This window comes from Brassica napus, chromosome C3 (genome assembly GCF_020379485.1).
Source record: "Brassica napus cultivar Da-Ae chromosome C3, Da-Ae, whole genome shotgun sequence".
Taxonomy (NCBI): domain Eukaryota; kingdom Viridiplantae; phylum Streptophyta; class Magnoliopsida; order Brassicales; family Brassicaceae; genus Brassica; species Brassica napus.
In genome coordinates, this window is record NC_063446.1 from 49862534 (window position 1) to 50006712 (window position 144179).

General features: G+C 35.6%; 6 protein-coding genes, 1 long non-coding RNA gene, 1 other non-coding gene and 1 pseudogene across 9 annotated transcripts; 4 read left to right on the forward strand and 5 right to left on the reverse strand.

Moving 5' to 3' along the window:
* Positions 1-6367: 6367 nt before the first annotated feature.
* On the forward strand, positions 6368-8019 carry LOC111211657. Its single transcript, XR_002662603.2, has 3 exons — positions 6368-6674; positions 6762-6875; positions 6969-8019. It is a non-coding gene; the product is annotated as an uncharacterized LOC111211657 (long non-coding RNA).
* Positions 8020-8670: 651 nt separating this feature from the next.
* LOC106435709 lies at positions 8671-9310 on the forward strand. Its single transcript, XM_013876620.3, has one exon. The coding sequence runs from the start codon at positions 8837-8839 to the stop codon at positions 9308-9310; it is 474 nt and encodes a 157-aa protein (XP_013732074.2). The 5' UTR covers positions 8671-8836.
* Positions 9311-34330: 25020 nt separating this feature from the next.
* Positions 34331-34437, reverse strand: LOC125584747. The gene has a single exon (XR_007321656.1). It is a non-coding gene; the product is annotated as a small nucleolar RNA R71 (small nucleolar RNA).
* Positions 34438-52124: 17687 nt separating this feature from the next.
* Positions 52125-53209, forward strand: LOC111214471 (annotated as a pseudogene).
* Positions 53210-69402: 16193 nt separating this feature from the next.
* Positions 69403-71230, reverse strand: LOC106425612 (ferroptosis suppressor protein 1). Its single transcript, XM_013866334.3, has 3 exons — positions 70902-71230; positions 70402-70658; positions 69403-70326 (listed from the first exon to the last, which is right to left on the reverse strand). The coding sequence occupies exons 1-3, from the start codon at positions 71021-71023 to the stop codon at positions 69605-69607; spliced, it is 1101 nt and encodes a 366-aa protein (XP_013721788.2). The 5' UTR covers positions 71024-71230; the 3' UTR covers positions 69403-69604.
* Positions 71231-114572: 43342 nt separating this feature from the next.
* LOC125583759 (putative low molecular weight protein-tyrosine-phosphatase slr0328) lies at positions 114573-116091 on the reverse strand. Of its 2 annotated transcripts, XM_048751238.1 has the most exons (5): positions 115657-116091; positions 115351-115486; positions 115166-115233; positions 115004-115090; positions 114573-114789 (listed from the first exon to the last, which is right to left on the reverse strand). In XM_048751238.1, the coding sequence occupies exons 1-5, from the start codon at positions 116008-116010 to the stop codon at positions 114727-114729; spliced, it is 708 nt and encodes a 235-aa protein (XP_048607195.1). In that variant the 5' UTR covers positions 116011-116091; the 3' UTR covers positions 114573-114726. The 2 variants fall into 2 exon arrangements, with proteins under 2 accessions (XP_048607195.1, XP_048607194.1); XM_048751237.1 differs by having other exon boundaries at positions 115004-115233; positions 115657-116074.
* An 18357-nt stretch (positions 116092-134448) lies between these two features.
* On the reverse strand, positions 134449-135494 carry LOC125584479 (uncharacterized protein At1g43920, Chloroplastic-like). Its single transcript, XM_048752974.1, has 2 exons — positions 135044-135494; positions 134449-134954 (listed from the first exon to the last, which is right to left on the reverse strand). The coding sequence occupies exons 1-2, from the start codon at positions 135200-135202 to the stop codon at positions 134703-134705; spliced, it is 411 nt and encodes a 136-aa protein (XP_048608931.1). The 5' UTR covers positions 135203-135494; the 3' UTR covers positions 134449-134702.
* Positions 135495-137067: 1573 nt separating this feature from the next.
* Positions 137068-137817, forward strand: LOC125583139 (E2F transcription factor-like E2FF). The gene is made up of 5 exons (XM_048749723.1): positions 137068-137162; positions 137352-137419; positions 137497-137549; positions 137617-137693; positions 137784-137817. Exons 1-5 carry the CDS (start codon positions 137068-137070, stop codon positions 137815-137817), a joined length of 327 nt encoding a protein of 108 aa, XP_048605680.1.
* Positions 137818-140951: 3134 nt separating this feature from the next.
* On the reverse strand, positions 140952-141359 carry LOC106393363. Its single transcript, XM_013834063.2, has one exon. The coding sequence runs from the start codon at positions 141357-141359 to the stop codon at positions 140952-140954; it is 408 nt and encodes a 135-aa protein (XP_013689517.2).
* Positions 141360-144179: the final 2820 nt, after the last annotated feature.

The window sequence follows — 144179 nt, forward strand, 5'->3', positions numbered from 1 at the left end:
GTTTGAGTTTAGAGTTTACGGTTTGGGTTTAAGGTTTAGGATTTGGGTTTAAGATATAGGGTTTGGGTTTAGGGTTTAGAGTTTGGGTTTAGAATTTAGAGTTTATGGTTTAGATTTAAGGTTTAGGGTTTAAAATTTAAGATTTAGGGTTTAGTTAGTGGCGTTAGCGTCATTAAAATGAGCGTCATTATTTTTTTTCAATAATTTTAGATTTTTTAAAATAAAAAATAATGTATTTTATTATGAATCTATGTTGCATTTTGATTGGTAATAAAAGAGGATGTGAATTTAAAGGTTCATCTTAGGGGTGAACCTAAGAGCATGATAAATGGGAGGTTCTTAGGGTGGGTTCTTATCAGAATATAAGAACCGGTCTGTTAATTCTTAGTTTTTTAAGTTAAAAGCTAAGTGACGACCTCTTATATTTTGCTAAGATCTCTATCTTAAGAATTTCCCCTCTAATTTTTGTTCTTAAATCTATGGTTTCTCGACCAAAGCGACACGCCTCGCAAAACACATACATAACCTTTATATTTCCTAAATTAAATCGATAAACTTTTCATCTTCATGTATCGCTACATCTCCCAGACCATCAATGGTAGGGTTTCATAACTGCATCAAAGTTCTCTCATATAATATATAGTTCATCAGGGGCGTGCATCTCATATCTACTTGCAGCTTCTTTGAACAGTCGCAGATTTCATCTCAGCCTCGAAAATGTCATCCTCCGATGATTCTGTTGCTCAATCAGCCGTCCGTGGCCGGTCCTGGGCAAAGCCGGATGAAACATTCGCCTAGGGTCCCTAAATTTTTTGAAAAAAACTACATAAACATAGGCTCCCAAATTTTTTAAAAAAGCCCCCAAATTTTCTTAAATTTTTTTTTCAATGAAATCTTTATGAATATCGCCTAAGGCCCCCAAAATCTCGGGGCCGGCCCTGCGTCCGTCACTCAACTTTGGACGCTCTCCGACGTGGAAGGTATTGTAATCTTCACTCTATCACGAATCATATATTACATCTATGTCTTATTAATTCTCAAAATCACGTTTTGATTTAACTCCTCTGTGTCCCTCTGCAGAACTGTGATACACGGTTTCGTTCCAATTGCTCGCTCCATTCATTATCGTCCATCGTTACGTGCCAGATCGATCGTCAGAGTTGATAGGTTTTATGTTTCACGATGTAAAAATATGTACAAGATAACAGATCCTTTCGTCATCTGCTTCACCCCAAACATCTATTGATAACGACCTAACGACTGCTCCTGTGATCGACCTTCAGAAATTCATGGTGAGGAAGTTTGAGCATCTCTAAGCTCTTGCAAAAACAAACTTAGAACTCCATGGTAATTTTAAAGTATTTTTTAAGATTGTCCGACCCACATAACTATTCCACTACCATCGATTTATATTTGGTTTTGAACCGTCATACTATTCGTTAACTTCCAGGTGTTGTTGGGAAAATATGTTTCGTGCAAGGACCTTAACAACGCTGCACCAACGACTTGACTTGTGGTCTGTTACCTCATTGACCCGTAAGCCATTCCCTGCTTATTTGAATTAATTTTTATTTTCTCCTTTAAAAGTAGGGTTTTTTGCAGAACTGACCTATAACTTAAAGTCAAACACAAAACTAACTTCCTTTTTTTTTTTTAAATTGGTTTTGCCCTATTCACCCCATCAATTTTTTTCTTTTTTTTTTCCGAAAATGACATTTTTACTCTCTCACCCTCATCATCTTCAAGTAATTACAAGATTGCCATTGTCATCAATACCACAACCACCATGAACAACCAATTTGAAGCTCTTAATGCTCCCAAAATCGATTTACCCTTCTTCTTTTTCCATTCTTGTGAACTAAACACAACATATCTCCCACTTTCTCTCCACAATGAGCTAAAAAAACCCAAGATTTTGATTCTAAATTTTTTATGGTTCATAGAGTCATAGAAGCTAACGATTCTGGGTGGGTTACTTTCGTTTGTGATTCTGTGTGCTTGGAGAAGCCTTATGTATGCTAAGGAACTTATCTCACCAATTTAAGGTATGACATCGAGTTTTTTTCCAGATCTGTTCGTCAGACGACTTACTTGGGAAGTCGTCTGGCTGTAAACAACTTACCTGGAAGTCGTCTGGTCAACGCAGAGGTTATTTTTGAAATTGACTTTGAAATCTGTAACCTGAGACGACTGAAAAGTTAAGTCGTCTGTTTTTGTTTGGTTTCAAAAAAATTTCCAAAGAACCTAGACGACTTACATTTCAGTCGTCATAGGTTAGTTTTGCATTTGACTGGATAATTTCAGAAGTTTGACTTCCCTAGACGACTTACATTTCAGTCGTCTGGCGAAAATTAAAATAATAATATTTTTTTAAAAGTAGACGACTTACAGTTAAGTCGTCATAGGTTAGTTTTGCAATTGAAAAAAAAAACTTCAAAATTTAATTATACACAGACGACTTATAATTCAGTCGTCCACGAGACGACTTACTTGTAAGTCGTCCAGGATTTTTTTCCGAGATTCTGGTCAAACCTCGTAAATCCTGGACGACTTACATTTCAGTCGTCTCGTGGACGACTGAATTATAAGTCGTCTGTATATAATTAAATCTTGAAGTTTTTTTTTTCAATTGCAAAACTAACCTATGACGACTTAACTGTAAGTCGTCTACTTTTAAAAAAATATTATTATTTTAATTTTCACTAGACGACTGAAATGTAAGTCGTCCAGAAAAGTCAAACTTCTGAAATAATCGAGTCAAATGCAAAACTAACCTATGACGACTGAAATGTAAGTCGTCTAGCTTTTTTGGAGTTTTTTTTAGCCAAACAATAGTAGACGACTTATTTTTCAGTCGTCCGAAATAACAGATTTCAAAGTCAATTGCAAAAATAACCTCTGCGTTGACCAGACGACGTATAGTTTAGTCGTCTGGACAACTTAGATTGAAGTCGTCCGCGTCTTCTCCGCTAGTTTTTAAGTCTTCTACGTTAGTTTTTGAATAACTTGTATTTTTAAGAGTGATAAGTAACTTCAAGATATGTAAAACTCATATTTACAAAATATGTTCTCTCCCTTAGTTTTACTAAATTTGACTAAGTTTTTCAACGCAAACTTATAATAAAATATGATATGCTTTGACTAGTTACTATTGTTTGTTTCCATCTCTTAAGTATTATTGTTATAGACAATAATGATGACTATTGTTATGAGTTGGAAGAAAGGTTAAAATGCTTCTTAAAATGTTGTATAAATATAAAGCTACCAACATTCTTGTTTATTAAGATAAGAAAAAGGCCATTGGAGTTTATTATTGCATATGAGAGATCCAAAGATAAGAAAAAGACTACTGAAGTCTATTATTTCATTGATTTGTAAATGTGTAAACACATTGTTAGCACATTTAATACATCTTGGAAAACATTATTACTAATTTTACAAAAAAATCACAACTAAAAGAGTAGACATGCAATTCACAAAATAGACCACAAACAAAACTATTATAGATCATTCCTCTACAAAGACAAGCTTGGATTCCACTTGAGTAGACAAGACCACACGACTTTTAAGAAGTCCAGACGACTTCTAAGAAGTCCAGACGACTTCCAGGAAGTTCAGACGACTTTGTCAGAAGACTTTTAGGAAGTTCAGACGACTTCCAGATGACTTTACAGGAAGTCCAGACGACTTTACAGGAAGTCCAGACGACTTTGTCAGAAGACTTCCAAGAAGTCCAGACGACTTCCAGACGACTAACAGGTAAGTCGTCCCAGAAGTCTTCCAGATCTGAAAAACCTGCATATTAAATCCAGATCTGAAAAACCTGCATATCCAAAAACGTTCAAATGGCTTAAAAACAGAAAAAATGAGTGAAAGATTAGATAAATCTACCTTTACAGAACACACAAAAATACATATCTAAAAATAATAGATCTACCTTTAAATTAGTGGAAGATGAGTACCATCTAATTAAAAACCTGCAAAAAAGATAGATTAGTAAGAAAGACATGAGACAAAACTGGAAAATTCATATAAAGTTTGGTGTTTTCAAGTCAAAGAGATTAGAGTGGGTTTGGAGAGTTTTAGTTTGGGAAAAAAGTAAGAACTTTATACAACAAGAAGTTACCAAATGAAGAAAAATCAGACATAAGAACTTACCAAAACGCTCAGATCTATTATGAAAGGGAGACTTCGTCAGAAGACTTCCATGAAGTCCATACGACTTCCTGGAAGTCCAGACGACTTCCTGGAAGTCCAGACGACTTCCTGGAAGTCCAGACGACTTCCTGGAAGTCCAGACGACTTCCTGGAAGTCCAGACGACTTCCTGCAAGTCCAGACGACTTCCTGCAAGTCCAGACGACTTTGTCAGAAGACTTCCAAGAAGTCCAGACGACTTCCAGACGACTAACAGGTAAGTCGTCCAAGAAGTCTTCCAGATCTGAAAAACCTGCATATCAAATCCAGATCTGAAAGACCTGCATATCAAATCGAGATATGAAAAACCTGCATATCCAAAAACGTTCAAATGACTTAAAAATAGAGAAAATGAGTGGAAGATTAGATAAATCTACTTTTATAGAACACACAAAAATACATATCTAAAATTAATAGATTTACCTTTAAATTAGTGGAAGATGAGTACCATTTGATTAAAAACCTGCAAAAGAGATAGATTAGTAAGAAATACGTGAGACAAAACTGAAAAATTCATATAAATTTTGGTGTTTTCAAGTCAAAGAGATTAGAGAGAGGTTGGAGAGTTTTAGAATGATGAACATTACATTTTTGTTGCAGCCATTTGAGAGGAGAAGAGAGTATGTGTAAATTTTTCTTTATATAGGGAGACAAAAAATCCAATTAGGTTAAATATTTTTGACTCAGACGACTTCCTAGACGACTTACATTTCAGTCGTCTGGTGAAGAAATTAAAACAGACGACTTGCATGTAAGTCGTCCAGAAGAGTTTAATATTTTTAGCGGGAAATTAAATATTTTTAGCGGGAAACTAAAATAGAAGACTTTCCAGACGACTTACAAGTAAGTCGTCTGGTTTAAATTATTTAAGCGGGAAAATAATTTTTTTTAAAAATTTTAGGCGGGAATATTTGGACGACTTACATGTAAGTCGTCTGTTTTAATTTCTTCACCAGACGACTGAAATGTAAGTCGTCCGAGTAAAATGATCCGGTTAGGTTAAAACGTACATTGGTAAAATTAAAGGTTCGGTACGATGTGGACGACTAAAATATACGTCGTCCGAGTAAATTATTCAACAGACGACTGAAATATAAGTCGTCCACGCCCTAAACATAACCCCTAAACTTAATTATCTAATTAAAGACTTCATAAAATCAAATCAAACTTGAAAAGTGTTTACTATACACATAAATAAACACATATAGGTGAAAACTAATTTTTGAAAAAAACATTTTAGTTTTCCAAAATCTAACCCTAACAATACATACAATACTACAACATGTTTGCCAAACTCCTAAACCAAAGTATTTCATGATTCACTACTTCCACTCATCTATCTTCAAAACAAATCAATTTTATCATATCTTAATTTATATCACTTAAAACTGTTTATAATTACTTGATTTTTATTTTTCACGCATCAAAATATTTTTTTACAAGATTTATAAATTATTTTTAAAATAAACCGGTACCAGACGACTTACACTTCAGTCGTCCAGACGACTTTCAACATCTCAGACGACTCAGACGATTTACTAGGGCTATATTCGTAAAAATGGCTTCTGTTTTTTTGTTTGGTCACAAAGGGCTGAGATGTAATTTCACTAGGCTTTTAGGTTAGTTTTGCATTTGATTCAAGTTTGGATATAGGTTTGGGGTTAAAATCAAGTTGTGGGTTAGTTTTGGCAAAAACCCCCTTAAAAGTATGGGGTCGTGTATTTGTCATTATGGGACGACGCTGCAGCAACTGTTTAGGGGTCTTTTACGCCCAGGCAATAATACTCAGTCTCTCATGGTGGTCACGGCTGTCTGTCCAATATTTTGAGGTATGGTCATCTATTTTAAAATATTAAAGCATGTTCACTAAAGTATTTACCATTTATACGTTTTACTTTGACGACCGTCAATCCTAAAACCATGCTCACAATAGTCATTCCATAAAAAAGGTCACGACAATACTTTCAGCCATATATTTGACCTTTTTAACATAGTCTAGGAAATACTCTTGCTTATGCATGCAACCTTTATCTGAACTCCACACCAGCAACCTCTATCTCAAGCTGTCTTGGCTTGAACTTATATTTAAATCTGTTTATATTTGGTAAACATATGTTTTATGCAGCTTGTGCGGTGCAGCAAGAGTGGTTTTCACGTGTGTTGATATCATGGAAGGGATCAAAAAGAAAGAACTTGTGTCAATCGGAGAACTCAACACGTCGAGCAGGTAGCACTCACGCTTTGAACACATTTTGTTAGTCATATGTGGGTTTTAAATAGCCGCATAAAATGGTAACTATGTTGTTTTTGTTTAGACATAGGAAGCTGATTTTATTTATAAAACTCGGATTGTTGGGGTCCTCCAACAAAATGGATGGTCATTCGTCTCTTGCACTTGGATGCAGGTGGAAGTTGGTAATCCGGCTCTTCCCTTCAGGGCTACAGATGTGTTTCTCACAAAGTGACCGGGGTTATCAGGTTCGAAGTGTATATATTTACATGTATCTAAAGGCAAACCAAAATTTACGTATACGTTCACATTTATCGTCCTCTTTAATTATCCAGGTTCCAAGTTGAGCTAGCGGTTATGATAGCAATGATAGTGCCACGTTTGTAGTCTTCGACAGGGAGATGACTAAGCTCACCAAGAAAGATGCGCCTACACTGGCTCTTGAGGAGGTACGTTTATGCTCCTTCACACCATTTCTCCTATGTTTAATTATAATTCTTATGCTTCCTCTGAAAGCTTCTTAAACCGCAATCCAACTACAGAATAGTGGTGTTGGAAGGCATGAGCTACCAAGATGCCTTGAAAAGCTAGATGGCAAAGACTACTTCTTCCAGATTCGTTTCACTCCATACAATTTCACCCCCAAACCACTGTACCTTAACCGTCTCTACAATCAGTGACGATAGGTTCTTTGGCACTCAGGCGTAGGTGGAGTAATATAAGTTTTTCAACACTTTTTCTTCTTTCTAAATTAATATAACACATGTATAGCAGCAACCAAACTACAGTCGTGGACAGCGAAGGTGGACAAGCAACAGCGTCTGCTAGCAATACGGTTGTTACGGCTAAGATAGCAACGGGAGTTAAAGAACCAAATCCAAGCAACGGGAGTTAAAGAACCAAATCCACCAAACCATCAACGACCACTTAGCTTTCGTGTCTTTTATTATTGCTAATTTCCTATTTTTTTTTCATTTTGAACTTTGGTCGCGTCTTGCATTTTTTGCAAACTCTCACCCCCGGAGACACGTAACTTTATTAATAAATAATAATGGTAACGTTCACGAATCCTTTGCATACTAAAAATAACAAATATGGGGTTATCTTAAGACTATTTAACAGACAGCAAAACAAACAATATAAATATATAATCCATCCTTGGGTGTTTGCAGATTTATCCCAAATAAATACCAATTTCAACTGTTTTTCCCACACCAAAGTCCACAACAACAGCACAAGTCCACAACAACAACACAATAAACCTCGCAGTTCAAAACACCCCATAAAACTTCAAATTTTTCAAATCTCAGCAAAACACCTTCACAATCTCAACAACTTCAACAACATCGATTTCTCGTACAGAGTTAGAGACAACGCAACAACAACGTACATATCCTTGCACTTGCGCGGGCTCCGCTCCTAGTATAAATAAAATGGAAACTATTATTTAATAAAACCGGGTTACCGGGTGACGGTTGTTACATAAACCTTCAGGACAACACAAAACATCCTCGGTAACACTACTTAAAAAATTTCATCACACCAAAACACGTCCTCATAACATTAATTTACATTTTCTCGAAAGAAATTAAATCCAGTCTTCAGAATCTCGAGATGTTGCAAAAAAAACTTGGAGAAGTAGCTTTCGGTGTCAAACATCTCCTTGATGAAAGTTCAATGTCGGAAAAAGATACAGTCACACAAACTTACACTTATCGAAAATACACCCTTCGCAAAAGTTCAAAACCAAATGATAAGCCCACGAGACTTGTCACTCTGAAAAAGAGATCCTTTGTTTCCGTAAATAACATCTAAAATATTTTTTTAATAATTATTTTTCTTAACAATACTATTTTTTAATAATTATATCAAATTTTAGTAACTACTAGACACATAATACCAAATTCGCGAGTTTTAGTGGAAAATTAATTAATTTTAAAATGAAGCAACTATAACTGTTTTTTGTTATAATGAATTTGGTTAGTTAAAAAAATTGGTTGCAAAGAGCTCCCAAACAAAATTCAAAACGGAAATGAATTTCAACAAATATACGTTCGTATTATGAAAAAGGCGCAAAACGGAAACTAACATCATGCAAACTATATTTCTTTTTTAACAACATGCAAACTATATTTCTATATTAAGTCGATTGCCCTATTTATTACCAAATGGGGAAGGAGTTTGCAAACAAATAAAACAAATGAAGATAGATGTGAGCAAACGACCACCCCCGTTTCAGTTGTTTTCCTCTATTTATCGCACCAACAAACTAACCAAAGTGTATTAATTAACGAGTAAAACTGTTTCAAATTTTTTTTTTTGTACTAATAAAACCCAGAAGTTACAAGATTTGAGAAAACAAAACACAATTAAGAGTTAAGACGCAATAACTCATAAATCCACAAAGAGAATGAATCCCAAAACCCTTGTTATGAATCTTCTCATCCTTCTCCTTGTACAAATCTCAAACTTATCAGTAGTTGTAAACTCCTTAGAAGCGTACCACCAACAATACTACCACAGATCAGAGTTTAGGGTACCGCCAAATTCGGTTGTACGAATCGTCATCTCCAATGATCTGTTTGGTCTAAAGAATAATGGAAATGCAGGTTTTGTATGCACAAACGGTAATGAGGTATGGAGGAAAAGCAAACCAGGAGACCGGTACGTTGTGGCCCAATTCAAGTACGACGGTAAGAGGAGGCAAACTTCCACGCATTGTCATCTCCGGTCCAGATTTGGATTTGTGAATTTTCCGGTTAATATTAATCTGGACACATCTGCTTATTGTTACCCTAGCTACGTATGTGGTTACTCAGTTCGAAAAGATGGGGTTTATTACAAACCCGAGATGAAGCTTTATCCATGGACGAGGCAGAAGTAATGTTATATATATATATATATATATATAATGATGATGCCAATGTTTCATGTACCGGTTCGTAAAATTAGATTCGCGCTAAAAGTTTACTTACGTAGAGAAAAAGCACTTGCATATAGCCCGTCAATGTTTTTTATTCCGTCATGAAATGTTATACAATCAGACGAAATATTTTTCAGAACTGTATCGGTGATGTAGTAGTAGTAAAAAGAAAAAGAAAAGACACTTGTAGGTGTAATTATTTTAAAAAATTTATATCATTTCTTCTATATATCTTTCGTAACATAAAACTTAGTTAACAGACTGAGTTCTTTTGTATGGTCTGCCAATTAATTAGGAAAACAAATTGGAGTACGGTTTGGTAACCGAAATAGAGACACCTTGGCTAATTAATTACATATCTTTTAATTATGAGTTACATATCTTTTTGGTTTATTATTTGAAAAAAAAGTTGGCTAAACGAACCATTTTGAAAAATGCTTTGTGCTAGTATACCTTTGATTATAAAACTTGTCCCAATATATCTTTGATTAATTATTATCCGGAATTAATCTTATAATTAATTAAGTTTATATATTAATATAGTTTTTAATATATTAATAAACCAACCAAATTTGTTTACAAGTATTTAAAACAAATAAAATATAAGAAATCAAAATCTTAATAACATATAAAAAAAATCAAAGTCTAATTATTCCAATTAATTTTCTTTTGATTAGAAACTGATGGATTTCATAATTCACCAAGAAATAGGGTACGGAATTTATGATTACTTGTATAAGAAAAAAATTAAGAAAAATTATATATATCGATGATTATGTATGAACGATGTATATATGATTGATTACATAGGTACTGGCAAGATGGATCGTAACGGTGGCACGATCTCCGGTGAGTTTCAGGTGCCTTTATGATCGTCTTGAATGTTTACTTTTTATTGCGCTCTGGTTTGATTATTTAGCTCGGCGTGGGCCACCTCCTCAGCTTGGGATGGATCCTTGACGTTTGTGGGTCTGCTGTCTTCTTTTGGGCCTTAGTAGCGTCAGATCTGTTAGGGAAAAATACTCAGGTATTGAATTCTTCCAGACCCGAGGCAGGAAACCGGCTTTTGGGTCCACACTAGGAGACGCCCTGGGTTTTCGCTAGGAAGTATTCCGGGTCTGGTCCCAGGGACTACCCCCTTCCTCCGGAAAAATGAAAACTTTCGATAAGGAGAACCTTCTATATTTCCGAATATGAAAGAGTTTAACCTGCTCAAAACGACTAAGGCCGACCTGAAGACAACTATATAAGGGGAGCCTAAACCCTAGGGCAAGGGATCGACACTTCAAGACTTAGAGATTAGAGTTAGACGGCTCGAACTAGGGTTCATACTCAAATCATTGTAGTTCTGGCTTCTTTACTCAATAAAACATCTCTTCAAGTCTATTTCTCTCAAACTCATACGAAATCAAAGCCTCATCCAACGTTTTGTGGTACTCACAAAGATCCTACACAAAAATCCCCTAACAAGGTCGATTACTTGGACCGGGTCTGGAGTGTGTGAATTCCTCCTCCAACAATAGCCCCCCTGAAAACCAGAGTGTTTCAGGCTATTATCCAGGTCAAATGTTGATTCCGAGCTGGATGTCACGTTCGAGGTCGTCGGTGCAAGATAATTCTAGGACTCGGTTCAACATTCCGGTTTTCTATCCTTAATTGTTGATTTTACCATGCATTTGATATAAATCAAAGGTTTGATTTTCATTTCTTAGGAACCAAATCGTTTTGAAAAAGAAAATCATTTCTTTCCTTGGCTTAAGAAGGATTAGACTCTTTGTTTTCCTTGAATTGCCTTCATTACATCATTTCAAGAGGAAGAGATGTAATTTCAACTGATGTAGGTAACTTTTTCTTTTACATTCTTCACTATATGTAATTCTTGTCTCCTATTCATTCTTCATCTCCTCTCTGTTTTTATCTTTTTTCACTTCTTTTTTCGATGGCGCCTCTGATCAGAAGAAAATCAAGGAGGGTCCCCTTGGCTTCGTCTCCTAACAGTTCCGATGATTCAACATCAAATGATGGGTTCATGTCTTGAGCCCGCCTTCTTCTGCCGTTACTCCATCTTTCGGGAATGTCAGTTTAGTTGCCCATTCTTCTGCTCTGGTGCCCGGGCTCCGGTATCGGGAGCAACGTTTTTGGTTCCCGTTGGGGATTGCAAAACTTGACTTGGTTTGGTCACTTTTCTCCCGGTGTTCTTGACTCCGAAAACTGTCGATATATCGGAGTCGATTCAGAACTTGAAAGAGTCACTTGAGATTCTTATAGTGACAATTTTACTTTTCCCATTGGGGATTCCATGCCTTGGTTAGCGCCTCCAGGGTATTTCACAATGTATGCAGCCTTCTTGAAAAAGTGTAACCTTTGGTTCCTTCTTCTCGCCATCCTGTTCAAATACTACCACAGACGTGATAATCTGAACCATCATTGTCCTTTTTTGTTTTATCCTGTGATATTGGGCAGGTGGGCAGGACGTCGAGCTACAAATACTTGAGGCCATCACCATCTTTAAGTCAATTTCGCTAAAGCCCGGTATGTATGATATCGTTGGTAATCCCATGATAATAATTTCCCCCACTATTTTGAATAGAAACTGGGAAAGCAAGTATTTCTTTGTCAAGATCGACGAGAACTCCGTTCCCGAGTTAATCGTTCTAGTTCTAAGGGTTATATGCTCTATAGGCAGCTTATCCTTGAACGACATCGATTGAAACCGAGATGGTGCAACTTGTGATTGGCAAATTTAAGGAAATTTTCCCTTGTACTTGGAGTTAATTTACTCCTATTGGGATTACAACCATTTTTGACGTTCACTCTGATGAGCGGAATTCCAGGTGCTTGTCAATTTTTGTGTGTTATATATTTCTGATTGACTGATACTTTGTGATCCCGGAATTTGAGCTCCTCTAGTGGAGATCAGCGAGGCTCATGTTCTAGGTCTCGACATCAGCCGCTTGTTCTCCGATGTAGTGAGAGGGAAGCTTCTGCATCAGCTAAGAGAACCATAACAGATTTGGATTGGACCCCGTTTTGATGATGAGTGATGTTCTTGGACAAGGAAGTTTGCTATGTCATTTGATTTTCCGGGCGACACATCCTTTTCTGAGGACCGTTCGTCTAGCATTGAGATATACCAGAGTTTTCGCCTGGCTGGAAATCTGGTGGATAAGTTCGAGCACTTTGTGCAGAGCGATGTTTAGCGAGGCATATGTCGGACCAACGCTCGCGGTAAGCATATTCCTGTTTCAGTTTGGTTTGTGTTGGTGCGGAGTGCCAATTTTATTAATGTTCCTTGTGGTTTTTCCTTTCTTTTTATCATATGATCTTGGTGAATCGACCCTGCATGTACAATGAATGTGCGCTCCTTTATGAGAGAGAGAAAATTCCACCAACCTCGATCATATTGCACTGAAGATAGCACATGAGAAGGGAAAGGGTTGACTCACTGTTCATCAGAGCTGAGTTTTAGTGTGTGAAAGTTGAAGTCGGGGAAGAGTCCAAGATGATTGTCTTAAGGAGTTGGAGGCTCAAGGTTCCGTCCTTCCTTCTCAACTGAAAAGCACACGGGGATCTTTGTCAGCGTCTGGATATGCGGCCATGCTTAGGGAAACCGAGCTCAGAAATCTCCTCGGTGATGCTCAGCGAGAATGTTCTCAGCATCGAGACCACCTCGAGCTAGAGTTGAAATATTATGAGGAGATGGTCCACCCGCGTCGAGACCACCTCCGGTCTGCTGCCTAAAAGTATAAAGCTCGGTTTGACAGGGTCAAGCAAGCTCTTGCCTATTCGAATGCTGTTCAGGATAATTCTCTCTTCGTATTCAAACTACTGGACGGGTTGACATTACCAAGGAGCTGTGCTCAAGGGCGTGACTGGTTTGGAAGAGGATATGGGCTGCTGGGCACATTCCATTTGAGAGTTCCGAGTTGATCTTGACGAGATGGATATCAATAAGCCCGACTTGATCGTTGGTTTTCCGGTCTCTAGTGACCCAGAGTCTTAGGTCGCATGTGACGTTTTTTTATTTATCTAAATATACTTGTATTACTTTTTGGTTCCTATGAAAGCTTTTATCCACACACTTTCCCCCGAGGGGGGGGGGGGTTATTTAACATTTTGGAACTGTATTTCCAATTCTTACGTAATTTTAAGTGACACCGGGTGTAGAGAAGCCTGGAATATTCTTGGTGTGTTACGGCAAAGCCATATATAGGTGCAAACTTATTTTTGGCTTATCCTGGTCATACATGGTTTTAGTTTCGTTTCCTAAGTGTTTTGCGAGGTTGAGCCCCCACTGTCTTTTTAAATAGGTGTTTTTATGTTCACGCAGAGCGACGAGGAAACTTTAACAGTTTCTGCTCATTGCCTATATCATTTCACCAAGAAACCTACGAGAGATGCACTAAAGTAAATAGGTTATGTGGCCAAGACACCGATGTGTCAGAGGGAGCTGATGAACTCGTTAATTAGAGAGAGCTGCAGACTCAAAATAATTTTGTTTTAGTGGTAGTTGTACACAAAAAGGGATGCCTACGTTTCTCAAATGGGATCAAGACTAGCCGTAGTTTGATTAGCTAGTTACAAAGTATAAGGTTCATGGAACCGTGTTTCTTATATTAGTAGTGGTACTTGCACAAGTTCATAAATTCCAAGGTTGTTGCACGGGTGTTCAGTCCATTTTCATTAATTCATATAGATATTCATAAAAGTAGGGGTGTACAAGTCGAGATACCTGGTATGGTCCTTCTCAATTAACACCAAGCTTTCCAGATCGTTCTTCTTGAACTTTCCCATGTTCTCTTCTTAAAACTAGAGCTCCTTCAGAAAATGTAATTGGTGAACCATTACAGTTCTAATATCACATAGCTTGCCTTTGGTATATTTTTGTATTCTGTGCAGAGCTTGGTGATATGATCAAATTAACCTCAAGCAACTCTTTCAAGCTAAGCTAGGCTTGCAAGTAGAAAGCAAATAAAAAACAAAGAAGTAAAACATATAAGGTTGTGAAGCATGATAGATAAAACACTAGACTTAGGAAATCAAACATGTAACTCAAAACTGCAATCAATAGATACCAAGGTTTTATAAAGAAAAATCCTAGAACTCGAATTCAGAAGTAAGTCATCCAATTCTCATTGCGATTACTATCTATGTCTAAATCCTCGAAGGCCAACTCTCGTTGCACATTAATGATCCAATTCGATATGTTCACTAAGTTTTATATACCAACTCTCGTTGTGACTAACAACCTAGCTCAACAAGATTCATTTCTGGTTATCAGTCACACTCGTGCGATTCCAATTATCATAAGATCTAGATTCTATGTGATAAGTCACACTCTCGCACCATTCCACCACTATAGAAACAAAACAGTAAGATCAATCTTCGTGAAGAATATAATAAGATAAATCCTAGCAATTCAATTAGCAGTTCATCATAAGCCACTTATAATCTCTAAATCTGACAATATGCATATTCAGACATGATTAAAGAAACATAAATCAAAGACTAAATAGAAATCATAACTAAATCCACAGGAATCCAAGAAGACTCTTAAAAGAGTTATTCTCTTCTCTCATTCTCTCAAATCAAGCGTAGCCTAACTAGTGGCTGAAAAATAAATATAAATAGGTTAGGCCACGCCCTGAGCTCTTTTGTAAATAAGGGAAACTTCTGGGCCACTTTGCAATTCTTGGAACGTCACTAAAAATTGTTGGGAAATTGGTTAGGATGGACGTATTTTGATTCTTAGGTGGTGTCGCTCAATGCCCATGTGGTGTCGCTCAATGCCCTTCAATTTTCTTGAATTCTCGACAGTTTCTTCTCGAGCATCATACGAACCACCCTTCAGTAAAACATGCATAAACTTCGGTCTAGGATCCTAATTGACCTCAAACCAATGGCCTTGGAAATTTAGCTCAAAACTATATCTTATTTAAAAAGAGGACCTCAATCGTACCGTGGTAAGTCTTCCATCTGGTTTTTACGTTTGATGTATCTGCGCAGTTCTACATCCAATAAAGCTCCAAAATCTCTAAAGTTGTCCAAAATGTACCTAAACCTGAAAAAACTCTAAAAAAACTTCAAATACATAATATAAAATCTAAACAGGACATATATCATGGTCAAAAACCGATAAAAACAATGATATATCACTTGGTCGCGTAGTTCTTCTATCGTGTGTGTGTTGTCTCTCAGTATTTCTTACAATCTCTGATAGTTCTTAGGTTTCCCATGTTAATATTGTGCCAAAAAGGGGAGAAATCACCTTGGTTAAGAATAAAAAAGATGAATTGATTCCTACTAGAACCATCACATGCCATAGGATATGTGTTGATTATCGAAAACTAAATTCTGCATCTAACTATTTTTGAGTACTCAGGATTCTTCCAGATCCTCATCCACCCAAATAATCAAAAGGAGATGATTTTCATATGTCCTTATCGTACCTTCACATATTTAAGGATGTCATTTGGATTATGCAATGCACCAGCCACTTTTCAGAGGTGTATGATTTCGATTTTCTCGGACCTCATTGAGGACATGGTGATAGTGTCATGGATGATTTCTCGGGGTCCTTTGCCTCTTTTCTGACAAAAAAATTGCAAGATTTATAAAGATGTGAAGAGACAAATCGGGAGAAATGTCAGTACATGGTGAAGTTAGAAATTATTCTTGAACACGAACTCTGAGAAAGGAATTGAGGTTGATCAAGCCAAGATAGATGTGATCATTAGATTGGAGCCACCGACTTCAATGAAAGGGATCAGAATTTTTGTAGGGAATGCGAGGTTTTATAGAAGATTCATCAAAGACTTCTCAAAGATAGATCGTCCTTTGACCAAACTAATGTGTCATAACTTGTGTTCAACTTTTATGATGAGTGTTTGAAGGCATTCAAATGACTGAAGAATGAGCTGATTAGTGTCCCCATTGTTCAATCACCTGATTTGGATCTATCGTTCGAGATGAAGTGTAAAGCTAGTGACTTCGCAGTAGGAGAAGTTCCTAGACAAAAAGGCAAGAAGACTCAAGTCATCTACTGCGCAAGTCGAACACTAGACGATGGTCAAATGAAGTAGGCAACCATCAAGAAATAGCTCTTAGCCATTGTCTTGGCATTTGAAAAGTTCAAGAGCTATTTAGATGGTTCTTAAATAATTGTCTACACTAATTATGATGCATTAAAGAATCTTTTAGCCAATAAAGATGTTAAATCAAGATTGTTGAGATGGGTTTTGTTGGTACAAGAGTTTGATCTTGAGATGAAGGACAAACCCGGGGTTGATAATTGAGTAGATGATCATTTTCATGGCTTAGGATAGAAGCTGGAATCCTTATGATATCACTCAAATTACCCTAAGGAGTGATTTATACTCTCTCAAATAAGAGGTCGAGTTGTAGTACTTAGGGATCGAATCCACAGGGAGCTAGGGCACACAAAAGATCTAATAGTTATACGATTAAACTATGCTAATAGTTTAATAAGTAGTAAAAATAGATAGCAAAATCAGTAAACTGAAAACAAGTTGAACAAGACTATTGTTCATCTTGGCTAAGATTTGTTTGATGGAAGGATGATTTGCTAGATCTAGGGTTTCTATTCAGGTAATCATGATTATAATGATATAGAGGCTACTTGTTGCTTGCAAGATATTATAGAACTCAAACAATAACAATAATCTACCAGCTCTCGCATGTCTAGATTATCTATCACTAGATCTAAGATCTCAGCTCTCGCATGTTGATCTGTAGAAAGTGTCGATCAATTATTCTATAGGAATATCGATCGATACACCTTTCACAATATCGATCGATTAATCTATTGGATCATCGATCGATATCGCTTCTAGAAAGCTTTACGATCGGGTTGAATGTGTGTTCACTAGGGTTCCTAAATCAACTCTCGTATGTTTCCCGCAATTTTAGCTCAATAGATTTCAGTTCAGAGAAAAGACCAAGCGATGGCATTGTGCCTAATGATTCTAAGATCAGGGATTTAGTTCATGACTCTTGAACACAAGCAGTAAGAACAATCCTATGATGAATATCACAACTTAGAAGTTCTATATTTTGAGCTAATCCCTCATAACCTATCTGAACCCTAAACCTAACAGGTGGATCTATTCAGACATGAAGTTTGTCACAGAAATCATGGATAGAATAGATGAAATTGCAATAGATATAAAGACCAAAGACAATGGAGTTCCAGGAGGACTCTGAAAGAGTTCCTCCTTTCTCTCCTAACTAAGAACAATGAAAATAAAGCTTAGCCGTCAACAATGGCTTAGAAAACACATAAATAGGGTTTTAGGTCGTCCAAGGGTACTGGTAATTTGGGGTTGCTTCTGGGCTGCAGCGGTCATAAAATATGCTCAGCCCATATACTGGCATCACTGTCGATCGACACCAATGCTGTGTTATCGATCGACAGTCCTTCATCTCCTCGACAGTCCTTCATCTCCTCGACAGCTTCCTCTTACCAGGCAGACTGACCACTCTTCAGTAAAACGGGCATAACGTCTGCTACAGGATGCTGATTGCCCTCAAATCGGTGGCATTGGAAAAATAACTCAAAGTTCTATCTTGTGTCAAAATATGGGCTCAATGTAACAGCGGGAGGTCTACATACATAGCTAGACATCTGACGCGTTTGTGTAGTCTGCGCCTCAAAAGGCTCTAAAATCTCCATATTTCTCCAGAACGTACCTGAAACTGTAAATACTCTTAATAGACTCTACATAGAAGTAAATATATATTGAAACACTTATAGACCATGGCTTAAAATGGGTAAAATCCATGGTCTATCAACTCCCCCAGACTTACCCTTCTGCTTGTCCTCAAGCAAAACAAACGGGTAGTCTCTCTGAAAGAGGTATGAAAACAGCAGGGACTCACATGATTTAAAACTTAGAATAATCACCTCTACAATATTGCATTTCACATCTAAGAAGTCCAAATCACAAAAGCACATTATACCATATCCTAGCTTAGCAACCAAATTCACCTAGGCAACAACTTAGCAAATCCTGTCTGACATTCCCGTCTACCAACCTCATTTCATAACATAAATAAAAGTGCAGGCTTTACTTTGGAAGTATCGATCACAGGATGCAAGGATTTTCAAACAAGTATCTGGATCTGCAGGTAAAAGTTAGTTCTTATCTTTTCTCTCTTCTACTAATTTCTCTCTTTAGTCAAAGTGTGCTTATATTGCAAGATCATTGACCAAGATTGGACAGGCTTCCATGAATCAAGCCTAAATGGTGGTTGCCACCAAGTTATGTTCACTTCTTTTTGACCTATATCCAAGAATTCATGTGAATCGAACCTTGATGATTGCCGCCACCAAGTCCCGTTCGAATTCTTTTTGTTGGAATCCTTATGAAGCAAGCTTTAATGGTTGTAGCCACCAAGTCCTGTTCGGATTCCACCTAACTAACACATATATATATTTTTTTTTTTCTTTCTTTTTTCGTTTTTTTTTTGAAAATAAATATCTCTACCTATAAATCTAGGGTCGAAATAGTGAGAGAAAAGGTGATAAATCTACAAAAGGTTTTACCTTCCACACTTGTTTGAAGAATCCGATCCCATGTATACCAAGCCCCAAGACAAGCAGTTGTGTCAGGTTTACTGTTGGAGGTCAGCTTTGGTTCCTTCAAACAATCTCAGCAAGTGTGAATAGTTGACAGATTGATCCTCTTTGGTACTATCTGCAATCAATAAATCTAGAATGGTGCTAAAGAGTGGTTAGATAACAAGCAAAAATCCAATAAGTTCATTATCCCCTTCTTGACTCAATAAAACTCTTTTGAAAACATTTTTATAAGAATCATGAACAAACTAATATCAGTAAACATCCCCGCAGACTTAAATTACACTGTCCCCAGTGTATATTTAGTCAGAGTTATGGCGATAAATAATCATATGTACATAATTTAACAAGTAAGAACGATGACCTGCTAAGTGTCGATCGATACAATGAAGTGACAGTCGATCATTGTTGATGAGGTGCTGTCGACTGATAGCGACATGGTCTCATCGGTCGATGTTCTAAGGAATCGTCTACTCGGATCTTTTTTTTTTCTAAATAGCTAACTAAAACACAATATTAGTAGAACCTCCCCCAGACTTAAACAACACTGTGACCAGTGTTATACAGTCTAAGATTGGTGGGGAAATAAATCATAAGGACAATGTTTAACAAAGTGAAACGTTATACCTGATCGCTGATGGTGAGCGTCGATTGACATAGTTAAGTGGCGATCGATTGATACTCGTGATGCTCTCTCGACCGACAATGGCCTGTTGTCGTCGATCGCTTCTGGTATATCAACTCTTCTTCCTTGGATCTTTTTCCTTTTACCTAAACAAAACACTAAAAGTCAATAAAATATAACTAATAAAACATAACCTTTTTTTTCCGATGAACAGTGTTCTGTTACAGTATTCCCAGTTTTCTGCTACAGTGTCGATCGATTTCCTTGCTACAGTGTCTTTGCTACAGTGCGGTTGCTACAGTATCGTTGTTACTGTTCATCCATCTTTAATTTTAACCTGCAGTAAATAAAAACTTAAATCAATAACAATCTAAACTAAACTAAAAGAAATTTCCTAATAGTGGGTTGCCTCCCACTCAGCGTTTTGTTATAGTCATTTAGCTTGACTTTGGAGATCTGATTTAGTCCGGATGAGAATGAGAACATGCTCCAAACAAGTCTCAATGTCTACTCTCTGAAGCTTTGTCATGTTTGTGTGAAAGCCTCCTCCATAGACTCTTCTCCTTTGTCTATCATCTCACCAAGAAGGAGTGCTCGAAGCTTTGCAAAAGGATGTGAGAAGCATCTGCTGCGCACTCTGGGTTTCCTGACACCATCTGAGAAGCGAGGAATCAATGAAAACTGAGAACCTCCATTGGTCCTTTTCCTCTTCTTCCAATTACTCCTCTTCTTTCCCCCAGACTTGTCTGATCGCGTGGTGGTATCTCCATCCCTAAGATTTCAACACACATTGAACTCCTTCTGCTCTGATATGCGTCCAGTGTTGATCGATGTTGAGGTGATAGTGTCGATCGATGCTGGTTTATTGGTGTCGTTTGATGGTATCCGGTATGTGTCGATCGATGCTGCTTCTGTTGGGCCCTTATCGACTTCATCTCTAAATCGCAACCCTCTCTGAGAAGCTTCTACGTGCTAATGATCATCCAATACCTCAATGTGAGAACTGAACTGCATACTTCTATCAGGTGGAATAGGAGATTCAGCTTCAAACACAGCGCATGGAACCACAATCTTCATAGGATCATGTATCCTCTTCACTCTTTTGTGAAACCTAGCAGCTTCTTCAGTCCAGATAGGTGGTCTCTGATGTTTAGGGACAGCAAGGTGTGAGGCTTTAGACAAGTACAACCTCTCCTCAATCCGTTCCATCTCAATTATGCAACCTGGTGGAACGTCTAGCAATGGGAATCGATCGATATTAGGTGGGTGGTGTCGATCGATAAGTGGTTGGCGGAGTCGATCGATGTCGGGTGGGTGTAGATCGATGATGGGGGGTGGTTGTCGATCGATTTCATCATGTTGGTGTCGACCGATGCTAGCCTTTGAAGTTTCCAAATCTCCTCTCGAAGTGTGCGGATCATCATCAAGCTTCTTCTTCGAATTTTGATTCATATCTTCAAGCAATTCCTCCAACTCTAAGGAGTCTTCCATAGTGACTTCTCTGGTCGATCGATGATGAGGTTGTAACGTCGACCGACGTTGAGGTCGTGCCGTCGGTCGATGTTGAGATCGTGCCGTCGGTCGACGTTGAGGTACTGCCGTCGGTCGACGTTGAGGTCGCGTCTTCAGTACCAGCTTCCTCTACTCTGCTCAGCTCTCCAGACACATGTTGTTCATCCCTTTTTGCCATAATGTCGTCGAGCAGCTGTATTGGAATCATATACTCCTCATCTAACGATGCCAAGAACCTGTCCCATTTATCATTCTTCTGCTTTTCTCGAGTTGTTGTAGCTTCATAGAGAAATTTGTTGAGGAAGACGATCTTAATGTCCTCCCAGCAGGTTAAAGATCTTGGCTGCAACTTACTGAACCAGCTAAATGCATCTCCAAATAGAGAATAGGGGAAGATTTTGCAGATAATGTGGTCTACATATACTTCATTCTGGTCGCTTGCAGAGGCTAACTCCTCAAGTTCTTTGATAAGGTCTCTGGGATCTTCATGAGGAAGACCTCGGAAAGGGTCCACACTTCCCCAATCATACCATTCGCGATTCAGATCAAAGTTATTTGTCTCAGCAACATCAATCACATCAGGGATTACAGCACCGTCTGCATTAATCAATTGTCATGTGCTGTTGCGAGTGCGACCTTCTTCGTCTCTTAACATCCCATTCTCGTCAACTGTAAGTATGAGCACTTCGACCTTCTCTGCCTCCAAACAAGTGGTGTCAGATGGCGGCTAAACAGTGTCGGTCGATGGTGGATGAACAGTGTCGATCGACGGTTGATGAGCAGGGTCGATCGACGTCAGGTGAACAGTATCGATCGATGTCAGGTGAAAAGTGTCGATCGATGTTTGGATTTCTACGCTACCAATCGCTGCTTGGAGGGTGTCGACTGCCCTCTTAGACTTATGGATCACGCGTTCCAAATCCAGTGGCTCTACTAGTAAGAACCCTATCCCCTTGTTGTTTCTGGTACTCATATGGATGTACCTGAAACACAAGAAAAAAGTTTATCAATTTTTTTGAACAGTAGTAAAACATAGAGTAAATCTAACTAAATAAGATCTAATGGCGATCAAATCTCCCCGGCAACAGCGCCAAATTTGATATCACTCAAATTACCTTAAGGAGTGATTTATACTCTCTCAAATAAGAGGTCGAGTTGTAGTACTTAGGGATCGAATCCACAGGGAGCTAGGGCACACAAAAGATCTAATAGTTATACGATTAAGCTAGGCAAATAGTTTAATAAGTAGTAAATATAGATAGCAAAATCAGTAAACAGTAAACAAGTTGAACAAGACTATTGTTCAGCTTGGCTAAGATTTGTTTGATGGAAGGATGGTTAGCTAGATCTAGGGTTTCTATTCAGGTAATCATGATTATAATGATATAGAGGCTACTTGTTGCTTGCAAGATATTATAGAACTCAAACAATAACAATAATCTACCAGCTCTCGCATGTCTAGATTATCTATCACTAGATCTAAGATCTCAGCTCTCGCATGTTGATATGTAGAAAGTGTCGATTAATTATTCTATAGGAATATCGATCGATACACCTTTCACAATATCGATCGATTAATCTATTGGATCATCGATCGATATCGCTTCTAGAAAGGTTTACGATCGGGTTGAATGTGTGTTCACAAGGGTTCCTAAATCAACTCTCGTATGTTTCTAGCAATTTTAGCTCAATAGATTTCAGTTCAGAGAAAAGACCAAGCGATGGCATTGTGCCTAATGATTCTAAGATCAGGGATTTAGTTCATGACTCTAGAACACAAGCAGTAAGAACAATCCTATGATGAATATCACAACTTAGAAGTTCAATATTTTGGGCTAATCCCTCATAACCTATCTGAACCCTAAACCTAACAGGTGGATCTATTCAGACATGAAGTTTGTCACAGAAATCATGGATAGAATAGATGAAATTGCAATAGATATAAAGACCAAAGACAATGGAGTTTCAGGAGGACTCTGAAGGAGTTCCTCCTTTCTCTTCTAACTAAGAACAATGAAAATAAAGCTTAGCCGTCAACAATGGCTTAGAAAGCACATAAATAGTGTTTTAGGTCGTCCAAGGGTATTCTGGTAATTTGGAGTTGCTCCTGGGCTTCAGCGGTCATAAAATATGCTCAGCCCATATTCTGGCATCACTGTCGACCGACACCAATGCTGTGTTATCGATCGATAGTCCTTCATCTCCTCGACAGCTTCCTCTTGCGAGGCAGACTGACCACTCTTCAGTAAAACGGGCATAAATTCTGCTACAGGATGCCGATTGACCTCAAACTGGTATGATTGGAAAGCTAACTAAAAGCTCTCTCATGTGTCAAAAGATGGGTGGAATCTAACAGTGGAAAGGTCTCCATCCATTGCTAGACATCTGACGCGTCTGTGTAGTTCTGCACCTCAAAAGGCTCCAAAATCACCATATTTTTCCAGAACGTTCCTGAACCTCTAAATACTCTAAATAGACTCTATATAGTAGTAAATATATATTAACACACCTATAGACCATGGCTAAAAGTAGGTAAAATCCATGGTCTATCACCTTACTGATGAGGGACTTCCTGAAGAACTGATCATTGTCATTAGAGCAATGATTAATGTTTGTGAAACTGGCTAGAAGCTTGAAGAAGTTAAGGAAACATATGAGAAAGAACCATGGTATCCTGACTTGGTGACCTACTTGTCTTGTTGAAAGGAGTCACCGAAGCTTGTAGGGTATGAGAGGAAGAATTTCTTCAAAGATTTCAAGAGATACGTTTTGGATGAGCCTTGCCTCGACACTCTATACAAGATTCCACTCTACAATATTGTAGTGGCTGAATAAGAAATCAAGGGGGTTATTACACACTTTCAGGGATCTTCTTAAGGAGGCCATTTTGCCATATTCAATTTAGTTTCAAAAGTTTTACAACTTGGTATTTTATGGCTTCACCTCGCTGAAAGAATGAAAAACCACCATCACAAAAAGAAAAACGCTTACCACTCCAAAGACAGATCAACTGTCGAGCCAGCCGAGCAGAGCGAACCTCTTTCCATGATTTCTAACATCGACTTAAAAGTGACCAACATCCTTTCAAATCACGGCAAAGGATAAAACGTAGAGTCACAATCTAAAAAGAAGATCAAAATATTAGAAAACATCATGACACAAACTAGACAGTTGTAACACTTACCAATATCGACATTTCTAGAAGAACAATAGAACAAATTTAAGTCCCAAATATAAACCTCGTTAATGCGAACAAAGAAATAATAAGACTACCATCGATCAATCCGAGTAGAACTCTCATCGCCAACCAGTTTCTAACCAGGGATGAACCTTATGTAGAAAATTCCAGGAAGAGCTCGATTCCTGCTCACTCGAGTAATATCACGAACGAGCCAAGGATTCACCTTGATACAAAGCTCGGTGGCCAAAACCAACAAAAAAACCTCAACGCTGGACCAGTTAACTTTGTAAACGAAATAGTATGATCCTCGCAATAGCAACTAACAACTTTGGCAGACGATACCACAACCTGAAATAAACAAATAAAGACTCTTAAAGCATTAACAAACCAAGAGGAGCCCCCAAGGGCGTTCTGATTTGGTCAGAATTCGAATCTGGAGCTCACTCGGGACGCAAGGAAGCTTGTACAGCTTCATAAGAGAATCTTTATCCGACTATGAATCTGACATCAAATTAATTTGGCGAGGAACAGACAGTCTATAAGCTCGGTGAGGGTGGTCTATTTGTGCCTCACAGCGAACAGCATGGCCTCTAATAGACCCCAATCAATGCCACGATAATTCATTTCAAGCTTGTGAGAAACCAGCCGAACTGGCTACATCACGAGAAGTAGTATCCAAATATCGTGAATAATTCAATTTTGGAGCACTTCACAAAGACAGAGGCCGGCCATGATAAGTATTTGACTGACTTTCAAAGAAAGCTACATATCTATCTCAACCGAAGAACTCAGTAACTCTGTAGGACACGAATTGTAAAAAACTCGTAAAAAAACGAAAGGAGATATTTTCGAAAAATTGAAAATGAAAAATAACAGTCACTTCAAGTGTGTTTATAGAACATATCCAGCAGACTCCTCATATCTTTAAATCACTCCCTCCAAAAAAACCACTATGAAAATGAGCTTTCTAAAACACGACAAGCATCCAAAACAAATTTGTCAGATTTGCATCTCTCTCTCGGGTACTTATTGTTAGAGGTGGAATTTACACCCCCATCAACTCCCAGCCCAATTCTCAAAAGGCCCATTAAATTCAATGGCCTGACACAGGATGAGAAGGGTCTGATCCAGAAAAAAAACAAAACTTGACGATGAAATAGACATTGCCAACAAAACCCCATATTCTGAGGGAAGCGTGTCTGATCGGTCAACAAGTATGGATGATATAGTCTGACCGGAACTTAATATCTCTGAATGAGGCAATCAGCATCCTCCTCGTCGAATGGAATATGTGACCCAGCTGACAAGATCGAATATGTGACTTCAGCTAAAGGACGATGAGCTGTCTTATTCAAAGCACTCGTCACCTAAAAAAGGAAAGCTTGTCTCGACAGAAGAAATGACCGACTTTTCTCCATAGAGCTTCTAGAGAGATATTTTTAAGAGATAAACTAGCAACCTTGATATTTATTGTATAGTGATCTGAATTTGATAATCAAACATGCCTCACATGCATAACCTCTTTCCAAGTCTAGATTTACTTCTAATATAAACGTGATTTCTGACCTATTATTTGCCTAATCTACTCATTAAAAACATACTTGAACCTCACTCTCAACAAGTGAAGGAAGATCTCACTTCACCAACAAGATCTTTGAAATTTTATTTAAGAAGAATGGAGTGAAGCAAAAGGTGGCAACACCTTACCACTCTCAAGAATTGGGCAAGTGAAGATCTCCAATAGAGAAATCAAATTTACCTTGGAGAAAACACTGGGTACAAGAAGGAAAGATTGGGAAATCAAGTTACACTATAACCTCTATAAATTAATAATGTTGGGACTTTGAAATTTTATTAATTTATAGAGATATTAATTTACAAAAGTTTCGTTATTTTGATTTCTTATTTTAAGATATATTTATACTAAGCTAAGTAAAATATAAGATTTTAATGTATAGACATTAATTGTTATTTTTTTGAAATTTGTCATTTATCTAAATTTTATTATATTATTTGGTGTATATAATATATATTTCATAGAATTAAATGTGGTTTTAGATAGAATATTACTAAATTTCAATATATTAATTTTTAAGAAAATATAAAGATAATTTCATTGTGAATATAAAATAAACTATATAATAATAGATTCTTACTTATATAAAATATATATTCATATAAATTATTAATTTATAATTTTAATGGGACCATATATTTATATAGAATTTTCTAAAAAATTATTATCTTATTATTTTATCGATTTGTGTCAAATTTTAAACCGGTCCGAGTTGGGACCGACGAAATTTATTAATTTATAGAGATTATTAATTTATCGAGTATTAATTTATATAGGTTTTACTGTATATGATGCTCTATGGGCATATCGAACCGACTTCAAAACTCATCTCTGGACTACAACAACAAGGAATGACAGGGAAATCAAGTTAGATGATTGTCAATGGGCATTTCAAACCGCGTTTAAAACTCCTCTCGGGACTGCAACAATCCACTTTGTCCATGTAAAGGCTTGTCACTTACCAGTGATCTTGAGTACAAGGCTATGTGGGCGGTTATGCTATTGAACTTTGACATCAAAAGTGCCAAGGAGATGAGGCATATCCAATTGAATGAGCTTGATGAAATATGGCTTAATTCCTTTGAGAACTCTAAGATCTACAAACATAAAACCAAAGCTTTCCCCAATAAGAATATTTTTAAGAGTGAGTTCAATGTTAGTGATTTAGGTAATGTTGTACAACTCTCGGTTAAAATTATTCACCAAGAGTTAAGTCGTTTCCAAAATCAACAGTGCTTATGGTTTAGTTTTTTATGGGAGCTCTTCCGCCTAAAAGCATCTGCATCACTGAACTCCACGAGGAGTTCACACAGTTTTCGAAAAAAAAATATATTAAAATAAGCAAAAGAAGTGAACTTGTCTCCTGCAGGGTCACTGCACTGAACCCGTGTCTTCACTGTAGCGCGGGCCCCACGGCACGTGGCGGTCCGTGATTGATCCGATTAATTATTATTTTTTTAAAACAAAAATCAAACAGAAAAAAAATAATAAAAAAATACTTTGTGAACCCCTTCCATGGAGTTCACTGATGCAGATTGTCTAAGTTGTTCTCCCTATGATACCATGAAGATTATTATCAAATATAGCTTTACAAAAAAAAAACTAATATTATATATTGATATATTGGTGTTTTACGAGTTTATAACTTATATTTTTAGTCTTTATGTAATGACATAATTCATGACCCAGATCTTTCCGCCCATCAACGCTCATACCTATTGGAGGAAATCCTAGGTGAGTCCCCACTATTTAAACAAAACTATCCTCATTATTTTATTCAGAAAAACTTAGGGCATCGAAACCCTGCAGAAACTAAACCGTCAAGGATTTTGGAGAATGTACCACCACTTTCACCGTCGACCGAGAGCAGATTCACCACCCAGTCGCCGTTACCCACCGAAGGTAACCCCAAAACCTTTGTATCCTTTATTTTAATTTAGATCGTTTGGTAAATCGAGTATAACTCTCTAACCGCATCGAATCTCGTGAATCTAAAGTCACCTCTATGCTCCTGGCGTCGAGACGAAGCCGCGCCACCAAACTCAGCCGGAGACCGCTAGTCACGCGTTTCCATGCACCAGCTCGCACCGTCTTAAACCAGCCTGTGAATCTCACGCACCGTCGCCAGTAACCGTCTTCTCCGCGTGTGACCTCCTTGCCCACCATCCCCCGTCGCCGTCTGTCAGAGTCTTCGCCGCTGGTGACCTTTCCGGTAAGCGTCATCCTTTCCTTGCCGATGGTGACCGGCGTCGGTGACTCCCCAGTGACTCGGTCAACTTGGCCGAGTCAAGCTAGTGAGTCAACTTGGTAACCCTGTAACCCGTTGGTTTAATTGGATTTTTTCGGTTAGACTGAACTGATTCGGTTTGGTTGGTCAGACCGCTTTGGTAAAGTCAACTGGTTAGACTGGGATGACTGATTTTCCGTTGACTGGTTCGACTGTTGACTTTTATGTTGACTTTGATCAGACTACCGATTACCTGTTTTTAACAATTCAAAGGGCGTTCTGACTCGATTTTTCGTCGTGGTTTTAGATTTGGAGCTTGTTTGAGCAGCTCGAGTTCACATACACTACTTTACTAAGTTGCTAAGGTGAGGTCTGTTCTCATAATTTCTCGTACACGATTTAGGACTTCTAATATTTATACTTTAATTTTGATGTGTTTCGTCTGTGTGAAATGAGTCTATCTAGAGTCTGATTGGTGTGTTTAGTTATTTAGGTTCTATGCTTAAACCGAAAATAGGGAATTAGATTGTTCAAGTTTGTGTGTCTAACTTAAGCTGTTAGATATAATAGTATATTGAGACGAGTAGGATGTTACCGGATATGGAGACGGAATTCTGTACGCCGAGGGTGAGTTGTAGATTTGGTTTGGAGATGCTGTGGCACAACAAATTTGATATCACTCAAATTACCCTAAGGAGTGATTCACTCTCTCAAATAAGAGGTTCAATTGTAGTATTTAGGGATCGAATCCACAAGGAGCTCGGGCACACAATATATCTAAACAGTTTGTGATTAAGCTAGGTAAATAATGAATACAGTACATTGCAAGTAAAGCGAACAAGGCAGTTGTTCAGTTGATTGGTTTGAGGTTTGTAAACAATTATTAGTAAGCGCTAGATTTAGGGTTTCTATTCAGTTAATTAGGATTATAGAGGTACATAATACTTAGGTTGTCAATCCTAGAACTCGACTTCTTGTGTAAAGATATCCAGCTTTCACATGTGATTCTTATGTTTTGACTAAGTCCAATATCTCAGCTGTCGCTTGTTGATACGAATCAAACGTCGATCGATGTTATGGTAAGAACGTTGATCGATGTTCTCTTAGACAGGCTTTAGCGAGTTCATCGATAGGTTCACTAGGATTGTCTAAATCAGCTTTCGTTTGTTTCTAGCAATACTAGCTCAAAGGAATTAGTTATGGTGCATAAACTACCGTCGTAGTTGTCCGCAATCCTAAGTTCAAGGTTCTAGTTAGCTACTTTAGAACACATGCATTAACCACAATTCTTTGAAGGATATTTATCATCTTAGCAATTCTATATTTTGAGCTAATCCCTCTTAACCTATTTGAACCTTAAATCTAACAGGTGAATTACTCAGACATGGCAAAGCAATTCATAAACATAAACTGAATAAAATGCATAAATAGAATAGAGTTGGAAATACTGGAGTTCCAATACAAATATCTGAAGGAGTCCTGGATCTTCTCTCCAAATCTACTAAAAACCCTAAGTATTGTTTGATGTGTAAAGTAGAAAGTATGAAAGCATGTGTTGCCTAGAACAACGGCAGAGAACATAAATATTAGGTTAAAACCGGCCAGGGGTATATCTGTAAATGTGTTGTGACTTGGGATTTAGTCGGTTGATAACCTATCTGTGTCTTCCACGCTTCGCTGTCGATCGACGATACATGATGTGCGTCGATCGATGTTTGTCTCTGATTGTCGACCTTCGGACTGGTTCGATGGGCAGCTATGAGCTTCTTCTCATTTTATCTCCAAAATGCATCAAAATCACAATTTTCCTCCAAAACACTCCTGAACTTGTAAATATACTAAAAAGACTCCAAAACATAATAAATAGTTCCTAAAACACCTATATACCCTGGTTAAAATTGGTAAAATTCATGGTATATCATTAGTCAACTTGTTGTGCCAAGCCTTCGAGGTCGATAATCGTCTACGGACGGTGTCTGGGCACTAGTCCCATACATAAATCCTCTTATAGGGGGAGACCTCTATTTGGGGGTGTGCGGGTACTTATCCCGTAACTATGGCCTTGTTTGTTTCTTGGGTACTTTAGGTGATACCCCATATACAAAAGTAATCACGTCATTTCCTACATATATATATATATCTTTCGTAAATTTATTTCTCTGATTTTTTTTTTCAAAAACGTTTCTCTGAATTTTAAACAGAAAGATATGCTTCGTGAAAGAAGAGAAATTGAGAATTTAAGAAATTGAGAATTTAAGAAATTGAGTTACACTTAATAAATGAAAAAATAAAAAAAACTTATGAATGAAAAGAAGAATAAACTATGAAACAAAGAGACAATGCTTTGTTACAGAGAAGATACTAACCCACGAGAAACTGGTTTTCTTTTGTTTTCAATAAAACTGTAAGATATGCGGTGGTGTGTGGATATATTATTAAGATTTTGATTTATCTTATTTTTTTGAAATTATTAAGTTTGATTAATATTCAAATTGGACAATTTAGTCAATTTACATATACAAAAGTGTAGTTTTCAAAAATTATAAAGAATGGTGTAGTTTTCAAATTAAAATCTCATATAAGTATATTTTTCCAATTTTTCCCTAAATAAGATAAATAATAAGTAAATATTATATCAAAATATAGTTTAGTATTACCATTTGATATAAAACAATAAGATTGGTTAAATAATTAATCTTTGAAAATCAATATAGTTTCGCGCGTAGCGCGGATTCTTCCCTAGTATATTATTATAAAATATAGTTTCCTATCTCCTGGGCGTGCCACATCGGCATCCACGTCAGAAAGTCGGAGGCTGGGAGCGCGACACGTGTCCCGTCGGCATGAAACTCATCGTTTCATTTATTTACTAGGTGTCTTCCTGCACCATGTGCAGTAAAAAAATTTAAAATATTTTTTAACAGATAAATATAAATTATATTTTAAAATAAAATTTTATTAATATTGTAAATTTTCTTTTTCGTATCAATATTTTAATATAAATTTGATTTAATTAAACATTAAAATTATATTTAAGAATATGCATGTATATATTTGAAATTATAATCTTAGATAGATTTTTCTATCTATTTATTTTGATTAAATATATTAAATAAATTTGTAAAAGTTGCATAATTAACAAAAATTAAAATTAAACAATATTTATTAAATTTTTAAATATATAAGAAAATAATAATTTTACGATTAATTTTTTATAAATTTCTAAAAAAATTGTATACATTTTTGAAAATTTTAGTAATAAAATTGTATAATTTAAAAATATATAATTAAATTATATTTTAAACTTTATAATGCCATATTTGAATATATTTATTTTAATGATGATTTATGAGTTATTCCCATATTGTAAAAAAAATTCCAAAAATATAAATTGACATTAAATGTAATATATGAGCTATTACCATATTTTAAAAAGTTTACCAAAAATATAAATTAACATTAAACGCAATTGTCCATGTCATATTAAGCTATAAGATATGTCATCAATTTCAGTATCCATGTCATATTTGTTTTGTGAAATTGATTGCAGAAATGACATGTGGCAAAATCACTTCGCAAATATAGTCTAGGGGATGTTTGTGTTTCGTTTGGGCTTGTCATTATTTTGGTTCATAAAGCCCATCCTAATAAAGTAGGTCGATAAGCTTGGAATGCGTCGTTTTGATTCTATGGTTTAATCCCTTTTTCTTCGCACTGTTGCGATACAGACGATCTCGGTCCCGTTGTTTCATCTTCTTCCTCACAATCCAGGAATCCACCAGTTACAGATCCATCTTATTAAAGTCGTTTTTTGGATCCATCATCCACGATGCGCGATGATGAACTCATGTCTGTCGATATGCTCATGATTGATACGAAGGTGAGTCCGTTTCTAGTTAACATCATTGTAATCATTTCTTGACTCCTCCACATGTAGGTGATGACGACCCCGGACATGATATGCCAGGAGCTGGAGCTGTACAACAGAACCTTCTCAAAGTGTTGAAAGAGGTATTCATGACAACAGAAACAAACCAAGTAACCATGTGATGGAGGAAAGCCTCCCAGGAACTGTTACTGAACCAAACGACATCCCTGTTTCATCTGACATGTCTTCTGCGGAGTCCCTCGAGGCAGATGGTGTTCACTCTGCGAAGAAGCCACACCATGGTGATATCTTGCATATTTCCATTGTGTTATCCATTCACCCATGTGCATTTTGATCATATAGACTAGGATTTAGCCATGTTTAGGTTGCATTTTGCATGCATGAGTCTTTATTAGGTATTGGAGTACCACATGGAGTTCTTGGAGACATTTGGGTGCGTTTAGAGCTCAAAAGAGGTGATAAAGGTGATCATTGGACGAGCAGTGCATGGGAGCGACCCTACCGGAGCGACGCCATGAACTCGCTGTGCCCTACCTCTCAGAATGACCTTACCATAGCGACAACACGAGGTCGCTCGCCATTTTCGTTTCGGAGCGACCTCTTAGAGCGACAAGGCGAAGTCGCTCCAGCTCCAGAGTGACCTCACCACAGCGACACCCAGAGGTCGCTCGGGTTTGTGTCGAAAACGAGCCGGAAGCGACCTCCCGGAGCGACGTGCCAAGGTCGCTGCGCTTCAATTATTTGGTCAAACTTATGATTAATCAAGGGCCTTTTGGTCATTTGTTATGCACGATTTTTACACTTTCTAAACCTATGTTTAAGTACCTTTTGTAAGCCATTGGAGGCTGATTATCTTTTATCTTAAGAAAAACCACCAAAAACCTCTTGGAAAGTTCATCTCTTTGATTCAATTGATCATTTTTGTTATTGCAATCCAGTTGTTTTCGTATCGATTCTCTGTATTTCTCTACATGATTAATCTGAAATCCAATATGGGTTTAAGAGGAATCATGGAGATTAGTGAGGAATCACCTTTTGAATTCATGGGTTAGGGAGATTAAGGGTGATTATGTTAGAGTTAGGATGTTTTAGTGTAGATCATTCTTAGTCCTTGCTAGTAGAGTATTCATAATGCATCTTATGAGTTGGTCTCTCAAAAGTTGATCTTTAGGCATTTTCCACCCAAAAGGTGTTTGATGAAATGCCTGAGACACTTCTTCTAAGCTTTTAGCATACTTTGCCAAAGACATTTGTTGTTAGAGGTGCTAAGATAGCCATTAGACTTGTTAGTAATGATTGCTTTCATATTATTCAACCAAAGACATTTGATGTTTGAAATGTGTTAGTAAATGAACATTCATCTAGACATAGAGCTTGTTTAGAACTGTGTCTAAGCTTAAGGTTGATAGTTTGATTGATCGTTTGCCATCCTTAGTTCGAAACTTGATCACCCAAGGTCTAATCCTTATGCCCATGAGTTCTCTTTTCCCTTAGTCAAGAAAGTTACTTCATTTATCACTTTTATTATTCTGCAACTGCACTAGCATTAATCATTAGTTTATAAATCTTTTAAATCATTGGTTGCACTTAGATTAAGTGAGTACTTGCATTCTCAGTGCTTTGAAATCCCTTAGAATTGGTTCGACAATCTTTTATACTACATCATTTGTCTTAGGAGCCTTGAAAACTCCTAACATCAAATTGGCGCCGTTGCCAAATTCTGAGTAGATTTGAACATTGAGATTTTGTCACTTGCTTGAGACTAAGTCATTTTTATTTTTTTCTCTTGTTACTGATTCTCCTTATTCACCTCCCTTTTACTTTCAGGTGTATGAACTTGAGGAGCATGGGTCCATCAGAGCTTTAGAGAGAGAGTGTGCTAGAAATAGAAGAGAAGAAGAGCAACAACCTAACTTGCAGAGATTGGATATTAATATGGGAGACCAACCTCAAGATGATGCGAACGCCAATGGAGCCAACAACGTTCCACAACACCCACAGCGAGCAGCTCAACCCATTGGCACTTATGACCGCCCCAACATTCATGGTCATAGACTGGGAATCCGAGCACCGACTGTGGCAGCTAACAACTTTGAGATCAAATCAGGACTCCTCAATGTGATCGAGAACAACAAGTATCATGGTTTGGCTCTAGAGGACCCATTTGATCACTTGGACATGTTCGACAGCTACTGTCGGTTGTCAAAAACCAATGGTGTGTCCGAGGATGCCTTAAAGCTCAAGCTATTCCCTTTCTCTTTGGGGGATAAGGCACGTCAGTGGGAGAAGTCTATACCCAGCGACTCTATCACCACGTGGGACGACTGCAAGAAAGTATTTTTGGAGAAGTTCTTCTCTACTTCAAGAACTGCTAAGCTGAGAAATGAGATTTCCAGCTTTCAACTGAAGAACTTGAAAGGATTCAGTGAAGCCTGGGAGAGATTCAAGGGCTACCAAGCTCAATGCCCATACCATGGTTTCTCTAAGGAAAGCTTGCTGAGCACATTTTACAGGGGTGATCTTCCTAAGTACATAGCCAGATTGGATACAGCTAGCAATGGGTTCTTCTTGGGAAGAACTGAGGAAGATGCAGAAAAGCTGGTTGACAACATGGTAAAGAGTGACGCAATCTACAGTGGAGACCATGACAGAGGTAGTAGAACAGATGACAAGCAGACGAGAAAGGAGTTAAAGGCTCTACAGGATAAGATAGACATACTCATTGATGATAAATCCACCCAAGAGCAGCTGAACTTTGTTGGTAACCCAAACCAAGAGACACCACCTATTGTCCATGAGGTTGAGGGTTTGGAAGGTCAAGAAGAGATGTGTTTGATTAACAACAATGGTAGCTGGTACAAAAAAGAGCCAAACTTTCAGTACAACAACTACCAACATAAATCCTATTCCAACAACCAATAGAGTGGTTATCAGCCTAGGAACAACTAGCAAGGCAGCTATCAGCTTCAGCAAAACCCTCCTCCTGGTTTCAACAACAAAGGACACTATTTTTCCCAACAGCAAGCTAATCCTTCTACCTCTACTCCTCAAGATAGCATCACTGATGCCCTACTGAAACAAATTTTGGAGTCTCAGACTCGAAGTGAGAAGCATGTTGGTTATGAGTTGAAGAACCTTCACTCAAAGATTGATGGGAGCTACAATGATGTCAACAACAAGTTCAAAGCTTTGGAGAACCAGTTTGCTGCCATGAACACTCACCAAAATCGCCAACAAGGTTCTTTACCTGGAAAATCTGAGCAAAACCCCAAAGAGACCATGAAAGCTATCACCCTCAGGAGTGGTAAGGAGTTACCTCATAGAGCTCTCACCAAGGATGCTGAGAAACAAGGTGAGGGGGTGGCCATCAACATAGATGATGAAGTGGTGATTGTTGATGAGAAGATCAATGATGAGATTTTAGAGAAGATTGTGGAAGCTAAAGGTAAAGGAAAGGTTGGGGAAGAGAAGAAAACAGTGAAAGATGGTGAAGTTGTTGTTCAAGCAAGTGAGAATTCTTTTGTTCCTCCTCCCTATGAACCCAAACTTCCATTCCCTGGTAGATTCAAGAGGGAGCTGCTAGAGAAGTACAAAGCTCTATTTGAGAAGCAGATGAGTGAAGTTCAAGTCACAATGTCCGTTATTGATGCTTTCATGCTAATTCCTCAATATAGCAAGTTCCTGAAAGATGTTGTAGCTGCAAAGAAGAAAGAGATGGAGGGCATGATGATTCTCACTCATGAGTGCAGTTCCATCATCCAGAGGCTTGTTGTTCCAAAGAAGTTTGAAGATCCAGGATGCTTCACATTACCCTGTGCTCTTGGACCTATGGTATTTGATAGATGTCTCTGCGATTTGGGAGCTAGTGTCAGCTTGATGCCTTTATATGTTGCTAAGAAGCTTGGTTTCACTCAGTACAAGAAGTGTAGACTTTCTCTGGTATTGGCTGATCGTTCAGTGAAGTACCCTGTGGGTATCTTGGAAGACCTCCCCGTGATGGTTGGAAACTATGAGATCCCTACAGACTTTGTGGTGCTTGAGATGGGTGAGGAAGCTCAAGATCCCTTAATCCTTGGAAGGCCTTTCTTAGCTACAGCAGGAGCTATTGTTAATGTGAAAGCGGGCCATATTGATCTCCACTTGGGTAAAGGGCACATTCTCCACTTTGACATTAAGGAGTTAATGAAGAAACCAACAATTCAAGGGCAAGTCTTCTACATTGAAGAGATGGACGCCCTTGCTGATGAGCTCCTTGAAGAGTTGTCACTATAAGACCCTTTACAACAAGCTTTGACGATAGAGAGAGAGGTTGAAGTGATTGAGAACCTGGAGAGTACTGCCTATGGGATGATGTTGGATTCACACAAAGGGTTTGTTAGTAAGGATCAGTATGAGTAGCTGCCACAAGTGGTTCATCAAGAAGCCTCAGTCACTCAACAAGAGGACACCCAACAAGATGACTGGAGCGAGCTTAAGGCGCCTAAAGTGGAGTTTAAACCTCTCCCCCATGGTGTAAGGTATGCATTCCTTGGTCCTAATGAAACTTATCCTGTCATTGTGAGTAGTGAACTTACTGAAACTGAGCTATCTGAACTTTTGAAAACACTTAAAAGATTTAGAAAAGCAATAGGTTACTCACTTGATGACATCAAAGGAATATCACCCTCTTTGTGCATGCATAGGATACATCTTGAGGATGAATCAATGACTTCTATCGAGCATCAAAGAAGGTTAAATCCTAACCTGAAGGATGTTGTAAAGAAAGAGATTCTTAAACTCTTAGATGCTGGTGTTATTTACCCTATTTCAGATTCTAAATGGGTATCTCCTGTGCATGTTGTACCAAAGAAAGGTGGTATCACTGTAATTAGAAATGACAAGGATGAATTGATACCAACAAGAACCATCACAGGTCATAGAATGTGCATTGATTACCGAAAGCTAAACTCTGCATCTAGAAAAGATCATTTCCCATTACCATTTATTGATCAGATGCTTGAGAGACTTGCAAATCACCCATTCTATTGCTTTCTTGATGGATATTCAGGGTTCTTCCAAATCCCCATACATCCCAATGATCAAGAGAAAACGACATTCATATGTCCTTATGGTACCTTCACATATCGAAGAAGAATGCCATTTGGTCTATGTAATGCTCCAACCACCTTTCAAAGGTGCATGATGTCAATCTTCTCTGATCTAATTGAGGATGTTGTGGAGGTGTTTATGGATGATTTCTCTGTCTACGGATCTTCGTTTTCTGCTTGTTTGTCAAATTTGTGCAGGGTCCTACAGAGATGTGAAGACACCAACCTTGTGCTGAATTGGGAGAAGTGTCACTTCATAGTTAAGGAAGGGATTCTGCTGGGACACAAGATTTCAGAGAAGGGGATTGAGGTGGATAAGGCTAAGATCGATGTTATGGTTGGTTTGCCCCCACCAAAGACAGTGAAAGACATCAGAAGTTTTCTTGGTCATGCTGGGTTCTACAGAAGATTCATCAAGGACTTCTCCATGATCACTAGACCATTGACCAGGCTGCTGTGCAAAGAAGCCACTTTCAGCTTTGATGTGAAATGTCTAGGAGCCTTCAAGAAGCTGAAAGGTGAACTCATCAGTGCTCCAATTGTCCAGCCACCTGATTGGGATCTCCCCTTTGAGATCATGTGTGATGCTAGTGACTATGTTGTGCGAGCTGTTTTGGGGCAGAAGAAAGATTGCAAGACCCATGTGATCTACTACGCGAGCCAAACCCTGAATGATGCTCATATGAGGTATGCCACAACAGAGAAGGAGATGCTAGCCATTGTCTTTGCCTTTGAGAAGTTCAGAAGCTACTTGGTGGGATCTAAAGTCCTTTTCTACAAAGATCATGCTGCTTTGAGACACCTTTTGGCCAAGAAGGATGCAAAACCCAGGCTCTTGAGATGGATCCTTTTGCTTCAAGAGTTTGATTTAGAGATCAAAGACAAGCCAGGAGTTGAGAATGGTGTAGCTGATCACTTGTCCAGGCTGAGAGTGGAGTGTGGCATTCCTATTGACGAAGGACTTCCAGAGGAGCAGATCATGGCTATTGGAGCAGTGATGGCAGTTTGTGAGACCGGTAGAAAGCTTGAAGAAGTCAAGGCAACAGAAGAGAATGAACCTTGGTATGCTGATTTGGTGAACTACTTAGCCACATGAAAAGAACCTTTGAACCTTGTGGGCTATGCCAAGAATAAGTTCTACAAGGATGTGAAGAGGTACTACTGGGATGAGCCTTACCTCTACATTCTCTGCAAGGATCAACTTTATAGGAGAGTGGTTGCTAATGAGGAGATTGATGGAATCCTTACAAAATGTCATGGATCATCCTATGGAGGCCACTTTGCTACCTTCAAAACTGTTGCAAAGGTGCTACAAGTTGGATTCGGGTGGCCACACATGTTTAAGGATACACAAGACTTTGTTTCAAAGTGTGATTCATGCCAAAGGAGAGGGAACATCACCAAAAGAAATGAGATGCCTCAAAATCCAATCCTTGAAGTTGAAGTGTTTGATGTGTGGAGTTATTGACTTCATGGGACCATTTCCATCATCCTTTGGCAACAAATACATCCTTGTAGCTGTTGATTATGTCTCCAAATGGGTGGAAGCTATTGCAAGCCCCACCAATGATGCTAGAGTTGTAACCAAGATGTTCAAGAGCATCATCTTTTCAAGGTTTGGAGTTCCAAGAGTTGTGATCAGTGATGGAGGCTCTCATTTCATCAACAAACTGCTTGAGAGACTTCTCAAGAAGAACGGTGTAAAGCACAAGGTAGCAACTCCTTACCATCCTCAAACAAGTGGTCAAGTTGAGATTTCTAACAGAGAGATCAAGTCCATTTTGGAGAAGATTGTGGGGATTACAAGGAAGGATTGGCCCATTAAGCTTGATGATGCACTTTGGGCTTATAGGACAGCTTACAAGACACCTCTGGGGACCACACCTTTCAACCTAGTGTACGGGAAAACTTGCCATCTGCCAGTGGAGCTTGAGTACAAGGCACTATGGGCAATTAAGTTGCTGAACTTTGACATCAAGAGTGCCAAGGAGAAAAGACTTCTACAGCTACATGAGCTTGATGAGATAAGAATGAATGCTTTTGAAAACTCAAGGATCTACAAGGAGAAGACTAAAGCTTTCCATGACAAGAATATCCTAAAGAGAGAGTTTAAAGAAGGAGATCAAGTTCTTCTCTACAACTCTAGGCTGAAGTTATTTCCAGGAAAGCTTAAGTCAAGGTGGTCCGGTCCTTTCAAGGTCTAGGAGGTTAGGCCATATGGGGCAATAGTTTTGTGGAGTACTGATTGAAGAGACTTCACAGTCAATGGGCAAATGGTTAAGCTCTACATGGCGACTGCAATAGAGGAAGATGGGGTTTCAACTCCACTTTCTGATCCTACCCCGGCCTAATCTAAAGGGAGGCAAAGTCAAGCTAGAGACTTAAAACAAGCTCACTTGGGAGGAAGTCCCATGTATATCCTTGTACATATTGCATTAGTATTTTCATTTTCATCATATTTCTAAAAAAAAAAGAAAAAAAAAAGAGTTGAAGTTGTGTGCAGGTGCTTGATCGAGCCGGTTTCAGCAAAGAATCAGGCGTGGGAGCGAGGACCTAGAGCGACGACAAGAAGTCGCTCCAGCTCCAGAGTGACGTCACCACAGCGAGTGAAATAAGTCGCTCGTCCTTACGGCATTTTGGGCTCAAAAAATACTCTCGGAGCGACCTCCTAGAGCGACGACGCAAAGTCGCTCCAGCTCCGGAGCGACCTCACCATAGCGACACCCCGAGGTCGCTCGGGTTTGTCGAGCTGGGAGCGACGTCACCACAGCAACACCCAGACGTCGCTCGGGTTTGTCGAGCTGGGAGCAACCTCACCACAGCGACACCCAGACGTCGCTCGGTTAGTGTCGATTTGAGAGCGACGTCCCGGAGAGACGTGCCGAGGTCGCTCCACGACCGGTTCAGGTAAGTGATTTTCGATCTAATCACGGTTTCAATTTAATTGGACCGGTCCCTTCCCACCTAAACCGAACCGGACGACCTTAAACCTAGCCCACAACCCTCGATTTTCATCATCCTCAACCTCCCTCCCCTCCCAAACACTCATACTCTCTCAAACTCACCCACACCAAAAATCCCATAACTCTCTAAATTCTCAACCAAATCACCTAGTTCTTGTTTCTAAATCCAAGCTTTGGCCCCTGTAGTCTATTCCCCATCACCCATTCACCATTTCCTTTCATCCAAAGCAAGGTACCAATGGTTAAGAAAACAAAGGGAAAGCTGGATGCTGAGAAGCAAGAAGCTGAAAGAAAAGAGTCTGCACTAAGAGGGAAAGCCTTAGCCTCAGAGCCAGCCGGCTCTGGGGCACAGAGGACTTCTCGACAACAAGCCTTGGCTACAAAGAAATCAAAAGAGCAAGAGAAGAGGGCAGTGAAAAGTATAGCAGTTCCCACTAATGAGGAGAGTGACGATGAAAGTGAGGATGAGCAGGCTCCTACAAAGAAAGCCAAGATGTCAAAAGGGAAGGTGGTTGCTGTTGATAGGGACAGGGAGAAAACTCCATCTATGGAAGAGCTGTATGATCACTTGCTGAATGGTGTCACTTGGACTCCAACAAGGTTCACCGACCTTGATTTGCTGAAGGAGTTGGGTCTTGATTCTGATATTGAGGCGATGCTGGAACATTTGAAGCTGCTAAAACTCCTCACCATGGCTTACCCTGTCTACAAGGATGTCTCCTGTCAGTTCTTGTCTTCCCTTGAGGTCACTTACCATAACACTCCGCATGTGAGGCAAGGATGGGGCAAGATCAAGTTCAAGGTCAATGGGAGAGACTACAACATGAACTTCAAGGACATTGGGAGAGTCATGGGGTTCCAAGACTTGGAAGACTCCTCTCTTCCCAAATGCAAAAATCTCCCCACCGAGCTTTGGAAATTAATCACCAGAAACAGGCATTCTACTGGGTCTGACAAGAACTCACATATCCGGCATCCGTCTGTGCGCTACCTTCATAGGATGCTCGTCCATGTATTCTATCCATGGAAGGAAGCAGGTAATGTCACCGAGGAAGATAGGCGACTGCTTTGCCCGGCTATCCGACCTTACGCCGCCCCTGGAGTGTTGCCTCTTCCAAGCACCGACATCTATGCTACCTTTGGGATGGTCAGTTTCTTCGTGAGTCGTCTCGAGCACTACAGAGACTGGGCCTGGTACACCTATGATTTGCGCTCGAAGGTTGGAATTGGCAGGTTGATCACACCACTGCTTCAATTTATGAATGTTCCCTTGGGAAATGACGCAGCAGGACCTAGATTCATTGATGGCACTTAATTGAGGATTGCCACTTATTTCAGCGGGATGTATGGGAAGAACTACGTCTACCACTACTACTTGAAAGGCAAGCCTGTTGAGGTGGTTCTTCCAAACAAGAACCTGGCGAGCTTAGAGAGACCTGGAGCTATCAGCTTCAACATTTTCCAGGAAGACTTTATTGGAGAGCACAGGTCTCTCGATTCCATTGCTGCACCAAGGAAAAGGAGTGCTCCGACGAGACATGACGAACCTGCTGCAGAAGCATCTGAACCCGTCTATGGACCTCCGCGCTACTACTTCCAGCCATATGCTGGAGTTCTTCCCCCTGGTGCGCTTTGTGATGCTCATGAGCATATTGGTCGACTTCAGAGATGGAACAAAGCACAAGACAGGACGATAGAAAAGCTGAAAGACAAGTGCAAGGAGTTTAGCAAGACTGTGAAGAAGCAAGCAAAGACTTCAGCCAAGTTCATGAAGAAAGTAGCTGATGTCTTGACCATGGGAGGAATAGCTGGATGTAGCTCAGCAGACTTCGCCTTCGCGAACACATCAGTCCCCCAACCTCCACCTCAGCCTGCGGATCTTGGTTTCCCCCTCACTGCTAGACAGCTCCAGCGCAAGTGGAGGAACCCACCCATTGAACCCTCCGCCTCAGGAAACAAGTCCCCATCCCTAGCCTCTTCTGATAATGAGGTCGAGATTGACGAGGTTCAGAGCCAGCCATGGTTTGGAGGCTACAGCTCAGCAACAGGTGGTTACTACACCACATTCCCACCTGACGATGACGATGCTGGGGCATCTGCCCCTACTCACTATCCGTAGAAGGTACTTCATTACTTTCCCTTGTATATACCATTTTAGCTTTCATTTGGGTATCTCTCTCTACTTGACAACACAGAGACTGTGTAACTTAAGTTTGGGGGAGGTACCAAGTATTTGATCATGTTTGCTTTGATGATTTTGCATTGAGTCTTGCATACATACCTTTTTGAATAAAAAAAAAATCATATAGATTACATCACTTGCATTTTTAGGAGAGTCTAGAGCATATAAGTTGCATTCACTTGCATTGGGAGCAATGATTTAAAATGCCTTGTAAAGAACACTACCTCTCGCTCGAATAGCTATTGCATCCCTCAAAAAGCCTTGTATGTTTTGAGCCTTGAAAACTCTTTCTGAATCTCATTAGTTGCTGAAACTCAATCTTTGAAGCCAACTACAACCTTATTTGAACTGAACGAACTTAATGCTTCTTGCTCATGGTCCCTTGTGTACTGAGTCATGACTATACACACTTGAGTTCTCACATCCTTTACGCCAATCTTTTTGACAAACTCGAGTGGTAGACCACTCCCAAAGCCCTTTCCTCCTTTTAAGCTTTCATTGTTTGATGAGTGAGGCCTTTTTCGGAAAGTCTTACATGTGCATAATGTTGAGAGTATCGGGAACGATAATGCTTAATCTTCATTCTTGCTAGATTAGGCACTCTATTGTCTAGCTATAGGTGGAGCGGTGAGTGTTGTGATTATGATTTGGGAGCATGAAAAGTTTGAAGGAAAAGAATAGACTCTTTGTGTTTAAGTGAATAGTCTTATTGGGATAAGTAGAAAAACATCTAGCTCAAGTTTATAAATAGTCTTGGCCCCCAAAAATAAAATAAAAAAGAGAGAAGAAAAAAAAATTAAAAAAAAAAAAAAAAAAAGTGGGCTAGCAAAGTTGTTAGAAGCTAAGAAATATTTTTAAATTGTGAAAGAAAAAAAAAAATCCCTTGTAGATTTCAAAGAGAAAGATTTTTATGTGAAAAATGTTCTTATGATCTTTTGGTGAGAGATGTGAGTTGGGTTTTACATTGGGAAATGATTGTGTAACTTGTATGTTTGGGAAAAGGGTAGAACAATGGAGATTGAACATTGTATGCATGAGTTGATCCCTTTCTTAGATATATTATGTGCAATGTCAAGGCTACTTGTCTTGAGAGTAAACCACCTAAAAGATCATGTATCTTGAACCTCTTGACTCACTTGAATAAAAAGCCTTCCCTTACCCAACCAAATGATTTGGACCAATTGACCATTTACAAGAATTCACCTGATGTATATTGCTTGATGAATGTGAGAGTTGGTAGATTTGAATGTGTGAATGCTTGATGATGATTGTAAGGGCAAAAGGAGTTGAGATAGGCCTAGAGAAACTAGAGTGTAATAGAGAGTGTGCTCATGTTGGATTTAGATGTTGAATTGAGTGCTAGATGTGTTTCTTTTGGATATGAGCTCCCACCTTCAAACCTCTCTCCCTATGAGTTCTAGAAAGTTCACTTGTGGACAAGTAAAAGAACAAGTTTGGGGGAGTTGATATCTTGCATATTTCCATTGTGTTATCCATTCACCCATGTGCATTTTGATCATATAGACTAGGATTTAGCCATGTTTAGGTTGCATTTTGCATGCATGAGTCTTTATTAGGTATTGGAATACCACATGGAGTTCTTGGAGACATTTGGGTGCGTTTAGAGCTCAAAAGAGGTGATAAAGGTGATCATTGGACGAGCAGTGCATGGGAGCGACCCTACCGGAGCGACGCCATGAACTCGCTGTGCCCTACCTCTCAGAGCGACCTTACCAGAGCGACAACACGAGGTCGCTCGCCATTTTTGTTTTGGAGCGACCTTCTAGAGCGACAAGGCGAAGTCGTTCCAGCTCCAGAGCGACCTCACCACAGTGACACCCAGAGGTCGCTCGGGTTTGTGTCGAAAACGAGCCGGGAGCGACCTCCCGGAGCGACGTGCCGAGGTCGCTGCGCTTCAATTATTTGGTCGAACTTATGATTAATCAAGGGCCTTTTGGTCATTTGTTATGCACGTTTTTACACTTTCTAAACCTATGTTTAAGTACCTTTTGTAAGCCATTGGAGGCTGATTATCTTTTATCTTAAGAAAAACCACCAAAAACCTCTTGGAAAGTTCATCTCTTTGATTCAATTAATCATTTTTGTTATTGCAATCCTGTTGTTATCATATCGATTCTCTGTATTTTTCTACATGATTAATCTGAAATCCAATATGGGTTTAAGAGGAATCATGGAGATTAAGAGTAATCACCTTTTGAATTCATGGGTTAGGGAGATTAAGGGTGATTAGGTTAGAGCTATGATGTTTTAGTGTAGATCATTCTTAGTCCTTGCTAGTAGAGTATTCATAATGCATCTTCTGAGTTGGCCTCTCAAAAGTTGATCTTTAGGCATTTTCCACCCAAAATGTGTTTGATGAAATGCATGAGACAACTCTTCTAAGCTTTTAGCATACTTTGCCAAAGACATTTGTTGAAGATAGCCATTAGACTTGTTAGTAATGATTGCTTTCATATTATTCAACCAACGACATTTGATGTTTGAAATGTGTTAGTAAATGAACATTCATCTAGACATAGAGTTTGTTTAGAACTGTGTCTAAGCTTAAGGTTGATAGTTTGATTGATCCTTTGCCATCCTTAGTTCGAAACTTGATCACTCAAGGTCTAATCCTTATGCCCATGAGTTCTCTTTTCCCTTAGTCAAGAAAGTTACTTCATTTATCGCTTTTATTATTCTGCAACTGCATTAGCATTAATCATTAGTTTAGAAATCTCTTAAATCACCAGTTGCACTTAGATTAAGTGAGTACTTGCATTCTCAGTGCTTTGAAATCCCTTAGAATTGGTTCGACAATCTTTTATACTACATCATTTGTCTTAGGAGCCTTGAAAACTCCTAAAATCACATGTTAAGCTTCAGATTATTGAAGTCCAATTCAAGGTAGCTCAATCTCATGACTGCTTTCTTAACTAGTTTTTTTTTAAATATTTCATAAACCGGATAAGTATCACTTGAGCTATTTTCCTCAGTGTTTAACTTTTAAATGTACTAGAGATTCCACCGCGCTAAGCGTGGTTTATTTGTTTACATAGTTAATGTTCAAAAAGATATATATTTAAAAAAATTCATATATATTAGATATTCATCTTAAATTTTGATTATAAATATATTATTTTTGTGATTCACTATTTTCATAATTTTAACCAATTAAAATTCAATAATCATAGTTAGTTTATTTTAAGTTACAATTTACAATTATTGCCTAATAAAAATACATGAAAATATAAAAATATATCATTTTGGAACAATTTTGTCTATAACATTAATAACTTTGAAATAGAGGGAGTATAACTTAAAAATCAAAGTTAAAAATAAACTAAGTTATATTATATCATTTATTTGTTTTGATATGATATGATATTTCAATTTAAAATTTGTTTGGTATTTATTATTTTGTAAATAAGTATTTATTTGAGAAATCTGTAGGATATTTCATTATGAACGGTTCTATGTTTAGATACTACATAAAAGTACTTTGGATAGATTATGTGTACTACACATATGCAGATATATTTGTCATTCGTATTGTGTATAAAATATATAACCTTGAAATATTGTTTGTATGTTAGAGTAGAAACATACTTCCATTATTATTTTAGTCTCTTAAGTTATTATTAAACAGCTTATAATGAAATTGGTATAGCGAGAGACAAAATGAATCGATTGGTGATGCTCTAACATAAATTGACCTTTATACAAACATATCTGGTATAACATTATAAATAAACATGTAAAAGTCTAATTGTATATACATAATCAACTGGAGGTAACAATTAAAAAAAATGTAATGTAATTTTTTAGATTCAAAAGTTTCTTTTCTGTTCAAAAGTTTTTTTTTTAAATAATCGTTATTCATTTATTTCTTATCTTAATTTTTGGCCAAAGTCCTAATTCGATATTAATAAGTTAGTTAAATAATTTTAATGGTAAAAAGTGATATTAAAAATAAAATTTTCAATTATATTTTAAGATTAAAACATGATTTTGATATTTTCTTATATTTAAGATGATTAACAATATTATATTAATATATAAATATTTGATAAAATTTATTAATTTATTGATATGTGGTTTAACAACAGTCGATCCAATGATCGGGTGACTCTGAAAATAATCTGGTTCAGTGTCCAAGTCAAGTTTAAAATATTGACAGTATGCGTAAATATATTGTTTTCTTATTTTCCTTTTATTTTAATAGTGTTTTACTTTCTTATATTTATTAATTCTATATATTTCTTATAATTATTAGTTGTAACATATATATATATAACGTTTGATTCTGTGATTTCTAGGTTTGTTATTTGAGTGAGGAGAAAAACTTTGTTGTTATGGCTTTGTAAACGAATAAACCAGAACATTAAAAGCTCGTTCTAATATATTTACAAATTGTTCAAAATATTTTTTATTGATGGATCGTATAAACAACAAATTTTTAAGGCTTGTTTATTTTTTTTTAGTTCAGAGGTGTTTATATACAACCAATTTTTTATGTTCTTTTTGATTTTTAGCTTAATCTGAAAATTCCAGACTCTGTCAATGAATTGTTATTTTTATTTTGTGGTTATACGGAGTTGATTAATTATAAAGAGTTCTGGTTACACAGAGAATGAAGTTCCCATAGATAAGTTTTTTAATTAAGGTAATATTACCCTTATTCTAAACACAACTCTTTTCACCAAAATGGAAAGCCCGAAGGCATATATGTTTGCAGCTGACCTTGATTATAAGCAAAGTGATATATTCCATTACAATAGCTGATATTCATTGGTGTCCAAACCCACCTGAAAAAGTCAAGTGAGGTGTGGCTATTGGTTAATAATCTCTCTTGCCACGTTTTCAGATGTGGTTATTGATTAATACATATGTGGTTCTTGCATGGCCTTCCTCTTCTTCTTTCTTGGAGCTCATGGCCTGAGAAATGGTTTCACCATGTATACAGCGAAGCTCCATAGAAAAAGGAAACCCTGAGACAACCATGTTGAGTTATAAGATTGTGAGTTTCAAATCAAATGACAGACCAATAATAAACGTAACACTTTATGGGCAATGGATGCAAAGTTGATGAGCAAGTGATGAACTAAATTGATATTGATTGAAGAAATTGACTGCAATAGTTAAAGTCAAGTGTATAAACTTCAGAGTTATGCTTTACATCCGCCATGACATGATTTCGGACAGAAGCTTCGGTTGCTTCTAATTCCATATCATCTGCTCACTGATGAATCTAATGTAATCTTGAACATGACGCTGATGCACATGAGTCAGCCACCATTCCTGTCATATATCGCCACCTTAAGCGTTTAAGTACTTTGTTTAAAAGAAACGTATTGTTAGATCAGGGAAAACAATCTTAATCGAAACTTATTATGATGTGAAACTGAGATTTAATACAAACAATAGAAGCAATCTCAAAACCATTTAGAAAATAAACATGTCCCAAGTTCGAGCATGAGATCGAAACCAAGATATTAATAAACACATTCTTGAGAGATCTTACGGGTGGTGTAATTGTAAGTGTTTGGGAATGAGAAAGTACATAGCTTTCTGGTGCGATCAGACAGCCTGTCTCATCACAGAGGTCATGAATGTCGGTACATGAAATCCAAAGTATGAAATCTTGATTACTACTCTTCCTCCAGAGATGTCTTCGCCTTGTACAAAATATTTTATGAAGATAAGTCAACACGTAATTCTAAGTGTTGAACGATGGAGTAGAAACTTTATGGAAAAGAAGAAGCAGGAAGATGATATAAGGGAAGTTACATGTAGAACATTAGATTTTAAATATTGCGTCTTTACCACTCACAACAGGTTCAGGAGAGATCTTTACACCCTTAACCTTAACCAGACCCAACCTGATCCTTCATGGTTTTGAAATATTAAAATGCAGTATAGTATGAGAAGATAAAAATATGATTCCTGTATATCATCAGTGTCATTAAACTTGATGAGAGGATAACAAAATCATACCCCTTTCGGAAATACACTTTTACCAATGTCAAAAGGAAGTAATATCTGAAAATCATCTTGATGCTCAGCTTTTACGCTCCGAGTAACAGCTTGCTCATAGATAATCCTTAAGAGGAGCAATCTACAAAATTTATCGATCCAAATAATCTATGCAGCAGAACAAACAGATGCAGCAAGAGCTTCATAGTAAGATATACTGAAGTTATCTTGAAATGGTTCTGTAAAAAGAAATATACTTACATGTGTTTTGATTCATGCGTGATTCGATATTGATCCAATAGATGTTTTACAGTCTCTTCCTTGCCCTTGTAATCACGCATGCACTCCATGATCCTACAGTGAACCTGAAACAGAGCAAAGAAAAAAGAGTGTAAGAGATTATATAATGTAACTTTTAACTGATTGATTATATGATGGAGTCTTACGTAAGGCATCGCCAGAATTAGGAGTAGTAGGTTCTTGAGGTGTTTGTGATGTTACAGCATCATCATCTCTTTGGATATTACATAGACGTTGTTGCTCTTTCTCTCTTTTATCCCTGAACCACATCGGTATAAGTTTGGGGCTGTCTATTCTTGAAGCTTCACGTATCTTCCGATAAGTCTAGCAAGACTGATAGTATGATCTGAAATACTCTGTGTACATTGCTTAACAAAGATCCCAAACTACCAAATAAAAATTTATAATCACTGAAACTACCAGTTCAAGTGGTCCAGAGACATAGACATATAGTCATACAAACCAAAGAAGAAGAAAAACGGACACAATTCATTAGGTCTTGTAAGCTTCAGAGATATAGACTAAAATTAAGTATGTAATCCCATGTCTTCATGAGAAGAGAAAAATTACATGCAATTGATGGGCAAATCCAAAAATATAAACTCAAGACACAATAAGAGAAACTTACTTGCAAGAGTAAGCTCCAGAGTTTATTCTCAAACAACGGAGGAAGACTTGTGAATTTGGTAAAAAGAACCTGAAATAGCAAAGCAAGCAGCACACATCAAAAAAATTCAATCTAAACCACTTCTGACAGGTTCTATCCACAATAAAAGCATGCCTAAAGCTAACAATGGATCACTACAGCTATTGTTATCTTTCCTCAAAACTTCAGTAAAAGAGAGAAGCAAGACCCAGTTAAAGCATGTGAAAGTTGATCAGCCAAGCCAATGGAGACATCGTTGAAGAGCACAGCCATTGGAGCCTTGCTGGTGGATTAAGCCGCTTTGGTTTCCATTGCTTGATGTGCTTACGTGATTTTTTGGTGAATATTGCGAAGGGAGTAGAAGCGAGATATGGGTTTATTCAAGGTGAGAACGGGGGGGGGGGGGGGGTAAGCACAACCGTTTCATGGCTCTTGAATGTTGCAAAAAAAAATGATGTTTATGAGCCAGAGGAGTGGAAGACCGAAGTAATATATGAGAATTGGAGAAGTTAGAAACGCATTTGTTTATCTGATGCGGAGGAAGAAGGTGAAGACAATGAGACATGTCAAAACTGGTGTGACCTGGCACCATACTGCTTTCTAATTGGTCGATTTAATTTAATACGTGGCAGCTCTCTCCTTTGAGTATATTGCCCTCTTAGTATTGTGATTTGCTCTTCTTTATGAATTCTGCAGCTTCAACGAAACGAAGCTATGTTTGATGCCCCGTCGTTAAGTGCATTTTGTTAACTTAAAATATTATGTCTACTCCAAGTATTCTACTTTTAGTTATATATAACTAGGGTCGGATCCGCCCTACGGGCGGGTAAGCAAAGAAACAAATTAATAAAATTATTTAAAAGTTTAATGAAACTTTGGTTTATTTATATTATATTTTCACTACAAATTTTACTTTAATAGAAATTATACATTTGTTACTATATTAAAACAATTCATAAAAATATAATTATTTTACTTTCTTCACAATATTTACTTTCTTGAATTTAATGGATTTTTAATACATTTCTTCTTAAAATTCATAATTTAAAAAAATTGAAAATGAAAAGCTAATTTATTATCTTTTTTTAAAAAGAAAAAATAGGCAAGTAGCATAAAAATATGATACTAATTGTTACTGTTTAATATTTATAAATAACATGTTAGGTTGTATATTTATGTATTATTGTATTTGAAAATATATATTTATCTTGTTTCTTCGTACTCACATCAACAAAATTTTGAAAAATAATGAATTCCGCAACTGTTTTTTTTTTTTTACTACCAAAGTTTAGGCTAAACCAAAATGGTAATAGAAAACTATAACTATTTTATGTATTGTTAGCTATGAAGATTACTTATGATGTAGAGATAAATAGAGATACTTCCTTATGGTCACATATCAACAAAGCGACACTTTAATGCAAAAATGATAATATCATAATATGGGGAAGAAAAGATGTATATTTTTAACAATTTTAATCATTTACAATTCCTTTTATAATCCTATATAACTTATAATCATTTAAACGATTAAAACTCACAATTTATTATTTTTACAGCTGAAAATCCTATATATATATATATATATAATTGTGAGCAAGATGATAAAATTCAATTAAATTTTAATTATGCTCGAAATACTCTTCTATGTTGGTTATTTAAGTTCTTATGTAAAATAATTGTTAAGTTTACAATTGATTTAAAATTCGTTTGGGTTTTAGAATCATTAAGTTTTGAAGATTAAAGAGTTTGTTTATACCCTTTTAACTCTCTTCCTAGTTGGGTTAGAGTGTGAATTCCAAACAATATTTAAACCACAAATTTATCTTTAAAAAAAAAAAATTTAAACCACAAATATATACATATATAATTATGAAAAAGTGATTAATGTTAGTAATTTAGTTTAGAAATTTCTTTTTGTACCACTATGACAATTATGAAATTATGTTCATCCGAATATATCAAATTTAAATCCACTTTCACATTTGTGATACTTGAGAATAAGAGAAGGTGGATCACCCAAAACCCCTAAATGTGCATCTTTTTTGCTTTTACATCGAAGGATCAAACGTCACTAAAACTTCCCAACACATACCAGTTATTTGTGCCCAAAAAAATCATTTGAGTGTTATATTTGGTGTCTCATTGCTCTGTTTTCTCTTAAATTCCATCAGCCACTTTAATTTTAATCCCAAAACATTAATTTTAATCCCAAGTTTTGGTGAATACTGATTTGAACCACTTTTTTTCTCGTCCGTCTGTTCGTATATATTCTAATGAGCATGTAACGCTGTGGTTCTCTAGAATATATTACAATATCGGTTTGCAAGAAAACAAAAGAAACCATCTAGTTCCAGAAATCAGGATCATAAGTTCCTGAAATCGGTAAACCAAAAATAAGAACAGTCATGTCTTATTCAATTACCTTACTAATCTCCCTGCAAGATGCAAAAGAATCTCTGGTTTGCAGTATGTATCTGTCACCATCCGGGTTTTTTACACTTCACTGGTATCTGTTGAACCTCTTTTTTTTCCACTCATGATACTCGGCCAGCCAGTGGTGTCTCTCGGTCTTTATATCTGACCGGAATGTTCTATGGATCTGAATGAGTACCAAAAGAAGCATTGATGAACAGCCTGCCTGCAATCAAAGAGGTTATGTGACTGATGATTGTGCCGATTTTAAATGTGGTCAGGCGTCAATATATAGCAACTTAGCGTGAATCGGGAGCTTCCTCAAACTTAGGGTAGACTTTTTTATAAAAACTTGTTCACTAATGTATTGAACACGACCACAACTTAACCCAAAGACCTTAGTATACAAAATTTAACAGAGAGTTAGTTCTTACCTCCAACTAACTTTGGGTATATATTTGTTTCAACAACCATTTTTAGTTCTACATCAGAGTAGCGCCTTTAGTTGTCAAATACACTCAGGCAGACTGTCGAGTGCCTGCAGAGGCCAAAAACCATGTTTTTAATCCTTGAACAAACGTGCAAGTCGCAAATGTGTGTAATGGGGGTAATTAAAAAAACAGCAGAGTTGTCATCTACCTCCTTGTGATTGTCATGTGATGTTGAGTACGCTGGGTCTCTTCGTTGTAGATCGTTTTAATGCCCCTGACTTCACCAACGAAGACTGCTAACCAAAACAGCTATTAAGGCTACTTGGCAGTGAAATTTATAATCATTATATGGAGCTGTTGTAAAGTATGGTAAACAATTCAAACATGGAAAACCTGTGTTGGTTTTGGCAAATAACATGAGGTGGTTGTAATTGCAGAACCAAAACCTTTCCATGGATCGGCTCTCTCGTTTCCGCAAGCCCAACGAAGACGGTATGTTCCGTGAACCTAGTAGAGACAGACGCATCACCAAACTTGAAGTTCGGATTGCTTCTGGCGACATCAAAAACACTTAATCATAAACCAAGCCTTCACTGAAGGTGTTAAAACGGTACACGTTGATTGACCCTTGGATAAGCATAGCCTGCAAATTGAAACGATGGATCAGCGTACAACAAATCATAAATCTGTTCATCTGTAGAGTTAGAGGTACCTAAGCAAATAACAAAAGCTCTAATTTCTTGTAAAGAAAAGGATCCCGCTTACGTTCTCACCAGGTCATGTGTGTTTATATACGCAACCGACAAACCATACACTGACGGCAGAATCTCAACGGCGATAATAGTCATCCCACCGATCCATACCCACCACTGTTGGATCTCCTCTTGACGGAGCTACCCGGAGTCTCCCGCCGCAGCGTTCGCGTCTTCCTCCACGGCGTCAGGCGAGAAGGCCTCATGCTGAAAGTGAAAGCCTTCGCGATGCGTCTCTTCCACCTCGGCCTCTCCTCTCACTTAGTTTCCGACGTGACCACGCCTCCGATCTCATCTCCCGATCTCCTCATCGCCTCAGCCGGTCCCGGACGATTCTCCACCGTCGATGTGATTTGCTCCATCGCGAAATCGTGCGGTGCTAAGGTTGTGCTCATCACCGCGCAGCCGGAGAGAGGTTCTTGTGTGAAGCAGACGACGGATGTGTGTTATGTCCCGGCGCATACGTGGCAAGTGACGGCGGAGGTGCGGCGGAGAAGGGATGAATAAGGTTTCTGGTAATGGGCTGAATTATCAAATTCTCAATCCAAAAACCCCACAAATTCTCGTCTTTTTCTTAAATGAAACGCCGAGTTGCGATGTAACGGACAGATGTCGCGAGCTCCTCGCCCTATTTGTTGCGCTGGCAGCATAAGAAGAGAGTTGTCTTCTTCTTTATGTTATAAGATACTAAAAGGGGGATATAAGTAAAATGATTGGCTGTCCACGTAGGATTATTAATTCCAGCCAATCATAGAGCTTCATCTCTCCACATCACCAGCACGATTGTGTAACGTCGTCCACCACCGTTGAAGCTATTTAACAGCTTCAACCCCATTACGTCATCCACACTCTTCGTCTCCCCAAACTCCACCTATATTAACTCCCATGAATCCCAAATCTCCTTTGTTAGAGCTTCGGCAAAATCTAGCACCAAAGCTCCGACTAGATCAACCACCGGTTCAATGGAGAAGAAAAAAAGGGCCGGTCGCTATGACGGATCCCATTAGCGCGTGGCTCCATCTACAGCCCCAAATCATGCACAAAGTGGGATCCTCATAGTGCTGGATCTGTTATTTTTCGGCGAAAAGGTATGGCCTGATATTCTAAATCCTGAATTTCATAATTTTTTTTTCTATCATTAAACCTATTCTACACCTCAACATGAATATGTGATACAAGGTGAAGCTCAGAACCGTGTAAGCTGGAATAAACGTTTTCTGAATCGGGGATCTTAACCTTTTTAACCTCTTATCTCAAAATAATATAACACTTTCAGGGTCCTTTCCGAGCTTCAAGAACAGAGTTTAGTGATTGAGTTCTCGAGACTTTCAGGTTCCATTCATCCAAAAGTTTGAAGCGAGTTGTGTTCTAATAGATATCTCTATGGTAAGGGTTAGGTTTGTTGCTGAACACAATTAATTATGCAAATAGTATAATAATTCACGGAATATCAAGTGCACGATTATGTGGCGATTTGATTTAAATTATTTTGCTTTTTTTGGTTGTTAGTATTTTTTTTAATAAGTTAGTGTTTGTCTCTATTGGGATGCATATAAGAATCGATATTCGAGAGTTACGGAAGTCGGAAGCACACGCAGAGATCAAAGCGCTAAGGTTGTCCAAGAGACAAATAGATACAGGTTTTGAAGAGATTTGTTATTTGTGGTTGTCTGATTTTTTTTTATGTTTTTGTTTTGTGTTTATGTTCGTTTAGTATTTAGCAAATTCTTCTCTTTCGGAAGGTGGAAAACTTAAATCAAGACCAAAAAAACATGCTATGCAGATTCGGCCCAATTGAGTATTATTTCCGAGGGGTTGCTCTCCTTTTATTGCAGCTGACATCAATGATAGAGAAATCAATACCAGAGTTCTTTAAATTTAGTTCTGTATGGAAACCATCTGAGCGTGGCGATGACATTGAGATACTGATTAATGAGGAAAGAAAATACTTGAGAAGAATCAGACTCAGCTTGGCTCTTGGTAGGAGCCACCAGATCTGTTATTCGCATCTTCGTATTCCTTTTTTAATGGCTACCAGATTGGTTTACACAATTTTCAATATGTATCTGTTTCATTATTTAGGTAGAAGAGGAGTCTTTGATGGTGTCATGGAAGTTCTGCATCATCATTGGAAGCGCAAACAGGTTGCATTTGTTTGAAAACTTCGAAGCATACTGTGATTTAAGGAGGAACCTCTAGGGTAAGGTCGAATTAAGGATGACTATGGAGTGATGTCGACAACTTACTTTTAACAAGAATTTTGTTGAATATACTAACGTTCAAATATTATAATTCAGGTGGGGAGAACTTCAAACATCTTTCACCAAAACTGATGGCACATAAACTTTTGAGGAAAAGAACAGCGTTACAAAGGTCTGTTTCTCCGAGTAGGTGTCAGTACAATGAATGGAAAAATCATCCCTATCATTAATTTGACTGAGAGAATAATTTTACAAACCCCCTTGAATGGATCGTTACTCAGTTATGTTGTTGCAGTCACTAAAGTTCTTTGCTTACAGGAGAAAGTGCCATTGAATATGTGAAGGACTTTGGTAGATCATCAAGACTCTTTTTGAGTCAATTTGGTGCAAGTGGGAGCTGTAACAAAATTAAGTTCTTTGGCGGGATCACATTATTTTTCATTGACTGTGTTATTATAGGAATTACTCAAATGAGAAGTTTGGCAAGTGCTGTGGGTCGCCTAGATCTACCTTGAAGTGTGACTGGAGCAGCACAATAGCTGCAACATCGAGGACGATAATGACAAGGGAGTATAGCGTAACTTTATACAAACAATTTTTTAACTCTGTTTTGGCATACATTTTTTAAATAATGACTTGTGAAGTTGAGGTACTCTCCTTCCTAACATGTGGTGTGTTTTCGTAGTTTATGAGTAGGATTTTAATTTTTAATACATAGAAGACTATAATGTTTGCTATTGTGATCAACACCTTTTTACAGTACTCTGTTTGTATCTTTTTTATTAGTCATCTTCCTATTCTTTTTTTCTTTTTGGTAAAATGATTAAAAAAAAGACTGAAGCTAAAATTAATCTTTTTGTTCTTGATCATTCACGTTATCTTCAAAGTCAATAGCCTCCGTGAATTATTCAACTACTCTACCAAAACTCTTACCTTTTCAACATGTGTTTCATGATGGAAAATCAAACATCTATTCTACAATATATATACAAAGAAGTTGACAAAAAAAAATATACAAAGAAAAGTTAAAATAGCATAATTAAATAACGTGTTCATTTAAAGAAACTTTATCAAGTAATAAAAGGAGAATATAAACCTTAGATAGAGTGTCCACGTAGGCGAAAATAATCGGCCAATGAGAAACTATATTTTTGCCATGTCACCTCCTCTTTTTGTTTTTACAAAATGATCTTTTAATTTTTTAGTGAAATATATTATTTATATAAATATAATTATATTTTTTTATTTACATAATAGTTTGTAAAGAAATATTTAGTGTAAATAATATCATAATTTTATAAAATACTAAAATAAATTATCAAACAAGTAATAAAATGAGGATATAATCCTTAGATAGAGTGTCCACATAGGCGAAAATAATCGGCCAATGAGAAACTATATTTTTGTCATGTCACCTCCCCTATTTGTTTTTACAAAATGATCATTTAACTTTTTACTCAAACAATTATAACCAAAAATATTTTTTTAGTGAAATATATTATTTATAAAAATATAATTATATTTTTTATTTACATAATAGTTTGTAAAGAAATATTTAGTGTAAATAATATCATAATTTTATAAAATACTAAAATAAATTGGGTTGGTTTTCAACTTTCACAAATAAAAAATATTATTTGTAAACTTAAAAAAGAATATATCAAGAATATTCTTTTTTAGGAGAGAAAATAGAAAAATACATCGGAGACAAATTCATCTCTATTATGAAATTCCTCTATTTTAGAGAAAAAAAATAGAGGAATAAATTGGAGATGGTCTAAGGCATGGCAAACGTAAATGATCGACGTTGAGATTTCAACTTTTCTGATTCTTACTATTCTAATGTTTCAATATAATTTGAATATTCCCTTTGTTTTATAATATAATTGTTTAAAAGTATTTTTTTGTTTCACTATATAAATTGTTTTTATAGTTCAATGTAACTTTATATTTATTGGATATTGTATGGCTAATTAAATTATGTAAATTACTGTATAATTGAGTAAATTTATATATTAAATGACAGTTTTCTAAATTAATAACTTTTAAATATTACAGATTTTAATTAAAATTGATTACATTTTGAAACAGATAGAGCAATCTATAAACTAACTCTATATAGATATGTGAACAAAATTGTAAAGTGCTCTCACCTTGAATTTCTCTCATTCTGTGCATTTCTAATTGGGAGGAGATAATCAACATCTAATTTTATGTTATTCTCAGTATATTAGAAATGGTCGAACCGTAAACCAATTAAAGATGATGTAAGGATGAGATAATGATGTATTTTCAGTTATCACAAATATAGAATCAATTGACAACAACTTAATTATGTCCAGCGTAGGACAACATAGAAGAGTTTCCATATCTTCTAATATTATAATATCTCACTATATTAGTGGCTAAATCTTTTTTCTCTAGCACAAATATTCACTCCATTCTTGGAGTTTAAGCTTTTCTATCTGATGATATTAGTAGTTTGATCCAAAAAAAAAAAACGGTCGAACTGTACATTATAATTGGAGAAAGAAAACAAACAAAAATCAACCGAAGATTTTAAGGTATATGAAACAAAAATTGGAAATATAAATTCTCTGCAATTAAAGAATAAGGCAATCAAATTGTAAAAATATAAAATAAAACAAAAAATATACACAGAAAGAAAGATTTAGTAAAATAAAATCATAATATAATTTACATAATTGATAGTGCTCAGTTATACTAAAAAGTCTAAATTTACAATATACACATTTTTATTTACATCTTTAAACCTATTATCTAATTAAAATGATTATAAAAAGTGCTAGCATGAAAAGTTAAAAAATATACGATAAAATATAATACATAACGTTAAAAATACATAATCACTTATCACTAAAAAATCATGTTAGTAGTAATAAAAATGAAATGACAACATATTTATTAAAATCATAGAACGACACGCAATAATGTGTTATTAAATATACAAATTAAAAATTAAATATGCTCAACGCAAACACATATAAAAATGAGACATCATATTTGGATATATTTAAATAAATAATTTTAAATATATTATATTCTTGATAATTTTAAAAATACTTAAAAAGAAACTAAATTATAAAAAAATAATAATATACAAATAAAACTAAAGCAATATTTTGAAACTTCAAAATAATAAATGAATAAAAAATATATTATGTTAATAAAATAGATTTTAGATTTTAAAGACTTCTAATTCATGTAATATTACAAAATTCAAAATTTGTTTATTACAATTAATATTTTACCATTAGATATATTAAAATAATATTTTAGATCGATATTCAATTGTTAGTTTTCAACTATTACACGTAAAAAAATATTATTAAGTACACCTTTTTTTAAAAGGGGGTTTTATATTTTAAGTAGGTTATTGGAGTACTATTTCTTTTCGTGAATTTATTTCCGATCTTTTAAACTAAGATAATTTATGGGGCAAATCTCTAAAATAGCACATTTCTAAGTTTATATCACAAAAATAGCACTCAAAAACTAAAATGACCAAAATAGCATTTTATCTTTTGAAAATTTTAATTTTTTTATTTTTCAAAATTTGAAATCTTATCCCCAAAACCTCATTTCTCAACTCTAAACCCTAAACCCTAAACCCTAAACTCTAAACCCTAAATCCTAAACTCTAAACCCTAAACCCTAAACTATAAACCCTAAACCCTAAACTATAAACCCTAAACCCTAAACCCTAAACCCTAAACTATACCTAAACCCTAAACTCTAAACCCTAAACCCTAAACCCTAAATCCTAAACCCCACCCTTTAACTCTAAACCCTAAGTTTGTGACTTTTGATAAAACATTAAGTGCTATTTTTGTGACTTTTGACCTTGAGTGCTAGTTTGGGAACAAAAACTTGATTTAGTGCTATTTTTGTCTTTTTATCTAATTTATATTCTATACATAATTATATTTTTTTACATAACTCTAAAATCACGAACTTGATTCTTCATATTTTATTAGTTAATTGTGTTACATATAATAGAAATACTTACTTCAAACTAAAAAAAAAAAAAAAAAATCAAATTTAAAAATTAGTTATATATAATTTAATATAAAAAAAATCACATACAAATAAAAATGATAAATGTAACAAATTTAAATATATTATCCGCGCGTAACGCGGAGAAAGGATTTAGTGATTTTAAATTGTGGTTACAGTGGACAAGATTATTCAAAACAGCTGACAAAAAAAAATTATTCAACCCCTTCTGATCCTGTCACATACTTAAATATTCCAACTCTTCATCGTATATTATCCAAGGTCATAACAAAAAGTGAGATCAAACCACTCAAGTAAAGTTCCACCTCGAAACTGTTTAAGCCATCATGCGAAATTTTTTAAGAAAGCAAACATCTCTGATAAGCTTGTTTCCAGACGCAAAGCGCTGCTAATGGTTACATTAAACATCACACTTTCTGTGAATAAAATATCTATTCTGGAGAACAGTTTAGAGTTAATTAAGAATCCTCGGTTTCATGCATGTGTAGCTTAAGTACAGTTACTCCATGGTCACAACAATGTTAAAGGATTCCCAACAGTTACTGCTACAAAATAAATACCCTACAGACACTCATTAGTCATAGCTTTCACTGGAACTGCATAACTCGCACCAGGTTAACGATAGGACAAAAAGCATGGACTTACTAATAGAGCATTGTGACAAAGAAAATCGCATCGTCCTTTGTTGAACGCAAAGATCGATGCTGAAATGGCTTTATCATGAACTGAAGAAGAATCAGATTAAGAAGCTGAAGAAATCTGGTAGATAGTAAACCGGATGTAAACCGACTAAAAACATATAGTCTATGGATTATTAACTTTTAACTACTAAATCATGGACAAATGAGTTTGTGATTTTTAATTTGGTAAGAAATCAATTCGTTAGTTTCACTCTGGAGAGATCTAACCGTAGGTGGATATTTGACTATATATGATAACTATTCGTGGAAAATAGCATGTTTTCCTTATCTAGACCAAATTTTTAATACAATATAATCTATCATTTTTATAATTAATTGCACAATGTCAACTAAATAAGTTTATAACATCAATGTATTTGCAAAAAAATAACTTAATTAAACACATAATATAATTCACAATATTATGAAATTAGAGAACAAAATTAAATTTTTACAAAAAAAAACAAACAATACGAACAAAAGTAATGTACATTTTTATTTTTCATGCCAGCACTCAACGATTAAGCAAACTAAAATTAAGCAATTTTCCATAAAATTTAACATAATGATGGAAAAGTACATCAACAAATTAACTTATAGTTAAAACAGTGATTTTCAGAAATTATTTTTTTTATTATGAAAATGAATCAATAATACTTATTTTGAAAATCAAAATCCTTTATTCAGATAACATAGTTTAATTGATTTTCAAATATAATTAATAAAAAAAATTCAAGCAACACATGAATGTTAATTTTATTATCTGTGTGAAATATATTAATAAACTAACTAATATTACATAAATAATACTAGAATTAATTATACGTTTTAACTCGAATAAAGTTTCAACAAAAATCTATCATAAAATTTAGAATATTTATAAAAAAAACAATGAATTTTAAGAAATTTAAATTGAAAATTTAAATTATAAAAATTAGTCAAGTAACATTTTTGTCAACTAATCAGTAACATTTATTTCAGAAATCATAATCATTTATATAAAAAACACGGTTTACTTGATTTTCAATTATAATAAATATAAAAAGCTATATCAAACATGTATATATTCTATTATCTGGGTCAAATATATTAATTAAATATCTAATATTACATAAATAATTTTATAATTAATTATACATTTTAACTCAAACAAAATTTTAACAATAACCTACAGCAAAAGCTAAATTTAGTGAGAAAATTTGATAATCCACTAAAGTACATAAAATTAAACAAAAAGTATGTGAATATATTTACAAATTTGTTTCTTTTCTACTAACAAGTGTAAAATTTATTTACAATTTTGACAATCTACTGGAAAAACTAAATTTAGTAAAATCATTTAATGATGTAATGCCACATCCAATTCTTAATATATAATTAAAACATAAATTATTTAACAAAAGAAAATCATCTTAACAAGTAATATTTATTTTTAAAAATAACTAATTTTTCAGATAACATGGTTTATTTAGTGTTCAAATACAATAACATGTACAAAATCTAAACAATATGTATATTTTTAAATAAAAACAATATATATATATAATATTTACTCTAACTATTTAGATTATTTGTTAATTTTCATCCCGTCCGTAGGGCGGGCCGGCTCTAGTATTATTAACAATAATATATTTGTAAAATATTCAGAGCTTTTTAGTGCATCATCTGCTCTATTCTCTGCGCTTTCTGTAGGTAGTTTGTGTCTGTCTCAGTGCTCCCCTTGTCACCAGCAGTAGATTTTTTTTTATTCCAAGTGTTTAAGCCTTGTTTCTGATACCATCCAGCTGTTTAATTTCTATTGTATATTGTTGGGGTCAAAATCGGTCACGACGGAATCAATGTCTGAAAGTCCGTAAAAATCAGCATGAACGTTTTTACGAAAAGTAATCTTCGTAAAGAAATCTTTACGAAGAGCCTTGCGGTAAAATCTTGTTCTAATCTCAATCGAACCACTAAATACCGATTGTCCGAAGGCAACGGACACATATCCAAATCGGCCACGGACAGGCTCAAGTATGGCCATCGGACCACACACAAGCCAAGCTCGATCGCTACGTAGCGACCGAGCACGCACACGGCTAGCGACCAAGCTCCAGCCAAGCTCGGTCGCTACTTAGCGACCGAGCACGTACACGGCTAGGTCGCTACGTAGCGACCGAGCTTTCCCAAAACGTCGATACGACACGAATCCATGCACTCTCGTCTACTCTTTAATGCTATCTTCCGTAGGCCATGGCTAAACCATTCTTTGTTTCTCATCACTCGAAGTCATCAGTCAAACTATATGATAAAAACCGCGCGAAGTTTGTTTTTATCGAAGAAACCGTAATAAACGTTTCGAGTCAAAGACGGTCCAAAGAGACCTAAACGCAACTCGAAGCCCACTTACGATTTCTTAACTGAAAACCCATAAGCCTTATGACGGTTTATGCTTGGTTCGTAAGGCAAGATAAATGTCAAGTTTCCGCGGATAAATGTGAAGTTTCCGAAGATAATCACGAAGATCGCGAAAATTGGAATATCTCCATTTTTGAGCTATGACGGTTTAAGGGCAGAAGGGGAAAGGCGCAAACCGACCTAGGATCATGTATATAAGGAGTCCTAGGTGAGAGGCAAAGGGGATGGGGAGACACAGCAAACTCTCGGCACTTAGAAACTTTGAGGCATTATTCTCAACATGCTCTGTTTCTATGACTGGCATCCGATTACTAGACGAACGCCACAAGCAGTTCGATCTCTTGGTTTACTCTTGAACTACGTTCAGCTTGATCCTCGAAAGGGGTACGTAGGCAGCCTTTCATAAGTTTTAGTCCGAAATCAATCAAAACCGTTTTCATATCTTTTTCTTCTTCTGTTATCTAGCTGTGACTCAACTAGGTTTAAGGTTTTAGGTTCCTAGAACTAGGTAATTCGCTGACAGCTCTTGCGGCCAAAGCTTTTATAATCTCTTGTAATGATCGCAATGCTTTTACGCGGATTCGAAATAAGATCTACCTTTTCTATAAATTTGTTTTGCTATCGTTTCATATTTTCCGCATTTATTTGGTCACTTGTCGTTGGCTCTCGCAGAGAATCCGGGACCTCAGAGAAAGTTAGGGTTTCCTGACTTTCCTCCGATTACGGAAATCGACAATGTGAATTTCGGTTTCCACAGTTTGGCGCTAGAAGGAGGGGGGGAGGGGTTACGGATTACTCTAACTCATAGCCGCAAAACGCTTGATGAAAACAATGTGTGGAAATATGAAAGACAAAATCGCAGTTCGAAACAACGCTGGTACGACAACTCCAGCCGCCACTGCGCCTATAGCCAACGCTTACGCAAACGCCACAGTTCTTGAGAAAATCGAAAACCTTGCCGCATCTTTTCGCCACAGGAAGTGCAACGAAACGAGCTCGCGATTTCTCTTTCTACACATAATGGGAAACGATAAATCTTATCAAACCCCGTAAGCTTGGCTCATTACCGAACTAAAGAAATCTCAACATGTAAGGGTTTTACCAAAACACGTTTTCCGAAAACTTTTCGGAAAAGTAAAACTTCCTCTCCCCAAAACCGCAGAAAAACCCTAGGTTAATCGCGGAAAAAGGAAGCACAGCAAATCGGGTACGTAGCTCGCCGCTGTACTTCTTCCGACTATCTTGCGGAAAAACCCTAGGTCGGTCGCGGAAAAAAGGAAGCACTGCAAATCTGGTACATAACTCGCCGCTGTACTTCTTCCGAATATCTTTTGGAAAAACCCTAGATTTATCGTATAAAAAGGAAGCGCAGCAAATCGGTTATGAAACTCCCACTGCTGTACTTCTTCCAAATAACTTTCAGAGAAACGAAGTTAATTTCTATAGAATCACTCGAAACCTAAAACGGGTGACGAAGACTAAATAAAGCAAAACGGGAGATCGTATCCCCACCGCTAAGATGTTTTCTGAAGCCTAAGGTTTCGTAAGAATTCAAGTATCACTTCCATAGTAACAAATTCCGCGAGTTGTCGATGTTCGTCACCTAAATCTTACTTCGGAAAAAAACTACTCGAAACTTCCACGGATCAATCCCACGGATATGAGAAAAACTTCTGATTAAGTTTGGTTGCAATAATTAACCTCGTCATGGTTCTCGTACAACCAAAACTTGAAAACTTCTTTACGGAATAAAACTCGTAAAATTTTACTCGACAACATCTTGCGAAATAACCTTTGCAAAAATTAAGCTCGACAACCTTTTACGAAACAACTTTCGTAAAATTAAAATCGATAACATTGTGCGGAATAACTTTCGTAAAATTAAACTCGATATTATTTTTCGAAAAAACTTTCGTAAAACTAAAGTTGGAAACATTTGACAACCTTCGAAAGTCTAACAACAATCGTAGAAAAAGAATCTCGGATAAGGAAAGAGATGGAGCGAAATCCGAGAATCAAAATTCGCCCATCCGCCTCTCTCCACTGTCTCACCATCCTTCCTCTCGCGCCTCGATCTGTCGCCAAAATCTCATCACCTGGCAAATCTTCCTGATCATCCTTGGCACCTCCTGATCATCCTTGGCACCTCTTGATCATCCCTGGCTATTCTTAAACTCTAAAAAAGTTTTCGACAAGATGCTCATTCATTTTCGTAAATCCAATGATACTCAGATTGAAACATGAATCACGAAAACCGCAAATATTGACAGCAGCCTAAACACGGCCAGGAAAGCAGAGAAGTCCAGGAAGAATCTATATTCTTGCTATCCGAAATGGGCAGACCGAATCTTCGAGAGAACTAAGGTATTTCTGACTTGAAATCAGGCTTGGAACTTTCATAGGAAATTACTAAGAAATAGAAACGCCTTTGAGGCTGCCGTAAGAACTGAAGGGAACTTAAAAACCTAGGTGGATAGTCTAGCGAACTAAGTCTTAGGCGATTTTTCCTGTCCCGGTATTTTGTTCCATGACTGTTCAGCCAGATCTTGCAAACTGATTTAAACTCTCTGAAAATCAAGAAACGATCGCCACGCATATCCAGCTCGCTTCCTAAGGAGAGAAAAAACTAAAGACAAGAACGTCGTCTTAAAACCGATTCGTTTCTAGTGATTTTCTTAAAACCGACATATTCCAAGTCGTCAACCTGGAAACAACCAAATCATAGTCCCAGCGTCGTCTGTAAATCGTCCCGGATTATCGATCATTCCAAACCTCAGAAGAAGAAACGTACACAACTCTTCAAAGTATCGGTTCAACCGTTTTCTTTTGTAAAAAAAAGGGGGAGTAGGTACATATACTATACTCGTATACTTTTACAAATCGTCAAGAAAATGCTTTCGTCAAAGCAAATCGTCCCAAGTAGGCAAACAACAATCTAAAATTCGTCTAAACGCTAGCAACATATCCAGCCGATCATGAACATAATCTCAAAGACTATACAGCATTTCTTGTCGCAATCATGCGTATAGAAATCATGTACCAATGTCACACTGAAACTCGACGATTAGCCAAAGTCTTGAAGCCCTTTCCGGCTTTAATTAAAGCCATTTTCGTATAAAAATTTCTACAAGAAATCTTCAAGCATAAAAGCATTTCTTTCAGCTTCCATTGAACCAAGTGAGTCATGGAAAAGCATCGAGAACATTTGTGATGAAGAAAACTCGAGAATAAATGTAGCATCGAGCACATTAAGGGAACACTTTCTTCCTGATCCTTGGCTAGATCTACTTATGGTTGACCAATTCATTCCAGAAACGAATGTGTCATGATAATCCTCTCAAAAAACCAATGAAAAACGTTCTGCGACTAGATCGTAGTGAAATAAACTTCGGTAACACTCCATGAGTAACTCCAAGCAACTTTCACCTAAGATCGAAATCACAGCAGAAACGTTTCTCGTAAAACCCGCAGAAACAACGCTACTTTGACATACACCGATTTACAATCTTGGTAAAACTGGTCCCCATTACATACACGAAAAATCCTTCGTACGATGAGACCAAGTCTTACGAAGAAAACATAGCTGGTTTTACGAAGAAGTATATTTTGTATAGCAAACACAAAGCTGTAAAATATGACTTTGGATGACCAATCTAAAGAGAGATCTCTTCGTATTACAATTTAATAGATCTCGTATTTTAGCCATGCGGCTCACTGGCTTCTGCGTTTCGTTCCCCTCGGTCACATCCGAGCAGGCAATCGTCCCGTAACTGACTCCGCACTGGTTATGTATCAAACCTCTTAGGCTACGTCTTCCACAGACAAAAACGAATCAATTTTCATAAGACTATAGGTAACATTAAACGAAACATTCATCGTATAACTGAAACCTAAAGCATAGAATCGTTTTCTATGACTATCAGCCATCTTAACACAGATAACTCTGGCAAACTTGGCCTATCAATCTTGACAAGTGCTCTTTGGCCCTCGGTCAATTATGCCTTCCAGTAAAGGTCCAAACCAGAATTTGCCATCCCCTTTAAGGACTATCGTAAACTAACATGACCTTAAATGTTAAAGTCCCATGGTCTAATCATCAACTTACAACATCCTTGGCTATCTGAGTGAACACATCCTTCACGCCAAGCCAAACTATTTGAGAAACCATCGCTCCATCATTTAACGGCTAAACGACAATCTACTATTTGTCTAAAAATATCGTGAGACTATTAAGAGAATAATTATCATATAACTCACGGTCGGAAATCATATGATAAATTTTTCGTAACGAAACTCAGTCCTAACAACCAAACGGTTAACGAAAAACCAAAACTTGTCGACAATCGACCAAGTTTGATACATTCCACAATTCACTTTAAGCCCGCTATGTTTTACCCATAATACGCGACATGTAAGGAAAAATTTGTAACAAAGCTTCTATAGCTATATGAAACATCCTAAAAAATGCACTAAATAGATCTCGGAAGGCCAACACTTCACAAAGCACTACAGAGGAAAACGCTTCTTCCCATGGACAAATTTACGTGACCCCTCAGTCCTAATTCCTCGATCGCAAATCAAATTCTTAGCATCCAAACTTGAACAACAATTTTGGCTGCGAACATCTGTAAACAGACCAGAATGTTTCTCAAACGCAGGGCTAAGACTAAACCCTTGCAATATCGCGAAACATCTTCAAGCCCGCGAACATTTCAAGCATGAAACGCGGCATACGAAAGAAAATAATCAATCTTCAGCAATGCGAGACGTCGCAAACGCCTGAAGAACCATTTTTCGAAAAAATTACCTTCCTCGATAAAGGCACCTTCTTGGAAGACCAAACAGTCATACATACTAACATCTTCTCAAACACGTATTCTTCCCGAAGACTCAAAAACGGTAATATCTACCGATATGTTTGTTGCTGATCACAACAAACTCTTAACGTCCTAAACAGACTTAGCCATCTCGTAGAGATAGCTCTCGTACACCCGACACAAGGGTAATAGCGCTATATAAAAAAATCTGAAATTTTGTTAAGCACTTTCGGGAGACTTAAAAATTGTCCTCTAAGAGATGCTTGATTCCTACCATACAAGTCACGTAAGCTGAGAACATATCGCAGACTTTAAAGCGGGATGGAATCAGGTCAAAAATGATACGGGAAATGTAAGTCGAAGTAGTCATCGCACCCCCTAAATCCGTGATTAGACCTAGGTCTTGCCCTAAACCCAACACATTGGTCTCTAACATCTCTAGGCATAGTATCAAACACCCTGATACGAGATCCCAAAATTTGTCTCTTGGCCAATATTCGAGCGTCTTCAGAAATCCCTTAAGTTTACACATTGCGGAAAATCTCGAAACAGATCACGGATATAGCAGTTCACACATAGTTAGATTACGAGATGACAACTCGTAGTCTTCCCTCAACACCCATATAAAATGCCATCGGCAGCAACACGCCTGATAACCTCTACATATAAACTAGACCATAAAGGTCTCGCTGGAAAACTAGTCATAAGAACCTTAACTCCATGACGAACAACGAAAGGCGTGATCCCTTCAACAAGGGTACGTAGGGAGCCGTCATAAGGCGCAGCCCCAATCTTATCGCGTTCCACTGTTAGAAGAGCGAGAAGACCACTTACCACGGACCTTTTCAACCATTAATTCCGCCTAACTCACCTAATTTGCCTAACTTACCAAGCCACTCGCTAGAACCTCACGCTAGAAGCTCATGGTTCTAACGATCTGGGGGGCTAACTGTTGGGGTCAAAATCGGTCACGACGGAATCAATGTCTGAAAGTCCGTAAAAATCAGCATGAACATTTTTACGTAAAGTAATCTTCGTAAAGAAATCTTTACAACGAGCCTTGCGGTAAAATATTTTTCTAATCTCAATCGAACCACTAAATACCAATTGTCCGAAGGCAACAGACACGTTTCCAAATCGGCCACGGACAGGCTCAAGTATGGCCATCGGACCACGCACAAGCCACGCACAAGCCAAGCTCGGTCGCTACGTAGCGACCGAGCACACACACGGCTCGGTCGCTACGTAGCGATCGAGCACGAACACGGCTCGGTCGCTACGTAGCGACCGAGCACACACACGGCTCGCTCGCTACGTAGCGACCGAGCTCAAGCCAAACTCGGTCGCTACGTAGCGACCGAGCACTGAACAAGGCTAGGTTAGCGACCGAGCACTGAACAAGGCTAGGTTGCTACGTAGCGACCGAGCTCCAGCCAAGCTCGGTTGCTACGTAGTGACCGAGCATGTACACGGCTCGGTTGCTATGTAGCGACCGAACTTTCCTAAAATGTCGATACGACACGAATCCATGCATTTTCGTCTACTCTTTAATGCTATCTCCCGTAGGCCATGGCTAAACCATTCTTTGTTTCTCATCACTCGAAGTCATCAGTCAAACTTTATGATAAAAACCACGGGAAGTTTGTTTTTATCAAAGAAACCGTAATAAACGTTTCGAGTCAAAGATGGCCCAAAGAGACCTAAAACGCAACTCGAAGCCCAGTTACAATTTTTTAACTGAAAACCCATAAGTTTTATGACGGTTTATGCTTGGTTCGTAAGGCAAGATAAATGTCAAGTTTCTGCGGATAAATGTGAAGTTTCCGAAGATAATCACGAAGATCGGGAAAATTGGAATATCTCCATTTTTGAGCTATGACGGCTTAAGGGCAGAAGGGGAAAGGCGCAAACCGACCTAGGAGCAAGTATATAAGGAGTCCTTGATGAGAGGCAAAGGGGATGGGGAGACACAACAAACTCTCGGCACTTAGAAACTTTGAGGCATTATTCTCAACACGCTCTGTTTCTATTATTGGCACCCGATTACGAGACGAACGCCATAAGCAGTTCGATCTCTTGGTTCACTCTTGAACTACGTTCGGATTGATCCTCGAAAGGGGTACGTAGGCAGCCTTTCATAAGGTTCAGTCTGAAATCAATCAAAACCGTTTTCATATCTTTTTCGTCTTCTGTTATCGAGCTGCGACTCAACTAGGTTTAAGGTTTTAGGTTGCTAGAACTAGGTAATTCACTGACAGCTTTTGCGGCCGAAGCTTTTATAATCTCTTGTAATGATCGCAACGCTCTTACGCGGATTCGAAATATGATATACCTTTTCTATAAATTCGTTTTGTTATCGTTTCATATTTTCCACATTTATTTGGTCACTTGTCGTTGGCTCTCGCAGAGAATCCGAGACCTCAGGGAAAGTTAGGGTTTCCTGACTTTCCTCCGATTACGGACGGTGTAAATTTCGGTTTCCACATATATTTCTTTGGTTAATAAATTTTTTTAGGGAAAAGAATCTCTAGTAACATTACGAAATGAAACATTCACAGTAGGGGAGTTCTCAATCCAATACTTTTTTAATGAAAGCTCGCAAAATTACACTTTATGTTACAACAAAGGCAACCCACACTATCTCGTTAACACAGAAACATAAAAGTGAAACCAAATCAATACACAACAAACATGAAACTGATCAAAAGACCAAATGCGTCTGCACAAGAATCTCATCAATGAACAAGCTGTTAAAACACAATCTTTCAATCCACAATATTAGGATCCAGACCTCTTGCCTTCCTCGTCTTCCCCACAAACAGATCCTTAGATTTGAGCAAACCAGGCACGCAACCCGAGACTGTCAAGAAAGGGAACTGGGCCACCGAGTTCTTTCTTCCCAAAGATATTATGGCAATATCGGAACCGGGCTTGTAGCTCGACAGCTTCTTCTCGTTTCCACCAGACATCAACAGCTTTATGTTCTTTGTAGCCACAGAGGCATGTTTCTCAGCAATGTATCCTTGTTTCATCTCAGGGATATCAGTGATATCTCCAATTGCGAATACATTCTTGCGACCCTTCACTCTCAAGTACTCATCGACCATCAGCCTTCCTTTACCATCCAAATTATCATTCAGAACAGTTCCATTTAGCCATTTTGAAGACAAAGGCTTGCCGATGCAGAGGAAATAGCAATCCGCGTGTACCCTTTCTCCTCCTGATGTTCGGTAATTTTTATCTCCGTCTGAAGCTGAACTTAGGTCAACCCTCTGATTCAATAGAACTTCAACTTTCTTGGTTTTCAGCCAGTCAAATGCTTTGTCTGCAGCTTTTTGACCAACAAATTCCAATAACCTTGGTCCATTGTGTACTAAAGTAACCTTCTTCTCAGGGAAATCAACTGCAATCTCTGCAGCAAGCTCGACACCCGAGGGTCCTCCACCAACAATCAGAATTGACTCAGAAGACGTGATCTTCTCATATTCTGCAAACCAAATAGTTTGATATTAGTAGTCAGCCAAAGATCCTAGCAAGACTCGTGTTGGTGATAAATTCATACCCGATTGGTATTGTGAAAGCTTCTCTTGTCTGGTTTTGGGAAGCACGTCGTTGTGACCTGTAGCAATCACAAGATAATCATATCCAAGGACAAGCCCATCAGCTGTGACTACTTCAGAGTTGGTGATATTGACAGCTGGAGAAGTCACAACACGGCCGTTTTGAAGGTACTTTTTGTGGTTGATCAACGTTCTTTCAGCAAAAGAAGGCTCCACCATGGACCTCAAACTTGCCCAGGTGATCTCAAAGTACTCCTTCCTGATATCAATCAAATCTCAGCTTACATTATTGCAACAACAACAACAATAACAATAAAACACATACCCTCCTCGTTGAGATTTCCAATCTACTACAAACAATTACAGTAAGACTTAAAAAGAGACCTAACAAAGTACCCAAAATCAAATGTTGACTAGAAACTAATGTGTTGGATCCTTTTCCGTTACAAGTCAATGGTGATTAAGAATTCATAACAACCAAATATATATATATATAACTTACGGATCGATAAGGGTGACGTCGGAATCGAACTGAAGGGATTTCGAGGCCAACGAGCCGGCAATTCCGCCGCCGATCACGACCACTCTCCGCCCATTTCCTGATTCGGGTTCTGTTCTTTCCATTTTATCGATTCAGATTCCAAATGAAACGTTTTCGAATGTTATTTGATTGCTTTCTCACAGATTCAATCTCATATTTATATACCGATGCTGAGAATAGTCTTCTAGGTTAAGATTGGGATAAATTACTCTATGGTTAAACGTGTTGACTAACGTCATATATGACGTCGGCTCCTCTCCGTGGGACGCCGGAAGGATCCAGCCATGTAAGGTACGCTAATTTTTTTCATCTCTTTTACTCCTTTTATGTTTCTCTTGGTCTTGAAATCGGGTCATACCTTCTCATTACCATTAGAAACAATTTAAACAAAAAAATTACAATTTAGTTTTTTTTTACTACTAGATTTTATAAATGATGAGAAATTCCCTAGATAACCATTTTTAAGTTTTTGTCACAAAAATAGCTCTTAATGAGATAGCCATTATTAAGTTTTTGTCACAATAATATTTGGATCCGGATTCGTGGTTTTCGGATATCCGGATTTCGAATATCCGTCTCGATATTCTATTACCCGCGGATATCCGGAGATCCGGATCCGTAAATATAATTTAAAACAATATTTTTTTAAAAAATACTAAATTTTTTAATATAATATATAAATTAAATATTTATACAAGATTTAGAAATATATTTATATATGTCTACAATATTGTAAAAACTAAAATATAATATTATAAGATTAATTCATGTATAAATATTAATATATCAAATATAATTATTAATGAAATTTAAAAATTTAATGTGTTTTCAAAATACGGATCCAGATATCCGGACCTAAAAATTAAGATATCCAGATCTGGATTCGGTTAGGAAGGATCTAAGATTTTACTATCCTGATTCGGATCCGGGCACCCCAGATATCCTATTTTCGGAGCGGATCCGGAGCGGATCAATGATCGAATCCGGATCTCGGATAATAAATCTCAGGCCTAAGTATATGTATATAGTTCAGTAAGTAAATGATCAAACCAAATAAATTGGACAAACCGTATTTAAAAATACAATTTTTTTATTAATCTAGAGATATCATCGACCTATAAAAAGACTGAAAGATCCAAACTAATCCAATAAAGAAGGGTGCAGTTCACGGATGAACCTTCTTTCCAGATGTTCAAATGGGACCCAAAGCATGGCTCAATACCCATGTGGCCACACTTGTTTAGTATCACTATATACATACAACCATTCGGTGTAGCTGCTTCACTTCTTCTTCCTGTCTCATATTGGGAGTTTAAGTTTTATATTTAGCCATCAAGCTATGCAGGCTCTCGAGTTTCTGCTCTAGGTCGTCAATGTGTTTCGTAGAAGTTTTTATTCTGAAGCGATGAGATCAGAAACAAGAGGTTAATACTTGGTCTCTAACTCCACTGAAGCTTATTCAATGGAAGAATGGGTAGATTTCAGGTCTATACGTGAAGAGATTTTCCTCGTTGATGCAGCAAAATGTGAGCGTTTGGGAGTGCATGCTCTACTTGCTTTTTGGAGAACATCTTATCAATATGGGCGAAACTAGGGTTTACACTATGCAGCCTCTAGAGTTTCTGCTCTAGGTCGTTGATGTGTTTCGTAGAAGTTTCTAATTCTGAATCGCTGAGATCAGAAACACGAGCTGAACACTTGGTCTCTAACTCCATTGAAGCTTATTCAATGGAAGAAATGGTAGATTTCAGGTATATACGTGAAGAGATTCTCCTCGTTGATGCAGCAACGGGTGAGCTTTTGGGAGTGCATGCTCTACTCGCTTTTGTGGAGAACATCTTATCCATAAGGACGAGGACATGCTTTACACTATGCAGGCTCTCGAGTTTCTGCTCTAGGCCGTTGATGTGTTTCGTAGACATTTCTAATTCTGAATCGTTGAGATCAGAAACTAGAGCTGAACACTTGATCTCTAACTCCATTGAAGCTTATTCAATGGAATAAATGGTAGATTTCAGGTCTATACGTGAAGAGATTTCCCTCACTGATGCAGCAAAGGATGAGCTTTTGGGAGTGCATGCTTTTCTCGCTTTTGTGGAAAACATCTTATCAACAGGGGTGAAGCCATGCTTTACACTATGCAAGCTCTAGAGTTTCTGCTCTATGTCATTGATGTGTTTCGTAGAAGTTTCTAATTCTGAATCGCTGAGATCAGAAACTAGAGATGAACACTTCGTCTCTAACTTCATTGAAGCTTATTCAATGGAAGAATGGTAGATTTCAGGTCTATACGTGAAGAGATTTCCCTCACTGATGCAGCAAAGGATGAGATCTTGGGAGTGCATGCTCTTCTCACTTTTGTGGAGAACATCTTATCAACAGGGGTGAAGCCAGGCTTTACACTATGCAGGCTCTAGAGTTTCTGCTCTATGTCGTTGATGTGTTTCGTAGAAGTATCTAATTATGAATCGCCGAGATCACCTTCAAATATGAAGTTTTTTGTTCTACAAAAAAAAAGCTTCAAAACTTGATATTTGGAGTTTTACTATTCAAAACTTTAAATTTGCAGTTTCACATTTTTATTTGCATTTTGGTCTTTACAATTATTCATCGCATTTGTTATTTTTAAATATTTTGTCGTTTATCATTTTAATTTTTGAAATTTTATATCTAATAAATATTTCAATTTTTTTATAAATTTTAATTTTAATTATTTAAAAGATAAATCTAGCTTCATTTTTCAAATAGTTGATCATATATGTGAGAATTACGGAAATAGTTTTATAGAATAATACGGTATTTTACTTATAATTTAATATTTAGTTATGTAGTTCTATGTAAAATTTTATATTTTAGAGTTAAATTTTATTAATTAATATTGCTATAATATTTATATATATGTGCTAGTTGTTTATACAAGTTTTATAGATTTAAATTAATTATAATCAATATAAAGATCATATCATAAAATACAAATGCTTTTGAATTTAGGTTTTAAATTTTGCTTTTAGAGAAGAATACTTTGAAACTTCAAATATGAAATTGGAAATTTTAAAATAGAGTATCTTTTTATAGATACTCTTAGTGCTGCTTGTCCAAAGGCGTTTAATTAAGTTACAGAAACTGCTTTTCTAAAAGGAAGAAGGTCGTTGTCATTTGTGATAAATGCGACTGATGGTGCAAGCCATGCATTATCAATGGAGAGAGTGTGTGAATTTGTATAAACGCTTGTGTTTATTCATTAGTTTACAGGAGTATTTATAGTACATCTTCACTGGCTATATAGGATATATTCTCCTAACTAATTACATCATTATCTCAAACTATTCAAGTTTATCTAAACACTTCATCATTATCCTCCAATACTCCCTCTCAAGTTGGGAATATGAATTTTCTTACTCCCAACTTGAACAACAATGTCTCAAATTGAATTCTCCCAAGTGCTTTTGTCAACACATCTGCCAACTGCTCTGTTGTTCGAACATGAACTGTCTCAAGCTGCCCATCTTCAATCTCATCTCTGACCTGATGAGAGTCCGACTCTATATGTTTGGTCCGTTCATGAAACATCGGATTGGCTGCGATATAAATCGCATACTTACTGTCACAAAATAGCTTCGAAGGCTGTAACTGAGGAGCTCCCAAATCGTGCATTAATCTCCTGAGCCACTTCAATTCTCTTGTAGCCTGAGCCATGGACCTATATTCTGTTTCCGCCGAAGAATGTGACACAACCCCTTGCTTCTTTGTCTTCCACGATATTGGGGAATCACCAACTAGTGCTACATACGCACTTAATGAATGTCTCGTGACCGGACAGCCCGACCATTCCGCATCACAATATATTGATACACGAAGATCACTCTTGGAACTCAGAAGAATCCCCTGTCCTGCAGTTCCTTTAAGATACTTCACGACCCGCAGCGCAGCCTCCCACTGCATTTCTCTCGGAGACTTCATGAACTGCGACAATATATGTACAGAGTACGAGATATCTGGTCGAGTGATAGATAAATAGATCAAACGCCCCACGAGTCTTCTATATTTCTCAGCATCTTTAAGAAAAAGGACTAGTATCCAAACCTAGCTTGTGACGCTGCTCCATGGGCGTTGCTACTGGTTTCGATCCAAGCAACCATGTATCCGCGTTCAAGTCCAACGCATATTTCTTTTCAGATAGCATGAAACCTTCTTCTCCACGTCCAACTTCTATGCCAAGAAAGTATTTTAACTTCCCCAAATCCTTTATGTGAAAACACCTACTTAAATACTCTTTAAACTTAGTTACAAGCTCCATATCATTTCCACACACAAGTAAATCATCCACATATATAAGTACCCTGAGTTCCTTTCCTCTCTTCGAAAACACAAAGAAGGAGTAGTCCGCGTAAGAATGCTTGAACCCATATTTCTTTAACGCGTTTGTGAGTTTAGAAAACCAACATCTTGGAGCCTGCTGTAAACCATAGATAGCTTTATGCAACTTGCAAACTTTATTGGGATCAGAAATTGAAAGCCTTGAGGTAGTTTCATATATACTTCCTCCTTGAGATCCCCATGCAAGAAGGCGTTGTGGACATCCATTTGATGCACTATCCAATATTTCCCTGCAACCACACGTAAAAACTCACGTATTGTGGTCATTTTAGCTACTGGCACAAAAGTCTCCTTGAAATCTCTGCCCTTCACATGCATATTCCCTAAGGCAACCAGTCGAGACTTAGGTCTCTCCATTGTACCATCTGAGTTATACGTGTACTTATACACCCACATGTTACCAATTGCTTTCTTTCCAGGTGGAAGATCAACCACATTAAATCTTATTTTCTTCAAAGGAAACGATCCCTTTCTTCATAGAATCACGCCAGATCTTTTGTTGAATCGCCTCTCTATTGTTTCTAGGTTCCTGATAACTTGTTATTGCTGCCAAGAAAGCCTTATGATCGGGAGAAAAGTATTCATCAGAGATGTAATTATCGATCGGATAGGGTGTGTTACCTGTGACCATCTGCGACGACTCTGATTTGAGAGTAGCAGTAGCGAACCCGTGATGGGGTACTTTTAAATATTGAGCATTGTAACTCACATAGTCTCTCAGCTTGACAGACAGAAATTTCTCTCTGCAACCTCTACCCATTGTCAGTTCTGTTTCAACTGGCTTCTCAGTCTCAGTCACGTTACTCGCACTTGTTTCAACTTGCGCATTACTCAACACTTCATCACTTACAACCACAGGAGATGAAGCCGTAGTAGTCCCATGTTCTTCTGTGACCAATGATTCACCGTTCCGCGGAGACATACTCCCCCTGTCTCCCATGACTACTTCATCAACCAACCAATCATCATCAGGTCCTCCTGTTTCTGTGCGCGCCGTGACCTCTGTGTTCTTTTGACTATATGGAAACACATATTCAGGAAACTTACATCTCTTAGACACCAAAAATTCATTCTTGTCTAGATCATACACTCTCCATGCTTTCTTTCCAAACGGATGCCCAACAAAAACACACCTCCTGCTTCTTTCCCCAAGCTTATACTTATCTCTGTTACGCCTGTGAACATAGCATAATGAACCAAACACTCTCAACGTCTCGTATGTTGGCTTGTTTCCAAACAATACCTCATAAGGTGAGTGACCTTTTAAAACTTTAGTAGGTGTCATGCTAATGACATGCGTTGCAGTTGATATCAACTCGCCCCAAAAGTTTATCAGCATCTTCGACTGAAACAACAATGCCCTCACAACATTCAAAATGTGCATGTGCTTCCTCTCCACACGGCCATTTTGTTGTGCTGTATCCACACAACTTGTTTGATGAATGATTCTTTTATCTTGGAAGAACTCTCCCAGACACATAAACTCCAATCCATTATCACTTCTAACTTTCCGAACCGACTTATTAAACTGCATCTCAGCATAAGAACATAACCTCTGCAGTACTTTCTTGACTTCAGACTTCGCAAGTAACATATAGGTCCACATAGCCCTACTGAAATCGTCCACAATTGTAAGGAAATACACTGCCCCACACGAAGCTTGCACTCGATAAGGCTGCCAAACATCCACATGAATAAGCTCAAAAATCTCATTTGTTTTATTGATACTATCAGGAAAAATATCTCTTGTTTGTTTTGCTCTAGAACACACGTCACACGGACTACATCAAGCTTTATTCAAAACACCAGAAAGCTAGAAATATCAGAAAAAGTCCTAAAAGCTGGATGTCCAAGTCGCCTATGCCACAAGAGTTGATCCTTACTCCCATCTGCTCTGTTAGCACACACCACTCTCACATCTTTAAAGTAGTATACCACATCACGCTCTTCATCGGCTACAATCAGAGTCTTCAAAGAACGGTCCTGAAAAACACAAATAGTGTCTGTGAATAACGCAAAACAGCGGTTATGCTTAAGAAATTTTGAAACCGAGATCATAATGAGTGATATTTTGTCGGTGACTATCAGATCACCCATACGAGATGATGTTGAGGTACTACCATCCGCGAAACCCACAAGACATGGTGGAGTTTCTTTCACATTCACAAGATGTCTTATGTCGCCAGTCAGGTTATGCAAAGCTCCTGAATCTAGTATAACATCACCAAAATTCTTACCAGACAATTTCTCAGACGAAGCACTTGATTTCCCATCGTTAATAATCTGAGTGATTGCCCTCCATTAATCAGGAGTTAAGTCTGAACTGCCAGAACCATACGAGCTAGACGCATGTGCAGTATGTGCAGTTCCACAACCACCTCCTCTTCCGTAGCTTCCACCACCACGACCTCTACTGGAACCTCTTCCAAGTCTTTCATTCATCCACTCTGGAAAACCAATGATTTGCCATCAAATATGCTTCTCATGTTCAGATTTTCCACAGTTCGAGCAAACTTGATCCCTGGCTCTGTTTCCAAAACCAAAGCCATTGTTCTCTGTTCTTGCAGCATGGCTAGTGTCCCGACGAGCTGTTTGCTCATCTTTATGCTCTTCCTTTCTAGACACAAACCCAATAGCTTCTTGCGGAACCACTTCTCTAGACTTGGCTGAACTCAACCTAGCTTCTTCTCTTATCACTTTAGCGTAAACTTTCCCAAGTCAGGTAACTCGTCACCTTCGATGATTTCTGTAACTACATTACCAAAACGTGAATCGTCCAATCCCATAATGAACTAGTGCACTCTCTCATCTTCACGTTCTTTCTCATAGGTTGCAGCCGCTGAGCAATTACATGCCGGCGGTGGTTTTTAGGTTTGCAACTCCTCCCACATCATTTCTAACCGACCGTAGTAATCAATCACAGCATTTCCGTTCTGTCGACATGAAGTCAACTGTTCCATGAGTTGATGTATACGAACCTTATTACCAACTTCAAATCCCTTCTTCAAGTTTTCCCATGCACAATTTGTGAGCTTCAGTAATGAAATTAACAGTTGATCTAACCCTCGGCTCAATAGAGGATCTGATCCAGCCAATGATCATTAAGTTCACACTCAACCACGACTCAAGATAAGAACTTTCTTCAGCTGGCGTCGGTAGGGTTCCATCAATAAACCCAATCTTCTTCTTTGCTCTAAGTGCATTCACCATCTCCATCGCCAATTCATTATAGTTGTCTCCTTTCAACTGAACATACGTGATCAAGGCACCCGGGTTGTCGGATGGGAACAACGAGTACGGTGTGATCGCCATCGACTCACTCTGCTTTGTCTCCACCTGCTTTGTTTCATCAGTATCACCCATCACGTAAGTGAATTCTTCTTTTCACAAACAGAAAACTCGAGCTGATATATCTTATTTAGATCTATGCTCTGCAACCATGTGAATTTGTATAAACGCTTGTGTTTATTCATTAGTTTACAGGATAATTTTAGTACATCTTCACCGACTATAGGATATATTCTCCTAACTAATTACATCATTATCTCAAACTATTCAAGTTTATCTAAACACTTCATCATTATCCTCCAATAGAGTGCATTAAACAAACAAACCAGATTGCTCAATCAAGTTTGGAGAATCAAATAACGCAGTCAATATATGAGTTTGTCTTACTCTCCTTTGACGAACCTTAATCTTCAATTTGGGGGCATGATGTCGTTTTCCGTTGTAGCGAAACGCAGATGAGTTTCAAATTAACAGTCTACATCCACTTTAGTCGATTTAGTCGACGGAGGGGCTAAATCATTAACATAATCTTAGTAGTGGCTTTTTGTCGAAAACTTAGTCGAGGGATTCTTATCCGATTCATTTTTAGTTAAAGGAATGTACTACTAAAAATCCTAAAAACTATTAAATCATTTGCTAAAGTCTAACAAAAATATAGTACATCTGCTAGATATCGTATACATTGCAACCTTCACCTTTTTCCGAGTGCTAGAAGTTTATAAAATGCATATTAAGTATTGTTCCTATCATTTTGTTTTTTTCATGCTATAATTTATTTTTACTATTTTATAAACTATATTAGAAATTTTAATTAACTTATTTAGTATGTCATTTTGAAATCTTTATTTTTTTCATTTATATTATAAACATTTTTATCTAAATATTTTTCTTCTACAAAACTTTGTATGGTATCATCTTAAAAATTATATGTTTTATAGAAACTATAGTTTTTAGCGGTGAGTCGGATTAAAGATTTATGAGAAGTCATCAGGTAGTTTTCTTTATTGTTAGCGACAAAAAGTTTCAAAAACAAACTTGTAAATACACCCATTTTATGATTATTTCATGATAGTATATTTGATAAGTTTGTATGAAGGTTCTGATATTAACTGACTAAAAAACTTTGTGTCAAAATATAAGATAATAGTGTTGATTAAAATTTTAATTTGATCGGAAATAAATTTGTGAATTTCTTTTGATTGATAAGAAATAGTTTGAAGGGAAATTTGTCAAAAACAACCTATATATTCATTTTAAACATAAAGGTGTACCTCTTGTTCAATCAAATGCAAAACCAACCTAAAGAGATGGTAAAATTACAATGTAACCCCTATGACCAAACGAAACCCAGAAAATTATTTTACGATTCTGTCATTCAAAACTCTACACGTAATAGAAAGAAGTCTACACATATGTAGACCTATTAAGAAGTATACTATGTAGACTTATGCCTTAGTCTACATCGTAGTTTGGTCTAATAATTTAATTCTAAAGATGTATAAAAATAGTTTTTGTGAAATTTTTAATTAATCATCAATATAAAGGTTACTATGAAGTATATAAATTAAAATTTTAATTAATTTAACATTTTAAAAGGATATATATATTGATTTGGTAACCATGTGTTAGACAATGTTTACGGTTTAGCAACAACAAAAATATTAATTCTGAGTAGTTTATATTTTGTATATTTCGATATTTGATACAATAATTGAGAATTTGTTTTTATGCAGCAAACATTTAGGGTTTGAGATTTGTGATTTAGGGTATAGTAAATGTACAATAAAGTCTACTTCATTGTAGACATCTTTTCAGTCTACTTTAATTGGTGTTTACAAAAAATCATTACTTTAAATTAAATTTAATTCTTTATGGATAAAAATGTGAAATCATATATTATAACTATTAAAAAATAAAGAAAGAAATTTAATAAATTATATATTGAAATTAAAACAATAAAGAAAATAATAAAAAAAATCGTTGTAGACTTACAAAGAAGTCTATTCACCGGAAGCAATTTAACCCAACCAGAGTACGAAGTTAATTTTAACTTAAACGAACTTAAACCATACTTTTAACCTAATGTGAAATCATATATTAAAATTATTAGAAGAATAAAGAACGAAAAAATTGAATTTATATATTAATTTTTCTATAACAATAAAGAAAAGAAAAATTATAGTAGACTAATTTGTAAGTTTACCAAATCGGAAACAATTAGAGATTAAAAAAATCAAAAATAATTTTGATTAATTTTAGTTTTTGTAGGAATAAATTAAAATTACAATCTTCTAATTAATATTCAAAAATTGTAAGATCATTTATTAAAATTATTAAAACAATAAAGAATACACAACAATATTGAAATTGTCATAGTAAACTTACAATAGAGTATACTCCAAAATTTTATTTTTAGTAGACTTTAATAGAAGTCTACTGTGTTTTAAATTTTAACCTAGTTACAATTTTTTTCTCGTTATACAAATGAAATTTACACAATATCTCTTTAAAATGGCTGGACAAGTTTCTAAAACTCTCTCACTTCTCTCTAAAGCTCTCTCCCTTTTCTATAAATTACTCTCACTTCTCTCTAAAACTTTCTTCATTCTCTCTAAAACTATCTCATTTCTCTTTAAATCCTCTGAATGTGAAGAAAAAGTTTTGTTTAAATTGTTAATCTTTTCTCCTGTTTTTCTCGCAATATTTTTTTTGGTAGGTATTGTCATTCATGGTTTTCATATTCCCCTCTAAAATATAAATTTTAGATATACAGATTTTAAATGTGTATTTTATGTTTATATTCAAATAAAATTATAGATTCAAACTCTGTGTTTTTACTTTGCTACTATTTTATCTTATAAACTCTATTTTGAAGTCTTTTTCAGATTTAAAACAATTTTCAAATTTCGTAATGTACATATTTTTTTCAAATCTGAAAATTAGCTGATAGAATAGACTTCTAATGAAGACTGCTTATAAGTTAAAGCTAGTAGACTTCAAGTGAAGTTTACTAAACCACATATTATAAGCATACTTCAACGGAAAAATACAAAATATGAATTTAATTTTTTTTCCTATGTTTTTAAAATATTTTTTTTGTATCTATATATAAATTAGGTTACATATTCAAACACTACATCTTTAATTTATTACTATTTTCCCATATAAATTATATTTTTTAAATGTTTTTAGATTTAAAGTAAAATTTCATGTTTTTTAATGTATATACTTTCAGATCTACGAAAATATGATACAGTAGACTTCAAATGAAGTCTAATTAAATATGATTTTAATTTTTATCTTATATTTTATAATATTATGTTATTTTGCAGGTATTCTATTCTAAAGTTTTCAAATCATTTTCCCAAAAAATGTAAGATTTACATTTATTCATTTTAAATATGTATTTTTGTGTTTATATTGAACTAAATTTATAGATTCAAACTTTATGTTTTTGTTTTGCTACTGTTTTAGGTTAACAAAAACTATTTTGAAATATTTTTCAGGAAAAAACTATTTTAAATCATAAAATTTTCCGTTAGTATAGACTTCTAATAAAGTTTACTTAAAAATTAAGGCTAGTAGACTTCAATTAAAGTCTACTAAACCACAAACTTTACGAAGACTTCATGAGAAGTCTACTAAAATATAATTTTAACTTTTTTTGTTTTTTCTCATAATTTTATCATATATTGGAGGTATTTTTTTCCAAGACTTCATTTGAGACATCAAGATTATGAATAGCCATACACACTCTAGGACTTTTTAATAAATTGTTTTTTTACTAATTTGTCACTATAAAATATTTATTTGTAAATAATTATTTGATGCATAAATTAACATTGTATTCATTTTTTTAGTTTTGTTTCACTTATACGATATTATTAATTTTTGTTATCTATCCATTTTATTGACAAGATACTCTAATAAACCAAACTACCATAAGCTAAAACAATAACTAACAGGCATTCGAGAAGAAGAAAATCTATACAAAATTTCCAAGAAGTTTTAAGAGTAAAACTAATCAATTTTTTTTTTAGAATTTGTCTCAAGTGTATACTTTAAAAAATAAAAATGCAGAACGGGTTTACCGGGATAAGTAAAAACCACATCTATTGTTTGGACCCACATTTAATGTATTGAAGGCGTTTTTCTGGAAAATATGGTGCCCACCAAAGATAAAACATTTCTTATGGTAATTGGTGTCAGGATGTATAGCAGTCAGGAAAAATTTGCGACCGAGAGGGATACAAGGGGACGTATGTTGTGCCAGATGCAGAGCCGATGAGCAATCGATAAACCATGGGTTTTTTTGAATGTCCTCCAGCACTTCAGATTTGGGCCCTTTGAAAGATACCATCAAATCTAGCCATTTTCCCAACAAGCTCTCTCTTCGTAAACATGGATCATCTCTTCTAGAGAGTTCTCCCGCAAATGGATGATCATCAGTTTGCATGGATTCTATGGTACATCTGGAAAGGAATGAATAACAAAGTTTTCATTTGGACATTGATCTTAGAAAAACGCTTAAATTGGCATAAATAGAATCTACACTTTGGGCTGAGGCACATATATTGAACATATAGAGGGCAGTACCACACATAGAGGCTGCGACCCTACCGTCAATACCAGGAAAATGGTGTTTCACTGATGGTTCTTGGAAAGAGAATGATATATTTTCCGGACAAGGTTGGTTCAGTACTCTAGCAGGTTTTGATAGGTTGATGGGGGCAAGAAATGTTAAGGCTAGTCTCTCTCCTCTTCATGTTGAGATGGAAGCGCTACTTTGGGCAATGGATTGCATGAAGAACTTACTCTGTTTCAGGTTACATTTGCTACGGATTGTCTCAATTGATGAAGATGGTTTCGGAACCAAAGGAATGTCTACCTGTTGTAAGTTATTTGGAAGACATCAAGACCCTGAAAGGAAATTTCCTCAGAAAAAGACCATTGATGTACCAAGGACGCAAAATTCAAAGGTGGATAGCCTAGCACGCAGTGTTAGGAAGCAACCATCTTTCGTCGTTCACATGAATGCAAGTCTTCCGGTTTGGTTTACAGAGTCAGTATGAGTCCTGACTCTGTATAAGTTGATGACAAGAGAAAAACAATAAAAATGCAGAAGCAGACTTCTAATTAAGTCTACACTTATTAGTCAATAACCTAATCAAAAATTAAATTTCTTAGTTCCATAATTATAACACATTAACTTTTGAAATTCGTCCAACACCATTAAGATTTATTAACACACATTGTAAAACATTTAAATCGTTCAAAATATGATGAATAATATACAAGTGAAATTTTAATATAACTATAACGTCTACACTTATTATCTAACAACATAGTCAAGCCACTAATTTATTAGTTTCATAACTGTAACATATTATCTTTTAAAAATCATTCAAGGCCATTAGGATTAACTAACACACACTGTCAAACAATTAAATCTTAAAAAGACATAATCAATAATACACAAAATCACTTTTAATAAAAATTTCTACATAGACTTCATATTCAGTTTACGTATGTAGACATATATTTCTACTATTTGAGTTAGTTTTGCAATTGCAAAATTCACAGGTTGTTTTCTATATTTTAAAAAGTTGTGATTTTAACCGTGTAGACTTCCTTTATAGTCTACAGTTTAAAAAGGTTAATTTTTGCAATTGAACCAAATTCACCATGGTTTGACTTTCAAAAGTATACTTCATATACCATCTACATTTCTATTTTTTTTAAGAGGTTAGCTTTGAATTAAATTGACCAAGTTTAACTTTCTACGAGTATATTGAAATGAATGTCTACAAATGTGAAGTCTACTTTAAAATCTGATAGGTTAGTTTTGTTTTTGACCAAAATAAAATAGTACACTTCACATGGTGTCTAAGTTTTTTTTAAAGATTAGTAGACTGCATATGAAGTCTACACTTTAATTTATTTTTAGTCAATCTTTTAACATTTTAGTCAAACACAAAACTAATCTAGTCAACGAAGTCAAAGTTTTGATCAAATACAAAACTGATCTTTTGTAGACTTCCCGGGCAATAACTTCCGACGAAGTCTACTATGAAAAGTCAAAAGTTTGGTCAAATGAAAAACTAACCTCTTTTATGTAAACTTCTTCGATAGTCTACCAATTTTTTTGTTTTGTTTTCAAAGGCAATGACGCAAACTTCTAGGGAAGTCTACGTTGCAAAAATAGATAACAGTCTGCTTTTGCAACATGTGGTTAATTGGTGAAAGTGGTTTCGGAATTGTTCTATTAATGTTAGTAACGGATTATTCTCAATTGGTGAATATGGTTTCGAAACCTGAAGAATAGTCTGCTTTTGCAACATATTTGGAAGATATTCAGCTCGTTGAGGAGAGTTTAGAGTTCAAACATGTACCCTGAACGATGAATTTAAGGGCGGATAGTCTTGCACACAATTGATATACAATGGATTTTACCCATTTTTAGTCATGGTATATAGGTTTTTTTAAATACCTTATAGTAGTTTTTGAGTCTTTTTAGTATGATTTCAGGTTTTGGAATGATTTGAAGGAATGTGGTGATTTTGGTGCATTTGAAGAGAAAATGACAAAGGCCTGGAGTTGACAATCGACCACGACTATCGATCGATGGGAGAAGGTAACAATCGATCGACACACACCATGTGGTGTCGATCGACGGCGAAGCGCGCAGAATCCAGACTGGGTTCCAGCCAACTTAAAGCCCAAACCCCACAAGAATTACCATATTACCCCTGGCGAGTTTAAACCTAATATTTATGTCATATGCCATTGTTCTTGGCAACACATGCTTTCACACTTTTCTACTTTTCATACAGCAAAATACTTAGAGTGTTAGGTTTGGAAAGAAGATCCAATAACTTCTTCAGAGCTTTGTGATTGGAACTCCATTTTCTTTACTCTATTCTATTTATTCAATTTACTTATTCTATTATTATGAATTGTTTAGCCATGTTTGAGTAGTTCACCTTGTTAGATTTAAGGTTCAGATATCCATGAGGGATCAACCCAAAATATAGAATTGCCAAGTGTCATGATATTAATCAACTAAACTGTTCTTAATGCATGTGTTCTAGAATAGCTAACTAGGACTTTGCCTATAGACATTAGGGCGCATTTAGAAGTTTGGTTCTTTTTCTGAAATAGTTTAGGTTGTGCTAGGATTGCTAGAAACAAGTGGAAGCTGATTTAGCTAACCTAGTGAACACGTTCAAACCCGTTCGTAACACTCCCTGGAAGGAACATTGATCGACAACTCATTAGTTGTATCGATCGACGGGCTGAAAGGTGTATCGATCGACACGCCATTGTTGGAATCGATCGACACTTTCTAAGGACCAACAAGCGATAGATGAGGTCCTAGATCCGGCGATAGATAGTCTAAATATACAGAAGTTGATGGACTATTCTTATATGTTTGAGTTCTAGAGTATCCATATATGCTTAGTAGTCTATATCTCTATAATCCTGATTGTCTGAATAGAAACCCTAAGTCTAACGTTTCCTATATCTGTCTTAAAACCCAATCAACAAATCAATCGAACAATTCCTTGTTCACTCCTGCTAATTTACATTTAAAACCATTCAACCTAGCTTAACTACATAACTAGATAGATCTATTATGTGCCTCAGCTCCCTGTGAATTCGATCCGTAAGTACTATAATTGAACCTCTTATTTGAGAGAGTAAATTACTCCTTAGGGTAATTTGAGTGATATCAAATTTGGCGCCGTTGCCGGGGAGCTTCGATCGCCATTAGATCAAACTTAGTTAGGTTTAGTCTAGGTTTTTGTTACTTGCAAAAAAACTGATAAAATTTTTTCTTGCCTTTTCAGGTGCATGTCTCGCAGTACCAGAAGCAACAAGTAACAAACACTTCTCTTTCCATTTTCCTTCGATCTTCGTGTTTATCTTTGGAAACTTCACATTTATCCTCTAAACTTGACATTTATCTTCTCCTGCATAATAAAACATAAACCGTCATAACAATTTGGCTCGATTTTGTATAAAATCGTGAGTGGGCATTTAGCCGCGTTCTGGACCCTTTCGGGCCGTTTTCTGACTTAATCGTTTTTACGATTTATCGAAAGAGCACTTCTGAAACGACGTCGATTCCGAAGAAAATTCTAATTTCTCTTATAGTAGAGGCAGTTCAAGGTGTTTAGCTAACTGAAGCCGTTTTATACGATCAATTCAAATTTCGAGAAAACGAGTTCTTGCGGTTTTTATATCGTAGAGTTCCAATGATGACTCCGATCGAGATAAAACAAGAGCAAGTTCGATCCGATCTCGAAAGAGGGAGCTACGAGGATGGGATGAAGGCAAGGTAGTTGATCCAACTCGCCGAACATGCTCGATCCAACTCGCTCGTTCGGTTAGTTGGACGTCTTGTTCGGTCCAACTCGCCCGTTCGGCAAGTTAGACGACTTGCTCGATCCAACTCCCCCGTTCGGCGAGTTGGACGTCTTGATCGGTCCAACTCGCCCGTTCGGCGAGTTGGACGACTTGCTTGATCCAACTCGCCCGTTCAGCTAGTTGGACGTCTTGTTCGGTCCAACTCGCCCGTTCGGCGAGTTAGACGGTGCGTTCGGTCCTACTTGCCCCTTCGGCGAGTTGGACGATAGTGCCTTATAGTTGTTTTGTTGTTTGGGATCCTTTTGTGCTAGGCCTAGACTAACCTTTCTCGGAGACTTATCATGTGAATCCTTTTCGGAGTTGTTATGAAACTCGATTTAGGTTTTCCCGCTTTTCTTTTCTTTTCTTTTTGAATTTTATCTCTCTTTTTCAAAGAGGACATTTCCCGGGAAGTTTCTGACGTTGATTCCGTCGTAACTGATTCTGACCTTAACAGTTAGTCCCCCCAGCTCTAGAATTTTTCCGATGTTCTTGCGAGTGGTTATGTAGGTCAGTTAAGTTAGGCATAATTAATTGTCGGAAGTGGTCTGCTCACTCTTCAAAAAGTGGAGTGTGATAAGAGTAGGGCTGCACCTACGTACCATTGTCGAAGGGATCAAGCCTTTCATAGTTCGTCCTGGAGTTAAGATTCTTAAGACCTGTTTTCCAGTGAGACCTCTATGGTCCAAATTATATGTCGTGTAGAGGTTATCATGCATGTTTCTGCCGATGGCATTTTATATTGGACCTTTGTCGGCCTCGAGACTAGCTTTGTTGGCTGTTTTAGTGAATTGAGTTTAGCGTTTTAAGAGCATGTTTGTATTCGGATGAATGTAGAGGGAAGTTTATGAGTTTCATCTCATATTCTAACTCCTTGATAGATCGTTATATCCGACGTTCGTTTTAGATGAGAATGTCCAAAAATTTTTCTTTTCGGAATTTCATGAACGTTGGAACACAAACGAAGAGACATATTTTGGGATCTCGTACCTTTCGATATCATGCCTAGAGATGTTAGAGACCAGTGTGATGGGTTTAGGGCAAGACCTAGGTATAATCACGGCTTTAAGGGGTGCGATGACTACTTCGACTTACGTTTCCCGTATCGTTTTCGACGTGATTCCATCCCGCTTTAAAGTCCGCAATATGTTTTCGGCTTTCGTGAGTTTTATGGTAGGTATCGAGCATCTCTTCGGGGACAACATTTAAGTCTCCCGAAAGTGCTGACCAAAATTTCAATTTTTTTATATAACGCTATTACCATTGTGTCGAGTGTACGAGAGCTATCTCTACGAGATGGCTTAGTCTGTTTGTTGTGATCAGCAACAAACTTTTCAGTAGATATTACCGTTTTTGAGTCTTCGCGAAGAATACGTGTTTGAGAAAATGTTAGTGCGTATAACTGTTTGGTCTTCCAAGAAGGTATTTTTATCGAAGAAGGTATTTTTGTCGAAAAAACTTATTCTTTAAGCATCTGCGACGTCTCGCGATGCTGAAGATTGGTTTTTCTTTTGCATGTCGCGTTTCGTGGCTTAAAATGTTTCCGGGTGTTGCAAGAGTTTAGTCTTAACCCTGCTTCGCAGAAACATTTTTGGTTTGTCCTCGGATGTTTGCAGCCAAAATTGTTGTTGCTGTTTGGATACTAATATTTTGATTTGCGATCGAGGAATTATGACTTAGGGGTCGCGTAAATTTGTCCATAGAAAGAAGCGTTATCCTTCATAGTGCTTTGTGAAGTGTTGGCCTTCCGAGATCTATTTCGAGCATTTTTGAGGATGTTTTGTATAGCTCTAGGAGCTTTGTTACGAATTTTTCCTTACATGCCGCATGTTATGGGTAAAACTTAGCGGGCTTAAAGTGAATTGTGGAATGTATTGAACTTGGTCGATTGTCGACAAGTTTAGGTTTTCTGTTAACTGTTTGGTTGTTAGGACTGAGTTTTGTTACGAAGAATTTATCATATGATTTCCGACTGTGGGTTATATGATAATTATTCTCTTAATAATCACACGACGTTTTTAGACAAATTGCACATTGTCGTTTAGCCGTTAAGTGATGGAGCGATGGTTTCTCAAATACTTTGCCTTGGCATGAAGGACGTGTTCACTCAGATAGCCAAGGACGTTGTAGGTCAAGGAGTAGACCATGGTACTTTCGTGTTAACATTAAGGTCATGTTAGTTTACGATTGTCCTTAAGGGGGATGCTGAACTTTGGTTCGGACTTTTACTGAAAGGTGTAATTGACCGAGGGCCAAAGAGCGCTTGTCGAGATTGATAGACCAAGTTTGCCGGGATTATCCGTGTTAAAATGGCCGGTAGTCGTAGAAAATGATTCTCCGCTTTAGGTTTCAGTTATACGATGAATGTTTCGTATAATATTACCTATAGTCTTATGAAAATTGATTCGTTTTTGTCTGAGGAAGAGAAAGCCTAAGAGGTTTGATACATAACCAGTGCGGAGTCAGTTGCGGGATGATTGCCTGCTCGGATGTGACCGAGGGGAACGAAAGGCAGAAGCCAGCGAGCCGCAGGGCTAATAAATAAGATCTATTAGATCGTAATGCGAAGAGATAGAGTTTAGATTCATCATCCAAAGTCAGATCTTACAGCACTGTATTTGCTATACGAAAAATACTTCTTCGTAAAATCTGTTATCTTTACTTTTGAAAGTTTCTTCGTTTGACTTGATCTGATTGTACGAAGGATTTTTCACGTAATGGGCGTTGTAAATCTGCGGGTTTTACGAGAAACGTTTCTGCTTTGATTTTGATCTTTGGTGAAAGTTGCTTGGAGTTACTCATGGAGTGTTACCGAAGTTTATTTCGCCACGATCTAGTCGCAGAACGTTTTTCATAGGTTTTGAGAGGATTCTCATGACATATTCGTTTCTGGAACGAATTGGTCAACCAGCGGTAGATCTAGTCAACAAGCGGGGAGAAAGTGTTCCCTTTAATGTGCTCGCTGCTACTTTTATTCTCGAGTTTTCTTCGTCGCAAATGTTTTCGATTCTTTTCTGTAACTCACTTGGTTCAACAGAAACTGAAAGAAATTCTTTGATGCTTGAAAATTTCTCGTAAAACTTTTTATACAAAACTCACTTTATCAGGTTGAAAAGGTCTTCAAGACTTTGGCCAATCATCGAGTTTCAGTTTGATATTGTTACATATTTCTAAACGCATGATTGCGATAAGAAATGCTATATAGTCCTCGAGATTATGTTTGTGATGGTTTGGATACGTTGCTAGCGTTTAGACGAATCTTAGATTGTCGTTTCCCATTTTGGAATGATTTTAATGAGGCATTGCATTGCCTAAGTGTTTTTCTGCATGTTGCTGTGAGAGTTTGCTTACTCCCTCTCTTTTTTAACAAAAGAAAACGGTTGAACCGATACTTTGAAGGGTTGTGTACGTTTCTTCTTCCGAGGATTGGAATGATCGACAATCCGGGTCGATTTAAAGACGACGCTGGGACTGTGATTTGGTTGTTTTCAGGTTGACGACTTGGAATATGTCGGTTTTAAGAAAATTGCTAGAAACGAATCGGTTTTAAGACTTTAGTGTCTCTAGTTATTTCTTTCTTTAGGAAGTGATCTGAATATGCATGGCGACCGTGTCTTGATTTTCAAAGAGTTTAGATCGGTTTGCAAGATCTGGCTGAACAGTTATGGAACAATACATCGAGACAGAAAAAATCGCCTAAGACTTAGTTCGCTAGACTATCCACCTATGATTTAAGTTCCCTAAAATTTTGTGGCGGTCTCAAAAGAGTTTTTATTTCTTAGTAATTTCCTACGAAACTTCCAAGTCTGATTTCGAAAATTTCAATTTGGAAATACCTCTGTTTTGCTTGCTCATTTACCCTTACTCTTTTCGTGTCTGTCTGCCCATTTCAAATAGCAAGAATATTGATTGTTCCTGGATTTCTCTGCTTTCCTGGCCACGTTTAGGATGATGCGAATCTTGCGGTTTTCTTGATCCATGTTACGATCAAGATAGTCAGGGACGATCAAGATATGCCGAGGATGATCAGGAAGACTCGCCAGGTGACAAGGTTTTGGTTATAGATCAAGGCAGGAGAGGAAGGATGGTGAGACCGAGGAGAGAGGCGGATGGGAGAATTTTGATTTTCGAATTTTGCTCCATCTCTTTCCTTAACCTAGAGTCTTTTTCTACGATCGTTGTTAGATTTTCGAAGGTTGTCGAATAGTTTTGAGTTTTATTTACGAGAGTCGTTTCGTAAACATTATCAAACTTATTCTACAAAAATTGTATCATAAAATACAACCATGTTTAACTCTATGAATAATGTCTCATAAAATAATGTCCAGTTTAATTTTACGAAAGCTGCTTCGTAAAATGTTGCCAACTTTAGTTTTACGAAAGTTTTTCCGAGAAATAATATCGAGTTTAATTTTATGAAAGTTATTCTGCAAAATGTTATCGATTTTAATTTTAGGAAAGTTGCATCATAAAATATTGTCGAGCTTAATTTTACAAATGTTATTTCGAACGCTGTTGTCCAGCTTAATTTTTACGAGATTTGTTCCGTAAAGATGTTTTCAATTTTTGGTTGTCCGAGAGCCGTGATGAGGTTAATTATTGTGACCAAACTTAATCAGAAGTTTTTCTCTTATCCGTGAGATCGACCCATGGAAGTTTCGAGTAATTTTTTCCGAAGTAAGATTTAGGTGACAAACATCGACAACTCGCGGAATTTGTTACTATAGAAGTGATACTTGAATTCTTACGAAATCTTAGGTTTCAGAAAATGTTTCCGCAGTGAGGGATACGATCTCCCATTTTGCTTAGTTTAGTTTTCGTCAGCCGTTTTAGTTTTTGAGTGATTTTATATAATTCAACTTTGTTTCACTGAAAGATGTTCGGAGGAAGTACAGCCGTGGGGGATTGACAACCCGATTTTTTGTGCTTCCATTTCCGCGAGAAATCTAGGGTTCTTCCGAAAGTTATTCGGAAGAAGTACATCGGTGGATCGTGTACCCAATTGGTTGTGCTTACTTTTTCCGCGAGTAATCTTGGGTTTTTCCAAAAGATATTCGGAAGAAGTACAGCGGTGAGTTATGTACCCGATTTCCCGTGCTTCTTTTTTTCCGAGATTAACCTAGGGTTTTTCCGCGGTTTTGGGGAGAGCAAGTTTTATTTTTCCGAAAAGATTTCGGAAAACATCTTTTGGTAAAACCCTTATGGGTTGAGACTTCTTTAGCTCGGAAATGAGCCAAATCTTACGCGGTTTGATAAAGTTTACCGTTACCCTTTCTGTTTAGACAGAGAAATCGCAAACTCGTTTCTCTGCTCTTCCTGTAGCGAAAAGTCGCGACTAGGTTTTCGATTTTCTCAAGAACTGTGGTTTTTGCGTAAGCGTTGGCCATAGGCGCAGTGGCTGCTGGAGTTGTTTTACCAGCGTTGTTTCGAACTGCGATTTCGTCTTTTGTATTTCCAGATATCGTTTCGATCAAGCGTTTTTTGGCAATGAGTTAGAGTAATCCGTACCCCCCCCCCTCCTTTTAGCGCCAAACTCTAGGAACCGAAATTTGCACTGTCGATTTCCATAATCGGAGAAAAGTCAAGAAACCCTAACTTTCCCTGAGGTCCCGGATTCTATGCGAGAGCCAACATAAAGTGACCAAATAAATGCGGAAAATATGAAATGATAACAAAACGAATTTATAGAAAAGGTAGATCTTATTTCGAATCCACCTAAGAGCGTTGCGATCGTTACAAGAGATTATAAAAGCTTCGGCCGCAAGGGCTGTCAGCGAATTACCTAGTTCTAGCAACCTAAAACCTTAAATCTAGTTGAGTCGCAGCTCGATAACAGAAAAGGAAAAAGAAACGAAAAAGGTTTTGATTGATTTCGGACTGAACCTTATGAAAGGCTGTCTACGTACCCCTTTTGAGGATCAAGCCGAACGTAGTTCGATTGAAAGAGTAGAACAAGAGATCGAATCGCCTTTGCGAGTTCGTATAGTAATAGAGTGCTAGTCATAGAAACAGAACATGTCAAGAATAATGCCTAAAGTTTCTAAGTGCAGAGAGTTCTAAGAGTAAAAAGAATTGTCACTTTGCCTCTTCAACCTCGACGTCCTTATATACTCCTCCTAGAGGCGGTTTGATCTTTCCCTTTCTGCCATTGGTCGAGTTTATCGCTTAGCGGAAAAATTCCATTTTCCTTCGATCTTCGTGTTTATCTTTGGAAACTTCACATTTATCCTCCGAACTTGACATTTATCTTCTCCTGCATAATAAAAGATAAACCGTCATAAATATTTGGGCTCGATTTCGTATAAAATTGTGAGTGGGCTTTAGCCGCGTTCTTGACCCTTTCGGGGGGTTTTCCGACTTGCGTTCGGCGAGTTAGACGTCTTGTTCGGTCAAACTCACCGAACGAGCGAGTTGAATGATAGACCATGGATTTGACCCAATTTTACCCATGGTTTATAAGTGTTTTAACTATTAATTATTATATTATAAAGTCTATTTAGTATATTTATAGGATCATGAGTGATTTGGAGGAAAGCGATGATTTTGGAGCATTTTGGAAATATATGGAGTAAGCACCCAAGATGACCATCGAGCTCGACCATCGGTCGACATTGAAGATGAATAATTGATCGATGTTCACATCCTGACATCGATCGACAGCGAAGCACGCAGAAAGCCCGTTTGGTCCCAGCCGACTTAGAGCCCAAGTCTTCACCAATTTACAAAATTACCCCTGACGAGTTTTAACCTAATTATATAAGCTTTGCCAACATGTTAGAGGCAAATTGTGCTTTCTTGTTTTACTGATTTTACAGCAAAGGTTTTCTAGGATTTTTAGTAGATTGGAGAGAAGATCCAAAGAGATTTGTAATTGGAACTCCATTGATATCTATATATTTATCTATGCAGTTTTTATACCTTATTGTTGTTACGAGTTGCTTGGCAATGTCTGAGTAGCTCTCTTGTTAGATTTTAGGGTTTAAATAGGTTATGAGGGATTAGCCCCAACTATAGATTGCTAAGTTGTGATATTCATCATTAGAATTGTCATTAATGCATGTTTCTAGATTAAATACCTAGAACTTGCCTTAAGAGTTGTAGACATAAGCGATAGCTTGCATCTCACCCTGAATCCTTCCTAACTGAGCTAAGACTTGCTAGAATAAGCGAGAGCTGATATACTAAGCTTAGTGAGCATATTCAATCTGCGCATTAACGCTTGACCAAGAGCGTCGATCGATATTCCTATCAAATAATCGTTCGACGTTTCAACAAGTGTATCGATCGATATTCCTATAGAATAATCGATCGACACTCGTCAATAGACAAACCTAGAAAGCGAAAGTCTAACGGTTTGTTATTAAGTGTTGAGCTCTATAATATCATGCATACAAATTATTAGGCATCTGTAGTATTATAATCCTGATTACCTGAATAAAAACCCTAAGTCTAGCTATTTCCATTTAAGTACCAAAACCCCAATCAATCAATCGAGCGATTACTTGCTCACAAACCATCAACTTTACATTTGATAGACCATGGATTTTACTCACTTTTAGCCATGGTCTATAAGTGTTTTAATATATATTTACTACATATAGAGTCTATTTAAAGTATTTACAGGTCCAGGTACGTTCTGGAGAAATATGGTGATTTTGGAGTCTTTTGAGGTGTAGACCTGCACATGCGCGTCAGATGTCTAGCTATGGATGAAGACCTTCCCACAGTTATATTGAGCCCATCTTTTGACAAAAGATAAAGCTTTGAGTTATCTTTCCAATGCCACCGGTTTGAGGTCAATCATCATCCTGTAGCAGAGGTTATACTCGTTTTACTAAGGAGTGGTCAGTCTGTCTCGCGAGAGGAAGCTGTCGAGAAGAGGAACGTATGTCGATCGATGCAGAACTCTTGACATCGATCGATATGGATGCCAGAACGTGGGCCAAGCATATTTCAAGACCGTTTGAAGTCAGAAGCCACACCAAGTTACCAAAATACATATGGACGACCAGAAACTCTATTTATGTATTTCTAAGCCATTGTTGACGGCTACAAGCTTTCTATTATCCTATTCTATAATTTTCTCTTAGGGTTGGAGAGAAGATCAATTCTCCTTCAGAGATTGATTGGGACTCCATTGGTTTTACCATTTATTTATTTATTATATTATTCAGACTATGATTTGTGTTATTGCTTGCATGTCTGAGTAATTCATCTTGGTAGGTTAGGGATTCCATGAGCTTAATGTCAAACTGATAATCAATTAGGATTGCTAGGTTATCTATACATCTCTACACCAGGGTGACTTGTAATACTAGGATCTGGAATAGTTAGAATAGCACGACAGTGTGACTAATTGTTTGAACCTAGAATCATAGGATAGTTGAGAGGCACGAAAGTGCAATCAATTAACTGAACCCGAACTCTGCTGGATTAGATACGTAGGCATATACGAGAGTTGGTCTAGGAATCTATTTGAACTAAATCGATTAGGTCGTTAATGCTTGTCTAAGGAAGTATCGATCGACGCTCAGGCCATAGCATCGATAGACACTCGCTCCAAGTCAACAAGCGACAGCTGAGACTGGACTTAGACATCTGATTAGCAATTGCATGCAAAAGCTGGATTGCTTACTTATTAAAATCGAGTTCTAGAATTAGTCTATAAACCATTAGCATCCTTGAATTGTAGTTTTGAATTTCTTGATTGATAAATCCCTAGGTCTAGCTATTTCTCCTAACTCTTTACAACCTCAATCAACCAATCGAACAAATACTTTGTTCACCTTGCTTTTATTTATTTACTGTTTTCATATTTATTACCTATTAAACTTGTTTTCCTAGCTTAACCTTGATTTCTATAGTCTATTTGGTTCCCTAGCTCCTTGTGGATTCGATCCCTAAGTACTATGATTGAATCTCTTATTTGAGAGAGTAATTCACTCGTTAAGGTAATTTGAGTGGTATCAAATTTGGCGCCGTTACCGGGGAGCTTTGATCGCCAATAGACTTGATTAATAGGTTTAGTTTAGGTTTTAATTTTTGTTTTAAGTTACGAAATTTTTTTCTTGTTTTTCAGGTATATGTCTATCAGTACCAGAAGCAGCAAGGACGGATTGCTTTTCTTCTCAGACCCAGCACGTTTGGAATGCTCGATCTGCACATAGAAATGCACAGTATCGATTGACACCAACACTTCCACATCGATCGACATTTACCACAGAGCGACGATCAACAGTTCAACTCGAACATCGATCGATACCAGTCCGTGAGAAGACATGATCGCGACACTTGTGTTGCAGAGGGATGAGAATGGAGACCTGCATGACCCTGACGGTCATCTGTGTAATGCAGCAGGTCAGAAACTAGATGCTCAGGGGACTGTAATCCCTGAGCACGATACTGATGCTACAGGATCTGCTATACCTGTAGATGAGGCTGCTCGACAAAGGACACTGGCTGACTACAACAATCCTGATGAATACTACGCTAAAAGATCAGCCATTCGCCTTCCAGAGATTCATATACCAAATTTCAAGCTGAAGCCACAGTATTACACACTCGTAGCACAGATACCCTACTCTAGGTTATCTCACGAGCATCCTATGGACCATCTGGATAGATTCGAGGATCTTATTGCTGCTATCAGTATGGATGGAGACCCTGAGGACTACCTGCTTTGCAAGCTCTTTAAACACTCACTTGTTGGAGAAGCTTCGCATTGGCTTAAGCAGCTACTACCAGGATCTCTTACATCTTGGACTGACATCCAAAAGGCGTTCCTCCCAAGGACCTACAGAAGCTTTCAAAAGATCTTTGGAGAGGTTCATGAGATACCAAAGGGACTGTCCACATCATGGTTTTACGGAGGTTCAACTGTTGAAGAAGTTCTACAAGGGTATTGATCTGCAATATCGTGTGATGCTGGATACTGCAAGCGAAGGAAACTTTGAGACAAGGACCCAGAGGAAGCTAAGAGACTGATTGAGAACTTGGTGTCTAGCAACAGTGCCAAAAATCTGGATATGCACAGGATAAAATCAGCTGTGAAGGATGACAGCAAGATCATTGAGGCTGAGACTGGTTCTATACACGAAGTCTCATTGGTGGAGCAAGCTATATACCATGATAAGGATCAGCGCCATTTAGATGAGATGGAATTTAAGCTGGAGGAGCTCTTGAAAGATCAGCTGGAGATGACTGAGGATATGAATCTGCATTTGGATTTTCTCTGCAAAGAGCTGAATGGAAGATTAGAAACCTTGGATACCCGTGTTAAGATGCTATACACCCAAGCTTCTCAGACTGCAGAAGCTTTTAGGAAGCAAGAAGCTCGGATTAGAGAGAATGCAGTGGAAGTTGAAAGACACAGGGTTGATGACATCTTAGATAATGGATTTGGGGAAGTACATGAGCAGGAGAAGCTGGAAGAAGATGCTTTTCTAGTCGAAAGTTCTATGTCTGTAGGCAGCTCGTACTGGTGTCGACCGACACCAACGACTGAGCATCGATCGACATCATCAGACAAGCATCGATCGACACCACTTTTGGGATCGGACAAGATTGTTCGAATTCAGAGCCACTCCGACTTCACCACTCGACACCCACATCCTCCCACCCGAGCTCGAGTTAAATTAAAGGAAGTCGATCGACAACAACATGAGCGATCGATCGATAACAACAAGCAAGAATCGATCGACAGCAACATGGTTGCATCGATCGACAGGAGCAGCCGAGTACTGATCATCCATCCACGCCATATCAAGTGCGTTTACCAGATCTTGATGCACACTGCTTGAATACCACTAGAAATCCATCTCAGACATTAGTTTTCTTAGAGACAACAGAGAAGATAAATCAGCAATCTGCAGAAGCACCAGAGCAAGAGCAATCAACACTAGCTGAAAATTCTCTCGTTGAGATCGATCAACGCCAATGGAATGGATTCGAACCTTCGATGGAAAAGCAGGAAACAAAAGAAGGAGTTCAAAGTGAGAAAAGAGTCAAATCTAGGAAAGTCTTTATTCCCAAATACCTTAGGAGAGAAGTTAACAAAGTGGAACTTGATGGATTTCACAAGAGGGTGACGAGAGTTCCTAAGGATATGTCTTTCGAGGATGCATATTATAAGTACAGACTTGGTAATTTCTTCAGAGAGAGCAGAGAGACGGATAAGGACATTAAGATGTTATTCAACAAGGTCCGGCGTAAGCCTAAGAGGACTCTGAAGAAGGAACAAGATCCTGGAAAGTTCTTGATTCCATGTTGTATACATGATCACACCTTGCCAAACGCCTTCTGCGATACTGGATCTGCAGTAAGTATCATGGCTATAGACACTGCTGATTTATTAGGATTGAAGATGGAGCCTTCTCAGGATAGTTTCACTTTCGTGGATAACTCCAAGGCAAACTCAGCAGGCATGATCAAGAATGTCAAGGTAGAGATAGGAGACTGTAGTATCCCTGTGGACTTTCACGTCGTGAAGAGCAAATCTGGCCAGACATCTTCTCTTCTTTTTGGAAGAGCCTTCATGGCTACAGTGGGAGCAGTTTGTGATCTTAAGAGAAATAAGATGTGTCTGACTAATGTTGATGAAACCATCTTCTATGACCACATGGAAAAGAAGAAAAGTGAGGAGCTTATTTCATGCATAGAGATGTTTGAAGATCCAGAACCTACAGCTGATTCAAATCTCGAGCCTGCAATACCAGAATCAGCGTCGATCGACATTAAAGTTGCAGCATCGGTCGACTTTCAATCCTCAGAATCGATCAACAATAAGCCTTCAGAATCGGACGACTCTCAGTCTTCAGAATCGATCGACACAAAGCTTTCAGCATCGGTCGATACCCTCAGACTTTCAGAACAGCCCGAGACTGAAAAGTCTAAGTCTAGGGGAAGGACCAGGAATAAAAAGAAGAAAAAGAAAAGGAATGTAGATGCAGATACCCTGTCACTAGTCCCTTTGCAATGTCAAGAGGGAAGTTTTGAGTATAGAGTGCGCTGCAAAGGAGGTTCTGAATCCATTACCAAGGTCAGAGTGCTATGTGATCCAGAGCTGAGAGAGAAAGGAGAAGTTTCTGCAAGAGTTTTTATCAACTGCATCAACAAGATGAGAAAGAGAGACACTGAGACTTGTTCTGGAGCAAGTTCACATCCTCAACCAGACTAAATCAGATGTCCAAAAGTCAAGCTAATGACTAAAAATAAGCGCTGAGTGGGATGTAACCCACTATTAGGTAATTTCTTTCAGTTTAGTTTAGATTGTTACTGATTAAAGTTTTTATTTATTGCAGGTAAAAAAAAAAACGGATGAACAGTAACGACGGTACTGTAGCAACCGCACTGTAGCATCGATCGACACTGTGGCAAAGAACTCGATCGACACTGTAGCAGAAAATCGGGAGTTACTGTAGCAGCGACACTGTACCAGTCACTGTTCATCAAAAAAATTTTGAATTGGTTTTATTAGTTATCTATTACTAACTTGTAGTGTTTTATTTATGTTAGGTAAAAGGAAAAAGATCCGAGGAAGGCGAGTTTGCAAGAGGATCGACGATGGCTGCGTAGCATCGATCGACAGAACATCACTAGCATCGATCGATCGCCACTTAACTGTGTCGATCGACAGAGCTTCAAGAGTATTGATCGCCACTTAACTGCGTTAGTCGACACTAACATCAAAGTTAGGTATACCGTTTTTCCTTGTTACATATTATCCTTATGATTTATTTCCCCACCAATCTTAGACTGTATAACACTGGTCACAGTGTTGTTTAAGTCTGGGGGAGGTTTTACTAATATTGTGTTTTAGTTAGCTATATATTTAAAAAAAAAAAAAAAAGATCCGAGTAGACAATTCCTCATCATATCGACCGATGGGACCAGCTCAATATCGATCGACATCACTTCAGATCCAACGATCGATTGTCTCTTCATGGTGTCGAATGATTGCTCTAGCCATCGACCGATGAGACCATGTCGCTATCAGTCGACTGCACTTCATCAACAACGATCGATTGTAACTTCATTGTGTCGATCGACACTGAGCAGATTATCGTTCTTACTTGTTAAATTATGTACTTATGTTTATGTTATTACCATAACTCCGACTAGATATATACTAGGGACAGTGTAATTTAAGTCTGGGGGGATGTTTACTGATATTAGTGTGTTCATGAGTCTTATCAAAATGTTTTCAAAATAGTTTTATTGAGTCAAGAAAAGGATAATGAACTTATTAGATTTTTGCTTGTTATCTAACCATTCTTTAGCACCATTCTAGACTTATTGATTGCAGATAGTACTAAAGATACTAAAGTGGATCAACCTGTTAACTATTTACACTTGCTTAGATTGTTTGAAAGAACTAAAGCTGACCTCCAACACTAAACCTGACACAACTGTTTGTCTTGGGGCTTGGTATACATGAGATATGATTCTTCAAACAAGTCTGGAAGGTAAAGCCTTGTGTAGATTTATCACATATTCTCTCTCTATTTCGACCCTAGATTCATAGGTAGATATATTTATTTACAAAAAAAAAAAAAAAAAAAAACAACGAAAAAAAAAAAATACATATATATATATGATAGGTGTTAGTTAGGTGGAATCCGAACAGGACTTGGTGGCTACAACCATTAAGGCTTGCTTCATAAAGATTCAAAAAAAAAAGAATTTGAACGGGACTTGGTGGCGGCAATCATCAAGGTTCGATTCATATGAATTCTTGGATATAGGTCAAAAAGAAGTGAACAGGACTTGGTGGCAACCACCATTAAGGCTTGATTCATGGAAGTCTGTCCAATCTTTGTCAATGATCTTGCAATAGAAGCAGACTTTGACTAAAGAGAGAAATTAGTAGAGAGAAAAGATAGGAACTAAATTTTACCTGCAGATCCAGATACTTGTTTGAAATCATTGCATCCTGTGATCGATACTCCCAAGCTAAAGCCTGCACTTTTATTTATGTTAAGAAATTAGGTTGGTAGAGGGGAATGTCAGACAGGATTTGCTAAGTTGTTGGCTAGGTGAATTTGGTTGCTAAGCTAGGATATGATATAATGTGTTTTTGTGATTAGGACTTCTTAGATGTGGATTGCAATATTGTAGAGGTGATGATTCTAAATTTTAAATCATGTGAGTCCCTGCTGTTTTCAAACCTCTTTCAGAGAGACTGCCCGCTTGTTTTGCTTGAGGACAAGCAAAATGGTAAGTCTGGGAGAGTTGATAGACCATGGATTTTACCCACTTTTAACCATGGTCTATAAGTGTTTTAATATATATTTACTACTATATAGAGTCTATTTAGAGTATTTACAGGTTCATGTACGTTCTCGAGAAATATGGTTATTTGGAGTCTTTTGAGGTGCAGAACTGCACAGGCGCGTCAGATGTCTATCTATGGATGGAGACCTTCCCACCGTTAGATTGAGCCCATCATTTGACACAAGATAGAGCTTTGAGTTAGATTTCCAATGCCACCGGTTTGAGGTCAATCGACATCCTGTAGCAGAAGTTATGCCCGTTTTACTGAGGAGTGGTCAGTCTGCCTCGCGAGAGGAAGCTGTCGAGAAGAGGAACATATGTCGATCGATGCAGAACTCTTGACATCGATCGATATGGATGCCAGAACGTGGGCCAAGCATATTTCAAGACCATTTGAAGCCCAAAACCCACACCAAGTTACCAAAATACCCATGGACGACCAGAAACCCTATTTATGTATTTCTAAGCCATTGTTGACGGCTACAAGCTTTCTATTATCCTATTCTATAGTTTTCTCTTAGGGTTGGAGAGAAGATCAATTCTCCTTCAGAGATTGATTAGAACTCCATTGGTTTTACCATTGATTTATTTATTATATTATTCAGACTATGATTTGTGTTATTGCTTGCATGTCTGAGTAATTCATCTTGTTAGGTTAGGGATTCCATGAGCTTAATGTCAAACTGATAATCAATTAGGATTGCAAGGTTATCTATAGATATCTACACCAGGGTGATTTACAATACTAGGAACTGAAATATTTAGAATAGCACGACAGTGTGACTAATTGTTTGAACCTAGAATCATAGGATAGTTGAGAGGCACGAAAGTGCAATCAATTAACGAAACCCGAACTCTGCTGGATTAGATACCTAGGCACATATGAGAGTTGGTCTAGGAATCTAGTTGAACTGAATCGATTAGGTCGTTAATGCTTGTCTAAGAAAGTATCGATCGACGCTCAGGCCATAGCATCGATCGACACTCGCTCCAAGTCAACAAGCGACAGCTGAGAAAGGACTTAGACATCTGATTAGCAATTGCGTGCGAAAGCTGGATTGCTTACTTATTAAAATCGAGTTCTAGAATTAATCTATAAACCATTAGCATCCTTGAAATGTAGTTTTGAATCTCTTGATTGATAAATCCCTAGGTCTAGCTATTTCTCCTAACTCTTTACAACCTCAATCAACCAATCGAACAAATACTTTGTTCACCTTGCTTTTATTTATTTACTGTTTTCATATTTATTCCTATTTAATTTGTTTGCCTAGCTTAACATTGATTTCTATAGTCTATTTGGTTCCCTAGCTCTTTGTGGATTCGATCCCTAAGTACTACGACTGAACCTCTTATTTGAGAGAGTAATTCACTTATTAGGGTAATTTGAGTGGTATCAACATTTAAATCATTAAACAACCTAGCTTAACTAATCTTATTAGATTTATTAGGTTCTCAAGCTCTCTGTGGATTCAATCCCTAAGTACTACAATTGAACCTCTTATTTGAGAGAGTAATTCACTCCTTAAGATAATTTTGAGTGATATCAAATTTTGCGCCATTGCCGGGGAGCTTTGATCGCCTTATTGCTTTAATCTTGTTTAGTCTAAGTTTCTTCTTAAAACCGCTTTCTGACACAAAAATTTTTCTTGGCTTTTTCAGGTACATGTCCAGCAGTTCCAAAAGTAACAAGGAAACTCAATTGTTATTCTCATCAGATCCTACAAGCTTGGAGTGTTCAATCTGCAAAGGAATACGTTCCTCATCGATCGACAACAACACTTGTTCGTCGCTCGATTTTTGTCAGCCACCGTCGACCCAGACACCAGTCTCGTCGACCGACACTCGCTCACCACCATCGATCGAAGACACTCTTCTTCTGTCGACCGAAATCTTCCATCCGACGTCGATCAATACTTCTGTCCGAACATCGATTGATACTGAACCACGAGACATGGTTGCGACCTTGATACTTATATGTGATGAAGGGGGAGAACTGCATGACCAGAAAGGTCATATGCGTAATGCAGCAGGTCAGAGGATATACGCTCAGAGGGCTGCAATCCCTGAGTCTGATACTGATACTACATGCACTACTTTATCTGTAGATAAGGCTGCTCGACCCAGAACGTTGGCTGATTACAACCGTCCAAATCAGTTCTACACTAACAGATCAGCCATTCGTCCTCCAACTATTCAGAGGGGGAACTTTGAGTTGAAGCCGCAGTATTACACACTCGTGGGACAGACAACCTACCATGGATTATCTCACGAGCATCCTATGGACCATCTGGAGAGGTTCGAGGATCTTATATCTGTTATTAAAGTCGAGGGAGTCTCTGAAGACTACCTCCTATGCAAGCTCTTCAACTACTCACTTGTTGGAGATGCTTCGCATTGGCTTAAGCAGTTACCACCAGGATCTGTCACATCCTGGGGCGACATCAAGAATGCATTCCTATGCAACTTCTTTGATGAAGCGCGTGCTGAAGACTTGAGGAGCAAGATCGCTACATTCACTCAGGAGCCTGCAGAATCATTCAGAAGCATTTAGGATCTTAAAAGAGATTTCATCCGAGCTGACCATTAGAGGTCGTTATGCAGAAGAAGCAATCGATCGCTGCACACCTAGTGCCGTCAATCGATACAGAAGAGAAGCCTCGACGATTGAAGATTATGATCGATCGATGTACATCCTGTACCATCGATCGATGTCGAGACGCGAAACACACGACTTGGTTCCAGCCGACTTTAAACCAAAGGCTTCACCAAATTACAAAATTACCCCTGACGAGTTTTTAACCTAATGGTTATATACTTGGAAAAGTGTTAGGAGGCAATGAGAGATTTTACCATCATTGTATTCTTACTTCCAGCAAGAGAGTGAGAGAGTTTTAGGAGAGAAGATCATAGAGAGATTTGTGATTGGTACTCCATTGATTCATCTGTTCTATTCTATGCAGTTTTTATCTATATTTTGTGTCATGAATTGCTTAGCTATGTCTGAGTAGTTTACTTGTTAGATTCAGGGTTCAAATAGGTTAGAGGGATTAGCCCCAACTATAGAATTGCTTAGTTGTGATATTCTTTGATTGATTGTTCTTAATGCTTGTTCTAGCCTTGCTAACTAGAATATTGAACCTAGGAATTTGCATGTGTCAAGCATCCTTGATCATCCTGTCCTGAATCTAATCTGTCATGCTAGGACTGCTAGAGAGAGCTAACCGCTGATCTAGGAGATTAGTGAGCATTATCAACCTGCGCCTAGGGCTTAACTAGAAGCTATCGATCGATATCGTCATCTGACAATCAATCGATATTGTGAAAGGTGTATCGATCGATATCCATTTATACGATTGGTCATTTAAATCCTACGTGGACGCATTCAATGGTTTATAGCCTCAACTTTTATATAGTATAGTTTTGTAAATAATGTGTTTTAGATTTATATAGTTATGATTATTTGAAAGTATTGCATTTTTAAATTAACTATTATATTTGTTTGTTATTTTTATGTTAATTTTTGATACTTTATTTTATATAGTATAGATTTGTAGATGATGTTTTTAATTTTGTAAGTTTAACTTATTTGATACTTAATTATATTTTTTTGAAATAAAATTTTTCGTAATATTAACATTTTTAGAAATACCAAATAAAAAAAATGATTTGGTATATTTTTTGGTGCTTTAAAATAATATGTGAATATTCTCAATGATTCATAATATCAACTTGTATATAGTATATGTTATTTTGAATATTTTCAATAGTATATAACCTAAACTTTGAAAATCATGAGTTTAAATTTAGATTTATATAGTTATACTTGTTTGAAAGTCTTGTATTTTTAAATTAATTATTCTTTTGGTTATTTATTTTTTAATTTAAGAAAAAATAACTAAACATTATGCTAACTTAATATAATATTTATATTTTTGTAAATTTAAAGGACATACCACGGTCTCTGCCTCGACCATGGTATCAAATTAGGTTGATATCCACGGCCTTTGCCATAGTGGTTCTCACGGCCAAATGTATAATAGTGGCCATGGCCACGTCCTTTCTACCCTCCACGGCCATGGCCGTGTGGTCTATCATCCTGGACGTGGTTAGATTTTTTGGATTCTTTCTTTTCCTTTGCGGCCTTATTGGCTTCAGGTAATGGGGTTGATCCAGGAGGTCTCAATTCATTGTTTCTCATCTGTATTGGAGGCTTATCCACAGACTTGTAGTCCTGGATTCTGAGATTCCTCCATAGCTTTTTGTAATAACACGTTTCTTTGGTGATCATATCTCGATTTGAATTCTGTCCAAAGGTCTAGAGGATTCTCAATTGTCAAATACTGATCTTTGAGATTCTCAATAAGATGATGGCGAATAATTAATATTGCCTTGTATCAATCTTTCTCATTTGCATTATTGTCTTCTATGATACATTCACCAAGTCTATTTGACTTTAGGATAATCTTTGTATCCAATGCCCACTGTAAATAATTATCTGCAGAGAGATTTAGGGCAGCAAAATCCAGGTTGATTTTCGACATCTCAAATCATATATCATTCAATATTTAGATATAATTTTTCGTGTGGCCTTATTCTTAAAAACAATCAATTCAGATTTAAATCTTGTGAGGACAATGAAACTATCAATCTTAAAAGCATTTAATCAATCAGTCAATTTCTAGCAAGTCTCAGCAATACTATTTCTATGTGCTCATAATATTATGGTTTATTAAGACTAGTAAAAACGGATTCAATTAATCACTCAATCAGTTTCAAGGCTGATTTTAGCAATACTAGAATATAGATTTCAAGCATGAATTTCAATGAATCAGTTTCAAGGCTGGTTGTTATTTAGCATAAACCGTGTGTAAATAATCTAACTAGTATCCGAATTTATTAAACCTCAAAAACATATAATCAGATCAATCAATTTAATAGAACTCATAAGCATAATGAATTTAAGGTTTCAAGTTTCAGATATGAGGATTAAGGTTAGGACTAGAATTAGGGTTTCATGATTTCTAATCAGATCAATCAATAAAATCGAACCTAGCATACAATCTTAAACCTCAAGACATTAGATTTTATCATGAATCTATCAATCTATCAGATTATATAAGCAAAGCAAGCTAGCAACCTATCGGATTCAATCAATGCTTTAACAGTCTGGTCGGTTTAATGAATTTTAAATCAGATGAACAATTAACCAAGCAGGATGAGAAAATAAATCTATCAATTTTAACTGTGATCAAAGCATTAATAAAAACAAGCAGGTCGGATTTAATCAAGACTTAAACAGATCAGAATTATTAAACTAGCAGGATGAGAATAATAAATCTAGCAACTTAACTGTCAAACAATTTTATCAACATAGCATCAGATTCAATCAGATTTAAAACCTCAATGATCAAAACCGAAAACATTTTTGATTTCAAAAATATTCGATTAGGGTTTTAATATGTGATTTGATAATTATAGTATAATTAATTCTGATACTTATATTATTTAGGGTTTATAGATATAGGGTTAGGGTTTATCGAATTTTAACTTGTAAAATCCGATTTGGGGTTTTAATCATGTAGGAACATGATTTAGGGTTTAGGGTATCGAACTTTAGAGCTTTTATTTACTCATTAGGGTTTGATCTATTATCCTAAGGCTTTTATCATAAAGATTAAGTTTTATGGTTTCATTCTTTATCAAACAATCCAAATTCGATTCATATGTTCTTAGATTTCGAATTACCTTTTAGCTTAGTTGATTGTTGAAACCGGACCACCAAAGAATGAACCTCGAGCTGGACTGGACGCGAGCTGGCCTGGACGCGAGCTGACTGCGAACGGATTGAGGCTGAGGTCGCGAGCGGCTGATCGGGGACGCGAGCTGTTTGCTGTCGGATCGCGAACGGCCTGATCGTCTGGTGCGAACGGGACGCTTGCTGTCCGGGAACGCGAGCTGTCCTGGATGGTAGCTGAGGCTGAGTTCGTCTAGGATCAGGAACGCCTTGGGCTGGAGCTGATCGGGGACGTGAGCTGGAACAAGAGACGCGATCGGATGATTAGGGTTCGTCGGGTCGCGGCTAGGTTTAGGGTTTTGCGATTTTGGTTTTGGATCAGGGTGTTTAGAGTTTTGTGCTGATAACGTGTTGTAAACTTAAGGATTTAGAATCTGTAAGTTCTTATTATTATTCATAACATAAGGTGCCCTTATATATGGGAATTACAAAGAGATAAATGGAAAGATACAAATATGGAAAGTATACAAATACAAGTAAAAGGAAACTATGGTTTGTTGTCTCTCCTAGCCGCCTCTCTCTCTCTCTCTCCTCTTGCTGCGGCCGCCTCTCTCTCTCTCTAGGTATTGGGCCGACTTATGGACCGGGCCGGTTATGGACATCCACCATATGGTTTATAACAATAATTTATTTTTTGGTATAATAGTTAATATTTTTTTTTTGTTGTGGAGTTTACATGAAGATTTAGATACTCTAAAAACAATTACATAATCTTGATAAAAAAATTTCTAGTTGCTAAATGCTAAAAATAAGATAGCAAAAGTCTTAGATAACATATTCATTGTAATCTTGAGACTTTTTTTTTTCTAAATGTTCAAAATTTGTATGTTTTTAGTTGGTTGATTATAATACTTAGATAGTATATTTATATTGATAAATTTATATTGATTGTTCCTTCTATTATTCTCTTATGTTATTTTTGATGCTAATTTATTGTTGATCTTCGTTATAAGTTTTCTTAAAAATCTTAACTAACTTATTTGAAACGTTTTATTATGATCTTTATTTTTCATCTATCTTATAAATATTATTCTCGAAATATTTTCTTAGACATAACTCAACATAGAGCTTCTTAAATTTTATATGTATATGAAGTAAACCAGACTAATGATTATAAAAATTCATCATGTAGTTTGGAATTATCCTCTAGTATATCTGGTATTTTCTGGTGTGATGCATCTTTTTGTCTTTGACTTGTATTATTTACTTTCTATCGTGGATGTTTTTTTTGTTTTCATTCACTATTATTCTTCATTCACTTCAAACCCTATATTTTTATGTGTTCCTTGTTCATTGGGATTATGCGATTCTTTGATTTGGATATTATTAAAGAAAATATATTTGATATTGATTTTTAATTTATTTTGAAATACACTTTTTGAAATTTTATTTTGAATAATATATTTTATTTTGTGTTCATGCAAGTTAAAAATCGTATATTCTTTATATTTTATTTTATTTTAGTTAATTTGTTTTGTTAAATTTCCAAATATTTAGTATATATATGAGTCATTTCCATTTTAATGATTTATTTATTATTTTTCCTTATTTGATGTTGAATTCTATTGTGTATTGAAATAATCAGTTTTGGTAATTTTAACATTTTAAAAATAGTAAATATGTAATTATGATTCTTAATATTTTGATTGGTTGTTTATAATCCTATGTGTATACTCTTAATGACTTATAACCTCAATTTTATATAGTAAATAAAATGATGTTTAGCATATTTTTGGTGTTTTAAAAATATTATGTGAACATTTTTTAATTATTTATACCTTTAACTTATACATACTATATGTTATTTGTGAATATTTTCATTAGCATATAGCATAAAATATGAAAATCATGAGTAAACTTTATTTACATATATTGTTTTGAAAGTCTTGCATTTTCTAAATTAACTTACCTTGTTTGATATTGGTTATATTTTTAGTTAATTTATTAATAACAGTTAATATTACTTGGTTTAATTTTTTTTATAGATATAATTGTTTTAAAGCCTTGTATTTTTTATTTTTATTTTAAATTTTCGAAAATTTATATATATTCAGTTGACTTATATTTATAATTTTTTTTACTTTTGTTATCTTTTCGTATTTGATATTGATTTTTGTTTTATTTTGAAATAAACAATTTTTTGGAAATATTGATATTTTTGAAAATATTGAACTAAAATAATTACTTTGTCATTTTATGATTAGTTTTTTTTAAATCCTATGTGTTTTAAGTTATATTATTGAATATTTTCAATAGCATAAAACCTAAACTTTAAAAAATCATGTGATTTAAATTTATATGGTTCTAATTGTTTAAATATCTTTCATTTAAGTTAATTATTATTTTTGTAAGATATTTTATTTTAATTTTCGAAAACATATTATATATTAAGATGAATCATATATGATTCTTTGCCTTTTGTAAGTTTACCATATTTAAATTGATTTATATTTTATTTTGAAATAAACGATTTTATGTAATATTTACATTTTTAGAAATATAAAACTAAAATGCTGATTTGTCATATTCCTATTGGTCGTTCAATTTTGTTTTTAATATAATTTTGGTAATATTAACATTTTTAAAAATAGTATACTTGAATAATGATTTGTCATACTACGATTGGTCGTTTAAATCCTACGTGGACGCTCTCAATGGCTTATAGCCTCAACTTTTATATAGTATAAATTTATTGCATCAAATTACATATAGTACATAATTTTGTTGAATATTTTCAGCAGTATATAACCTAAATTTTGTAAATAATGTGTTTTAGATTTATATAGTTATGATTATTTGAAAGTATTGCATTTTTAAATTAACTATTATATTTGTTTGTTATTTTTATGTTAAATTTTGAAAATTTATTTTATATAGTATAGATTTTTACATGATGTTTTTAATTTTGTAAGTTTAACTTATTTGATGATTAATTATATTTTTTTTGAAATAAAGTTTTTCGTAATATTAACATTTTTAGAAATACCAAATAAAAAAAATGATTTGGTATATTTTTTGGTGCTTTAAAATAATATGTGAATATTCTCAATGATTTATAATACCAACTTATATATAGTATATGTTATTTTGAATATTTTCAATAGTATATAACCTAAACTTTGAAAATCATGAGTTTAAATTTAGATTAATATAGTTATACTTGTTTGAAAGTCTTGTATTTTTAAATTAATTATTCTCTTGGTTATTTATTTTTTAATTTTCGAAAAAATAACTAAACATTATGTTAACTTAATATAATATTTATATTTTTGTAAATTTACCTTATTTGATATTGATTTATATTTTACTTTGAAATAAACGATTTTTTGGTAATATTAACATTTTTAAAAATAGTAAACTAAAATACTGATTTGTCATAATACGATTGGTCGTTTAAATTCTACGTGGACGCATTCAATGACTTATAGCCTTAACTTTTATATAGTATAGTTTTGTAAATAATGTGTTTTAGATTTATATAGTTATGATTATTTGAAAGTATTTCATTTTTAAATTAACTATTATATTTGTTTGTTATTTTTATGTTAATTTTTGAAACTTTATTTTATATAGTATAGATTTGTACATGATGTTTTTAATTTTGTAAGTTTAACTTATTTGATAATTAATTATATTTTTTTTGAAATAATTTTTTTCGTAATATTAACATTTTTAGAAATACCAAATAAAAAAATGATTTGGTATATTTTTGGTGCTTTAAAATAATATGTGAATATTCTCAATCATTTATAATATCAACTTATATATAGTATATGTTATTTTTTATAGTTTCAATAGTGTATAACCTAAACTTTGAAAATCATGAGTTTAAATTTAGATTTATATAGTTATACTTGTTTGAAAGTCTTGTATTTTTAAATTAATTATTCTTTTGGTTATTTATTTTTTAATTTTCGAAAAAATAACTAAACATTATGTTAACTTAATATAATATTTATATTTTTGTAAATTTACCTTACCTCTTGGAAAATAGCATTATAATTTATTGCATGTGAATGTCTATTCGCTAATTAATCATGATATTTAGAAAAAAATGCAATATTATAAAAGTTGAGGCTATAGGCCGTTGAGGAAGTCCAGGTAAGATGTTAAATGACCAATCATAGTATGACAAATCATTATTTAAGTTTACTATTTTTAAAAATGCTAATATTACCAAAAAGATGTTTATTTCAAACTAAAATATAAATCAATATCGAATAAGGTAAATTTACAAAAATATAAATACTATATTAAGTTAACATAATGTTTAATATTTTTCGAAAAATTAAAAAATAAATAACGAAAATAATAATTAATTTAAAAATACAAGATCAATAGGAATATGACAAATCAGCATTTTAGTTTGCTATTTCTAAAAATGTAAATATTACCTAAAATCGTTTATTTCAAAATAAAATTTAAATCAATTTAAATATGGTAAAATTACAAAAGGCAAAGAATTATATATGATTCAGCTTAATATATAATATGTTTTCGAAAATTAAAATGAAATATCATACAAAAATAATAATTTACTTCAATTGCAAGATATTTAAACAATTAGAACCATATAAATTCAAAACACGTGATTTTTGAAGTTTAGGTTATATGCGATTGAAAATATTCAATAATATAACTTAAAACAAATAGGATTTAAAACAACTAATCATAAAATGACAAAATCATTATTTTAGTTCAATATTTTCAAAAATGTCAATATTTCAATAAAATTGTTTATTTCAAAATAAAACAGAAATCATTATCAAATAAGAAAAGCTAACAAAAGTTAAAAGATTATAAAATAAGTTAACTGAATATATATAAATTTTCAAAAATATAAAACAAAAATAAAGAATGCAAGGCTTTCAAACAGTTATATCTACAAAAAAAAATTTAAACAAGCAATATTAACTGTTTAATAAATTAACAAAAATTATAACCAATATCAAACAAGGTAAGTTAATTTAGAAAATGCAAGACTTTCAAAACATAAATAAATTGTACTCAGGATTTTCATATTTTAGGCTATATGCTAATGAATATATTCACAAATAACATATACTATGTATAACCTGAAGGTATAAATAATTAAAAGTGTTCACATAATATTTTTAAAAAACCAAAAATATGCTAAACATCATTTTATTTACTATATAAAATTGAGGTTATAAGTCATTAAGAGTATACACATAGGATTATAAATAATCAATCAAAATATTAAAAATCATAATTACAGATTTACTATTTTTAAAATGTTAAAATTACCAAAACTGATTATTTCAATACACAATAGAATTCAACATCAAATAAGGAAAACTAATAAATAAATCATTAAAATGGAAATGACTCATATATATACTAAATATTTGGAAATTTAACAAAACAAATTAACTAAAATAAAATAAAATATAAAGAATATATGATTTTTAAGTTGCATGAACACAAAATAAAATATACTATTCAAAATAAAATTTCAAAAAGTGCATTTAAAAAAAAATTAAAAATCAATATCAAATGTATCTTCTTTAATAATATCCAAATCAAAGAATCACATAATCCAAATGAACAAGGAAAGGAACACATAAAAATATAGGGTTTGAAGTGAATGAACAATAATAGTGAATGAAAACAAAAAAAAACATTTGGGATAGAAAGTAAATCTTACAAGTCGAAGACAAAATCCGATAGACAAAAATGCATCACACCAGAAAAATACCGGCTATACTAGAGAATAATTTCAAACTACACGATGATTTCTTATAATCATTAGTCTGATTCACTTCATATACATATAAAATTTAAGAAGCTCTATGTTGAGTTATGTCGAAGAAAATATTTAGAGAATAATATTTATAAGATAGATAAAAAATTAAAGATCCTAAGAAAGCATGTCAAATAAGTTAGTTAAGATTTTTAATAAAACTTATAACGAAGATCAACAATAAATTAGCATGAAAAATAACATAAGAGAATAATAGAAGGAACAATCAATATGAATTTATCAATATATATACTATCTAAGTATTATAATCAACCAACTAAAAACATACAAATTTACAAATTTTGGACATTTAGAAGAAAAAAAGTCTCAAGTTCACAATGAATACGCTATGTAAGACTTTTGCTATTTTATCGTTAGCATTTAGCAACTAGAAATTTTTTTTTATCAAGATTATGTAATTGTTTTTAGAGGATCTAAATCTTCATGTAAACTACAAAACAAAAAAAATATTAACTATTATACCAAAAATAAATTATAATATTTGTAATACATTATACAATCATACAAGCTTAACTACAATACAAATAATTAATTGAATAAAGTAGAAGATAAATCTATTACTTTAGATTCTCAATATTATTAATTCAATAAATAAAAATATTACATAACATTAGTTAAATTCATTATATTTACTTTACTTTTTATATTATCTTACAAATGCTATTTAATATTAACTAGAGTTCATCAAAATATTTATAGTGATTAAATTTTAAATCTAAATATTAAACTATCACACACACATATATATATATATATAACAATCACACATTAATTTTGTAAATTTTTTCTGACTACAAAGAAAAATTAGATATTATGCATATAGTTCAATCGTTAATGTTATTCAAATAATATAAATGTAAAATGTATGATAAAATATTATAATGTATTAACAGTTGACATGCATCAAGTAATTTATATAATATTTCAAAATACAATTTAATATTTTTCAAAAAATGAATATGTTTATAAACATAAGTATTACATTTATAAATACAAATAAATAAATAGAGGGTATAGTTATAAATAACCATATATAATAAAATCAACAAACATATTTCAAATAAAAAATTACATAAATCAATTAAATAATTAGTTTAAAATTATTATAAAATTAAATTAAATTATTAATACAGACTCGCGCGTATCGCGAATATAAAATCTAGTATATGTGATAATGACTAAGTTCTTTTCGTTTGCTATTAAAGTGTTATTGATTTCTTAATTGTCATTGGCTAGTTGATTCTCATTCTGGATTAAATAGTATAAAAGTTCATACAGAGCAACTAGTATTTTCACTGAGTAACTTATTTACTCATGTGTTTCTTTTCATTCCCTTATATGTGACTGTAAGTAGAAATATTGAATATGATGGGTTAGTGTGTTATAAAAAAGTACTTGTCTGTAAATTTTGGGACTAGTAACACTGTAACAGGACAAGTTGGAATATCAGGTTGTGTAGACAGGGGTGTCTTTAACTCCACTCTCGTTAATCCTTGGTCGTGAGTTGGGAGAGGCGGATGATACAAAAAGAGTGAAAGAATTTACACAGAAGTATCATAGATTCATAAAACTATAATATTTTGTTGTTGTCAATTTCACTAGTTGAAGACAATGCCCGTTAAACATTTTGCTAATGTACACTTCCTTGCAGAACATTATTCAGTCGGGTGTGAGATGCTTGAAAAATGAGTGTGATTATCACCTGTAAGCTTAATAAGGTATTCTTAAAGAAAACATCAACAAGATTCGAGCTTCACACCATTTCTAACGCTGTTTGACATAACTGAAGATGTCTTATAAATGCAATAACATCAGTTTCAATCAGACACATAGAGTTTGTGTCTGGAATCATTGCAATGTCAAATTTCCGCCGTTATACTGTCCAGCAACGACTCACATGCATCTTCAAGCAAGTCCAATACCTAACATAGAAATAGGTGGAACAAAGAAAGAAGATTGAAGTTTTCAAGTGATTAAACAAGAAAGTTTGGGAATCTTATAAACCAATCGAACCATTTTGAAGATGATTTAGGCCTGGCACATATGGTCTAAACCAACAGTTAGTATTCCCACCAATAAGAGACCGGTAGTTTTCTAAAGGTGCAACTACTAAGCGTACTTGTGGGTTATTGTTACCTTCTCAAAACCTTGAGCTCCACCATAATACGGGTCCGGCACTACCTTGTCATTGTGTTTCTTGCAATACGAACACATGAGCTTCACCTGCAAAATCCAAGGAAGTGTGAGTTTATAATCTCTCCTGAAAATGGTGAGCAAACAACAAACAGCAACGTTTACCTTTTTATCAGCATCAGGTGGGAAATTGCCTCTGGCTTTCCACACATTGTAAGCCTTCAATATGTCCTCTGCAAACAAACAACTTCATCAATGAAGTGTATGCTAATGTCAACTCTCCATGATTCTTGTAGAATGTTTCAAATATTAAAAAATAACAGCAATCATCACCCTCTTGGGTCTACTACCTCTGTTCTGCTCATCCATAGCGAGAATGAGATCAAACTCCCTGAAATCAGATGCCTTTATTGGTCTAGATAATGATGTTATCTCAACTCCACGGCGTTTCGCAGCACTTCTCATTCTTGGATCTGCCATATTCCCCTTCAAAAAAGCACAATCAAAATTGATGAATTCCAAAATCATCTGAAACATGATTACAGTAACTGTTCCCAATCAGACATCCATCAATCTTTCTTTCACAACCCTAGAAACATACTAAATTGTGTTTGGTTCTTTCTCTGGAAAAACAAAAGAAGAGTGATTGATCACACCTCGTGATAATCGATGGTTCCGGCGGAATCAATGGTGAATTTGGAGTCGAGGCCTCTCTTTTTGACGATATCTCTGAAGACGCCTTCAGCTGCTGGGCTCCGACAAATGTTACCCAGACAGACGAAAAGGACAGAGAAAGGTTTGGTTTCGCTGCTCTGTGTCGGAGTAGCCATTGGAGAAGATGATGCAAGGCACCCGACGGAAGGTAAGAATCTGGGTTTTTCTCGGAAACTCGAAACGAGATTCGGCTTCTTGTGACAAGGCAGAGGAAGATATCGAGATGGGTGGCAAAATGGTAAATAGGAAGGGATTGTTGGAGAAGTTGTGAGCTTGTACTGTGACGGAGTCATCATTCCCTGGCCTGGAGACTTTTGGATAAACTAGATTTCTGCGTTCAAGTCTTTCTCCGTAATACCCAAAGGAATCCGGGGTCGATTTTGCAATTAATTGGAATCAATTGCTCATCTATACTATTATTTGCGAATTAAATTTTTGCAACGGAGCTTTCACGTTAAAAGTTAGAGCGGTTAATATCGTTTATACCCGTTTATACCCTTAATGAATAATTATATAAATTAGTCAAAAAATAAAAACGAATTTCAAATCTATCTGATTAAAAAAGAGATTAAAGTTAATAATAAATCGTTTATACCCTTAATAAATAAATTATATAAATTAGCCGAAAATAAAAACAAATTTAAAATATATCTGATTAAATAAGTGATTAAAATTAATAATAATAAGAATTATCTAAAATATAAATAATTAAAAACGAATTTCTATTAAAACTATTATATTTATATATTATATTAGATAATTGACTATAAATAAATATAATAAAATTTTCAAAAATAAAAACATGTTTTAAAACATAAGATAATTCTTAGATATATTATGTTGTTATCTGAAAATAATATTTTTTTATAAATTTATAGTTAGATATAAAAAAAATTTATAATTAAATGCTAATCAAACAAATAAATATATTTTCTAAAATATATGTAAATGTTTTAAAAATTTAGCACAACAATAAGCATATATATATATTGATAAAAACTAATGAAATATATTAATAATATTTTATTTATATGTTATATTTGATAATTGACTATAAGTAAATATAATAAAATTCTCAAAAATAAAATATATTTTTAAAACATAAGATAATTCTTAAATATGTTGTGTTTTTATCTGAAATTATATTTTTTATTATAAAATATAAAGTTTAATGTTTGATTTATCTTTTTAAAAATATAATTAATAATTTATTATGTTGGTTTTGATTTAATAGTTATAAACAGATAAATATCTATAAGAACACTACGTCCGCATGTGTGGACAGAACACCTAGTATACTTCTATTTCGAAACAAAACTTCCCATATAACTCTCCTCTAAAATGTATTTTATTTTTATTTATTTTTAATTCGAAACTCAAGTAAAAACCCAACAAAACCTACACGGATCTATATATTTATTAAAGATTACTAAATTTTGATCCGTGCTTCATAAACGCAGATTTTTTTTTGTTATAAAATAAAATTTGATATGCGATAGTGTTTCAATTTTTTTTAATATATTATTATGTTATATCGATGGAAAGAATAGTTTTCTATTTCAAATTATATAATACTTGGAGGAGTTATGATTAGCTTTATTTTAAATGAGTTTCAAAATTTATTAAAATTAATAAAGTTAGTGGATTTAAATGGAATAGATCTTTGGTATATTCTTTTTTGTTTAATTGTTTTTCAAAAATAAACGTTTAACTAGGTTGCGCGGATTTTTGTTTTCATTTATTTTTATATAAATATTTTTTTTTATATTCTGAATTGGTATATATTATAATATATATGTGTCTATCAATTTTTAAAACATAATAAGTTTACTGTATATTTTTTTCATTGAATAGATTGTTTCAAACTTTCACATGTATTTGTATCTTCTTCTATATATATATTTTCGGATTATTATTTCATTATTAAAAAATTAGTAAAATACTTTTTTACTGTCATATTCAAAGATATTGTAACATTTCACATATGTAGAAAGTTTTTTAAAAATTAAACTTTTCGCTTCATAGATTTATATTATCGAGTAAATAAATAAACATTTAGTTTTTGTTTAATTTTTAAAATAAACTATATAGTTTAAAATTTGTTTTCATTGGTTCCATAGTAAAGATTAATCATTGTTAGATAATATGATTTTTGTTATTTAAAACAAAATCTTTATAATACAGAAGATGGGCTTTGATTTTCATTGGATTACTTTATTGATGGAGTGTATATCATCGGTACAATATCGGGTTCTACTAAATGGTCAACCACGGGGCCTTATTACTCCACATAGGGGCTTACGACAAGGGGATCCTTTATCTCCTTATTTATTTATTTTGTGTACTGAGGCTTTAATTGCAAATATTAAAAAGGCAGAGAGAGAACGACACCTAACGGCGATGAAGGTAGCCAGAGCGTGTCCATCGATATCTCATTTGCTATTTGCGGACAATAGTCTTTTCTTTTGTAAGGCTCAAAAGGAAGAGTATCAAACTATTCTCAGGATATTGAAGGAATATGAGGTAGTATCTGGTCAACTTATCAATTTTGATAAGTCCTCCATTCAATTTGGGCACAAAATTGAGGAACCATTTAAATAGGAGTTGCGAGATATTTTAGGAATCCAGAATATTGGAGGCATGGGATCTTATCTAGGTCTTCCAGAAAGTTTGGGGGATCCAAAATACAAGTTTTTAGCTTTGTGCAGAACCGGCTAAATAATAGAGTTAATGGCTGGACATTTAAATTTTTCACAAAAGGAGGAAAGGAAGTAATTATAAAATCAGTGGTTACGGCATTACCAAATCATGTCATGTCTTGCTATCGTTTACCTAAGGCAGCCGCAAAAAAACTGACAAGCGCGGTTGCACAATTCTGGTGGAGTCCAGGGGGAAACACAAGAGGCATGCACTAGAAATCATGGGATAAAGTATGTGTAAATAAGGAGGACGGAGGTTTAGGATTTAAAGATATCACTGATTTCAATACAGCGATGCTTGGTAAACAGTTATGGCGCCTGATAGAGAGGCCAAATACTTTATTTGCTCGAGTTTTCAAAGGTCGGTATTACAGGAACGCCTCACCCCTGGAACCGATTCGTTCATATTCTTTGTCATATGGCTGGCGGAGTATTGTTTCTGCCAGATCTCTGGTTAGCAAAGGACTAATTAAAAGGGTGGGATCAGGATCATCTATATCTGTATGGAATGACCCATGGCTCTCAACCACTCGCCCGAGACCAGCAAATAAAAATCAACACAATTTTTACCCAGACCTAACAGTGGATTCTCTTATTGATTCTACTTCGCGAACCTGGAACTCCCAGGCACTCCGGGCTTTGATGGATCCCCATGATGTGAAAATTATAGAAAGCATACCACTGAGTAGAACCCAGATGGTAGACAGGGATGGCTGGCATTTCACAAATAATGGGAAGTATACGGTTAAATCAGGATATCAGATAGAACGGGTCTACCCAGATAGGGAAAGACCACTTTTAATGTTTGGACCTACAGTTGATACATTGAAGGCGTTCTGTTGGAAAATACGGTGCCCCCCAAAAATGAAACATTTTCTATGGCAATTAGTGACCGGGTGTATAGCAGTAAAGAAGAATCTGAAAGCGCGAGGGATACAAGCGGATATATGTTGTGCATGATGTGGAGCGGATGAGGAATCGATCAACCATGTGTTTTTTAAATGTCCTCCAGCACTTCAGGTTTGGGCTCTCTCCAAGATACCATCAAACCCAGGTATTTTCCCCACAAGCTCCCTTTTCACAAATGTGGATCATCTCTTTTGGCGAGTCTTCCCGCATATGGAGGATCATCAGTTTGCGTGGATACTACGGTATATCTGGAAAGGAAGGAATAATAAAGTTTTTAGTAATTTGGATATAGATCCTCGAGATACGCTCAAATTGGCAGAAACAGAGTCAACACTCTGGGCTGAGGCACATGTACTAAAGGAAAACAAGAGAGTATTACCGGTCGAGCCTACAACCCTTCCATTGATCCCAGGAAGATGGTGCTTCACAGATGGCTCTTGGAAGGAAAATGATACTTTCTCAGGACAAGGTTGGTTCAGTACTTTAGAAGGTTTTGATGGGCTGTTGGGGGCGAGGAATGTTCGGGCTTGTCTCACTCCTCTGCATGCGGAGATAGAAGCTCTATTATGGGCAATAGAATGTATGAAAAACTTACGTCAATTTCAGGTTACATTTGCAACGGATTGTTCTCAATTGGTGAAGATGGTTTCAGAACCAGAAGAATTGCCAGCATTTGCAGATTATTTGGAAGATATCAAGACCCTGAGAGAAAGTTTCATTAGATCAGAGATCATCTATGTACCAAGGACGCAAAACTCAAAGACGGATAGTTTAGCACGCAGTGTTAGGAAACAACCGTCTTTCGTCGTTCACATGGATCAGGATCTCCCGGTGTGGTTCACATAGTCAATATGAGTCTGTAATTGATGACAAAAAAAACAAAACAAAAACAAAATCTTTATAATTTTAAAAGTTAACATCGACAAATATTTAAATATTTAATATATAGAGGTATAATATTACAACATTAAATTATATCTATTTAATTTATACTATCTATAAATCCAATGGATCATTTATTATTTAAATCTAATTATTGATAGCCCAATAAAAATTTATGGTAAACCTAAAATTTAAATGATAAGATTATATATTAAATGTAACATGACTTTGTAAGAATAGGTCCATTAGATCTATTTTTTTTAAATCACACAAGAATCAAAGTTTGTGACTTCTGTTTTAATATATGAGATATATTCTTAGAAAATATACAAAAATTAGAATTGATTTGTTTTGATATCTTGGTTATTAAAAATTAAGAACTTGATAAGAATATACAATAATGATTTCAAGCTTTTATGAAATTCTATTAAACGTTTTCAATATCTACGAAGATATAATCAAAATAATATTGTAAAATTTGTTAAAATGTTGTGATGCAAATGCTATATGTAAATCGTTATAATGCTTTTATGAATATGATGACTCGTTTAAATAGATGTTTAAATAGATGTCAGTTATTACATGGATCGTTAAAGACTTGTTATACTGTATAATGTTGGTTCTTCGATTTTTCGGAATGGCTAAACTAAGAAATTGGAAAATATATGGCCACAAACGCTGTAGACCCGTTGCATATGGTAGACCCGTTGTACGTTGCACTCTTGCAAGTTTCCTCACAGTTTTATGGGGCTTAATAACTAGCTAGTTACATACAGTGGCGGAGCTAGATATAAATACGATGTGGATCATAATTCATTTATATCTATATTATTAAAAAAGAGGTATCCATTTGAAAATGTCCTTACTTCATTAATTAAATTTATTTATTTTTGCTTGTCTTTTTCAGTTGCATTTATGAAATGTATTTACTTCATTAAATAAATTTCCTTTTATTTGCATGTCTTTTTCAGTTGCATTTATGAAATGTCCTAAAACGAATAAAACTGCCTAATTTATTACTTGTCTTTTCAGTTACATTAATGAAATATGCTTAAATGAATTTAAATTTCCTATTTTATTGTTTGTCTTTTTCAATTACCTTAATGAAATATCCTTAAATAAATTTGGACATAATGTCATTTAATTAACCAAAAAAACTCATGAGTTATCCTTACGTGCATAATTTTAATAATAGAGATTTTTAAAAACGTGCATCATTAAAATGTTACCTAAAACATGCAGCACTAATATATAACATGCATCAATAAAACTAGAATTTGACTCACACAATTGTACGGATATTATTTTCAGTTGATTAAATTTAAAAATAATTATTTATTCAAAAAATATTTAAGAATTGCTATGTTTTTAAAAAATATATGGTATTATTTGCTCATAACTCATTTGTCATTTGATAAATTGTTAGAAAGAAAATTTTAGCATAATATAACTCAGTTGTCATTTGCTAAATTTATGGTTTTTATTTATATTTTTTATTATTTAATTATAATATTTTCATTTTATATTTGAAATATAAATGAATTTTTTTTTCAAACAATATTTTTGTAAATGTATTTTTTAAAAAATAATCAATTAAAATTGTTATTATCATTGAATATCATTATTTTTGACATAATTTGAGTTCTCGTTTACATCAAAACTTATCATATTTTAGGATAATTTTAATTTCAAATGTAATTTTCATATTTTTCAAACAAATTCTAAAAATATTTTTTAAATATTTTGTTATAATTGTTAAAAAAATATTGAGTTGCATTTCAAATAAAAAGGTAAAGATATTAAAAATATTCTAATTAAAATATGTAAAATTTAATATAGTTTTAAGGAAATGACCAAAATAAAAAAAATTAAACATAAAATAATCATGATTTTTGTTAACTGGACGGATCATTATTTATATGATATCGCACACGAAAGAAAAATTTCTGTTTTTAAAATTATCTAATTAACTCTATACTCATTTTTTATATTTTTTTTATATGATATCACACATTCGTAAAAAAATAGATAGTTTAAGATGCAAAAAAAATATTTACTTAATGAATATAATATAAACGAATATTACAAATACATCATTTAATAAAATAAATAATTAAAAACTGAAAATTTATACCCGCGCTGGCGCGCAGATTAGTGTTTAGTATATTACTAAAACAAAGTACATTTTGAAAATAACCATTCTTTTAATTTAAAAATTACAGATTATGCCACTAAGATATTAATTATTACTAGATTTTAGCATTAATTATCTTTCAATCATTGAAAATAAGCATGTAACATACCTTAATCATTTCTAACTAATTAATGATAAAACATATTATTTCAAATATAATGGGAAATAAATATAATAATTTTTACATAATTAATTATGTATTGCTAATAATTTAAAAGTTTAATTATACCTGTAAATACTAAATTCATTAATATATAAATTTTTAATACAAAATAATATTAAAAATGTTATTTTACAATTAATTCTCCAATCTAGAATTCGATCTCAAAACTAATAAAAATAAATATACAAGAATATGTTGGAACAATAAATTAAATTATCACATTCATAATATATATTTATTTTAGAAATATAATAATATGCACTTAATTATAATATAAATGTTAAAATATATAACACTAATCATGTCTTATAAAAAGTAAGAACAAGTATCCGTACGGGTGTGTTGATCAATTTCTAGTCTATATTATTAAAACTGAAATACATTTTGGTACTGTTTGAAAACATTTATAGAAGTTTAAATGATAATTCTTTAGTAGTATAAAAAGAGAAGTATAGTGTCTTTTTGTAATTTCATTAATATAATTACATTAATTATATTTCAATATTTGATCAGTTTAACAATTTTATTAATTATATTACCTTAACAATACATCATATCATTAATTATATTACCATAATAATAACTAAATTCTGACATGCGCCCCCGCACGAGTGTTTGTTTCCGATAATTACATAAAGATTTCAAAACACAACAATTTAATGGTTTCATTTAATGGTTCATTTGGATTGGATCAGTTTGGATAATGTCGGGTTTAGATCAGGTTTCTATTTTTATAAAATCTGAAATGGAACCGAATTATAAATAGTTTGGTTTAAGTTTAAAACCAAAATATAGTTTGGATACAGGAACCGTTTAGATATTTGTGAACATTGATTTGGTTTTAGTTTTTATTTTTTTATTTGTGTTTCAGTTTGGTTGTCGGTTCTCGACTTATCAAATTCCATTTAAACAATATATCTTGTATTTGATAAATAGCTGAGTTAAACTTATTTTCAAGATATATTTTTTAAATACCCGATATTAAGACTGTTATCATATTAAAACTGTTGCAAATACCAACTTAATAATTATAGAGTATTTTGAGTATTTCGATGTGTAACTATGAATTTTTATTAGATATTTTTTTATAATATATAAATCAATATGTTACTATGTAAAATATTTTTTTATTTGAAATATTTAGTAAATAATAAGGACTGGAAATATATTCTTAAAATTTCTACATATTTTTTAATTTTAATAATCTCTCTTAAAATCTATTCAAATTTTAATATTAATGATCTCAATCTAGATCTGCTCCCATTTATTTTCAAAATATTAGATTCAATCCTATTTTTTTAATATAAATAAACTTTTGGTTTATTTATGTATACTTATGGTTATATATATATATAAAGTACATTTCTTTATAGTGTATACAATACTCTATAATTATTATATTATTGATTTAAATAGTAAGGATAATGTTCATAACAGAGCATTGACTACTTTGAAAATTTTCCAAAATGTATATATTAAAATATAGTAGTATCTAAAATTATTGTAATATAGTCATATGTAAAAAAAATGTAACTATGTATTTGAGATATTTTCGTCAAATGCAAAAACTTTACCGATACTCTTCAATACATAAAATAATAAATCTAAACTAATACTCTTCAGTATCATAAATCCATATGTAAGATATTTTTCTAATTGCTTGTTCAGTATTTTAATGACATACTTTAAATGAATATGCTAGAATAAAAGGATTTAAATTCGTTCAGTAATGTTTTGTTGGGACTAATTTAGATAATATTTTATATGATCCACATTTGTTAGTCTAATTGTAAATGACTAAAGATACCGTAATGAAATCATAAATATCTAACAAAACTCCTTATAATACGAAAGTACTGTATTTCGATTTTAAAATAATTAAAATGATTTTATAATTAATATAGGAGTGGCAGACCAATATTTAACCAAGGAACTTTTGTTTTTATCTATGCAGACCCAATTAAACTGAAGCATTTTTGTTATTAAATCACGCGATTTTGGCTCCACTCAGTTTTGTTATTTAACTTTAAGTACACGTAAATTTATTAGGCAGGGTTAGCAAAGTTATAAAAGGATAATGTTTAAAGTTTAAACCCAATAGCATTCCATAGTAAATATTAGGAAAAAGTAAAGAGTAAAGTACCAATTGTACTTCACTTTTAATAGATTAGATAGTGCAGATTTTAATTCATTAGTTAATCAACATTAACTTTGTGCCAATTATAAAATCAAAAAATGTAAAATAACTGGGTTTTGCATATAGTTAAACGTTCGGTATAATTTGTTTTACTAATTTTTTTTTTAATTTTAGTTTCAATCGGTGGAAAATTACGTAGCCAAAAACATAATTCAAAGACATGTTTTGTGAATAAAATGATAACTTAAATCAAAATAATAAAAATATATTATATTTATTGTCACTTTATTTTTTACTCCATATAATTATTTTACTAAATAAAAAATTCTTTCTATTTAACTTAATTTATCCAAACACATAGAAATAGTCTTTTTTATTAGTTTATAAAATCACTTAGACATGAACATCGACAATTCATATAGGTATGGGTTGTTCTTTTTGGGTATAGTTTCTTTTTTTTTGAAATTAGGTTCCGCTTGAATATTAATTATAAATTTATGTGTGGCTTTTGAGTTGGGGTCTTTTGGATCTGGTTGAGTTCGGTTCTGATGTGTAGGAACCTAAAAATATCTAAATAACAAATGTATCTGAAACGGGTTCGGATATTTGTACCAAAAATAATTATATTACCCCATTTAGTCCATGTCTTTTGAATACACTTAGTTATATTACGACTCATCTAAAATATATAACACTAATTGTGAAAACAAATATCAATATATAAAAATGTATGAACCAATATCCGCGCAGGTCAATCTCGAGTTATAGATTAAAGATGCATCTGCGAGGTTTGAACCCATGACATGTGGGTCAAAATAAAAGATTTTAGAAAATTCATTACAACAATAACATTTAAATTACATCTAAAATCTAATATTCATAGATTTCACATGGGTCATTTGACTACCATCTCTCCGATGTGGCGCCGCCACTGGTTACATATAGACTACAGAGCAGAAAAGAATAATAAGAAATGTGTCAATTATAATAGTTGTACCAGTTCACTACATTTGTTAAAGGAGCCATTTACATATAGTCATTTTATAAGTTTTTATTACACTGTGGGACAGTTGTTGCTATTGAAGTAGTTTTTTTTAACCAAGTCAAAACTAGATGTTGCTTGTTTGGTTTCTTTTCTTTCTAGTTAGCTAAATTTATTTTTAATCGTTTTGCTTTTTAAAAAAATGGAACATAAAATTTGAAGATCTAAAAATTAACAAATAAGAAAGACGATGGTGGCTTCCTCTGCCACAAGACACTCGTGGTCACCATGCCAAAATTATGTACCTCTTATGTCACGGAGTTTCTTGAACTGTGCCATCACTACGCAACCATCTCCGCCGCGTCCCCTCCGTCTCTCGATTCACAGCCACAACCAAGTTTAATTCTCCATCGTGAAGCTTGTTCCTCGCCATGAATCCGTCGTGGTGGCCGCCAGGAATCATTGTCGCTTCAGTCTTCACGTCACGGAGGAACTGGAGCAACAATGGTGAATTGTCTTCATTTTGCGCATTTGGTCCTCTAATTTTGTAGTTGTTCTCAGTTTGACCTTAAACTTTCAAAATTGCATAAAAATCCTGATCAATTACCCCAAATTTCTAAATGTGCATTTAATCCCTTTCTAATTGAATGAATGGTTCCTTACAATTAGCTCTGATCGCCAAACTCATGGAATTGCGGATATATCCTCTATATTTAATCCCAAAATTCCAAAAGTGCATTTTAACCCTATTTTATATAATTAAACACATAAATGCAATATACACACCTAAATTCAAGTTACAATGATCAAAATAGACTAAAATAAGATGCTAAAATCCAATAAAATCATTATATCAAGATTTATTATCGGTCATACATGTAAATGTGTATATATGTACATGTGAATGTACATTGTCAATAAATCACCATATTATACCATGAAAATTATAATAGATTATTTTCAAATTAAAAAGAATTAGTTAGTATTATAATCAAGATTTACTAATGGACATACGTGTGAACATGTACATATATATATAAGCGTACACATGTACATATATATATATATGTACACATGTACAAAAATTACATATGTTTATGATTATATATGCACATGTATACATTATCAATAAATTCACAAAATCATATCATAAGAATTGTAATACATTATTTTCTAATTAAAAATAATTAGATAATATAATAATCAAGCTTTAATATTGGATATATATATATATATATATATATATATATATATATATATGTACACATGTACACAGTTGCTCAAAAAATATATATATACATATGTGTACACATGTGCAACAATTACATGCATTTATGTACATGTTTATATATGTACATGTGTACATGTGCATACTATTATATAGATGTTTGAAATATACAAAGTAACATGATTTTGCCTATTACTCTACTAAGAAGTATAAAATCGAAACACAAAATATCAAAAACATAAAATATGAAAAGTGGTATGCATAAGATGTCCATATATATATGTATACCTTTCATTTATTTATTTTTATCTTTTCGTCAAAATATATGTGTACATATGATTTCTATATGTACATTTCGTCAAAATGTACACCATTTATTTATAATTATCCGCTAAGTTACTAAAATGCGTAAGGTTATATAAATGAATATTATGAAAACGAAAACAAAAAGAATACTAGATAAAAATCAACATGCATATAATTTTCTAATATAAAGAAATGAAAACTTAATTCTGACTCTTGTCCATGAACAAACTACCATGTCTATACTCAAGATAAAACCATCCAAAAAAAATCCCTAAGAAACCTTAAAACAATGAATTCAATGTACGTTTTCTGATAACCATCTCAAGGAGACCAGCGGTTCGAGAGGACTTTTGTGAAAATCTAGGAATATTTAGGCAACAGTAGAAACAATTAAAATTACAAGGACCAAAAGTGAAAATTAACCAAACTTAATCTCAAGGTTCAACAATGGCGCTGGCGATCTCGGATGCAACGGCGGCTTCGCTTTACGGTCCACCGGAGGTCACAGAGAGTGAAGACCTCTTGAGACACCGCAGAAGAGAGTCTGAGGGCATGACGTTGAAGCTTCAAGCCGGACTTGAGACACGGAGGAAGAGAAGACCCGTGGAGAAGAAAGGAGACTGCGGCGGTGGAGCTCGTCGGGGCTGCGAGTTGCGGTGGTCATGTCAATCCTGGGATCCTGAAGACGAAGATGAATCGAGACTGAGGGCACAGCAGGTTTGAGCTCGCGGTTGGAGCTTTGCCGCAACGCCGAGCTCGGAGCAGATGATGATGATGATGATGCTCATCACGGCGAGTCGCGACCAGAGGAGATGACGGCGAAGCGGCGAGCAGAGCACCAGTGTCCTGCGGATAAACAGCTGTAGCAACAGACACTGAACCCGAGCTTCGTCAAAATCCACCGGATTATCTTCACTACCTTTAGGAAAACTCTCCGGCCGAATCGTCCGCCTCAAGCTCCTCGTCTGATCAAATTATAGCCACCGGGCTCCACCTGCTCTAGTAAGACTCTCCACTGTGACGAGCTTCACCTGACTCGCGTCGGAACTCTCTCTCTAACTCGATCGTTGAACAACCTCCATGCTCTTTTCTCCTTCTTATTCTCTTTAACAATAAATATCCAATTAAACTAAAATTAAATCTGGGAAGCAATCATTTTTGAAAAGTTAAGCTCATGAAAAAAAGGAAGAACAAGATTTCAGGGAAAAGAAGATAAGAAAGAAGATAATGGATCCCAATAAGACATAATTTTGTTGTTGTAAGAAAAAGCTAACCGAATAATGATAATTTGGGTTTTAGTTAGCAAAAACTACCTCAGTAGTTGAAACTGTAGTAGAGTGAAATATAAGTTAGTAAAACTGTCTTAGAGTGTAGACAAAGATTTGAAAGCTGCAGAGTAATAAGATCGAACTTACCGTTAACTTTTCTCTTATATTTTCTCGCACTATAAAGAACACAATGTTGTCTTTGGTGCTGCAGCACTTTAGTAATCCAAGTCAGGATGCATATCCGTAAATTTTCAATAATAATGGATTATATGATTGCTCAAAGAACAAAGCTTAACAAATAATAATATGCCAAGACAAAGTTTATTGAGATGTAAAGACACCACTAACTTTTGGCCTCGTTCACTATCTCAATTTTTCTTAGCTGGTCAGATGCCTAAAAAAACACTTAGGCCTCATCAGGTGATAGAATCAACAATGTCGACATAAGTCATTCTCCTATGGGGAAGATATGACCTTGACCCGCACAATTTCTATAAAGTTAACCTCTGACTAAAACTTGGGACGATGAAGCTAAATAGTCTTCGATGGCAGAAATCCACTAAAAATTCAACTTTCAATTTTACTTCAAAAAAATAATTGATTGATCCACATTCAAAGATACGACAAACCACAATCTGTACAAGCCGAAAAATCGAATTGACATAAGCGCTATAAATAAAACAATGTTACGGAAATATACGATTCAAAAGACGAAAAGAAACTATGGAGTCGAGATGAAACTATTTCCTTAACTCTTAATATTCTCTCTATAAGTGTGACGGATCTGTACGAATCTAGAATTCCAGGATAAAACTATGAGAGGTTGGCACGCGTCACTCGTGACCAACCTCTACGAACTATTGTTCTAAGAAACACTCTCGAACCTATAGACTTACGCTTTGGGATTTTTTGCTGTTGGTTTTCGATGTGAAAAGTAATGAAAATGAATGAAGAAGAGACTAGTATTTAAAGAAAAGAAATGGATTTGATTTTTGAAACTGTTGCACACGTTTAGTGAAAATATCTCTGAAATATCGGGAGTGGAGAGTTGAAAAACTTTCTCCGCAAGATCTCTCTTCTGTTGACTCGTTCTGATCCATTTCGAACAGACAAACTTCGTGTCGTTTTTAGACGAACTACGTGTCGTTTATTCACAAATGTCATGCTTTTTTTTAGAAATTAAATGGCAAAAATGTTGAGCTTAGCTTGGTCCAAAAAGAATCTTATTGGGCCGGAGGCCCTCTCCCAAGACCTAAAACCCACGACCACGCCGAGCCGGGCCGGGTGGCGGCAGCGGCGCGTGGGGAGTCCTCTCTCCCACTGAGTTGTTTAACCCATGATATCATGGAAACATATATATACTGCTCAACTTTGCTTCTCCCAACCGATGTGGGATGTTTCCCCTTCTCTTCATTTACTTAATAACCTTGTTCGGAAACTCGCTAGGCGCTACGCGTGTGGCACATCCGAGCCTAGCTATTTATTAGAAAATCGGAGAAAACTCGGAGAGTACGCGGAGCAGAATTTTTTGTACTTTTATAAGTATAATACCTCATTTATATGTATAATACTATGTATTTATGTATAATACATGTTCATGTATAAAATATATATGGTACTAAAATTATAAATTTGTAAATATATACCAGATTAGATCACAAACATATAATTATATCTATCACAATTTAAATCTAGTAATACAAGATATAAAAAACTTAGATTTCTAATAAAAAGTTTTAGTGGCAAAGTTTTTAAACAAAAGAAAAACAAATTGCTACATAAATATATAGCATATCGAAAAGCCCAACAATAATTCACAAAGTTGTTAAATTTGAAACATAAAGACTTCGAAAGCCCAACAAAAAGTCCACTAAAATATTAAATGAAAGACACAAGTTTTTCTCTAAAACATCCCACATCGATACATTGGGGAAGAAATGAACGTGTACCGACACTATATATAATCATGATCTCTCCCTTTGTTGAAGTCACTCAGGAACAATTTAATTTGGGCTCATTTTTGTTGGGCCTAACTTTTTAAAGTTAAATAAATCGGTGATTAATCGGATTAACGGCGCCTAATTTGATTAAGCAGACGTTTATTAAACCGCCGTTTTTTTTACCGAATTGGCCTAAATCGAAACGCTAGGCTTGCGAGTAGCGTTTACGCGGCCGAGTTTGCGGCTACGCGCACGCGCTTTTGAACAAGGGTTAATAATGGCCAACGAGTGGGCCATTTATATTCACATATTTACAATTAATTTTGAAGCCCATTGACATTAATTAATTGATCTAACACAATCCACTTAAGAATCACACATCATTAATAATCTAAAGTCAGAATTGGAGTTAGGCAAAACATAGATACATTTTATATAGGAATTGTTGCGAGACGATGCGATTATAAAACAAATTTTAACCTGAGTTTTCCCAAAGGGAATTGATCCTTGGATCTTAAGAAGGAAAAATACATGGCTGCCGGATCAATTATCTCTTGTCTGGATCATCCATCACTCCCGAGAAAACTCAGGTTCCATAATTGCTCCTCGACTGAAGGAAACTGTAGAGGTCCTGATAAAATCTGATTTCAGTTCCTACCAAGCTTCTCTCTGCAGGTTCTTAGATAAGCAAACACACCATGAAAGTTCATAGGAGTGAGTATTGCGATTGGAATTAAAGCAGAGGTATGACTTAGAGCCAAAGCGCGATAGCGGAGATAAGGATTCAAATTATATTTTCTCTGTTTCCTAACAAAAAAAACAAAGGGAATTTTAGTGAATTAATTATTTGACCCATAGGAGGGGAAGTTAAGTTTGGTAAGTGGATAATCCAAGAATTTTGGTATAAATGTGGTAATTGATTTGTGATTAAGTAATAGTTACGGTTAGTGGCATAAGTAGTAATTATTAGGATAAAAGAGAATTAAATCTAAAAAATACCACAGTTTTAATAAGGGAAAAATGTTAAATAAATCATCAGCTTTTTCGTTTGGACCATTATAATCCCCAGGTTCCTAACTGACCATAAAAACCTCAAACTTTTTGTCGATTGGATCAATTTAAACCCGGCGTTAAGTTCACTAACAAAGCGTCTAAACGCAGTTAATTTTCGTCGTTAAACAAAACGACGTCGTCTTCTCTTCAATTAAAAAAACACATCTTCCTCATTATCTCTCAAAATCGATTTGGGGGTTTTCTCAATTAAGAACCCTAATTTCACGATTTCGCCAGAAAGAAGAAGAGAGAAGATGGGTAATGAAAAGAACAAGAAGTCTCGACAAGGGAAACTCGGTGGTGCCAGTTCTGTAGTGAAAAGAAAAGGTGGAGTCGGCGACGAAGCTGATGTACGTAAGAAGAAAAAAAGCAAAACAGATGTACTCGATAGGGAAGAAGAAGGAGAAATCAGCGAGGATGACTGTGGTGTTGTCGGTGACGACGAAGCTGATGAAGCCCCAGACAACGAAGAAGTCCCAAACAACGAAGAAGTCCCTGATGAAGCAAACGGTCATGGTGGTATCGAGGAAGAAACTGGTCGCGATTTGACTGTCTTCTTCGGAGAAGTAGCGAGGAATGATGATTGTGAGAATGATGAAGATAGTGGGGACGAATGGTATTGGGAGCATGAAAAAGAAGTTCCGGATCCTCTATCATCAGATGATGAAAATGAAGAACAATCGATTCCCAGTTTAGCCTACAGAGAAGATGTGGATCCAGAGGCAATGCTTGGGCTGGGAAACACTTTCTCCACTGCTGAAGAATTCAAGCATACCCTTCTCAGGTATACATTAAAAACCCGACGCAACATCAAGCTTTACCGGTCCACTGCTTTGAAGTTAGGTGCGAAGTGTGAAGATGGCTCGTGTCCCTGGAGGGTGTATTGTTCTTATGAGAAGAGCAAACAGAAGCTGATGATCAAATGTTATGTGAATGAGCACAAGTGTGAGATAACAGGACACTCAAAGTTTTTGAAGTGTTCTACTATAGCAATGCTGTTCGCTGAGAGGCTGAGGTTGAATCCCAAAATCACCAAGCATGAAATTGCTTCTGAGATACAGAGAGAGTATAGGATGTTTGTGAGTGTGGAAGCTTGTGGGAATGCGAAGACAAAGGTTATGAAAGAAAGAAAAGCAAGCCACGAAGAACACTTCAACAAGATATGGGATTATCAAGCTGAGATTTTTCGAACCAACCCTGGCACTACAATGGATATCGAAACCATCCCTGGACCGACAGTAGGAAGTAAACAGATGTTTTTCCGGCTATATGTTTGCTTTCATGCGCAGAAGGAGACTTGGAAGACTTCTTGTAGACCGATAATGGGTTTAGATGGAGCATTTCTAAAGTGGGACATAAAGGGTCATCTCTTGGCTGCTGTAGGACGTGATGGAGACAATCGGATTGTTCCGATTGCATGGGCAGTAGTAGAAGTGGAGAATGACACGAATTGGGACTGGTTTGTGAGACACCTCGCAAATGACTTGGGCTTAAAGGATGGCAAAGGCTATGCTATATTGTCTGACAAACAAAAGGTAAACGTCTGATCTTGATTTTTTAAAGCTTTTAGTGCTTAAAGCATTACTGTATCTTAGTGTTTTTAACTGTCTCATGCTTGTAATTGGCAGGGTTTAGTGAAAGCAGTCCACACCATTCTTCCAGAGGTTGAGCATAGACAGTGTTGTAGACACATTTTCGATAATTGGAAGAAGAGCAGCCATGACATGCAGCTACAAAGACTCTTCTGGCGAATAGCAAGGAGTTATACAATTGGAGATTATAAAATGTGGAGTGAGAGGCTGAAAGAGTACAATCCAGGCGCCTATGCTACTCTTCAAGTCACCAAACCAGAAACTTGGTCCAGAGCATATTTCAAATTAGGGACCTTGTGCAACGATAATCTCAATAACCTAAGTGAGTCCTTCAACAGAACCATCCGTGAAGCAAGAAGGAAGCCATTATTGGAGATGTTAGAGGATATAAGGAGACAGTGTATGGTTCGAAACTTCAGAAGGGCTGTAATGGCTAAAAATGCTAAGACAAAGTTCACAAAAAGGACGCATCTTCAGATGGCTAAAGTGGAGTCAAAGTCTAAGGATTGTATGAGCTTTCCAGCAGTTGGTCCAGTCACAGAGGTTGATTATGGTGGTGTGGCTTATGCTGTGGATATGGATGAGCTAAGTTGTGGGTGTATCCAGTGGCAAATGACTGGAATTCCTTGCATTCATGCCGCCTATGTGATCCTTAAAGATGGTAAAAAACTTTCTGACTTTGTATCTCCTTGTTATACCATAGCTATGTGGCGTCAAACCTATAGTATGGGGGTAAGGCCTGTTCAAGGGAAGAAGCTATGGCCTGAGACTGGTAGATTAGGTGTCCTCCCACCACCTTGGAGAAAAGGAAACCCGGGAAGACCAAAGAACCATGATAGGTTCAAGAGCAAGGGTGAGACAGAGAAGGGCCCGAAAGTCTCTACAACTGATAGCACGAAACTAACTCGTGCTGATCGAGTTATTACATGTTCTAATTGCAAGCAAGAGCATCATAACAAGAAGACATGTAAGAATGACTTTGTTGAAAGTCAGCCCAAGAAACCACGAGGTCGCCCTAGGAAAAATCAGGCAAGTTTCAAGATGTTTTTGGTTTGTTTCTGATCTTCTTATGCTCACTTGATTTTTTTTTTCATTGTCAGTCTAATGCATCATCGTCACAACCAAGCCAGGGACAGTCTCATGCTTCATCATCACAACCAACCCAGCCACAAGTGTCAACACAGCCACGAGGGGAATCAACACAGCCACAAGAGTCAGGGAGATGGGAACAAGCCACACATGCACCACCAAACTCAGATGCGTCGGTATGGGGTCGATGGTTTTCGTGATTTCGAAGTTGGAAGGGGCAGAAGCAGAAGATAGTATTTTCGGATTTAGTGTTTTGAAGTTTTAGTGTTTTGACACTCATGTTTCAGTTTTAGTGCTTTAACACTCAGCTTTCAGGTTTCTGTCTTGTGTATCAGTATTTTCGGATCTATTTTGTAGTGCTTTGACACTTAACTTATGCTATGTTTCATCAAGCTTTATTTAAGATTGGTTTGTATCTCAACCAACAACAACAACTTAGTTCATTACTTCAAACAACAACATAGTCAATGAAACCAACATAATAGTCACTGAATTAAGCCCCAAACATAGTCAAGACCAAACATTAAGCAAATAACTAACTTAATTCTACATCAAACTAACTAGTAGGACAATGATGATCACGCACATGATCACAAACAAGATCGTCATCATCACCTTACACCTCTTCACCTCTGTTTTGGCTCTTACAACCTCTTCCATCAACTCAGTGACCACGCCTTTCAAATCTTCAATATCAGATTTTTCTTTGTTAAGCTCAGCTTCAAGCAGTACAATCTTTGGTAAGGCATCTTGAACCTCTTCATAAACAGCCTCCTCAACCCATTTAAACAAGTGGTTCTATGCAAAAACCATAAGATTTTAGGCATATTGCTTTATATTCAATTTGAATAAACGACAACAATATAATCAAGAAGATAAGAAGCTACCTTTCTTCTCGTAAGACATCTGAAGAAAGGTCTCCCCGGATTCTTGTTAGTCTCAGACGTGTAGATTGTTGTCTTAGTCCCGCAAACACAGCTCGCCGGAAACCCACGAATACCGTATGTGTTCACGGTTGAACTCTCAGCTGTCGAATCCGAACTCATCTTCGTGCTAAGGGAAGTCAATCGTGTGAGATTGGAGGATTTTGAGTTGTAATCGTAATTTTTAGGGTTGGTGTGTCAAGAAAATCCCCAAATCGATTTGGGGGAAAATGATATTAGGGTTTCAGATCTTATTTTGAAGTTTAAGATAAAACGTTGTCGTACTGGCTAACTGTGCAAATTAACAGGGTTAACATGTTCCGTTAGTCTAATTAACGTCGGGTCTAATTTGATCCATTCAAAGAAAAGTTAGCTGGGTTTTTAAAGTCAAAAGAAAAATTTATTGTTTTTCAGGTCTTTCCGAAAGCTGGGGATTATAATGGTCCAAATGAAAAAGCTGAGGATTTGTTTAACATTTTTCCCGTTTTAATAATATAGATTACATTACTGTTTTAAACCTAGTATCTCTACACCTCTTTCATTTTTCAAATTTGAATTTTTCTTAGCACTGATTGGTTTGTCTAAAATGTTAGTTAGAACCGGATGATGATCTGTTCCCAACAAGCGCAAATACCGAACAGATGAATGAGAGAATTTCTCGTGCCAGTCTCCGTTCCCTCCTGCTCAATCTAACCAGCAGCGGACCGTCGATCGTCCTCTTATTCCTACCCAAGAGAGCATATTTCTTGTAAATGAAAATTCTAGCATCTCACAGTCACTTAACATCTGTTTAAACGGCAAGAACGAGCTATCAAAGCGTCCCCTGCCACCTTCCTTTTCATTGTGCCCTGTTATCTCATTAAAATCACCGACCATAAACCATAGTCCATATCGCACAGTGACAAAACGCGTAAGACATTCCCATATTTTTTCTCTTCGTTCCAAAACAGGGTCCCCATAGACAAATGTCATAAAGACCTTTACTCTACCGATGATTTCGTCAACATCAATCATTCAATTATCTGAGAACAAAACATTAACTTGGAGATCGTCCATTAAAAACAGAGCTAAACCTCTACTTTGGCCAAGTGACTCAACAGTGAACAAATGATCATATCCCTGATCAACTTGAATGTTCTGCAATATTTATAGTTTATGATAACTATATTGACCTTTTAATATTTATATAATCATTCATTACTATATATATACTTTGAACATATATTGCATTTTATTTATAATTTTCATAACTTATAACTTATTGAAAAGTTCATAATAAGTGAAGGAATTTTTTTTGCTTATTAATCATTTCGAAAAGTTCATTGTACACGTTACAAACAATAGAAAAAGCCATCTACGTTTCACTAAAAAAAGTCATCTAAAATTTTCATCTATCCTTTCAAAACGGGTTGTATTTTAACGCATTAACTACAAAATCTAAACCATAAACTAAAGTCAAATTGATTTAGTCTAAACCAAAGTCAAATCACTACTATATAAAACCAGCTAAATTGGAGCTTTCTAAGCACTGCCACATGGGCACAAATATTCCTAGCCAATCAAATTGCCATCTCATCCCGGACTGGGCTTCAGCCCAATAAATTGGAAACAGAGGTTCTCAAAAATCGTTCTCAAAACTATTATGGGCTCTTTCAAGATTTATACCAAGACCAAGTCTTTTATTTAGGCCCAAGGTTTTGTATGTCTAAATACAAAATGAAGTTCACCTTAGATACGCCGTCCCTTTCCATCCTGATGAAGCCGATTAACTTCCTGTAACGCTATCTATTCCATTTATTTTCTCCTTTAATCCACCATTAACATTAACATGCTTCATCCCACCCACCCACTGTACCATTAATTCAAGCTCAACCTCTTCAAACGTAACCGGCATAAGGTCTCTTATAAATTTGCATGCTTACAGCAATGAAGACCGCTACATCTACTAAATCTACAAGTATAATCTCTGCAAATTACCAGCTCCAACAATGGCGAGTTCCTTCACCGTGCTTGCTGATTTGAAGGCCGTTTGCTGTTTGAAGACCGGTCGCTGTTCGACCTCAGCCGAGATTCGTCTTCTGCGGTTTTAGGAGTCTAGGATTGTGTCTCAAGATGTGGATGCTCTCGCTCTCCAATCCTACAGGGGCAAGGACAAATCTATAGGCTCCAAGTATTTACATATACCTCTCCTTCTCTCTCTCTCTCTCAATATTTTCCCACCAGATTGGGTTTCTGTGTAACTTTTATCGTCTTTTGTGTGTGTACGATTCAGTTTCCTGAGACTATTTAACCGAGACGATGTTGATTTGTTTGGAATCGATGATGCCGTGGCCAAATTAGGTGAGATTTTTATAATTCTAAATAAATCTAAACCTTATTTGGATTTCACAACTAAGAAATTTGTGTGGTTGTTGCAGGAGTTGAACGTTGGCGTATATATGATGTCGTCAATATATTGGAGAGTGTTGGGGTACACTCACTTTCTTCTGAAAAAAGTTAGATCATTTCACTCTCTCTGAGCTGAATTTATGTCTCAGGTTTTATCTAGAAAAGGGAAGAGTCTTTACTCTTGGAAAGGTTTTGTTCAGATTCTTCGCTCTCTACATCAACTCAAGTACACTTTAAATAGCTCTCAATGTTTTTTGTTTTGTCTCACTATCTGGTTTTTGAGAGAATGGTTTTTGACCTTTACTTTTGTTTACAGGAAGAACGTTCGAGAGAGGGTTTTGGCATCTTGAGTATCTGCAGCAGTTCCCACAAGGTTTATAAAACATTATATTTCCCAGATTCTGTAATGCTGATTTTGGTTTTCATTTGATCATGTAAGTGATTATGTGAGTCACTAACAAGAGTCTTATGGAAAATGTTCATCAGGTACCACTTCACACCACTTACGTATTCGCACGAAACTGCTTTGGATAGCGGTCGGATGTACGAGCTCTGCATCGACTTTAGTATTCACCTCCGTGTCAGTTATATAGGGTTAGTTCTTCGTTTTCTTTTGTTTGTATTCACTTGATGATACTGAAAATCTTGATTAAAAATTCACATATCAGATTTTAAGTTATATGTTTTAGCTCCTAAAGTTTTTCTGAGAAATTTCAGATTTTATAAATACTTTGATGTCTATATTTATGTAAGTGAATTTGAAGCTTCCAGATGCAATAATTTTGTGCTCAGTGCGGATAAGCAGATACTCTTATCACTCAAATATGCTGACTTCCCAAAGCTTTATTATAGACGGCCGCAGAGAACACAAAGTGATGTATGAAGAACGTAACGGTGGCGCTAATGGTGTAGGCCTGGGCATCCGAGTCCTCGGGTCGGGTTCGGGTCTTATCGGGTCCGGGTCTTTCGGGTCCTAGAATTTTAGACCCATATAGGTTCTTAAAAAATTTCGGGTCGGTTCCGGGTCGGGTCCTATCGGGTCTGGGTCGGTTCGGGTCCACTTGTCTCGTACCTGTTAATACCCAAAAAAATTTCGGGTCTTTATTGTGCCGGGTCGGTTCCAGGTAGTTCGGGTCCATGTTCGGGTAAATTTCACATTTTCAGGTCGGTTCCTGATATTTCGGGTCAGTTCCACATATTTTCGGATATAAATATGAGTTTCAGGTCTAATTATACCCATGAACCTGCAATACCCGAACATATAACCTTTAATTTTACTCGAACATAATACAATATCCATGACAATAAAAACAATCTGAAAACCTACAGTAGTGCAGTTCACCAAATACATTATCCATTCTTTTGCTCACATAAAACTTGATCAAGTTTCCATTCCAAAACACAAAAAAAAAAAGCAGAGATCATCATCATACTCTTAATCACGACAACAAAAAACAAGTAAAACTTGTAAAAGTCAAGTCAAAACGAACTACATAATAACTTAATTATAAAGCAAGGCACAACAAGAACAATAGTTACAACATAATCAATTCACGATCAAGTCAAAGTCGAACAGCATGGCGAACTTGAACAGAAAACATAAACAAAACTCAGAACAAAAAAATATGAACAGAACAAAATTTTGAACAACAAACAATAAGAACGAACTCGAACAACAAACAACACATCAAGATCAAGTGAAAACTAGAACAATAAACATGTAATTATACGCAATTACACATCAAGTCAAACCCGGGATCGATTTCTGGACGTTTCTGATGGAGGAGAAACATTGGATTCTCTTATTCCAGTTTGTTATTTGCTTGATTTTCGTATTTATGGGTAGTAAATCCTAATTTTCTTTTCTCAATTGTTTTTTGGGGGAAATGGAAACGATATACAAGGGAAACTAGGGTAGGTGCATCGGGTTTCAAGACTCATTAACTCTAATATTTTCGGTTCCAAAAATACCCGATCGGGTCCCGGGTCGGTTCTGGACCCGAACCTGCTACTCACGGGTCCTCCATCAGTAGACCCAATAAGGTAAAATTCTCGGTTCCGGTTCCGGATCCGAACCTGTATTTTCGGATCGGTTCCGGGTCGGGTCCTCGGGTCCGGGTAAAATGCCGAGGCCTATAATGGTGAATGAATTTCATTGACGGTACCGCTTCCTCATCCAACGCTTGGTGGCACGTGCAAAGTTTAACCTAATAATATATTTTAATGGGTTAATTGGGCTGTTATTAATGTTTGAGGATAGGCTAATACATATATGTACTGTTCTTATAGGTTTCAATGAAATTTCCAATAAAATAGCCTAATTTATATGATTACTTTGTTTTTTTATGACCTATTGCTTATTTGTAGCATTTGTAACAGCTATAGCAATTTATTGTAAGTATATTTGTCACATTTGGACAAAACCTAATTACTGTAATAGTTTATCTCTGATCTCTTTAACTTAGCCAATAGGCTTATTGATACAGATACATAACTTGTCTAGCAAGTTCCTTACATAATAGAATAGGAAATCTAAATTATACATTAATACTTTCCTAATAGTTACATGGTAATATATTCTAGGTGAATTCATAGTCTCCGAAATCTCCTAATAATATTTGTAAGTAACTGCTGTTTCATAGTAACAGAGAAAGGAAGTGGGTGCACAGCGAATTGTGTTGTTTCTCTAGGACAGATTAGAATTTCTGTGAAGGATTGTCATCCTTGTTATAATGAGAAATCAGTTTAGGAGTCTATTTCGTTATCTTATTAACACAGAGGCCGTAAAACTCTAAGAGCATCCAGTCTCACCAATATAAAGTAATATTTTAAATATATTGTAGTTATACAATAAATTTATGATCATAAAAATTGCATAGATCATTTGTACAATGCCAACTATCTCAAGAGTCTTTCAAAAAATGTTGTTGATATTTTCATCGGAGAGATTAATCTCCTCCTCTCCTTGCTCTTGATTATTTTCTAATATTTTAACGGTAAAGAAGAGTGCTCTAAGAAGTGAATTTATTCTTTTACGTAAAGAGGTCGAGTCTCGTAATATATAAAGTTTCTTTACGGCAACTTATTATATTGAGAAATCAGTTTTCACACTATATTTCGTCATCTTATTAACAAAGATATGAGCATCTTTTAGAAAGAATAATCTAGAAGTAGAACTTCTCAAAATTCCTTGGATGCATGGCAGGATCTGGAGAACTCTTATCACCTGGTAGTTATTCCTTCCGGAGAGAGAGTAATAAGAAGAACCTGATCAACTGTAAACACACCATCTTGTTATACATCAGAGATAGACTGATTTCCCCTCTATACGGGACATGGTATTAAAGGCAGTCTACCATTTCCAATCTTTCTACGATGCTAGAAATTTGATTTTTTTTTTTTTGATCGTCTGAAACAATGGCGAACCCTATTGCTGCAACAAAACAGAAAAAGAACAAAGACACAATCTTAAAGGAAAGATGAATTAGTCTTGTCTTGAAGCTTCTGCGGCGATACGTTGATGAAGCCATGCTGGTCCTCTTAAAGCGAGGTAGGACTGAAACCGCCCATCCTTCAGCACATTCTTAGCAATATCACGAGCTATTGTATTGGCATGTGCTCCCTCAACTTCAAAAGCAACAGAGGAAAAGAGACTACACAATGCTCCAATTTTCTCTAACAAGCAGCGGAACCGTGGCCAAGAACCCGGTGTTGATATTGCCTCTATCGTTTCTGAATGGTCTGAAGCTATGCTTACTGTAAGAAGGTGCAGGTCGTTTGCACTCTGCAAGACCCAGATGATGCCTCGAAGTTCTGCAGCCAATCGGGAAATCGAGGGAGTGAAGGCATCACGTCCATGAAATAAGACATTACCAGTATGATCCCTCGCCATCCACGCTCCTCCACATTACAGTGACTGAAATATGTTTATTTCAAACCAAAAATAATAAACAGATAAAAAATAAAGCCAATTTTAACCAATGTTTATGGGTCGAGAAGGAAAACAAAATTAGTAGAGAAAATTTTATTTCATGGCCCCATTACTATTAACATTATTATTTTATCAAAACCCAAATTATTAAAAAACATTATAAGCAATTTAACTTCATTAAATCAAAAAAGTTTAATTAGTATAAAATGTAGAATGATATTAGACTATTAGTATATATTAGTTAATGAATAATAATGTTTTAAGCAAAAGTTTTTTTTACGTAAAAATAATATAAATAATACAGGTAAGCGTCTGGGTACCCATTTGGGTTTGGTTCGGATCTACTCCGGTTTTGGATTTTCAAAGTTAAAGATATAAGTTCTACTAAGGTATTTATAAATTTTGGTTTGAATTTTTGCGGACTCGATTCGGATAAACCGTTCAAATTATTTTCAAAAATTTAGATTCATATATCCTTTAAATTTCTCAAAATCTAAAAATAAAAGTAATATATTACATATAAATTTAAATAATGTATGTCAAAATACATAAACCTAACATAGAAATTGGTTTGGCTTGATTTGAATAGAAAATTAATAGATAGTTTAAGTATTTTTGGTGTTTTAAGTATTGTTTAGCTATTTTTATATTTTATTTTTGACTCTTTGTATACACTTTCAATTATTTTAGACACCTTCAAAATATCTTTTATATATATATATATATATTAGATATTTTTTTATATATTATAGTTTTAAAATAATTAATATATTTAAGTATATAAATATGATTTAGATATATTCAGATACCCAAAATATTTCAATTTAGATCGGATTCGGTTCCGGTTATTTAGATACCAAAGGTTTGAACCCGTTTGAATATCTAACCAATTTTAATTATGGTTCAGTACTACTTATTCGGATCAGATCCGGGTCACCTATATCACCTTCGTATGAAATAATATTGAAAAATAAATCCCGCATTTTCAAAGCGCGGGTCAAAACCTAGTTATCATTTTAAGATTTCTGTGAAACAGTTTAAATCTAAAAAACCTAGAAAATATATAACAATATATATCTTGCAACAACAAATGGAAATCTTGGATTTATTTTCAAAACCTTAAAATATATATCCAATAACAATATTCTCCAACTATAAAATCACAAATATTAACTCGATTAGAAAACATATATAAGACTTTAGTTTTTCAGGAAAAAAAAAATTGAGTTTAACTTTTGTTTGTCCAAAAATAGTGATGTCATTAAACATCTAATCTCTTAATTTAGAATCCTATTTTCATTTACTTATAAAAATTTATCATTTAAATTTGGACCTATACACTTTTCCATTAATAATATCTTGGATATTAAATATATATAAATATATAAATCTGAAACATCGGTTACACTAATTCATTTTTACCAATTATTCGGGAATCAATAAGCATAACCGATATTTTTACCCAATGATATTTAATTTCTACATACAAAAATATATATCTCTAAATAAGTCGTACACAATACAATATAGTCTACCTGAAATCATTTCATTATGTCTCTTTACATTTCCCAATTCTAGGTAAAACGAATTCGAACCATTAATTTATCAAAATTTTAATATATGTGATGGTAACATGGTTAGTGGTTCAGGCTTTCAGAATCAGAGATCTGGAAATGAGAGTGGATACAGAAACTATGTTGGCAATGGGAAGAAAAGTGGATACAACCAGAATTCAAAGTACCAGAAACCCTTCAGCCGCAACTACAACAGCATCAACCGAGCTTATGGAAATTCTTTCTACAAAACCAACCACAACATAGACTCGAGAGAGCAAGATAGAGTCCATGCTTGATCAAGTTCTTGAGGGTCAGTAGAAGTTGATGGTGAACTTCAATGGAAAGATAGATGATGTCTACACAGAGCTGAACTCAAAGTTTGGAGACACAAGTGGTTCACAAAGGAGAAACTGTTAAGAGGCAAGAGGCCTTTATCAAGGGTAAAGGTGATGAATCACTGAAATCACTGAAGCACCACGTGAGTGCCATCATAGATGATGATTTCTGGCAAGTGGTAAAGGAGGAGAAGCTTCAGGAAGGAGACTTCCATGTCGAAAGCTCCATGAGTTTCGGCAATTCATACTGGTGTCGACCGACACCAAGAGATGAATATCGAACGATGGAAACAGACGAGGATCAGTCGCTATCACCTACTCCACATCGATCGACAGAGGAAGTTGCAGAAACTGTTAAGAGGCAGGAGGCTATTATCAAGGGTAAAGGTGATGAATCACTGAAGCACCACGTGAGTGTCATCATAGATTATGATTTCTGGCAAGTGGTAAAGGAGGAGAAGCTTCAGAAAGGGGACTTCCAAGTCGAAGGCTCCATGAGTTTCGGCAGTTCACACTGGTGTCGACCGACACCAAGAGATGAATATCGAACGATGGAAACAGACGAGGATCGGTCGATATTACCTACTCCACATCGATCGACAGAGGAAGTTGCATCATGAGCGACAGTAAGGATTCTAACTCAAGAGGCGTTCGCAGCTAAACACCCTCATCCACCTAAACCCTTGCGCATCAAGAAGTCGGACATTGATCGACACCATGAGCTAGCTACCGATCGACAGGCAGACTCCACCGACGATCGACATGACCCAACCAGCGTCGATCGACGACCACCTCTGACCTACCGAGTGCGGCTACCAAAGGTAGATGTAGCACACCTGAATTCTATCTGAAATCCATCTCAACCTTCAGAAAACATTGCATACAACTTC

Bases quoted from the DNA above. Each gene is read 5' to 3' on its own strand.
- LOC106435709 (XM_013876620.3), top strand. From the start codon at position 8,837: ATGAATCCCAAAACCCTTGTTATGAATCTTCTCATCCTTCTCCTTGTA.
- LOC106425612 (XM_013866334.3), bottom strand. From the start codon at position 71,023: ATGGAAAGAACAGAACCCGAATCAGGAAATGGGCGGAGAGTGGTCGTG. The intron at 70,659-70,901 runs GTAAGTTATATA...GATTGATATCAG, and splicing joins GACGTCACCCTTATCGATCC to GAAGGAGTACTTTGAGATCA. The intron at 70,327-70,401 runs GTATGAATTTAT...TTTGGTTTGCAG, and splicing joins GCTTTCACAATACCAATCGG to AATATGAGAAGATCACGTCT.
- LOC125583759 (XM_048751237.1), bottom strand. From the start codon at position 116,010: ATGATGACTCCGTCACAGTACAAGCTCACAACTTCTCCAACAATCCCT. The intron at 115,487-115,656 runs GTGTGATCAATC...GCTTTTTTGAAG, and splicing joins GAACCATCGATTATCACGAG to GGGAATATGGCAGATCCAAG. The intron at 114,790-115,003 runs GTAACAATAACC...TTTCTATGTTAG, and splicing joins GAGCTCAAGGTTTTGAGAAG to GTATTGGACTTGCTTGAAGA.
- LOC125584479 (XM_048752974.1), bottom strand. From the start codon at position 135,202: ATGAGTTCGGATTCGACAGCTGAGAGTTCAACCGTGAACACATACGGT. The intron at 134,955-135,043 runs GTAGCTTCTTAT...GTTTTTGCATAG, and splicing joins GATGTCTTACGAGAAGAAAG to AACCACTTGTTTAAATGGGT.
- LOC125583139 (XM_048749723.1), top strand. From the start codon at position 137,068: ATGGCGAGTTCCTTCACCGTGCTTGCTGATTTGAAGGCCGTTTGCTGT. The intron at 137,163-137,351 runs GTTTTAGGAGTC...TGTACGATTCAG, and splicing joins GCCGAGATTCGTCTTCTGCG to TTTCCTGAGACTATTTAACC. The intron at 137,550-137,616 runs GTACACTCACTT...TTTATGTCTCAG, and splicing joins ATATATTGGAGAGTGTTGGG to GTTTTATCTAGAAAAGGGAA.
- LOC106393363 (XM_013834063.2), bottom strand. From the start codon at position 141,359: ATGGCGAGGGATCATACTGGTAATGTCTTATTTCATGGACGTGATGCC.